Genomic DNA, 144,179 nt, shown 5'->3' on the forward strand with positions numbered 1-144,179 from the left:
CCCAATTAGTTTAATAAACATGAACAAATTTATCCTCTACATGACAAATTGCTAGTCATTAGCCCTTTCCCTGCTGCCGTCAGCCGTTGGCCGTTTCAAGCACTCCCTCCCCAGTGCTGCGCACGGCCAACATCCGACGCAGCCCCGCCCACCCTTTAGAACGCCCGCACCGCGAAGGAAAAACCGCCGAGGTTTAGGCGTTAACATAGGCACGGTATGAATGCTGGTGAATGTCCATGCATCATAGACACCGTACAACCAGGTGTTCTTTGTCTAGCTCACTCTCTGCGAAATACACACCCAAACAATTAGGATGTAATTACATCATTATGACGTTGTTTGTTAAAGAATCTCCTAATCCAGGTCCACTGTTGTTCTTGTTTGTATCTCCAACCCCCCCCCCCTTTTTTTCAGGTCTCAGATCACTGGGCCAAATTGCACCTGATTCTCCTCTGCAACGCTGGTTACCATTACTTCACACAAAACTTCGAACCAGCATTGCAGTAGTGCTAGAGTTGAAACAAAAATAATTCAAACACAGTCCTGATGAAGTGCCACCAGACCCGCTAGGGGCTACCATTGGCATGAAACATGTCGACCATATGCACCACACAGGCCCTGTATGAACATTACATCCAATCAGGGTTATTTTCTGTTAGTTAGGCTAGTGCCCCCTAGGAATAAAAGGGTTGCTCTAGACTTTTTTTTTAATTTGCTTACAAACTCACCTCATTATCCAGCCCACACCCCTGCACACACCATATGGCTTCATCAGCAAAAGATCTCTGCCAAAGAGCCCCTTCTCTGGTGCCCATCGGGCATTGCAGTGCCGGCCCAACAAGGAGCAGGCCCAATTGCAGTACAGGCCCAACAAGGAGCAGGCCCAATGATGAAGCATGACATCCTTCAGGGTGTGTGAGGGCACTTTTTAGAAAGACCTGAATTCTCTCTCACTGCATACCCCTTTTCTTACATGAGGCAAGCTAACCCTGTGGCCCTCGTGGTATGTGACGTGGGACCTGGTGATAGCCTTGTGTATGCATCAGGGGGTAGGCCCGCTCTACCTTGGACAGTTGCTCTGTTTGTGCCTCCCCATGCTTTTATGAGGATGCCACCTCCCCCCTGCCTCTTGCGCCTGGGAGCTGTTGGTTGGCCTCAATGGCTGGCCCCGCAAACGTTCTTTCCGCCAGCTGCCTGGGTCTATTAGGTGCCATGGTAGTCCTATAACCCCTCCCCCTGAAGTGGTGTGTCGGCAGCCTCCTGCCCCTGTGCCCCAGACCCTTAAAATGCAAAGGAGCCAAAGACTTCAAGCATTCTTGCACTATCACATCAATATGCTCACTGTTTGTTGTGTTGCTATCATTGCTCTGCCCTGCCATCGCCGGGATGGCTACAGGCGGCAGGTCGTCCTGTTTGGACCCTTTCTTGGCAGGAGGCTTCCTTGGTGCTTTCTCTGGAGCCTTCTGCCCCTTCCTGGTTGCAGGCCGACCCCCGGCTTTGAATGGCTTCGTACGTCCTCTCTTGTCCTTCTCCTCTATGTGTGTCTGAAGCCAGCTACTTCCATGTGCCTCCGAAGCAACACTGATCTGCAGTGACAAATCCCCCAACTCCACTGGTTGATCCGGGTCCACTCCATTGTCGTTTGCCATCCTGTGAGGTTCTTTTGTTGGAGCGTGGCGGGATGCAGCCGCCGTATTTATGCACCAACAAGTGTTCCCACACATGGAGGATTAGTGGCTTGCCAATTGTTACTGCAGGCTATTTTCTGCTTGTTTGTGTGAATATATATATATTGTGTATCTTACAGAATGCAAATGTGGCCAAAAATACATTGGCAGTACAATCTGCCCACTAAAGAAACGTATTCTGGAACACATCCGGGCGGTGAAGAATAAAGATACTGCCTATGCCACTGCCAAGCATATGATTTCATGACAAAAAAGGCGATTGGCGGGCCATGCAATATTACGGGATTGATACCATCTTACCCAAGCAACGTGGTGGCAATCGAAGAAGAGAGTTACGCCAACTGGAATCCCAATACATCATTCGATTAAAAACTAAAGTGCCGAAAGGGATGAACTTTGACAAAGAACTTGCCGTACACCTTGAATAGATAATGAATTCACCTATGTAAATGTACCCTGACCAGCTACAATGAGAACTTTCCCCTTCATAAAAATTACAATACATTTTTATCCTTCTCCTCCTCCCCTTTTTTCTCCTTCCCCTCCCTTTTCTCTTTCCCCCCTTTTTTCCCTTTTTTTCCCCCTTTTTTCTTTTGCTTTTCTTCTTTTTTGATCTTCTCTTTTGACTTTCTTTTCTCTTCTTCTTTCCAAGCTGTATGACATCAGTAGATATATCACACATCGATACCAATCAACAATGGGATAGTTCTATTATATTACATCTGGCTGTTCATATAATGCTTGGAAATATATAGTATGTAATGATGATAAATCGAAAAAGTAATGCCACCACGAAACGTGCAGGACTTTTAACATTCTATATCCAAATATAGATTAGAGTAACATTAATGCATTTATCTTTTTATAATCAAAGAATACTTTTTCTTTCACACCCCCCCTCTTTTTCTTCTACACTCTTTCTCTATACTCTTTCTTACGCTTTTTACTCATTGGCTTTTCTGACTTTCTCTCTTTCCCTTTTCTTGGGTTTCTTTTGATTTTGTTGCCCAACCGCTTTTCATCTTTTGAAACTCTTTGTTGTCTCGAAGAATGTTATAGCGAATATTAATGTGCCGCTGTGTACGGTTAAATAGTGTACTACACTATCACTTTATGACGATTTTTTTTACCATTGAATGTGATACTATATCAAAACTTTTCTTAATTTAATGTCACGTTGTGCAAAAATGTAACGTTTTTTCCTTTTTAATCACTTGATAAGAATGTCTTTTAAATTTGTGCACTACATCACCCACAATGCAATATTTAAAATCATGTGGGCGTATAAATAAGTGCAACAAAGAAGGGACTCACCTACCGTGATCAAAGCAGTGGAGGCTGAAACGCGTCGGTTGAGCTTTATCTAATAAAATCACTTGAATACTACACCTTCCCTTGAGTGCCGCGTCTTTTGGAAAAATAGTGAATGAAATACGGGTCTGGGTCCGACCCTTGCGCAGAGCACCCACTGATAGTGTGCGTCTTCAGTTTTGGACTTCTTTGTGGATTGATATATATATATATATATATTCAATGAAAAAACCATAGGTTATAGTCCATATATAGTTAGGAATTAGCATTTACAAAACCTTATTTTACTCGCATAAAACCATTGAAATTCCATATATAGTTAGATGCGCTAACTATATATCGCGCACCCGCAATCCACTGCTGATGATGTCACATATTACATCATTCATGACATGGTCAGTGACATCACTGATGACATCACTGATGACATCTCAAATGACATCACTGATGACATCTCAAATGACATCACTGATGACATCACTGATGACATCTCATTTGACATAAGTGATCACATCACTGATGATATCATTTATGTGATAATACAATGAACCTCTTCAGACTCTAATATAACCTTAGATACAATCAGTGTAAACAGACACTCACAGACTGTCACTCATCCATGGAGTTACTCACACACCTAGTCAGTCTTGCAAAGAATCAATCACACCTCCATTTCCTCAACTATACAGTTATACACACCTTACTTATTCAAACATATACTAACACATATTTACTCTCTTATACAATCCCTGATACAAGTTCACAATGATCAATACAGCCACTCACACATTCACTGGCTCTTATGCACAGTTATTTATATATGTCAACTCTCAAATGTACTGTGTTTTAAATATGTACTTACTTTGACATGTAGCACTGAGATATCCATTCACTCACCAATACACTCATGCACACAGTCAACCGCCCATACAGCTGTTTCCACATGCACTTTTGAACCCATACATCTAGTGTATCAACTGCTCACACATCTATGCACAGAGTCATACACCTCCCAGCCACCCACACACACACTCAGTCTCCCATACAAATACTTGGGCAACCAATCAATAATCCATATAGTTACTCATATAGCTACTGATCAACACATGCAGCAGTTTACAGAACAACAGACATAATGATGCACTAATTAAGACAGTTTAGTCACTAACCCGTGCACTCAGTGAGACACATTTAATCACTCACTCATACAGTCAGTCATGCACCTACTAAATCCTTCATCCAGACACTTATACATCCACTCATTCTTCAATATGTAAGACATGTTTTAACTTTACAGAAACATACAGTCACTGGATGGTGTCATCAGTGATGTCATCAGTGATGTCACTGACCATGTCATGAATGATGTAATATGTGACATCATCAGCAGTGGATTGCGGGTGCGCGATATATAGTTAGCGCATCTAACTATATATGGAATTTCAATGGTTTTATGCGAGTAAAATAAGGTTTTGTAAATGCTAATTCCTAACTATATATGGACTATAACCTATGGTTTTTTCATTGAATTTCAATGGTTTTTTGAAAGCTAATATTTCTATCTGTAAAATGTATTCTTCTTTAAATCATAAAATATATTGTACATGTTTTTTATACATTTAAAAAAAAAAAAAAAATTGTTCCGCTCCTAGTCCGCGAACTGGTCAGCTTCCCGTTAGCTGAATTCAAAGCTGCGACTTGGTGCGCGAGCCGGTAATCGTTCCTTAAGCGTAACTGTTACGTTATCATGACGTTTTGCGTTGTCACGTAATACGTTATCCGATGCGCCAAGTTAGCGGACTCGGAAGCGGATTGGATAGCGGCGCAAAGCGCGAAACGTAAAGACAGCAGGTCATGTGACTCGATAATAACACTTTTCATTAATTCATTTCACTTTTGGTTTCCTAATGATGTAATACTAGGTCATGTGATCTAAAATTAACACTTTTCATTGGTTTAGAACTTTGGCTTTTCCCAAATGATGAAAACCCCTCCTTCTTTCCTCACTCTGACTTTCATCTTGGTGAGAGAAAGACCTTTGTACAATCCAAAGAAATGGCTTCTGTTGTTGCTTCTGGTAGTGTTCCCCCACCACCACCTCCACCTCCTCATGGAAAGAAAGGACCACCAACTCAACCAATCTTTCAAGATGAGGAAGAGCAGGAAGAGGAGGAAGACCCTGAATATTTGCCTGAGGAGCCCAGGAGGTACAACAGGAAGGAAAATTTCATTTGGCAATTTTTTTAATTTCCACCAGGGCAAAAGAAAGTGAACGCCCGGTATGTCTTTTGCCGAATCTGTGATGATCGTCTTTCTAGAGGCACGGACAAAAAATATAGTTATGGGAATTTCACTATGCACAGACACATGAGCAGGTGGCACCCAAATAACTATAGTGCAGCTCAGCTTCGAGACGAACAACAGAATTCACCAGCAATAGCCAGAAGATCGATTGTGCCAGAAGTTACGGGACCTGAAGCAAGGGAGCTGATCCTAAATATTCAAATAGACATGGGGGAAGTTAAACAAGTTTGTATGAGGTGCAATCAAATATTATGCTACCGCGAAAGTAGCATAACTCTTATAATTAGAGCCATCCAAAATCATGTATGTCCAAAACGCCCCCAAAAATAAATTCTTCTTTTTTTTGTTGCTCCTGTTGAGCCCTCTTCGATGAATCATTTTTGTTTCCCCCCTCCCCCCCCCCAAAAAAAAATATACAAAATGTTCAGAAAAAAACAAAAAAATATAAAAAATGTTCAGAAAACTAATAAAAAAAATTTAAAACAACAAAAAGAAAAAAAAAGTTCTTTTCAGAACTACCTCCCCATTATTAAAAAAAATTGGTAGAATTCTTTGAACTCTGCCAAGCTCTATTTCTATTAGTTCGCTCCCAGTTCGCATTCCGGTACGCGAACTTTGAGCGCACTAAAAAAAATTTTTTTAAAAAAAGGAACAGTAAGTATAAGGAAAGAAAACAGACAGCTATGTTACAAAAAAGACAGCTATAGGGAGTAAAGAAAAGATACTGTGACCCGCAATTCACTTCTGATCATGTCATATATTACATTATTTTTGACATGGTCAGTGACATCATCAGCAGTGGATTGCGAGTAACAGTTTTTTTTTGTTTACGTCCTATAGCTGTCTTTTTTGTAACATAAGTGTCTGTTTCCTATCCTTAAACTTACTGTTCCTTTTTTTAACGAGATAACAGATATACCCACTTATTACATCATTCATAACATAGTCAGTGACATCATCAGTAGTGGAATGCAGGTTAAAAAAGTAGAAAACATTTACCTTATAATTCTTGTTAATTTTTGAAGAAAATTTTTCATACATTCAATCTGTAAAAGAGAGAACAAACATTTCCAAAAATATTAAAACGTATTTAAAAATTAGAAAAAAGAAGGGAAAATGTTCAAGAAGAAACACTTTTTAAACAACTTTGACACTTATAGAAACCTCTACTTCTCTACGACCCCTACACAATCCTAAATATATTTATTTTCAACAAACAGTATCTTCATGCTGATGAAATGAGGCCTATTTTGAAATATGATGCTTCTTTTGCATTGCTTATGTCTCACAATAGTGATGCCATAACAGCGCAAAAGAGATGTAAAACTATCATAAAATTGTGTCTAACATTTAAAATGATTGTTTTACGATGCAAATAAGATGTGTGCTTTCAAGAGCTTTCTTTGAGGTGAGGCCTCTTTTCTTTTTTTTAAAAAAAACAGTACCCAGAAGTACAGCACTGTAAGCATTAAAATTGATACTTACAGAAGACTCAGCTTACCCATATGTACCTCACATTTCTAAATGTATATCATAAGTACAAAAAGCATAACATTAATTATACATGTTAAATGGTTTATTTTTGCTGTTCTCAGAATGTATCAAATTTCACTTAAATCAGTGACTTGAAGGTATTCATCATGTAACAGCGGGGAAAAAAAAACACAATCAAAATGACTGTGTTTAAAAAACCCATACAACCTAAGAAATCTGATTTCAAAACTCCTTAAAATTAACTTACTTTCAATGACGTCGAAGGATCTCCTATAAACAGCATCCACTCTGTTGTGCTATAAATATTTTCAGCCCGCCACTTTCTGAAAGAAAACCTCCATCGATACGTAAAATATGTTACATAGAAAAAAAAACTTCTCTCATTTTATCACATGTTTCCACTAGGCCAAATCATGTTGCCGCGATTCGCAAGTCTTGTAATTCTTCCAATCAAATCCCGACATTTTCTATTTTCGCAACTTTCAAAAAGAAAACATTTGAGATTATTTTCACAATCCTGGATTACTAATATCTTACTCTTCTTTGTCACTCATGTTCTCCTTTTCCTATGACACTGATACTGCTTACTATGAAGCAGACTTACTTGCATCAGGTTTATATAGTTGGATTTTTAATCTAGACAGCATTGCAGACTTACATTCCCTCTACTTAAAATTTTGGTTTTAAAAACACCAGGTAAGAATTTTTAAGGTCAAACGGCAATTTTTTTGTGAAAGTTACAACGGAATCATTACAGAATGACCAGCCGTTTCCAGACTTTAAGTAAGCTGTATAATGTCCTGATGTTGTTGATGGACCATCGTGATAGATAATTGCTACAGTTACAAAAGTCCTCCCTGATATTGACAGCTGAGAAGCCACAAAATGTTTTATTAAAGTTGACAATTTTGATCCATCAGGCCTACATCGTTGGATCATTAAAATGACATACTGGCTATATCTACGTATAAATAATGTTGACATCATATCACATTTACATTGGCTACACTCCATGTTGTGATCCGCTGCATTTACTAGCTTATTAAAGGACACTGATTTACTGTCTGGCAAAGTTAAATATATAAATCTTTCTGAGTCTACACTAGTAGTACTTGATACCATACAGTTCTCGCAGTCATGCTGCCATTGATAAGAAAGCCCAAACAGGTGATCTACATCTACACCCTCATCTTCCAATACATCAAGCATATACATTAAAAACTCCTGACAATCTTGCTGATTATTTTCAGAGAAGTCTGTTTGACCTGAACATTCATCTAACAGATAACGAACTTCAGACACACTTTCTACTTTTGTTCGATCAGTGCTACATTTCTCTAACACAGAATTCAACAAGCAGCATAAACTTTGTTCCGAATTGAACACAATCTGTTCTTTTAAACTCTCTAGTGAAAAGAGAACATTAACCACTACATTTGCATAGCAGTTGACACCAGAACTGTTTTCAAATTGAAAACCGACAACATCTTCAACAGAATCCACTTTCTTTCTGCTAACAACTTTTGGTTCATTGACTTTTAGTCTTTTTGCAACAACCTCCCTACTATTACTGATATTTCTACGTTTCTGGCCTACCACACGTTTCTCAAACAAAGGATATTGAGGCAAATGTGGCGCATACTCTCTTCTTAACCTATTGTATTCCTTAACACAATCTAGATCCGCACAAATGTTTGTGACATCACAGTCAATCAAGTACAATCCCGATAAAGTTCTAACTCGTGACAATGCCACATATGCCATACCCTCCTTGAACACAGAACTGCCAATATTCACCAATGCACAGTCTACACTTAAACCTTGCGATTTATGGATTGTCACCGCATATGCCAAGCAAACAGGAAACTGTTTACGGCGAACATATAAGTCTTTAACAAGCAAAAACCTAGCAGAACAACGACCAATTTGCTGTACTTCCTCAATGCCATCAAATTTAATTCTTAAAAATTCTATTCCATCTCTATTTTTGTATTTCTCAAAATCAACAACATTACCCATTGATCCATTTACTAGACCTCTTTCTACATGTAAATTCCTTCTCAAAATGATTCGGCAATTTAAACACACATTCAAAGTCTTTTCAAAACCCGCTGTTTTAGATATAGTCTTCTCTAATGAATCCAATTTTGATTTCAAATTGTCTGACAAAATAATTGTTGATCCCATGTGCTCTAATTTGTCGATAGCTTCAAGTTTCACAATCTCTTGCTTTTCTAAATTCAACATTTTGTTGTTGAAGATGGCACATTCTGCAAGAGTTGGCATGAGACATATCCCGGATTTCTTTTCAGTAATTTTCTGAAAAATATTCTCAGGCACAATCTCTTGTTTGGGATATAAATTTGACAGTAATCGTGCATTTAAAGCTTCTCTCCCATGCTCGGTCAATTTTCCAATTTTAATATCTTGTAGAATCTTCTTGTAATCTTCATCCTTTGCCTGACGCATATTTTCATGCAGTTCTGCATAATTGAAGTTTAACCATATATTGACGTTGCCAATGCTCCCTAGGCACTTCCTGGTATCTTCATGTGTGAGTATTTTGAACACAGGTTGACCTTTTACCGTCATCAAATAACACATCATATTCAGTTTTAAGTACTTCTTGCATTCTCAAATGCACAAAGGCAAGCATGACATTGGAAACCATGCTTACTTCGTCAATGATAAGTAGTTTCATTTTCCACAAGACTCTTGAAACTTCACAGCAAGCATCTCCAGATAACTTGTTGTATTGTAATTTGTTGTCATGCTCCACCGGCAGCATCAGTAGACGATGCAAAGTAATACCTTTAATGTTATGTGCTGCCAGTCCAGTAGGAGCGGTGACAACACAAGACAGCGATGACTCAGTCCTTTCCTGCAAATAACAAGAAATTGCTTTAATGAGGAAACTCTTTCCAGTTCCCGCTTCTCCACTCACGTACAGTCGGACAGGCTTCAACGACGTACATGAGCACTCTTTTTTCTCATGACTTAATCCGTGCTCAATTTCCTTGGTAACTTCATCATATATTTTCCTCTGCTCAACGTTGAGTTGTTTTTCCAAGTCTTCTAAGTTAACTGAATCCTCCTGAGCATGTGCCATGGCTCTTTCCACTTCATTCATAGCAGTGGCAGCTTCATTTTCGATAATAGGTCCTCCAAGTGGATCTTGACTCAATGAAACAGAACTCTGACTGTCCTGAGAACTGTCTCTGGCAATCTCGGCAGCAATCGTTGCTTCCTGCTCAATTTCCAAAGTTAGCATTTCTTGATATTTAGGAAAAGCAGGACATTCTATGGACTCCTTGGCTGCATTAAAAGAGTCTTCGTAACAGAGGAAATCTCCAAGCAGTTCCTCTTCTGCACGCCAAGGCTTGAAAAGTTGCAAAAGTGCTAAATAGAAAAACTCCTTTTTTTCTGGAGATTCACCACTCAATTTTCGATGGTTTACTAATTGGCATTTTCTTTGCTTGACCAGGCATCCCTCACTTCCAATTACAGCATACACTCCTTTCTCAATATCTTCTTTGATGTTCCTCTTGAATATGTAATTTTGGAGAACCTCATATAGACAAACATTCTCAAGGTGACTGCTTCGATTTGGATAATATGTATCCAACATGTTGGTCTTCAAAATGTCGGTACTGTTTGGCTCCTTTTCCGCCAAATACTCAATTTCCCGGACAGGTTTTAGAACTCGATTTCGCGTTGCAGCAAGACCAAGACTCGCCCAAACGATACTCCTAGATTTGGCATAGAGACTTGCTGAAGACAATCGATCTGAACATTCGTAAGCTCCGATTTCTCGATGCGACAACATCTTCAGACTGAAACTGTACAACTTCTTGCTGAGGCTCTTTTCATGGGATATGTCCTCCCACATATCCTTCAGTTCTGTCTTTTCTTTTTTGGTGATGTAAGATGTCACATACCGAGCCACAGCCATGCAGTTGTCACCCACAAACTGTATATCCATGTTAGCATTCCACATGGACAAAATCACTGGGTTGTAGTCGTTGATGTACTTGGACTCTTCGTTCCTTTTCAAATTGTATGTATTTTTGGGTGATTTCCTCGTCACATTATGTCGTAGTGAAGACATCAAACTGTTCACTTTTCCTTTAGAAATCACCGGCCGTGGAAAGTTGAAACGACATTTGGTGTAGAACTTGTCCTTGTTTCTGAATTTACGACGACAGTACTTTCCACAACGATGGCTTTGGAAACGTAGAACTTGTTCTCTTAGGCTTTTCTTCTCCGTTGCATTTGGAACAGCACACGTAGAATACTGTTCTATGAAATTCATCACTAAGTGATCGGGATCTGTTCCAAATTTAGGTGCATCCTTGATCCACAACAACATATGTATATGAGGAGCACCTCTTGCTTGGTACTCCTTTCTCCAGAAGAAATCCAACACCTCTCCAAGAGGTGGATTCTTCTTATTTGTGATGAAAGACATCATAGCTTCAAATTTATGATTGAAGTACCTGCATACATTCACAGGATCCAAAGAACACAGTTCTCCAGGTGTCTTGAATTCAATGTTTTCAATATTTCCATTTGCTTCTCGTAGAAATTCAAGTAAGTCTTCCCAGCCATATTCGGCACAGCTCAGAGTGAGGAACCATGTCGGAGTTCCTAAGTTCCTCAGCATACATTTTAAATCACCATGACGACGATACCAGTACTCATTAGTACCACGCTGACACGCCATGAGATTAATTAAGTGAGAATCCAAAATACTATCTTGGACATTAACTTTATGCATAAAGTCTCTTGCCGAGATATTTCGCATCTGTATACCACTTTTTAAAATGTGGTTCACTGCATATGACAGTCCAGACAGATCGCTTTCAAACAGGAGATGAAACAAATAGGGAATGCATTGACGAAACCTAGGATCTTCTCCATACAATCGTAAAGTCCGGTATTCAGACGCAGGAATTTGATGAGATCGCTCATCATATCTTCCTCCTCGACCTGTGGGAAATAGCTGTGGGAAACACCGAGCTTCCAAACTTTCCTCCCAAACACTAATGGGACTCCCTTTGGCTTGTTTCATTTGAAACAACTCAATAGCATTCCCCATGACTTCCTTGGAATGCAAAGGATGAACACTATAATGTTCATATATTTCTTCACTTTTAGAGGCCTCTACTTTCTCAATTTGCCCAGCACACAAATCGTTATCCTCTTCATCACTTACTTACTCTTCTGCAACATACACATTCTTATAATACTTATTATTTTTCTTCAAATACACTGTTGCCTTTTTGACTTTCCTAACATCCACTAAATCTTGCCATATTTTCTTATTCTTTGTCGGAACCCCATTAACCAAGATAACTAGAGGTTCCTCTTCCACTTCTTCTACTCCAATTGTGTTAATGTTTTTATTCAAATCTAAAGGCAAATAAACAACTCTTCCCTTTAATCCTCTCTGTAAATCTGCTGGAGGCAACTTCCCTGTCTTTGGCTCCATTCTTACAATAGCCTGAAAGGGATGGATACTTTGAATCAAAATAGATTCATAAGTATTTAAATCCTTCAATTCAGAAGGAATCTCAACCAATTCAAGATTATTATGAACTGCCCTAGCAGGCATCTGGTTTTGGTTTAATTTATTACAACAATAAGTACACACACGTTGATCCGATCCCAAATCAAAATAATTTTCTACCATCAAGTATGTGGCAAAATCCTTCCATTCACTATTATTTTCCCTTTCACTTTTTGCATATAAATCCACTACCTTAGTCTGATTCTTATAATAAGTGCGTCGACAACAAACACAAGTGAAATTAGGCCTCTCACTTGATTTCATCTGAAACGTGGCAATTTCCTTCTGAAAATTATCTGTACTGTAAACCTGTACATTATCTTCCACATTACTCTCTACTTCAGGGTCAATTTGAACATTCTCATCTTTACTACTAAAGTAACAAAACTCAATTTCTTCACAAATATTCTTCACATCTATTTCAGAACCATGCAAAAGAGCAGCACATAATTGTTTAAGCATAATTGCTGGACTCTTTGCATAATACAACATTCTCACTAATTTTCTCACTTTATTATGATGCACTGCTAGCATCCTGAAATGATGAAATACACTCTGGCATACTCTCCTGGAAAGACAAGCCAGTGAATGACCACGCAAACCTGTTATTTGTCTCACTCTGCAAGGATCTAAATCTTGCAACAACTTCATTTTCTGCTTCAAACTTTTCTTATTAAATGTCTGTATAAAATCACAAAGCAAATTGATGGAAACCTGTCGCACACTGCAAATAGAACTACACTTCCAAATGTACACAGGAGCCTTAGGACGTCTTCCTAAAACCTCATCACTTAGCGCCTCTTCTGTCTCTGTTGTCACAAGTTTTTCTTTTTCAACTGGACAACCATCCTTCACTTCATAAGCTCGACCACTGATGTCAACTGCATGCACCAAATCATTATCCTGAAAATAACTCTCCTCATTAAAAAATGCCTCAGAACTTGAACTATGCATCCAGTCTCCGGAAAAAACTTCACAAAAGTTGCTACGATTTAATACTCTCTTCCATCTACTGTTTGTTTTAAAATCAGAAATTACCTTGCTTAGTTTCCTAATTCTATTGATTACCAAAATAAACAACTTTCGCTTAATTTCAAAAGCATGATCAATAATTTTCTCGACATTTTTCTTCTTCTTATAAAATGCCGCTTTCTGTTGGCCTTTCTTAATATTTTTTAATAAATTAACTATTATCCGATTACGGAACATTCGTTGTCGAATGTCCCTAAACTGTTCTTTCCTTCTACTATCATGCACAGAGTTATCTCTTCCTCTACCAGTAACATTTTTCATGGGTCTTTCCTTTCCATTTAAATTACTCTTCTGTTTCTGAACTGAAACATTTTGGCGAGAAATACTTTTTTTACTACAAATATTTTTTAAGAAAGACTTTGTGCTCTTACCCGGAGCTTTCTTGGTGTTTTGATAAGTATTTAGGGAAGAGGACTGCTGCAATAAAACATCACCGTGCTGTCTTTGACGTTTTCGATCCTTTCTAATTCTATTTTTGGTAGGCATTTTCCAAACTATGAAAGAATCTGCAGTTGAATCTGTTGAAAAATATAATAAAAAATGTTAATAACCACTATTACCAAACAGTAAATGAATAACAGTCATCAAAAACTTAATGCCCTTCTTATTATTTAACATAGCAAATCAAGGCATATGACTGTGTATGATGTTATTTTTCTTTTTTAAATGGAAAGCGTTCTTCATGGTGCAAGTTTCTTGTAAATACGCTCCCACCTGCGAAAAGGAACATTGCAATGCAAAGCTGCTTGGGTCCCCAGTGTCTGTCAACATTCTAAACAGTCCGGAGCGGCCGCCATCTTATCTCTCGGTAGGATCGAAAGAGAAGAAGAGGTGAAAAACGAAGGGGAAATTTAATGAAATGGGGCAAAGTATACCCCAGTTGACCCCCTAGGAATGTTGTTGGAATTTTTTAAAGGGTCCCCTGGGGAAAATAAAATAAAATATATTTTTCACGATAGAACCGCTTCCCAAACACCGAACTGGGCCGCAAACTGCACGAGAATACGCCATTTTGTGCTTCGTTTTAATTAAATTACTAGGAATAAGGAGGTGCGGGAGACGTATCCTAATCCCTTATATTTTCTGAGAGTGGCTGAGGAGTCTCATATATGTTGATACATGTGTTCCAGCGGCTGTGCGTGAGCTTTTTTTAAATTTTTGCTGCGTGACGTCTGTTAACGTTCGATTCGAAGGAAATCAGGAAGTGTTGACCACCAATTTCTCAGTGCGATAAAATATTTTGAGGCATATTATCAAGCCTGTGCGCTAAAATTATCGCCGATAAAGCGGCGACAATGGGCTTGATAATATGCTCTGTGGAATTCCAATCGAAGCCCATTTTAGATGTCTTCACATCTAGCATGTGCTTCGATTGGAAATCCATAGAGCATATTATCAAGCCCATTATCGCCGCTTTATCGGTCGTTTTCGGCCGATAAAGCGGCGATAATTGAAGCGCACAGGCTTGATAAAATACCACATTGTTAGAAATGAATCCTTATTGAGACACAATGTCTGCGCCAACTTGCCTTTTTTACAATGCCACAATTTTGTCGTGCACGGCAGCCATTTTACATGCCAGGCTGGTCTCAGCCTATCACCTAGCCCTGCGAATGTAGGGAAATATTATCAAACCTGTACACTAAAATTATCGTCGCATTATCGGCCGAAAACGGCTGATAAAGCGGCGATAATGGGCTTCATAATAGGCTCTGTGGAAATCCAATCAAAGCCCATGTTGGATAACATGGCTAAAAACTACTCAGCACCATTGTTTGGACATTATTAACTTGGCTATGTAACTCCCATAATCAAAATTTAAATTTGCCAAGCACACTTGTGTTACTGCATGCCAGAATGCTACACCGAATATGCAATTACAATTTCGCAAAGTAACAAAATCTATTTCTATATCACTACAGACAAAGCCACAGTTTAAAAACACAGCTGTCTTCATCATTTTCTCCTTAGCGATAAAAAGCGGCAGCAATGCATGAATATCACACTGAAAAGTCAGCGATATTCATGCATTATCCTGCAAATGCTCTTAGCCATGTTATCCACCTCCCATTGGATAACATGGCTAAGAACTGCTCGCAAATGCGAAAAAAAACGGCCGCAATGCATGAATTACGCTGAAAAGTCAACGATATTCATGCATTATTCAGCAAATGCTCTTAGCCATGTTATCCACCACCCATTGGATAACATGACTAAGAACTGCTCAGAGCCCCATGAGGAACGCTTTCCATTTAAAAAAGAAAAAATATCATCATAGAAAAGAATCGTTTTTAAACACAGCATATAAATCAATTGTATACCTGCATTCAAGAGGAAATGACTGAAAATGTCCTTGAGACACACGAAAGCGTTTTCTGGAATGCCCTAGCACCATTTTTCCGACATTATTAACATGGCTATGTAACTCCCATAATCAAAATCTAAATTTGCCAAGCGCAGGTGAGAGCGTATTTACAAGACACTTGCCCATGAGGAATGCTTTCCATTTAAAAATGAAAAAATAACATCAAAGACACTCAAATGCCTTATAAATATGATCCAAAACAACCTATGAAGCTCTAACAGTACATATCCAAAATTTAATTGATTTCAAAATGGTTTTTAAAAACAACATATCTGTTTCAGCTTACATAAAAGACCATGGAATGCGCTTCATATACAACAATACCTTGAGTTACTACATGCCAGAATCCTACACCGAATATGCAAATACAATTTCTCAAAGTAACAAAATCTATTTCTATATCACTATAGACAAAGCCACAGTTTTAAAACACAGCTTTCTTCATCATTTTCTCCTTAAATCATTCTATTCTATATCTAAAAAAAATAAATCTTTTCTCACCTTAGCAAATACTTTTTGGATTTTAAAAACAGTCTCAGAAATACACCAAATTGTCTTCAGCAGAAGAAAAAGGATGCACTCCAGAGGCTGCAGCTATTGAAAGCACAGAAATACAGATATTCATTTCACATATCTCTCATATTAGCCAATCATAACTCTTCCCTCACTTTTTTCAAATCAAAACCCTTCCCCCCCTCTGCCCTCTCTGCCTTTTTTCCATAGCAACGACCTCCTGGAAGACCTCTCATGTTTGCAAGTTCACACAACAATGTTTCAATTGAACTCTGAACTCTCAGTGCACCTGCGTATCCAGTGCAATCTTTCATTAAAAGTTTCTTCCTTGACCATTGAAATTACATGTTTCAAGAACACATCCATGCACCCTAACTTTCTGTTTTCAGAAATGGAAATGCGCCAATCACTGCTAATGAATCATTAGCATTGGAAATCCACAGTTTTTTTTCTTTACAAACTCCTACTGTTTCAACTGCCCTTTCATTACCACACTTCATCTGACTGCAGCACAACCTTCTCCCACCATGTTTAACGTCTGGATTGTTGGACATAGTTACATCCACTGGGCTCAAAGGTATGCTGACAACAGAAATTTACACAACCTCAATTTACAAGATGTGGAAATTAAATGGTTGGGCCAAAGAGGATTGAAATGTCACCAATTGATACCATTGGTGAAAACCTTTATGCATTTGCCAAAACCTGACCTGTTAATAGTGCATTGTGGAGGTAATGATTTGGGCACTTTAACAGGAGTAGGTCTGGAAATGCTTTTAAAGGACACCTTTGAGCAATTAATGGCACTTTTTCCTCAAACTGCCTTGGTATATTCCAATATATGCCAAAGACAGAAATGGAGGTGGTCCAACCAATTTGGTCCACAAATTGAGAAAGCGAGGAAGCATGTAAACAAATCTGTTTCAGCTTTCATGAGAGACCATGGAATGGGCTCCCTGTACAATAATAACTTGCGTTACTACATGCAAGATATCTACAGAGGAGATGGAGTTCACTTCTCAGATGAGGGCAACAGAATTTTCATTCTGAATTTAAGACTGTGCATTGGTACCTACTTATAAGTACCTAAATGGAACATAAACCCAAAAGCTCTTCTCAGAGCTACCCTTCATCTGATCACGCACAATTAATACTTTTCTCTAACTTATTTCTGTAATTTTCAACAAACTACGCTCAAAGAGCGCTACCCGGTACGCGAACTGGAAGCTAACCGCCCAAAATTATTTTAAAAATGTTTTTTCACCGCACATATGGTCCTCCTCAGCCACCCTCAGAAAACCTGGGGGGTCAAAATACTTGTACCGTGTCCCCTTCTACCCTTTCTGAACATTATTTAACCTCCATTTTATATGTTAATTCGACCGAAACACAAAATGGTGGACTCCCGTTACGCTTCTAGTTCGCGGACTAAACTGCTTCCCGGGAAGCGGCCCAAAGAAAAGGTGGGAAAGTAATTCAAAGAAAAAGGACTGGAGACACTCTCACCAAATATAGATTAACTCATACTACATAACAATCCCTTTCATTTTCACAAATTTGATTGAAATTCCATTTAGCCATTAAGCCTATAGACCTCTCTAAATACCTTGAGGTAAATTACTTCACAAAACACATCTGAAGTGTTGGAATTGACAACCAATAAAAATCTTACTTTCATTTTCTACTTTTATTACCTGATATTTGATTGGTTATATACCTGAATATATATAAAGGAAGAGAAGAAAACACAGCCATTTTGACTGCTACTTCTTGTTGTACATCACATTTCAATACTTACCTAAGACTTCAACTTGTTTCTGAAGGTAAGTTGTTATTTTTAAAAATGAAGTTTATTGTACACTATAACTTGATATGGTAGACGTTTTCTGATACATATACACTATCCCTCTGTAGTAGTTATGGATTTAGATAGACTTCTCTGTTATAGTTAGGAATGGAGTTAGGCTTCTCTTCGTTAAATTACATACACTTTTTTATAGTCATATTTCCACTCTGATACTATACACTGCCAAAAGAAAAATTCACTGATAAAAACTACCTATCTAAAATTAATCCCAACAGTGCCCAATCTCTACTAATATATATTTTTTTATTCAAAATTTCAGGCAAAATGGAAGGCGAACAACAAGGTACATTTTCAATTGAACTGAAGGAGAGCAGCCAAGACAAAATTGATGACTTTATGGATGACAGTAGAGACAACGAACTTCTACAATGTGTTGAAGCAGTGGACAACCTGCTTCAAAATGAAAAAAAATTACACCCTATAATAAATTATGACATTTCTGACAATGAAATGTTAGAAAATTTAATAAAGTATGAAACACAATCATAATAAAAAAAAATAAATAAATAAAGAAAACAAAAAAAACCCAACAAAAACAAAAAATAATTAACATACAGTATAAGAAAAAACTATCATTCTTTTATCCTTATAGTACGCTGCCCAGAGCGCTACCCGGTTCGCGTACTAGGAGCTCACCACGCATAAATAATTTTTTTTTTTTTTTTTTTGCCCTGCAGAAACCTTTTACAACCTCCACATAAAACCTAGGAGGTCAGGGAGGATCTACTATGCCCCCTTATCGAAATTTCCCCCTTTGTTTTGGCCTCCTCTTATCTCTCGATCCTACCGAGAGACAAGATGGCGGCCGCACCGGACTGTTTAGAATGTTGACAGACACCGGAGACCCAATCAGCTTCGCTTCGCATAGTTCCGATAAGCGAAAAGTACGCGAACCGGATCGCTGCCCGGAGCGCTGTTACAGATATATATCTTGATTTAAACGTTAATTTCTCAAAATCCACTGAAGCACATATATTGAGACCTAGCAAAGGCACATCGGGCTAACAGTCCCTACAATTTTGCCAAGTTTCGTGCAAATCCATTCAGCCGTTCGAGCTAAAAGTGAGTCCAACCGCCCTATGGAAAACTCAATGTTAAAAACGCGTTTTGGGACCCCCCTTTTTTCTCAGGCCCCCCTTGACGAAACCCCCCCAAATTTTTAGGGGCTGCTCAGAAACAAAATGTGCCATTTTCCTGAAAATTTCAGCCGATTCCGTCCACAAACGCCAAAGTTATTAGGCATAGAATTTTCAGAAATCCCATAGGGAAAAAATCCTAACTATATATACCTACTGGCGACCGCCAGTAGGTAATATATTATAATATATATATATATATATATATATATATATATATATATATATATATATATATATATATATATATTACCTACTGGCGGTCATAGATACATAGATTTTTTCTCTATGGGACTTTTGAAAATTCTATGTCTAATAACTTTGGCGTTTGAGGACAGAATCGGCTGAAATTTTCAGGAAAATGGCACATATCGTTTCTGAGCAGCCCCTGAAATTTTGGGGGGGTTTCATCAAGGGGGGGCCGAGAAAAAAGGGGGGTCCCAAAACGTGTTTTTCCTATTCATTTTTCCATAGGGCGTTTGGCCTCACTTTTAGCTCGAATGGCTGAATGGATTTGCACGAAACTTGGCAAAATTGTAGGGACTGTTAGCCTGATGTGCCATTGCTGGGTCTCAATATATGTGCTCCAGTGGATTTTGAGAAATTAACGTTTTAAAAAACAGATATATCTGTGGCAGCGTCCCGGGTAGCGCTCCGGTTCGCGTACTTTTCGCGTAACAGAACTTTGCGAAGCGAAGCTGATTGGCTCTCCGGTGTCTGTCAACATTCTAAACAGTCCGGAGCGGCCGCCATCTTGTCTCTCGGTAGGATCGAGAGACAAGAGGAGGCCAAAACGAAGGGGCAAATGACCATAAGGGGGCATAGTAGATACTCCCTGACCCCCTAGGTTTGATGTGGAGGCTTTAAAAGGGCCCCGCGGGGCAAAAAAAAAAAAAAAACCGTTTTTTTTGCGTGGGGTGCGCCCGGTACGCGCACCGGAAAGCAGTCCGGGAAGCGTACTATAAGGAAACAAGAATGATAGACTTTTTAAGTATTGTATGTTTATTGATTGTTCGTTTTGTTGTTTTTTTTGTTTATTTTTATTTACGTAGCAACATGTAGGTACCAATGCAGAGTCTAAAAATAAATAAACGCCGTCTCCTTTGTAGATATCTTGCAAGTTGTTTCAGAAGTTATTGTGGTATATGGAATTCATACCATAGTCTGTCTGGAAAGCCGAAACAATATGGAGGCAGGAGATGATAAAGAGATGTTAAATACACATTGGAGATAATATAGTGGAAGACAGGAAGTAACTATGAGCAAACTTACTATGTAACACAAAAAAGTTGCACAGTATATTTAAAGTCTGACTTTACATTATAATCAATTTGCTAGTAGTTTACAAAATACATATAAAAATGAATAATGTCTCAAACTATTTTTGAATTATTAAATATAAATTTATTTTTCTGATTCGTTTTCAAAATTAAAAAGAACTTCTAATAATTCATTGTCAGAATTGTTTTCATTTTCAATTAGGAAATCTACTGATTCTTCACATTGCAGAAGTTCAAAGTCCCGTGATTTATCATAGAATTCAGAGCCAATTTCTGTATCTGTGTTGCTTCCTGCAACAATTTCCAAGTTAGTTTTGTTCTCTCCTTCCATTTTTGTGCTGTAAAATGAATTTAAAAAAAATATATCAGTACAGATAGGGCACTGTTGTGTTTAAGTACAGACAGGTAGTTTTGTTTTTTAAACAGTGATTTTATCTTTGGGCAGTGTATGGTATCAGACTGGAAGTAGAAATATAAAAAAGTGTATGTGATAAAGCCTAAGTAAATTCATAATTATACAAGACAAGCCTAACTCCATCCATAACTATAACAGAGAAGTCTATCTTATTCTATAACTATTACAGAGGGATAGTATATAACTATCAGAAAATGTTTTCCTAATTAACTTAAAGTGCACAACATACTTCAGTTTTTAAAATAACATTTTACCTTTCAAAAACAAGTTTAAGTTCTCAGTTGAAATGCACTGCAGGAAGTAGTAGTCAAAATGGCTATGTTTCTCTCTCTTTCTTTATATATATTCAGGTACATAACCAATCAAATGTCATGATATAATAGTAGAAAATGAAAGTAACATTTTAATTGGTTGTCAATTCCAACACTTCATATGTGTTTTGTGAAGTAATTTACCTCAGGGAATTTAGAGAGGTCTACATGCTAAATGGCTAAATGGAATTCCAACCAAATTTGTGAAAATGGTAGGGATTGGTATGTAGTATGAGCTAATGTATAATTGGTGAAAGTGTCTCCAGTGTTTTTTCTGTAAATTACTTTCCCACCTTTTTTGAGCGAGTGCTTGTCAGTGCGTGTCCCGGTACGCGAACCTGCAGCGTTACGGGAGTCCTCCATTTTGTGTTTCGGTAGAATTGAGATACAAGATGGACGGTAAATAATGTTCAGAATGGGTAGAAGGGGGCACGGTAGACGTATCCCGACCCCCTAGGTTTTCTGAGGGTGGTTGAGGAGGCTCATATATGTCGGAAAAAAAATTGAATTTTTCGCGCGGTTAGCTGCCGGTACGCGAACCGGGTAGCGAACCGGGAAGCGAACATAAGTGAAAATTAGTGAAAAAAGGTACATTCAAAACTTTAAAAGAGTAATTAAAGTTAAGGTAGCTCTGAAAAGAGCTTTTGGGTTCTGTGTAAGGTCTAGGTACTTATAAGTAGGTACCAATACACAGTCTTACATTTTGTATGAAAACTTTGTTCCCCTCATCTGAGAAGTGCACGCCATCTCCTCTGTAGATATCTTGCATGTAGTAACGCAAGTTATTGTTGTAGATGCAGCCCATTCCATGGTCTCTCATGTAAGCAGAAACAGACTTATTTACATGCTTCCTCGATTTCTCAATTTGTGGACAAAATTGATTGGACCACCTCCATTTTTGTCTTTGGCATATATTGGAATATACCAAGGCAGTTTGAGGAAAAAGTGCCATCAATTGCTCAAAGGTGTCCTTTAAGAGCATTTCCAGACCTACCCCAGTCAAAGTGCCCAAATCATTTCCTCCACAGTGCACTATTATGAGGTCAGGTTTTGGCAAATGCAAAAAGGTTTTCACCAATGGTATCAATTGGTGACATCTCAATCCTCTTTGCCCAATCCATTTGATTTGCACATTTTGTAAATTGAGGTTGTGTAAATTTCTGTTATCGGCATACCTGTGAGCCCAGTGGATGTAGCTATGTCCTAGAATCCAGACAGAAAACATGGCGAGAGGAGGTTCTGTTGCAGCCAGATGAAGTGTGGGAATGAAATGGCAGTTGAAACAGTGGAGTTTGTAAAGAAAAAAAACTGTGGAGTTTGAGTGCTAATGATTCATTAGAAGAGATTGGTGGATTTCCATTGCTGAAAACAGAAAGTTAGGGTGCATGGATGTGTTTTTTGAAAGATGTAATTTGAATGGTTAATAAAAAATGATGTTATGAAAGATTGCAGTGGATTAGCAGGTGTACTGAGAGTTCAGAGTTCATTTGAAACATTGTTGTGTGAACTTGTAAACATGAGAGGTCTGGCAGGAGGTAGTTGCTATGGAAAAAGGGCAGAAAGGGCAGAGGGGGGAAGGGTGTTGATTTTAAAAAAGTGAGGGAAGAGTTTTGATTGGCTGACATGAGAGATATGTGTGATGAATATCAGCATTTCAGTGCCTTTGTTGGTTCCAGCCTCTGGAGTGCATACCTTTTGTTCTGCAAAACTAAAATTGGTGTGTTTCTGAGACTGTTTTGAAATTCAAAAAGCATTTGCTAAGGTGAGATATCGCTTCTTTATGTTAGATAGAGACTAGTATGCTTTTTTGCGAAAATAAGAAAGCTAGCTGTGCATTTAAAATGATGTTTTGAGTCAAGTGTTTACATTATGTTTTCAAAGAAGATTTTGCTTTTTTTTACCAATTGTAATTGCAGATAATGTAAAGTATTAGTACTGACAAGGTGTGGTTGTACATAGGAGCTGTGCTGTGTTTTCAAATTATGATCAGAAAATCGTTTTTAAGGAAAATGAATGTTTTTAAAAATTATGAGAATTTATTTACTTGCGATGTGACTCCTGCAATGCGTTGCTTTTGCGGAACAGATGCATGATGCATCTGTGTTGTTATTGCCCCATGCTGCTCTACAGTGTACATGTTAAAAGTGATGCATAAGTGGTGCAAGGGCCTTGTAAATACACCCCTATGTGTGCTTAGCCATTTCAAGTCACTTCCCCCTGGTTCAAGGGCCTTGTAAATACGTCCCCATGTGTGTTTGGTCATTTGTAGTCACTTTCCCTGTGGTGCAAGGTCCTTGTAAATACGCCCCCATGTGTGCTTGGTAAATTTTGATTTTGATTGTTTGAGTTACATAGCCATGTTAAAAGTGATTGAAAAAAAGGTGCAAGGACCTTAAAAAAACGTTTTCATGTGTATTAGGGCATTTTAAGTCAGTTCCCCATGAATGTAGGTATATAATTGTTTTACATAAAAGGTTTAAAAACGTTTTTTGAAATCAATTAGGTTTCTTGATATGTACTGCTAGTGTTTCATAGGTTGTTTGGGGCATTTTTACAAGGCCTTTGAGTCCCTTTGATGTAATTTTTCCAATTTTAATTTAAGACATTTCCCCTGGAGCAAGGTCCTTGTAGATACGCTCCCGTGTGTGCTTGGGTAATTTAAGTATTGATAGGGTGTGCTTCTACATAGGACGTAGAGTACATCTGCACAATGAGATAAGTAAGCTGAAGAAATACAGGTGATGTGATTGTTAAATGTGCAAACATATTTGCACGTTTTTCAATTATATCACTTGTGTTTCCTAACATTACGAATCAAATTGTGCAGATGAGGTTTAGGCGTGTTGAGGGAGATAGAGGAGGTCTGGCCTTTGTTCAAGAGTGCAGTGGACATGATTCACTTAATTGGTAGGCCTGTACATGTATTATCACCTCTGTACTCTTCAACAAGCCTAAATTTCATCTGCAACCCTGAGTAGGCCTCACCTCAAACAAACTTCTAGATAGTCCACACCTTATCGTCATCCTGAATCAATCATTTAAAGTGTCAGGGGCAGATTTATGATGGCTGTGCTCCTATTTTGTGCTGCTGTTGCGTCACTTTTATAATGCAGGAGAGATTTTCAAGATCCACCATGTTGCAAGATAGCAGCTGCGGGTCGTGGAGGGAGTTACGGTGGGGCAGGGAGGCGGGGAGGGGGAGGGGCAGGGTGGAGGGACCAAAACACTGGCATATGGATTATTGCAGGTAAGTACACAATTTAATGTGCGTCAAGTTTCATGTGGGCTTTTTGTTGCAGGGTGGGCAGTTATTTGCATGAAAGCCCTGTAAAACTATCACAGTAAAATTAAGAAGATTTCACTGAATCATCTTTATGGCATTGCTGAATCAAATCCTTACTGTTATTGATTTACTGTTTGGTAATAGTGGTTAATAACATTTTTTATTATATTTTACCACAGATTCAACTGCAGATTATTTAGAAATTAGACAATGCCGTCTAAGGATAGAATCCGAAAGGCTACGAAAGGTCAAAGACAGCAGATTACTAAATGCTTGCAGCAGTCCTCTATATTAAAATCACGTCAACGCACGAAGAAAGCTCCGGGTAAGAGAACAAAATCATTCCTTAGAAACATTTGTAGAAACAAAAGTATAACTACAGAACAAGTTTTAGTCCAGAAAAAGAGAGCCAATTTAAATGGAAAGGAAAGGCCCGTCAAAAAAGTTTCTGCTAGAGCAGGAGATAACTCTGTGCATGGCAGTAGAAGGGAAAATACATTCAGGGACATTCGTAGGCGAATGTTCCGCAACAGGGTCATTGTCAATTTGCTAAAACAATTTAAGAAAGGCCAACAGAAAGTGGCATTTTATAATAAAAAGAAAAATGTAGAGAAAATTATTGATCAGGCTTTCGAAATTAAGCGAAAGTTATTTATTTTGGTAATTAATAGAATTAGGAAACTAAACAAGGTAATTTATGTTTTCAAATCAAATAGTAGATGGAAGAGAGTAGTTAATCGAAGTAATTTTTGTGAAGTTTTCTCAGGAGAATGGATGCATAGTTCAAATAGTGAGGCATTTTTTAATGAGGAGAGTTATTTTCAGGACAATGATTTGGTGCATGCAGTTGACAGCAGTGGTCGAGCATATGAGGTAAAAGATGGTCGTCCGGTTGAAAAAGAAAAACTTGTGTCTGCAGATGCAGAAGAGGTGTTAAGTGATGAGGTTTTAGGGAGACGTCCTAAGGGACCAGTGTACACCTGGAAGTGTAGTTCTATTTGCAGTGTGCGACAGGATTTCATCAATTTGCTTTGTGATTTTATATGGACATTGAATAAGAAAAGTTTAAAACAAAAAATAAAGTTGTTGCAAGAATTAGATCCTTGCAGAGTGAGACAAGTGACAGGTTTGCATGGTCATTCACTGGCTTGTCTTTCCAGGAGAGTATGCCAGAGTGTTTTTCATCATTTCAGGATGCTAGCAGTGCATCATAATAAAGTGAGAAAATGTGTTAGAATGTTGTATTATGCTAAGAGTGCAGCAATTATGCTTAAACAATTAAGCAGTGCTCTTTTGCATGGTTCTGAAGTAGATGTGAAGAATATTTGTCAAGAAATTGAGTTCTGTTACTTTGCTGGTAAAGAGAACAATGTTGAAATTGACCCACTAGAAGAAGGTAATGTGGAAGAGAGTGTACAGATTTTCAGTACACATAAGTTTCACAAGGAAATTTCCACGTTTATGGTGAAATCAAGTGAGAGGCCTAATTTCGCTTGTGTGTGTTGTCGATGGACTTATTATAAGAATCAGACTAAGTTAGTGGATTTATATGCAAAAAGTGATATGGAAAACAATAGTGAATGGAAGGATTTTGCCACATACTTGATGGTAGAAAATTGTTTTGATTTGGGAGCGGACCAACGTATGTGTACTTATTGTTATAACAAATTAAACCAAAACCAGATGCCTGCTAGAGCAGTTTATAATAATCTGGAATTAGTGGACATTCCTTCTGAATTGAAGGATTTAAATACTTATGAATCTATTTTGATTCAAAGTGTCCATCCTTTCCAGGCTATTGTACGAATGGAGCCAAAGACAGGGAAATTGCCTCCATCAGATTTACAGAGAGGATTAAAGGGAAGAGTTGTTTATTTGCCTTTAGATTTGAAGAAAAACATTAATACAATTGGAGTAGAGAAAGTGGAAGAGGAACCTCTGGTTATCATAGTTAATGGTGTTCCGATAAAGAGTAAGAAAATCTGTCAAGATTTAGTGGATGTTAGGAAAGTTAAAAAGGCAACATTGTATTTGGTAAAAAGTAATGAGTACTACAAGAATGTATGTGTTGCAGAAGAGGAAGTAAGTGAAGAAGAGGACAGCGATTTGTGTGCTGGACAAATTGAGAAAGTAGAAGCCTCTAAAAATGAAGAAATATATGAACATTATAGTGTTCATCCTTTGCATTCCAAGGAAGTCATGGGGAATGCTATTGAGTTGTTTCAAATGAAACAAGCCAAAGGGAGTCCCATTAGTGTTTGGGAGGAAAGTTTGGAAGCTCGATGTTTCCCACAGTTATTTCCCACAGGTCGAGGAGGACGATATGATGAGCGACCTGTTCAAATTCCTGCTTCAGAATACCGGACTTTACAATTGTATGCAGAAGATCCTAGGTTTCGACAATGCATTCCCTATTTATTTCATCTACTGTTTGAAAGTGATCTCTCTGGATTGTCTTATGCAGTGAACCACATCTTGAAAAGTGGTGTACAACTGCGAAATATCTCGGCAAGGGACTTTATGGATAAAGTCAATGTGCAAGACAGTATTTTGGATTCTCACCTGATTAATCTCATGGCTTGTCAGCGTGGAACTAATGAGTATTGGTACCGCCGTCATGGTGACTTAAAATGTATGCTGAGGAACTTAGGAACTCCCACATGGTTCCTCACTCGCAGCTGTGCTGAGTATGGCTGGGAAGACTTACTTGAATTTCTACGAGAGGCAAATGGAAACATTGAAAATATCGAATTCAAGACACCCGGAGAACTGTGCTCTTTGGATCCCGTGAATGTATGCAGATACTTCAATCATAGATTTGAAGCTATGATGTCTTTCATCATGAACAAGAAAAATCCACCTCTTGGAGAGGTGTTGGATTTCTTCTGGAGAAAGGAGTATCAAGCAAGAGGTGCTCCTCATATACATATGCTACTATGGATCAAAGATGCACCCAAATTTGGAACAGATCCGGATGACTTAGTGATGAATTTCATAGAACAGTATGCTACATGTGCTGTTCCAAAGACAAACGAAGATTAAAGTCTAAGAGAACAAGTTTTACGGTTTCAAAGCCATCGTTGTGGAAAGTACTGTCGTCGTAAATTCAGAAACAAGGACAAGTACTACACCAAATGTCGTTTTGCATTTCCACGGTCGGTGATATCAAAAGGAAGAGTTAACAATTTGATGTCTTCGCTGCGACATAATGTGACGAGAAAATCACCCCAAAACACATACAATTTGAAAAGAAACGAAGAGTCCAAGTACATTAACGACTACAACCCAGTGATTTTGTCCATGTGGAATGCTAACATGGATATACAGTTTGTGGCTGACAACTGTATGGCTGTGGCTTGCTTTGTGACGTCTTACATCACCAAAAAAGAAAAGACAGAACTGAAGGATATGTGGGAGGATATTTCCCATGAAAAGAGCCTCAGTAAGAAGTTGTACAGTTTCAGTCTGAAGATGTTGTCGCATCGAGAAATCGGAGCTTACGAATGTTCTGACCGGTTATCTTCAGCAAGTCTCTATGCCAAATCTAGGAGTATCATTTGGGCGAGTCTTGGTCTTGCTGCAACGCGTAATCGAGTTCTGAAACCTGTACGGGAAATTGAGTATTTGGCGGAGAAGGACCCAAGCAGTACAGATATTTTGAAGACCAACATGTTGGATACATATTATCCAAATAGAAGCAGTCACCTGGAGAATGTTTGTCTGTATGATGTTCTACAAAATTACATTTTCAAGAGGAACATCAAAGAAGATATTGATAAAGGAGTGTATGCTGTAATTGGAAGTGAGGGATGTCTGGTCAAGCAAAGAAAATGTCATTTGGTAAATCATTGAAAATTGAATTGCGAATCTCCAGATAGAAAAGAGTTTTTCTATTTAGCTGTTTTGCAACTTTTCAAGCCTTGGCGTGCAGAAGAGGAACTGCTTGGAGATTTCCTCTGTTACGAAGACTCTTTTAATGCAGCCAAGGAGTCCATAGAATGTCTTGTTTTTCCAAAATATCTAGAAATGTTGAATGCAGAAATCGAGCAGGAAGCAACAATTGCAGCTGAGATTGCTAGAGACAGTTCTCAGGACAGTCAGAGTTCTGTTTCATTGAGTCAGGATCCACTAGGAGAACCAGTTATCGAAAATGAAGCTGCCACTGCTATGATTGAAGTGGAAAGAGCCATGGCACATGCTCAAAAGGATGCGGTTAACTTAGAAGATTTGTAAAGACAACTCAACGTTGAGCAGAGGAAAATATATGGCGAAGTTACCAACCAAATTGAGCATGGATTAAGTCATGATAAGAAAGAGTGCTCATGTACGTCGTTGAAGCCTGTCCGACTGTACGTGAGTGGAGAAGCGGGAACTGGGAAAAGTTTCCTTATTAAAGCAATTTCTTGTTATTTGCAGGAAAGGACTGAGTCATCGCTGTCTTGTGTTGTTACCGCTCCTACTGGACTGGCAGCACATAACATTAAAGGTATTACTTTGCATCGTCTACTGATGCTGCCAGTGGAGCATGACAACAAATTACAATACCACAAGTTATCTGGGGATGCTTGTTGTGAAGTTTCAAGAGTCTTGAGGAAAATGAAACTTCTTATCATTGACGAAGTAAGCATGGTTTCCAATGTCATGCTTGCCTTTGTGCATTTGAGATTGCAAGAAGTTCTTAAAACTGAGTATGATGTGTTATTTGGTGGCAAACACATCATTGTTTTTGGAGATCTTCTACAGCTGACACCAGTAAAAGGACAACCTGTGTTCAAAATACTCACGCATGAAGATACCAGGAAGTGCCTAGGGAGCATTGGCAACGTCAATATATGGTTAAACTTCAATTATGCTGAACTGCATGAAAATATGCGTCAGGCAAAGGATGAAGATTACAAGAATATTCTACAAGATATTAGAATTGGAAAAGTGACCGAGCATGGAAAAGAAGCTTTACATGCACGATTACTGTCAAATTTATATCCAGAACAAGACGTTTTGCCTGAGAATATTTTTCAGAAAATTACTGAGAAGAAATCCGGAATATGTTTGATGCCAACTCTTGCAGAATGTGCCATCTTCAACAACAAAATGTTGAATTTAGAAAAGCAAGAGATTGTGAAACTGGAAGCTATTGACAGAATAGAGCATATGGGATCAACAATTATTTTGTCTGAGAATTTGAAATCAAAATTGGATTCATTAGAGAAGACTATATCTAAAACAGCGGGTTTTGAAAAGACTTTGAATGTGTGTTTAAATTGCCGAATCATTTTGAGAAGGAATTTACATGTTGAAAGAGGTCTGGTAAATGGATCAATGGGTAATGTGGTTGATTTTGAGAAATACAGAAGTAGAGATGGAATTGAATTTTTAAAAATAAAATTTGATGGCATTGAGGAAGTACAGATAATTGGTCGTTGTTCTGCTAGGTTTTTGCTTGTTAAAGACTTATATGTTCGCCGTAAACAGTTTCCTGTTTGCTTGGCATATGCGGTGACAATCCATAAATCGCAAGGTTTAAGTGTAGATAGTGCATTGGTGAATATTGGAAGTTCTGTGTTCAAGGAAGGTATGGCATATGTGGCTTTGTCACGAGTTAGATCTTTATCGGGATTGTACTTGATTGACTGTGATGTCACAAACATTTGTGCAGATCTAGATTGTGTTAAGGAATACAATAGGTTAAGAAGAGAGTATGCGCCACATTTGCCTCAATATCCTTTGTTTGAGAAACGTGTGGTAGGCAAGAAACGAAGAAATATCAGTAATAGTAGGGAGGTTGTAGCAAAAAGCCCAAAAGTCGATGAACCGAAAATTGTAAGCAGAATGAAAATGGATTCTGTTGAAGATGTTGTCGGTTTTCAATTTGAAAACAGTTCGGGTGTCAACTGCTATGCTAATGCAGTTGTTAATGTTGTCTTTTCACTAGATACTTTAAAAGAACAGATTGTGATCAATTCTGAACAAAGTTTATGCTGTTTGTTGAATTCTGTGTTAGAGAAATGTAGCACTGATAGAACAAAAGTAGAAAGTGTGTCTGAAGTTCATTATCTGTTAGACGAATGTTCAGGTCAAACAGACTTCTCTGAAAATATTCAGCAGGATTGTCAGGAGTTTTTAATGTATATGCTTGATGTATTGCAAGATGAGGGTGTAGATGTAGATCACCTGTTTGGGCTTTCTTATCAATGGCAGCATGACTGCGAGAACTGTAGGGTATCAAGTACTACTAGTGTAGACTCAGAAAGATTTATATATTTAACTTTGCCAGACAGTAAATCAGTGTCCTTTAATAAGCTAGCAAAAGCAGCTGATCACAACATGGAGTGTAGCCAATGTAAATCTGAAATGATGTCAACATTATTTATACGACGATATGGCCAGTATGTCATTTTAATGATCCAGTGATGTCATTTGAGATGTCATCAGTGATGACATCAATGATGACACTGACCAGGTCATGAATGATGTAATATGTGACATGATCAGCAGTGGATTGCGGGTGCGCGATATATAGTTAGTGCAACTAACTATATATGAAATTTCAATGGTTTTGTGTGAGTAAAATAAGGTTTTGTAAATGCTAATCACTAACTATATATGGTTTATAACCTATGGTTTTTCCAGTGAATTTTCAAGGTTTTGTAAATGCTAATTCCTAACTATATATGGTCTATAACCTATGGTTTTTCAGTGAATATATATATATATATATTTTTTATAGCATTAAAATGTATCTTGGATATGCGGCTTAAAAATTCACATTGAATGGCTGGCACAGTTGATGCCGTTTCTCTGCCCCCAAGCTTAACATTTTGGTCTTGCCTCAGGGTCTCATCAGGTGATGACCAGTTGGCTTAATGCACTGTGTGTGCTTGCCAGTTAAACAGAGCTTTTCCCATTGAATCCTGACAGACTTTGAGCCAAATCTGACCCAGTGAACCAAGAATGTCAGTCACGGCACCACTGTCCCTCACTCGTATCTGTGAGCTTCCTGAAGCTCGCCTCATGTTCCCGCAGTCGGTGGGGGTGAATACCCGCCATCCACAAGCAGCTCTCTACTCGTGCTGCCCCCGCTGCCTGTGTAGTGGGGTGGAAATAATCCGCAGTCTCCCTGGCATTATGTAACCCATCTGCTTCCCTACCGGAGCGCGCAGGCAAGCCTGAGGCAATTTTTAAAGATGTCTCGGGCAGGGCAGGGTGGGGCTAACACTCAGAGTGGAGGCGTTTGCAGTGGCAGCGTTGCTTCACTTGCTGCACCAGCTCCTGCCGGAATCCGCACTGGCTCCTGCTGGGCTTCGCACTTGTTCCTTTCCACGTCAGAAGCAGGCCACTTTGTGGTGTTCTTTCCCACGTTGGAAGGTGGCCACACCAGACGCTCCCCCCAGTTTTGGCAAGATGGCTCCAGTCCTATGTTCCCTGTGAAGCCTGGGTAAACTATGCCTGCAAGAGATCCGTTGAGGTTAAGGATTCGTCCCTGATCTCGATCTCCTCCCATGACACTGCTTGCAACTCAGGGAATCTGGTAAGGCCAAGTTCAGTCCGTGATTCACAATCTTCTCCCGCAGCTCTTCTCAATCCTCTTGAAAACCTTCAGCGCCACTCCCCAGGTCCAAAATGTAATAGTGAACTGAAATGTGGGGGGGTGGTGCCGTATATCCCCCACGCTGTTCCCGCCACTACTGGGGTTATTCTCAGTGCTTTAAATGGGTAAAAATAAGTGTATGTACTCATTAAAATAGAGGTGTGATAAGTGGGTGGGGCTAGGGGCGGGGATAAGGGCAAAATATGATCATACATAATTACTTCTGTACTAGTTGCAACACATGAGAAGTGTGTTTCTGTAAAAAAAAAGATTAACTCCTTACAAAAGATAAAAGTCATGATGGCACTTTCACCCGAATGGTCGCTCGCACCTAAGTCACAGTGCAGGGTCTGTCTAGAGACCCTGTCCTGTTAACACAGTGTGACACAAGCCCCCCAAACCCCCTGCAGTGTGGCCCATTCAAATAGGAGCTGCTGTAATCTTTTCCAGTAAATCTGCAAAAGGCTGCTTCAGCCGTGTTAATTACAAGCTCCTCGGAAGTAGAGTGGCCTCTGCCCTGGAGGAGAAACCTGTCCTGAGCCTGCTGTGCTGTCGATCAGGGTACCGGTAGTCTCCCTGGCTCCAGAGAAGTGCCGGTACTGAAGGCAAAAAAATTCTGAAGTGCCGGTGCTCAGTACCGGCGAGTCCCGGCCCATTTAAAGCACTGGTTATTCCATGATTGGGGGGTTCAAATATCACCTGCCCCCTCATTGGCTAGGTGACCTGGTGCCTCTCTGGTTCACGTTTGGCTTGAAGGAAGCACTCCCTCTGTCTCGGGGCACTTCCAGATGGCTAAAACCAGCTCCTTGCCAGCCTCTGGCGTCCGTTATGGCACCAGGTTTATCGCAGGGTAAATGTGTACAAAACACTTCACATGATCACCCCACCATTTTTTTTAATGAAGTATTTTTGGGGGATTTTGCAGTATTTCAATGAGCATTTATTAACATACATTACTTCATGTATATAACTAAGTGATAGGTGGTGGTTACATCAAGGCTCAAAGGTGCAGGGCTATATCTACAATAATGGAGTCCAGACCTGGATCCAGCTGCTTCTTGTACCAAATTAATATACAGTAACATCCCTCAAATGAAGGCATCATTACATCGTCACCAACCTGTGGCAGTGACTACAGGTCCTAGTACCTGTCCCACTAACACATGAGCACAATAGCTTGACCATGGGGATGTCCATCAATGATCTAAGATACAAGCATAGCAGTTACACAAATCAAGACACTGCTTCTATTGGCTAAATAGGACAAAAATATAACAATAACATCCTTATAACGAAAGGAGTTGCCAAAATGACAGGAAAATAAAGAAGTGAATAAACCGTGTGCAGCGGGGGACTATAGATCACATCCAGTATAGTTTGTATAGTGGGGAATTGCAGCATAAGTGAAACACTCATTAAAGTGAAAGAGCATGGGGGATGAGGCTCTTAACTAATGTCAGAGCTACAATACCTGTACCGCCACTCTAATCCCAATAATTTCCCATAAGGCTACCAGTTGGGTCTGCGTTCAGGTGTATCCCGGGGTCCACTAACATCTGCCCCCTGCACACTTCTAGAGCGGGTCCCCCGGCTAGAGTCTGAGACAGTTTCCTCGGACGTAGGGTACTCAGTCACTTCCCAAACTGCCAACCCTTCCCTCCATTGACCAGCTATCGGGTGCTTCCTCAGGCCCTTAGACTCTTCCCAACAAAGCGCTCTACCATCTGCCCCAGCCCACACAATGACATCTCCGTTCCAGGCCTCATACTGCGGCCCCCTTGGAGACTTCTACTCTATCGCTATCCTACGTTTAGCCAGGCCCAGTGCAAAGTCTATTAGTCTGTTCTAAACTTTGCGATTGGGGGGTCTGGGAAAAAGACCTAGCAAGCACGTCAGTATTGTGGGAGGCAGCTCCCTACCCAGCACCTCCTTGAGCTTACCCAGCCCAGCCTCCCAGAAAGGATGCAAGCCAGGATAGTCCCAGGTTATACAGCCAAATTCCGCATCTAGGTGCACACGTGTAGGGCATGGTAGAACTTCTCCCAATACGTCACATTAAGGCAGTGTGATGTCATGTAAACCACATGGGTAAAGTTGAACGTATATATTTCAGACGTGTGTTGCTGGAAACCTTTTTAGGGCAATGCAGGACCCTACGCCACTCCGCGTCAGTAAGCTCTTTGCCCCCAAGTACATCCCACTTAGCCTGCAATCCACTTAAAGGCCCCACATATACTGATTGCAATGGAATGTAAAACAATTTAACAAGGTGTCCCGCCGTCCCCAGCGTGAACAGAGCATGTAGCACAGGGTATGCCTTCGGCTCGTCCCTCCCTTTATTCCATAACTGTGCAAATGTATGGATCTGACCGAGTGAAGACCGCAGCCCGCCACCATCTCCTCGAAAGGAAGCAGAGATTTATCCAAGAAACAGTCCCCGATGGTATCCAAGACTGCCTCAGTCCACCGGGCTAATTGTTCACTCGTGAATAAGGTTTAGGGGTTCCCACGCGGCAATACTACAAGAGTTAGTGTAGGGGTGTATTAGGCGGCACACCGCCCATTGCCCTGACACCTACTCCAGGCTTGGAAGGATGTGCACTGCAGCAGGAAGCTTTACGGGGTTGGCATTGACAGAATGAATAATTTTGCCAGCACGAGGTTGGGGCAGGACTACGGGATTGATAGACATGTGACTTCCTCGTTTACTCCCTCCACTCATTGTGCAAGCCACTGCAAATGCACAGCCAGCATATATAGCTCTAATTTCAGCACCCCCAACCCCCCTCAGACGTGGGGTGCTCTAGCATTTTGAGAGACACCATTTTCCCACACCAGATCTCACACTAAGGGGTGGAACCAACTACTGGGCATGAGGACCGGGAGGATTAAATATAATAAGCGTGGTAACATGACCATTTTTGAGAGGGAAACCCTGGCCATGATGGGCAGTTGCAGAGTCCACCAAAAGTGCACAGTGGAATGCAGTGAACGCAGAGCTCTACCTAAATTTCCTTCCTTCAGGTCCTCTAAGGAGTGAAACATGTGTATGCCCAAGTATTTGAAAGTAAGCTGGGCCCATGATATATGAGTAGTCAATGCCTCAGGCCGGTGTGTGGGGCCAGCTATAGGGAACAAGTAAGGGGCAGATTTATGTCGGACTTGCGCCATGTTTACGCCGCCGTTGCGTGACGCAACGGCGCGGAAACGTGGCACATCCCTGCGACCTATTTACAACGTGATGCATCTAGGCAGATGCGTCACGTTGTAAAGCCCTGCTCCACATGGAACCTGCATCAGGTTTCATGTGGGCGTTCTGTCGCAGGGTGGGCGTTCCCTCGTAGGAAAGCCCCGTAAAACTGACCTAGTGAAATCTACAAGATTTTACTAAGTCAGTTTTACGATGCTGCTGAGGCAAATCCTTACGCCTGCTTGAAGCAGGCATAAGGAGTGACGCACCACGTTATGTATGGGAGGCCTCTGTACAATGTAGGAGTTGCGTCGCTCTTGCGACGCTACTCCAGCAAAGGGCCGCCCGTACACCACAAGATGCGTCACGCATCTGCCCTTCTTTGCACCATGGTGCGCCGCATTCTAAATGCGGCGCATCTGTGGTGCCACAAGGAGGGAATTGCGTGACGCATCAGTTCTGGCGCATCCCTGCTGATTCGCAGAGATACGCCAGAACTCATAAATCTGCCCCTAAGTCTTTGTTTTATTGACCCGGAGATCAGAGAGGCATGCAAACTTATCTAGGATTCGTATGGCTGCTGGGGTGACCACCACTGCCCTTGACAGGCAAATCAGCAAGTCATCAGCATAAAGGGAGTTATGGTGTAACCTCCCATCAACACTCAACCCGATCCCATCCCCACCCCACCGGAAACTCTCGACCATAGGTACGATTGCAAGAGCACACAGGAGGGGCGAAAGGGGGTATACCTGTCTAGTTCCACAGGATATCCTATACTGTCTGGAGATTGTCTTACCGGTTTTAACCCTCAACGTAGGAAAGCATGCAAGAGCCACACCCACTGCACCTATTCATCTCCCAGTCCCATACACAGCATCCCCTCAAACAAATACTCCCACCTCACTGTGTTGAAGGCTGTTTCGAGATTAATGGAAAACACTGCTGCCTGGATTTTGGTTGGCCCCTCGGCATGATATAATATAGAGTAAACCTGGGAAGGTTGTATGAGGTGTTGCGGGCAGGAATAAAACCATTCTGGTCAGGGTGTATTAATGACTTCATGTTAGGGAGTAATCTCCCGGGCAGCACTTTGCTTAGAATTTTAAAGTCCATGTTGATCATGGAGAGAGGCCTATGATCCTTGACACTTGCACCAGCCTGTTTGGATTTCAGTAAAGAGATCACCAGGGCAGACTGCGTGGAGCCAGGCAACTCCCCGGACTCATTCGTAGCTGCGTACAGCCTGACCAGAGGCGGTGCTAATAAATCTGTAAAGCGTTGGTAAAATCTGTAGGGTGGCCGTCTGGCCCTGGCGTTTTGCCAGGCGCTAATGCACTAATAGCAGCTCTTACATCCTGCATGTTTATTGGTTCCCCCAGTTCTACCCGTCCCTCCTCCTTCCAGACACGAAGAGGAAGAGGCTCCAAGATCTCTCGAATGTGCAGCCAGGATGCTGGGGTTGAATACACCTGCTCGTAGTGTAGCAGGGATTTCTGCTCCTATATAAAACTGTGCATAGAGACTTAGAACCTCAGTGAATTAGGGTGTGCCAAAACTCACCTTAGTATCCAAAATCCCCTACCAGACTAGCAATAAGTGTCTCATTGGTACTTACAAAACCCCAATGATTTAGACAACCCAGAACATGGACTTAGAACACCTCAGGAAACAAAGAACAAATGAATACTCTTTCGTTATACTAACATATCAATCCAGAACGAGGAGTCAATGAGAACACATGCGAGTTTGAAATGTTTATTTCTAATGCAGTGTTCTCAAACGCAGTATCTTAGCTAATACAAGCAAACATATTATAAAGATCAAGGTTAAAAACATAGTTACTATTCCATAAAATACAAAGGGAGAAAGCATGTTAAAATGCTAAAGGAAACAGGTTTAAATAGAACCTCAGATTACCCTCCCCAGCTAGTATATTCTACTATAACTACAGAAGGTCTCTTTGGGTTTAGAAGGGCGGGCCCGTACCTTTAGGTTCAATGGAAATTGATCACATCATCTCCTACACCAACACTCTGCATGCAGATATTCATCAAGTGTGTGTATCCTGCCTTGCGCAGTGCTATATCATTCCCGCCTAAAACCAAAGTTGGTCACAGCTGCATCCATATTATGTCTACTCTGTGCGCTGATCAATCCAAACAATAAGCGCTGTGTTGAGATAACCTTGAAGGCCTCGGCACTCACTGTACAGACATAGCTTACCAAGCAAGACTGATATTATAAGCAAACATGTTATTCTTGTGTAAAGCAAAAAACTTAACTAGGCGAAAAGCATTAATAACAAAATGTGTTGTGTGCAAAGACAGCAGGAAAGGAAAAATGGTGTTTAAAACTCTAAATAACACATGCCAACTTAACACAGTGCAAAGGTGAAACCAATACACAAGACAGTGTATGTTAAAAAGGAATCGTTGATCACATCCGGGTCATACACCACTTCCCCAGTGTCTAAGCTAATTTGAGTGATTGGGGTGCCCCCCAGCTCAGGTCTGATCAGCCTTGCTAAGAGTCAGCCCACCCTCCCCTCCTCCGCCTGCACCTTATCCAAATAGGCCTTATGGTTGTAACACCGCAGCCGCCCCAAGGCATCATTATACTTTGCCCACACCCACAATAGAGTCGTCCGGGATATTTTGTTCATGCCCTGAACATTGTCTAGTCTGCAGATGCTCCCCTCTAAGTCTGTCGGAATTCCCTATGTGCTCCTGTCGCCTGTCCCATGCAATGGACGCGCACAATGGCCCTAAAAGCATCCAACTCTACTTGAGGTGAGGATGCAGTTACGATGATGGGAAAGTACGTGTCTAGCAGTGCATGTAAAGAAGCACGGAAAGGGGCATCCTCCAGCATTGCAGGATTCAGTTTCCAGGTTGGTATCGGGGGGCGGCATCCAAGGGGCCAGTGTGTCATTAGTAGGGGGCTGTGATCTGACAGTGTGCACCCCAAGTATTCAGTGTGGGTAACAGAGCTATTGAATGCAGGGGAACAGAGGAACATGATGAGTGGCGTATGCACCTTGTGGAACGGTGAATAGAAGGAGAATTCCCTATCTTGAGTGTGATGTAACCTCCAAGTATCTTCAAGGCCCCAGTGTAAGATCCAATTACGGAATCCCAGGGCTGTGCGATGTGGCTGTGACCCCAGCATAAGAGGGTGGGAGTGGTCAATAGCAACATCTGCAACACAATTAAAATCCCCCCCAAGTATCAAGCTACCGCTTAGCTTATCAGCTAGGACAGCCAAAAAAAGTCCAGAAAGCCTATCTGGTCCTGGTTGGGTGCATATATGTTGCCAAGGGTAACCTCCTGCCCCCCTAACCTCCCCGTGACCACCACGTAGCGGCCTTCTGCGTCTAACCATGAGAGCTCAAAGGCAAACGGGATCCCCGGCTTAACCCATATTAGGACCCCTCTGGCAAACGCTGAGGAAGTGGTCATGAAGACCTGGCCCGGCCATTGTTGCTTCAGTTTCCCTGCCTCCTCCCTGTTTAAGTGGGTTTCCTGAAGCAGCGCAATGTGTATGTCTCTACGCCTCCAGTAGGAATAGATATTATGGCGTTTTGCCATATACCCCATTTTCATAATGTTCCATGTAAGGATCCTTATGAGGCTATGAGTGTCTGCCATATGTAAATGTAAATGTAAATGTAAATTGATACTTGTATAGCGCACTACTCACCCGCAAGGGTCTCAAGGCGCGTGTACGAATACCGCTGTGGAACCCATCCTGGCTTTCCCTGTGAGGCGTCCACTCCTGGGCACCTCCAAGGTGGAGGCCAGGCATCCTTAGCATTGTGGGGGCCGTTGTGGAGATTAAGCAAGCTATTGCCCAGAGTTGCAGAGTGGGACTCCATGATTGGAATAGGCACCGACGCGAGAATTATCAGGTCCGTGGAATTTTGAGCGCAAGACCCGCTGAGGCGGGGAATTGAACCCTGGTCCTAGGCTAGAGCTCTGCATCAGGGTGTGCCGCTCTAACCATTGAGCCACACTTTTCCATTTGTGTTGAGTATAGGCAGGCGGCATGCCCCGAGGAGCGCATTCCCATCTCCCCCCTCAATCCTGCACCATCCCCCCTCTGCAAACTTCCAAACACAAAAAACAAACAAAAGGACCCATGTGGTGGTCAGCACCCCGACCCCAGGGCAGTCCAGCAACAGCCGGCAGCCCAAACATCATGTGAAACAGTTAGTACTAAATGAGGCCCCAACCTACTCAATGGGAGTAAGCCGCTAAAACATATACCAGGACGTTCCAAGCGGGCAGAGCGCACCAGCCCTCAAAGTGGCCAGGAAGCAGGGCAAATAGGACAGGCAACTGTATTACAGCAGTCTCCTATGTGTCACATACACCGTACCTTACCAGCTGCATCAAATAATCGCGTCCGCAGTGTTAGGGGTCACTACCGGCAGCTTAACATTATCACTCTGGGAAGTGTCAGAATCATTGTCCTCAGTCTCTCTCGAGGAGCCTGCCCCTGCTCCCGAGGTAGGACTCCAGCTCTGCATGACCTCTGTTACCGCCTGTGATGAGGAAGGTTTCTTCAAGGTCCCCCTGCGACGTTGTTGTCTCAGCCGTTTCCAAAGTTACATAACCTTTCAAGCATATAAAAAGTGGACAGGCCCTCGGGTGCCACCACAGTTCTGAGCCAGTTCTCCAAGAAAGCCACCATGTCACCGCCCTCCGACCCTTCTGGCAATCCCAGGATCCTGATGTTGTTGCTCCTATTGCACCCTTCGGCGTCCTCAGACATTCGATTCAGCAGGCACACTCCGTATGTAAGGGCCCCCATCTGGTGCACTAAAGACTTCTGAGCTAGGGCCAGTTCTGCAACATTAGACTCAGTTGCTTTAACCCTCTCAGACAACTTCTTACGTTCTATTCGCACTAGGCCAAGCCCCACCATAACCATACTATTGTCCTGGTGAAGGGTGGCCTTTGTGTCGGGTTTGACCTCTAAGATTTTACTGAGTTGCTGCTGCACCGGATCCTCAGGGGTAAGCTGCTGCTGTCCCTGGGCACTGTCCTGCAGGTCCTGAGGGGCCCCGTCTGTCAGCTCCTGCATATGCAAAATCCATTCATCAAGAATGAGTGCACTCCTTCCCTTGATAAGCAACATTGCTTAAACTTCTTTAGTGAGTGCGTGCGATAAGGAGCCGTGGATCGCCCATTACCACAGCAAATGTGAAAACATTAAGCAAAACAGAGCACGCTGCTTGTGCTCTATACTGTCGCACTGCAGAAAGTGGGAAATTTCCCCTAAGTAACCAATTTATCCAACTGCTCTTCAGTAAACAAATGACACCATATGTTAATCCAATTTATTTTGTTCAACCTTCTTCATATCATCACTACGGAGACGGTGTGGTTACACCTGCATATTTTCATTCAACTTTTAAACACCAGCTGTATGCCTGTATTTGGCTTTGTACAATGGTATGTCTTTCTCAGGTAAATCAGTTATGGTGTGAATACAATATTTGTGGACCCAATGCATTTTGAACCATTTGGGCTCTTCATCAGGGGGTTCTATAAATAAATGAAAGTGACAACTCAATTTGCATCAACATAAAAATGACAAAAAAATGAAATAAAAAGCAATATAACTCACATGATCCCAATCCACTATGCCCATCCACCTTTTCAAAAACCCTCAATGTACTCCTGTGGAAAGTTTCATGTTCAAATACTACCCCTATTCCTACACCAAAGATAACCTCTAAACCTCTAACCCCTACTGCAACTCTCGAAACCAAAATCCCCCAAACCAGGTACAGTTGAACTAATCGTGCCTTGTATAAACCTAAACTCTCCTGTTTTTATCCAGCTAATCCTGACATCACTTTCCCTTATCTTTTCTCTCCGTGTACTTGTTATCACTCCAGTGCTCTGACCGTCCACTGAATACCTTAACTCCACTCTCACCCACCTTTTCTCACTGTATCCTTCACTCATAGTTAAAACCAATTCCTTCTTCGTGTCGTCGACATCAGTTAATGCTGTTCTCCAACTTGCTTAGACTCCACCCAGGTGTCCTCCCTCCAACCTTAAATACACCTATACCCGGTGACTAATTCCTGTGCAAAGGCAAACTGTCCTCTGAAGATCCTCTGACTAAAACAAAACTTACAACTACCACAATGCACATTGCCCTCCCTGATCCATTCACCAAAAACAACTCCCCCATTTTCATGCCTATCCAAACTCGAGATAAACTATTCCCAAACTCCTATTTGTCCTAAACCAAATAAAAAAAGTGATAATTGAAAAGGTGTGTAGTATACATCAATGTGCAAAAACATATTTCACAAAATTACATATAATAACCAAATATTCAATAAAATCAAGTGTAAATAATGTGTAAATTATGAAAAAAACTCCAAACTCAGATTCCATAAATTAATTTGAATTGTTCTCAAAATGTTTGATGATGTTATTTGAACTCCCCTCCATGTATTTGTCCGTCTCAGATGTGATAATCTAATTTCATTGATGTTCAAATTGCTCAGACTTTAATCCATTTGCGGGGTGCAAACTCAGAAAGGGCGATCATATGCAAAAGCCAGACATCAAGTATGCGTGCACTCCTTCCCCTGAATATGCCTATTGTGTCATCGGCCAGCCGGGCAAATCAATGCCCACCGCAGGCGATTGTGTAAGGAGGATAATGTACTCTATAGCCTGTGTCCAGTAATGGGAAGTGATCCTCTGTCCCAGGCAGGGCCACCCCACCGCTTGCCGAGGCAGGCCCGCCTGACACTCACCTTGTTGGGCCGATAAGCTGAACTGTGTACGGCGGGCCCTGTCCACTGCTCCTGCCCAGGGCCAGATGCTCCACTCAGGTCCCACTGTATTTCCCTTTGTCTGTTGCAGTCGTGAGCCAAGGAGCCCACTAATCTACAGTCCCGGGCAGCACATCCTTCAAGCCCCCAACTAAGGCCCAGCACCTGCCTCTCTCTAGCGTTGCACCCAGTGGTGTCCCTGTTGGTACTCTGCCCCAGTCGCCTGATGAAGCCCTGGCCCCTGGCGGGGACCAGTTTGTTTCTGGCCAAAGACTAAGCACCAGATCCTGCAGGACCACTGGCAGGCACTTAGACACTGTTCAAACAGGCCGCTTCTAGCTTCCCCCCATGCCTGTCTTCCCATACTGCAGCACCCACAGTCTGGGCCAGGGGGGCCAACATGACTCCAAGGTCCACCTCCAAGCAGGACCCTAGGAACTCCGCCAGCAGGCTCACTCCTATGTTTTTATGCAGGGTCCCAGGCGCTGATGAGCAGTCTCCAGCCGGGGCCACAGGCTCTGAGGGTGCTCAGTCACAATCCAGAGTTCAGGGGGCAGTCATTGAGGGAGGGGGCACCCCAGCACCAGGGCCTAGCCAGGCAGCACACCAGCAAGCTCACTCACCAACCAGAAGACCAGCGAGCGCGGGAATCCACCTGCGATGTTCCATTGGTAGACAGTTGCGCTTCAAGGACTTAGCTGCCTCCACCCAGCAGATATAGAGCAGCACATTGGCCAGGACTGCACCCCAGGCCTCCCAGGTTAGTCCGATGCCACCCGCCTCTGCGGTCCCACCGCGGGTCACAAAGTCGCTGCTCCTGCCGGCTCAGCTCCATGCACCTGGTCTCCCTCGGCTGCGATCAGCTTTACCTGTAATCTAGGGTGGGGAGCCACTCAAGTAATGGATGCCACTGTGGGACTCGTCTCTCAGGGCCCTCCGACCAGCCCCGAGCCATTGAGCCCATGTGGAGCATCCGGGCACCCGCGAGCCGCCTCCAATGGGGGCCCTACTCTCCCGGGGTTGTGCACAAGAAGCTCCAAGGCTGCCTCTCACCTCCAGCCGGCAGGTGCTGCACCAAGTACCCGCCTATGGCACACCACTAACGTTTGGGTTTCAAACCCAGACCCCTGCGTCTGTCACGATTTCAGGGACCTCCGCAGCCGCCTCCACTGCCGTCGCCCAGCATGCTCTCCGGATCCCAGGGGTGGCGGCGATCGCCCATCCAAATCCTGGTTTCCAGTCCAAGGGATCACTCGGGCACCTCGTCGTCGTTCATGGCCGCCATTAGCCCGGCCTCCATCACAGGTCATGCGTAGCCGGACTCTTTTGCCAGATTGATGCAGTCGCCAGATCTCTGGAGTCTCCCTGGTGTACCCCACGGCACACAGGCCACTGAGGGGCTGTTGGGATCCTCACGATTGCCTCCGGCTGCCTATTACAAGATGATTGAATGTGGGCTGGCGCGGAACTCCCGGCTCACGCTTCCGCCATGATCCTTGGCTTGTCCAGCGCGACACTCCACCAGTTTAGACAAAGAAATTATCTTTATATAAAGCAAACAAGACCAAAAAGACAGAAATCTAACATACACAACTCATAATATGACTTTTTAAAAGTTTCAAGCAGTGATGTCCAGAGTAAACTATGGATGAGTGATTTTTACACAAAGTACCCCAAAGGTGGAAAACTCAACAAGGCAAAACAGCTGCAGAGGGAAGCTTTGGAAACACAGTGATGCATCAAGTCCTAGATGGTTCAGGTCTGTGAGTGCTGTGTCGGAGATGTGAGGCACACAGTTGTGATGCCTGGAAATCCGGATAAGCTGGAGGTCTATGCGGCGGCAGCAAACAGGCACCATATAAATTTCTTCAGCAGTGGTCAAACGATGCAGAACTTCTTTTAACCACATAACAGGGCCTGCGTTGGAGTCAGTGCGGTTGTCTCAGACTTCAGAGACCGGTGTGCTTAACTCGGCATGTGGTGGTCCTTCGGGTCGCTGACAGGCGCTGCGTTGGTTTCTTCGGCCGCATAGTGCTATGCGTTGGGATTTTCTCCTGCATGGTGGTGCTGGGTCAGAAAATACAGCCGCAAGAAGGGCGAAGCATCAATTTTGTAGATTTCTTCGGTTCTTTGTAGCTCTTTGCTGCAGGAATAACCTCCTAGGGCCCAGAGCTGGGGTTGGCACCACAATACAGGTCGGAACTCCCAGTAGTGGAGTTCCATGAAGCTTCAGGTGATGTCTTTGTGTCCCTGAGACTTCTTAACAGGAGGCAAGATCTACTTCAAGCCCTTGGAGAATCTTCGTTAAGCAGGATACCACAGCAAGGCAAACTTTCAGTCCTTTACACTGCTCATAGACATAAGCAGCAACTGCAGCCCAACCCAGCAAAGCAACACACCAAAAAGGGTTGCTTCTCTTGGCAGCTCCTCTTCTTGGCAGGGTCCTCTTAGTCCAGAATAAAACTACATCTCTGGGGTTTTAGTTCTGATACTTATACCCGTTTTGTCTTTTTAAGTCTTTGTAACAAAGTCTCTCTTGCTCAGTAAAACCAGTTATGTCCTCTCTGGTCCACTCACATTATGGAAGGTGAAGACAGCATTGTGAAGGGCAGCCACAGCCTATTCAGTTGTTATTGACAACTCCTTCCACCACTGTAACCCAGAAAGATGCATCAGCATATACAGGGTACACACCAGCTCTCTTTGTGTGAGTGTCTGTAGTGAATGCACAAACAAGCCTCTGTCAGTCTAAAGCAGACGTTAATTCCACTGGCAGTTGAAGACACTGGATGGTTCAACAAGAACATGCCCACTTTCCAAAAAAAGCATTTTCAAACAAAGAATTTAAAAACCACCTTTACTAAAGGATGTGTTATTAAATTCTGAGCTCAGGGAGACCAAACTCCAAATCTCTACCTGTTCCCAATTGGCAGTTACACTTGTAAAATGTAACAAGGCAGCTCCAATTATAGCTCATGGAAGAGCTAAACTTTACAATAGTGAAAAAAGAAATTGGCAATATCTCATTATCAGGACATGCAAAACACACCAATACACGTCCTACCTTTCAACTACATTGCACCCTGCCCATTGGGGTGCCTTGGGCCTACCTTAGGGGTGTCTTATATGTACTAAAAAGGAAGGTTAGGGCCTGGCAAGTGGGTGCACTTGCCAGTTCGACATGGCAGTTTCAAACCTCCATCACAGACACTGCAATGACAGGCCTGAGACAGGTTTTATAGGACAACTCATGGGTGGCACCACCAGTGCTGCAGGCCCTCTAGTAACATTTGGTTTACAGGCCCTGGGCACACATAGTGCACTTTACTAGGGACTTACCAGTAAATCAAATATGTCAATCTTGAATACCCAATCATAATCACAATTTACACATAGAGCATATGCACTTTAGCACTGATCAGCAGTAGTTGAGTGTCCAGAGTCTTGAATCCAGCAAAAGAGCTCAGACAAAATAGAAGGCAAAGGGCAAACAGTTTGGGAATAAACCTGCTAAATGAGCCAGGTCCAACAATCATTATTCCAGAAGAAAAATGTATAATTTTTTTCATTGATTAATTACTTTGGGTTGTTTGCTTTTGACTGAACTGTTATCAGAAATAAAGTCATAATGTAGCTTTCAGAAGGTAGGCAGGAACTCCTTTGATCTGTGATTCACTTTATTGTCCACAATCTAACCAGCACGTAAACATGAGTGATACAATCTAAACTTTGATAAAAAAACTTGTATACATTGATGGCTGAGCAGTATTTTGAGAAAATACATATCTTTCATTATGTGCCGGTTATTACCTTTGGAAACAAAATATTTTTGCAAGCCTTTAATGTATTAGGATGCTTCTGTAAGAAGAGCCAATGAGTCCAGAGGCTGACAAGCAAGATATCTTCCATCCAAGTAAGCCTCTGACAATCAGCTGGCCTGTAGTATTTTAGCAGGAGATTTAAAAAGTCCAGCTGAATAAGCCAACAGCATTTTCGAGCTATGAATTGAATGGATGCTTAGTGTTTACGCTGAACTTTAAAAATTTAAGATTGGAATTGAGGCAAATTAGCAAACATGTTGAAAACAATAACAATAGGTTGTCTTTTATGTAGCATTCATACTGTACTGCTGCAGCTTCCAGGCACCACAGACAGCTCTTATTACTATACTAGTGGCACTCAGTTTACTCAAATGGAAAGGACAGAAGGCAGAGATGGCTGTTCCAGATTCCTTCAGGATTGCGGTGAGGGGAACTCCATGGAATTGTGCTGAGTTTTTATGTAACTCTGCTGTATTCCGCAGAGTAAAACTCTGCGAATTCCGCCCACCCATATTACCAACCCCATTATGGATATACATTCCACAATACCTATGTGGCTGAGCGAAGGGTGCAATTCCAATATCACTAAAAGAGCTTCAGCACCCCCCCGCAGCTTTCAGGGCACGCACATATCTTTAACTGATGTGTACCGGACTGCGCTAGAGATGGAGTCTCATTGACAGCCTTTCCAAAGTATTTGAAGTGCATAAAAAACAGTTGAAACTCTGATCTTGAGTGTAATATAAGTGGGTCAGAGACTGACTAAAAATGAACGAAATATCCTGCAACTGTTTTGTTACCTATCAGCTTCAGGCAGATACATTCAAAATATGAAGCACACAGGTTAATTGAAGAATGAATGTCAAACTAATCAGTGGCAGATGCATTCTTTTAGGCTATGAAAACTAGATTGGTGAAAGGAGTCACTGCAGAACTCTGTTTTTATATTGTAATTTGCGATTACCTAAATTGTGAATGCATTTAGGGAACGCAATTTGTGATTCCCTAAATGCAATGAATGATGCGATTCCAAATTACCCTAAATTTGAACTTGATGGTAATTTGCAAAACTTTGAAAAATGAACTAAAGTGCATTTTTCAAAGTTTCATGTTACACACACACATGCCCTCAGGGCAGTATGTGCACAACATGTGGTAACGTCTGTATTTCAGGGGTGCAACAGGGTGTCCTTTTGGCATGCGCAATTTGCGGGTACCTATTTGGTATTCACGAATTGTGCATGCAATTCCCATTCATTCCAATGGGCCTCCAGGCCCATAGGAAAAAGTCGGAAGCGATTCCTTAACCCGTTGCGTGCTACTGTCGACCAACGGCTGTCGCGTGCACTACCTCCGTAGTGCTGTGCACGTCCGCTGGCCGACGTGGCTCCACCCACTTGATTAAACTGCTGCACCGTGGCGGAATTGCCGCCGTGGTTAATTGAGATTTGCAATTTGCGTGTTGCAATCAAGGAATAAGTGGGAATCACAATTTTCTTTTGCGATTCCTACATGCATAGGGATTTGCGATTCCTAAATAGCGATTTCTTAAAATTCGCTATTTAGGATTCGCAAATCCTGACTTTGATGCACGTGGCCCAATATGCTTGCATAGAAGTATATTCATGCTCCTACCTAGCGCTCCCTATCCTAGTGTGTCTAGGGTGGGTAAATCTGCCAGAATCCCTTAATGTGATCTAACTCTCCAGTTACCTAAGAGTATGTTTCATTGGGAGGTCTGTCTTAGTGTAGAGCTGAGCATCATCCTTCTCAGGAGGTAAACAAGATTCGACTGGGCTGGAATTCGGGCATGTGGTGACCTCAACAGTGTCAGTGAAATTTTCCTCTGCTTCTACTGAGGAGTGATTTTGTTTATATAATAAACTTCACCCATTTTACCATACCAAAGCCCCAGTCAGGCTGCCATTAGGGCTGTCGCTGAGCAGACAATACCAAGGAGTTTTTATTCCCTGTGTCTGTCAAGGTCACAGCGGCAGGCAACTGACGCTCCGTGGCTTGCCTCGAAGACACACTGCTTCCCACACTCCATACCTTGTGCGGAAGACACCACAGGTCGTCGGAGGATGCAGAGACAACTTTGAACCATTTGGCGGCCGTCTGGATGCGAGTGAACCATCTCTTTTTTATCAAAAGTAAGTTTGCAGCGGTTCCACTCGTATCGCGGCCGCCATTTTGTGCATTTTGCGCGAAGACACGCACTACCTCAATTATCTCGCTTCCCCGCGTCCTGATGCCGGAATGCCATCCTCTGCCTCAGCAAACTCACTTTCTTGCAAGAACTTTATCTGACAACATGATTGCGACACCACATATCCAGAATTACGTGCCAGGCTCTCTTTTTCAGCGCTAGCTCTGGGACTTCGCAGCCATTTTAGGAGCCCCACCCTTTCCTCAGAGGTTCTTTTTTTCCCCCTCTCTCTTCAACATACAGTTGCTGCATCTTCATGGATACTCTGCTTCAATGACAGGTCTGCTGTTTATTTATATCTCCACACTCTGCCAACTAAGCTTGCATTCACTGTTGCTGTGGGGAGTTGCATAACACCTGTTTTTGCTTCTCAGCCTGTATTGATACTATTTTGACGCCTTTCGCTACCTGCTGCGCTCAGCCTTTTTTTAAATGGTGTTTTGCTCTTTTTGTGGATAACCGCCTCAGGCCACTTGACTTATTTCATATCTCCCTTTGCTTCATCTATATTGCATCTCCTCTCATAAGTTTTTTCTTTCCTGCAAGATTTACATTGCGGGGTACCCTATTCCTATTGAGAAGGAGTTTGCTATTTGAAGTTTTATGGGAAGATTAAAGTCATTATCTTCTTAGGCCACTACAGTAAAGCGCATTTTTATTAAAAACTCCAAGATTTTTTCAGAGTTTTCTAGGCTTGAAGTCTCTCTCACCTCTTCTTCGCACAGTTCTGTCGCAATGATGGAATCCTCCCAGGCTACCTCCGGGAAATCCAATACTAAGCGGCTGAAAAAGGACCCACCATCCCCTCCTAAATCATCATCATTAGCCTCTATAAATTTAATAATGGAGGAGATCAGGGCCCTTCGACCCTTCATGGAAGAAACTAACGCTAAATTACAAATTTTGACAGACAATTGGTCCCAATTGGAGACACGGGTCTCCTCAGTTGAACAGAACATTACTTCCTTCAAAGAGACCTGTGCTCATGTATCCAATCTTCGTTCACAAGTTACGGTGCTTCAGCAACAGGTTGAAGATTTGGAAAATCGTAACAGACAGAATAATCTTCGCATCTACGGACTGGTAGAGGGGATTGAAGGATCTGACTCTCTTACTTTTTTCAAATCCTATATTCTAAAACTTCTTCACATGCCCGAGGGAACGCTTTTGAACATCCAGCGAGCGCAGAGGCTTGGCCATTTACCTTCTCCAGCATCAACATCACAAAGGCCTAGAGGAGTTATTCTGTATTTTCTAGAATACACAGACTTACTGAAGGTTTTGGCGGCAGTTAAGTCCTCTCCAAAGAACACTTGGTCGGGCTTGTCTCTATTTTTTGCCCAAGATTATGCTAAAGCTACTGCAGCCCACCGTAAATCTTCCTAAATATGAGAGCCGATCTTTGCCAGTTCGGTGCCAGATATGGTCTTTTTCATCCCTGTTTATTCAAGGTTACTTACAACAACAAGACAATCACATATGAAGAAACAATTTGTTTGCAGAGTTTCATTAACTCTTGTAAAGCACCTACTATGGATACTTCTGGTGCCTCATCCTTGTCCCATGGTTGAACTATGACCGCAATTTCTACTTTGATGCTGTTTGATATTTTATCTTTTTGATTCCAATTGTTCTGGCGATTAGTTTCTTCAGTTTGCCTTTTTTTGCTTTCAGTTTTGTAATTATTTGTTATATGTTATTTCTGGTTTCTGCTTGCTATGGTTGTTGTCTTTGTTTGTTTTGATTTAATGTCCTAACTTGTTCTTATCTCCTACCTCTTCACAGGTTTCTCATCCCAGTTCTCTGTCGTCTTTCTGGTTTCCGCTCAGCCAACATCGGATTTGCCGTCTGTCCTATGTGGTTCCACCCCTTCCTTCGTCTCTTCCTGCTTTCTTCCCCAGGTAGGTATGCTTTTCTATTGTATCTTCATTTTTCTTTCATCATCAATCCTTTCTTTTCTCCTTTCCCAGGTATGTTTCTTCCATACTTCCTAGGTCTCATTGTTACTCTTTTTCTTCATAATCCTTTTCATTACGAAATGTTAATCTTCCTGCTACATTACATCCTTGTTGTTGCTATTTCCCAGTTTTCATTCTTAACTTCTTCAGAAAATGTACAATCTCCTACTTCTCTTCCATTTCTGTATCATGTTTTAAGCTTTACATTCCTTACTGGTATTGTTTTTGCTTATCGAGTATTTTCTCCTATCTGCCTCCTCAAAAGGTCTTTTTCCTATTCTTCTTTTTTACTCATGGATGCTGTACATGTGCCATCCTTCATTCTTTGTACTTCCCTGAGTTGTTTGTTCCATTTGCGTTACCATTGTTCACCCTACCCTCTTCCCCTTGTTCTTCCTACCTTATTATGCCGTTAAGATTAATCTCATGGAATGTTAGAGGGCTAAACTCTCCCATCAAAAGACAGAGAGTTCTATCCCATTTAGCTAAATTGAATGCAGATATAGTTTTCCTGCAGGAAACTCATCTTACAGAGAATGAATCTTTAAAGTTACAAAAAGGTTGGGTGGGTGAAGTCTTCTATTCCAGTGGTGATGGTAAACGTAATGGAGTCATGATGCTATGCCGTAAGTCTTTACGTTATCAATTGATTTCTCAAGATTCAGATATGGAGGGACGATGGCTTAAAATTAAGCTAATGTTGAAGGATGTTCCAGTCTAATTTTTTAATGTCTATGCCCCAACTGTAGGTGACTCATCAATTTGGTCTTTACTGGCTAAGCAGATCACTCTTCACATGGAAGATAACTTCATATTAGAGGGGGATTGTAATAAGGTTTCTGATCGATTTATAGATCGTAATTCTAAAGTTACATTCATCCCGAACAAGACCCACAAATCTTTTATCCATATGATAACACAACACAAATTTCTCGATGCATGAAAGCTATGCAGCCCGACTACCAGAGAATACACCTTTTTCTCCCCAGTTCATCATTCTCAGTCGCGGCTTGATTATTTTTTCATTTCACATAGTATTTCACAATCGCTCATAACTGCTTATATAGGACCCATACTCCTATCAGATCATGCCTCTATTTCCATTGATTTATATATTCTACCCAAAACCAACGCTCCAAGAAGATGGCGCTTTAATAACTCCCTTCTAATTGATCTGGCATTCTCCAATTCCTTCAAGACTTTTTGTAACAAGTATTTCCTTATTAATAACACTGAGTCATTACCATTTTCTGTTATTTGGGGTGCGTTTAAAGATTCTGTGAGGGACTTCATTATAACAAATGTGTCAAGAAAGTGCAAGACTGCCCGTAATCGCACATATTTGCTATTTCAAGACATTAAGAGACTGGAGCATTATTTTTATACATCCAACTCAAAAGAGGTTCTTGATGCACTTATGAAAACAAAGCTGCAATTTAATAAGGAATCTACTGACAATGCTTCACTGTATCTTCTAAAATCTAGTGCATAGTTTTATGGTGGTAGAAATGGAGCAGGCAAACTTTTAGCCAACTATTTAAAAACTAAACAATAAATTAGATATTGAATCAATTCACAATGATAACTCTGTTCTAAAGTTTAAAGTTACAGAAATTTTAAATGAATTTGCTGCCTCTTATGACAAATTTTATTCATCTGAAACTAATCCCACGGAGGACACGCTTTCACACTTTTTTTTCAACCTTACATCCTCCCCAACAACTTACAGCTGAATTCTCAACCTTAGAAAACGAAGTTACGCAATCAGAACTCTTAAATGCATGACATCACCTCCACCAAAAGATGAAGCACCTGGGCCGGATGGGCTCACAGTTGAATTTTGTTCTTCACTTTTCCGATTTATTAATGCCCAAAATACACCTTCTAATCGATTCTTTCTATTCTCTAGGGAAATCTGGAGGCTCTTTTTCAGATGCTCACATTTGCCTGATTCCCAAAGAGGGAAAAGAGCATAAGTATTGCAAGAATTTTAGGCTCATATCCCTTGTTAATATAGACTATAAAATATTTTCAGAAGCATTAGCTCTCCACTTAGATCCTTACCTTTCACGAGTATTGAGCAAAGAACAATCTGGCTTTGTGAAAGGACGAGTCATACAGGACAAACTAGACTCTTCTTTGATATTCTCTCTAAAGCTCCCCACTTAAATCATTCTTTAGCGCCCATAGCACTAGATGCTGAAAAGGCATTTGATACAGTGGAATGGCGCTATTTATTTTATACTCTTAAATGGTTTTGCTTTGGTCCCAATTTTATTTCCTCAGTGTCCCTTTTATATTCTAATCCTCAGGCTGCTGTTTGTGCAAACGGTCTTATATCACCTCTTTTCGATCTTGGCAGAGGAGTACGTCAGGGTTGTCCCCTTTCCCCTTTTCTTTTTAACCTGGCCCTTGAACCTTTCCTCTCCAAAATCCGACAAAATCGAAAAATATCAGGATTTCACACCCCTGCTACTCATGTTAAACTTGCGGCGTATGCCAATGATATCTTGCTTTTTATTTCAAACCCAACTGATTCGATCTCTGCCTTCCTTGAGGAAGTCAACACTTTCTCTTTGATCTCGGGTTATAAGTTAAATAATGATAAATGCAAGATATTACCTTTAACTAAATACACCTTTAAGGATGACTTTGAGTCCACTAACTTTACCTGGAAATCTTCCTCCATTAAATATCTGGGTCTACACTTTGCACCAACAATCAAAGGGACAGTCACTTTATGTCTAAATAACTCATTCAGAAAATTTCAGATCTCACAACTAAATGGCACCCTCTATATTTGTCCTGGTGGGGTCATTTAGATACCATAAAAATCTTGCTCACGCCCATTGTCTTATACACCATATCCAATATTCCAGTTCCCATTTCCGCAAAACTTTTTAAAGCTGTTAATTCAGTTTTATCTTCCTTTTTATGGAATAAGAAGACACTACGTATATCTATCTTCAAATAAGCTCGTCCCAAAGAGGAAGGAGGGGTTAACTTTCCTCTTTTCTTGGTCTACCACAAGGTCTTTCAATTACGACAGGCTTCATATTGGTTGCTTGATTCTGTTGATGATTCTCCTTTATGGGCTTCGGTTGAACTTTCCTTTATCTCTCCTTTCTCATTTCAAGAGTATCTTTCTTTCTCTTGTAAACCCCAAGTAATCTCCACTCCACTTTTCAAGTTCGCCTCTAAACTGCTTAGCCCTCTGTACCCTTTAGTTCCTAATACTCTAGCCTCCTTTCTAACCTCCACAATATGGCATAACAAAGGTCTATTGATACAAAATAAACCCTTCTATTGGAAAACGTGGCTTGTTGTGCGTTTCCCAACTCTTTTCAAACGGAGTATTTATCTCTTTTCCTTCGCCTAGTCAGTTATACAATTTTCCCAATACATTCCTCAACAAATATACTGTTCTCCGAACTACATTTTAGACGCATATATACTCTTCTCCACTATTGCTCAACCATCCCAACCCATGCACTCATTTACCTATCTGTCCTCACTTTTATGCCTTCAACCCAAAGCATCAACTTTACATACGTTTCTCCAATCCACTCCCACACCCAGACATAAATCACAGGTTGAAGAAAGTTGGGAGAAGGATTTTGGTGTCGATTGGTCCTTACTATTATAGAAGGCCATATGGACAAAAAATCGCAAATCCTCGAGAGCAGCGAGCCTCACACAAACATTTTATATTTATAACAGACTTTTTGTATACCCACAGGCCCTACATAAAAGAGACTGCAACAGTAGGGAAAGTGTTGGATAGCGGAGTGGATAGAATTACTTTTCCAATTCCAGTGAGGGCAAAAGTAGGGAAAGTGTTGGATAGTGGAGGGTAATAATTTACTATTCCCACTCCAGGGAGTGCAACACTAGGGAAAGTGTTGGATAGCTGAGGGGAACAATTTACTATTCCCACTCCAGCAAATACAACAGCAGGGAAAGTGATGGATAGCATAGGGGAATAATTTACTAATCCCACTCTAGGGACTGCAACAGTAGGTAAAGTGTTGGATAACGGACTGGTTAACATTACTATCCCACTCCAGAGAGTGCAACAGTAGGGAAAATGTTGGATAGCGGAGGGTGAAAATTTACCATTCCCACTCCAGGCAGTGCAACAGTAGGGAAAGTGTTGGATAGCGGAGGAGGATAATTTACTATTCCCACTCCAGCAAGTACAACAGTAGGGAAAGTGTTGGATAGCGTAGGGGAATAATTTACAATTCCCAATCCAGGGACTGCAACCGTAGGGAAAGTGTTAAATAGCTGAGTGGATAAAATTACTATTCCCACTACAGCAAGTGCAACAGTACGGAAAATATTGGATAGCGGAGAGGAATAATTTACTATTCCCACTACAGCAGGTAGAACAGTAGAAAAAAAGTGTTGAATAGCGGAGTGGATACAATTACTGTTCCCACTCCAGCAAGTGCAACAGTAGGGAAAATGTTGAATAGCGAAGGGGAATAATTTACTATTCCCACTCCAGCAAGTTCAGCAGTACGGAAAGTATTGAATAGCGGAGAGGAATAATCAACTATTCCCACTACAGCAGGAAGAACAGTAGGGAAAGTGTTGAATAGCTTAGAGGAATAATTTACCATTCCCACTCCAGAGAGTGCAACAGTATCGAAAGTTTTGGATAGCAGCGGGGTAACAACTCCAGGGAGTTCGACAGTAGGGAAAGTGTTGGATAGCAGAGGGGATCAAATTTACTATTCCCACTCCAGAGAGTGCAACAGTAGGGAAAGAGTTGGATAGTGGAGAGGTAAAAAAATACTATTCCCACTCCAGAGAGTGCAACAGTAGGGGAAGTTTTGGATAGCGGAGGGGATAACATTTGTATTCCCACTCCAGCAAGTGCTACAGTAGGGAAAGTGTTGGATAGCAAAGGGGAATAATTTACTATTCCCACTCCAGCAAGTACACCAGTAGGGAAAGTGTTGGATAGTGGAGGGGAATAATTTACTATTCCCCCTCCAAGAGATAGTACAGTATGGAAAGTGTTGGATAGTGGAAGGGAATAATTTACTATTTCCACGCCAGGGAGTGCAATAGTATGGAAAGTGTTGGATAGCGGAGGGGTAACAATTACTATTCCCACCCCAGCAAGTGCAACAGTAGTGAATGTTTGGGATAGTGGAGGGGAATAATTAACTATTCCCACTCCAGCGAGTGCAAAAGTAGGGAAAGTGTTGGATAGCGGAGGGGTAAAAATTACTATTCCCACTCCAGCAAGTGCAACATTAGGTAAAGTGTTGGATACCGGAGAGGAATAATTTTCCATTCCCACTCTGGAGAGTGCAACAGTAGGGAAAGTGTTGTATTGCATTGGAAAATAATTTAATATTTCCACTCAAGGAAAATAATAAAAAATAAGTAACAAATAATTAGTTAATAAAAAAAAATACCTCCCCAATAATCCCCCATAAATGACACCACCAATGTTGTACAACATAACACAATTACTTACTAATTATTAATAAATTAATACAAATTAACAAACAATTAAAAAATAATCAATAATAAATTAATTCACACAATTAACACTATAAAACAACTTACAATAAATGTTATTATATACATATTTTAAATATATTAAAATTAAATGACTTTCCAGCCTACTGCCCTATCAACCCGACTACGCTCTTAAAAAACATGACACAAATGACATGATTAATTCATAATTAATAATAACCAATTAATAAATATTTACCAATAAATTATTTACCATAATGAACAAGATAAAAGCATAAAACGTAATTATTAAATAATTCAAAATATTAATTAATTAATTATAATTAAATTACTTCCCACCTTATTCCCCTATAAACACACAACATGCTCCTAAAAAAAACACAAGTAAGATATTTACCAAATAAGTATTGTTAATTAACAATCAATTAATAACTAATTAATAATACATTCATTACTACAATTAACAATATAAAATCATAAACACTTAATTATTAATTAATACAAAATATTAATTAATTAATTATAATTATATTAATTCCCACCCTATTCTCCTTACTATTCCCACTCAAGCAAAATAATAAAAAATAAGTAACAAATAATTAATTAAATATTAACACAATTAAGATAATTATCAATTAATTAATAATTATTAACACCTAATCAAATATTAATTAATATTAAATTAATTACCACACTTAACGATATAAAATATTAAATACATAAATATTAATTCATATTTTTTAATTAATTATTATAATTACATTATTTCAGCCTTGTTCCGCTATAAACCACTATCCCGCTATGGAACAAAAACGCAAAATATAATTGAAAAAATATAATAACTTTTAAAAATTATTATTACATTTATTACAATTAAATTACTTCCCATCCTATTCCCCTATAAACCCACAACCCCCTACGGAACTAAAACGCAAAATGTACTTTAAAAAAATTATTAACTTCTAAATATTTTACACATATATTAAAAAACAAATGCAATACTTGCACAAAAATAGAACACATACATTTAAAATACACACTAAAATACATAACACTAAATTCAAGAACAATATTTTTGCTAGCAATATTATTTACTTTGATATTTTAAAAAACAATATTACTTTCCTTCAACTCGATATTCTTCACAACAATATTCTGACAGTCAATATTTTTGTAGTCCGATATTTTGCACTTGATATAAGTGCAAGTCGATATTTCCAACTCGATATTATGTCTGTTTACCATACAAGAGGCCTATATTGTTAAAGTAAGTACATGTGACTGTAGGAATAGTTCATCTATACTTACTCATATATTGATTTTGATCATAGAGTACTGATCAATTTTGTGTAGTTCCTATTTTTGTAGGTGGGTGTTAAATCCTCAATATTAATGAGTAACACTCACTAGCCACATTCAATGCATGCAATTTTTCAAGTCTCTGCTGAAATGTTTAAATACATTTCTGAGAAGACAGAAGAAAAATAAAACATTTGTTTGGTAGGAAGCAAGTATTTGATGGGAAAATGTTTTTAATCCATCCAGATGTGGATGTAAATCACCGTTTTTGCATGCGCTGCCTACACTGGCATAAGTTAGTTGTGATGAAGTCCCAGATCACTGCACATTTTGCAGTCCAAGCCATTCAATGGCAGCTTGAAAATGGCATGTCCCTATTGCTAAAAAGAGGTGGAAAATGTATGTTGGTTCAAAAAGAGCATGCAATACTGAACTCAGTAGTTCCAGGGAGATATTCAACATTTCGATTGAGAACTCATGATGGCTGCTCACCAAATTGGTGATACATGACAACATAACAAAACAATGGGGTCTGTTCATAAACTGCATTTTATAATACGTTAACTAGTACTGCAATAGTGCTACTCATATACCACAAATACACATACTACAACATTCTATTAGTAAACATATGAGTGGAGGTCTCTGTCTCAGCCTCTTCTGTCTTTTTGTGCATTGAGATCCTCCCGAACTAAGGAAATCTTCATAAATGGAGGCCTATATTTTTTAAACTGAATATGGGAGAGGAATGGGAGAGTGGCTGTAGAATGGGATGGGGAATACTTACTGCAAAACTGGAAGGGTTAAGTGAGGAGTGAAATGGAGTTTAAGGAGTATTAACCCCTTCGCCGCGGGCTAATTCCCCTGTGGTGCTGGGGGGACACGTGCAGGGCCACAGTGCTCGTGAAGAGCTCAGCTCATCACGCTTCAAGGTGGCGCTGTGCTCATGACGAGCTCAGCTCGTCATGACCACGTCCGGTTCAATGGAATGCACAGCACAGCAGGGGAATTATCCCCGCATGGGCGTTCCGCAGAGGTCATGACGAGCTCAGCTCATCATGAACACAGTGCCACTGTGCCTCATGATGAGCTGAGCTCGTCATGAGCATGCAAGAGGTTAAGAATGGGTTTAGGGTGCAATATGCACCTACCCACAAAAGAATAAGCCTATTGCTATTCACAAACTGTACTTTCATATTTACTACAGCCAAAAGGGCCCTAAAACAGTAGTAATGTACTCAGGATCACATCTAGAATTCAGCACCATGCATGGCCAACCACTCATACTTCAAGACCTTGTATAAGAAAATAATAGAGGGAGAGATTTAAAATTGAACCCAATAGGAAATAATGCTAAAAGGAATGCATCGATTCTGACTTTTTTTTAAATATATAACATTATTGCAATGCTAACAAATAATATATCAATAGTAAATACAAATTTTGGGGGAAATATTTTGATTACCTATTTCTAGGTTCAAAATAAATGTAACTTAATTTAAACAAATATTCTTTCATTAGCTTAAAATAATTGTATACATAACTTTTGGTAGCTTTTATTTAGTTTTCTTTAGGTGCGGCATATTTTTTTATAAGTCCTTGGAAAAATAGTTGTAATGCAATTTTATATATTTACATTAATTAAAGACAGGGGCCCATTACGATGGCGTAACGATTGCCACAGCTGAGCCGGCGGTGGCGACCGTTACGCCATTGTAACGTGAAATACCCCTGTCATATTACGATGGTGGTGGGTATCGCTTTTACGCCGGTCGGCAATCGTTACGATTTTATATTGCAGCTGAAAAGGCTGGCAGCTATCAGGTTTGGGGGCCCATTGCGGGCCCAAGGGGGGTGGGAGGTGGGCGCTACCACATGTGGGGGGTACCCATGGTACCCACCTGCAGTGCCCTGCACCAAGTAGCAGGCAACGCGTGGTGCCTGCCACGTGGGGAAGTAAATTGCTGTGCATGCCTTTTTACCATTGTGGATGGTGCTGCAGCCAGCAGCACCGTCCGAAATGGTAAAAGGACAGGATGCGCCCGCCAGTATGGCGGGCACATCCTAATGGGGCCGGTGGGACCGCAGCACATCTTGTGGTTTGACCCATCACCATTACAGTGACCGGCAGGCTGATGTCCGCACGCCATCAGAACTAACCCTGGGCGTTGGACTATGATATGCTTGCGTAGCACAGTGCAAGAACGTGTAGCATAGCAGGTATTTTTTGCTTGCTTGCAGTCCTCAACGTCAAGTTGGCAACCGCAACCGAGCAAGATTAACATTCCGGCAAGATTTTTTCCTCGTTCGCGATCAACAACATTAAGTTGCCGATCGCGAGAGTGGAAAATAAACCTCCAGGCGACAATCTCAACGCGGGGAGGTCAAGTTTCTCACTGCGAGTGGTCACGTATGCTCGCGACCGCTCGCAATGAGTAACTACCAGTCTGCGTTGAGAAACCTGCAGCTCGAGTACAAATCTACTCGAGCGGCAGAAAACGACCACTTGCACTGTGCAAGATGCCATTTGCAATTATTGCACAGTGCGGACAAGCATCCGACACTGTGCAATCAGTGCGAACAGCATTTTCCCTACCGCATCACGCAGTTTGCGTAGCTTGCGCAGTGCGAAGTGCACTTTGCGTAGCTACACGTAGCACTACTACGCAAACTACGCCCAGGGTTATGAGCCCCTTAATACAAAACTGATAGTGCTGTAACATTTTCTATTTTGTTCTATATTTAAAATAAATAAAAATAAATAAATTACTTTAAGATTCATCATGAAACTATTTTACTTTTTTATAAGTATAATAAACATTTTTACATTACCACGTATTGTACCTTAGGGATTTCTGAAAAATTACTAGTAGCAGTTTTGCACTCATAAATTAAGCTTCAAACCCTGATTTCAGGGGGTGGAGACATATAATTCTACAATTTGTAATAAATGTACACTCTAAAAAGGTATATAACTGAATGTAAGAAGACAGCTACATGTGTGGAATTACTTATTTGTAAGTTTACCTATGCAAATATTCCCCTATAACTTCAGGTCTGGTATGTCCTCCTGTATTTGCTAGTCATCTTGCAATTGGGACATGAAGCGAGATGGGAAGTAAGTTATTGTGCTCATCGTCCCTTCAGGCCCAGCATTATAAGACTCTGTACCACTTGTATTATACGCCATGGAAAATTGCTCAGTGGGGGGGTTTATCCGGAACTACTTGTTTTAGGTGCGGCAGTATGGAGGCTAATTTGATACATATTTTTTCGACCTGTCCACACCTAGATAAGTTAAAACATGATATTGGGAATTTTTTCCGAAGTGCTCTAGAAACAACAATAGAGCTAACCCCAGTAACCATCTTGCTGGGGGTATACCCCATTGGGCAAATAAATTGTAAATACTTTATGTTCGTAGCAATGGCGATTTTTAGACTACTAGTGGCTTCAGCTTGGCTTGATCCAAATCCTCCAACTTATCATCAATGGCTAGGTAAAATACTATCAATAAAAAAATTGGAAACAGCTATTTATGCCAGGAAGGGTAGAAAGGGTAAAAAACTGGGCATGCAAATTTGGGGTCCTTTGATTCGATGGAAGTTTGGAACCGAATAATGTAATGTGAAGAATCTGTACTATTGAATGTTGATATTTACGAATCTGTATGTATATGCCCAGATTGAATCCGTATGTATTAAGTATATTGTAATATTTCTTTGGTTTTCTGATATTTGTGTTTATCGATCTGTGTTCTATGACTTCTTTATCTATCTCATTATGCCCTGTCCATGTAATCAAGGGGGGGGGGGAATGAGGGGAATTTTTTTTCTCAATAAAAATACTTAAAAAAAAAAAAATGGGACATGAAGCGATCATGACTGATGTTAGTTCCATGGAGACAAGGATAGTGACAGTGACCAGCAGTACTCTTTATGTATAAATATGCCAAAGACCACAGAGCGGGTGTTCTACTACACTGTCAAGTTTCAAGTATTGTCCTACAAGGATATTCAATATCACTACATTGTGAAGGTAGGTATACGTGGGTAAGAATAGGTTTATGATGGCTAACTCCACATCTATGCATCTTGACAAATATCTTCAAAGTACGTAGCTGTGGACTTATGAATCGAAAATCTATACTTCTCTGTCTATTCTAACCTTCACGTTATAGTGACAGTTGATATTCTGGATGCAAACTTCTTGCAGGATTAAATTACTAACCTCAATATTATGGGATACAACCCAAGGCTGGGATGGGCATCCAGAGTGCACTTTTTTTTAGTCAGGTGATAATTCTAGGGAAGGAAATGATCTTGGCCAAGCTGAGCATGGGCACAGGTGCATAACACCTGGGCTGTGCGGCCTGAAGCCCTAAATAGTCATGCAATACTGAAAAAACGCTGCTGAAAGTATTAGAATCACTGGACAGACTCAGCAATGCTGACTAAGAGGAGCCAGTAGATAGAAAGTGTCACAAGCACTGTGGATTACGCCAGAATGTCCACCGGGCAAACTCATCCATGCACATACAAGATGCTGATGATATGAGCAGGACAACAGTGGGAAGAACATTTAAATAAGGCAAAATACTCTAGTTAGGTGCCTAAAAATGAGACTGAGGATTTGTGGTATTTAGTTGTGTTCTCATGCTGAGGCGATTAGAAATACGCCCAGTGAGTGAAAGTGAAATGCATGCAAAATCCAATAAGCACAGATACTAAGGGGCAGATGTATCAAGATTCCATTTTGCGATTTCTAAATAGCTATTTTTAAGGAATCGCTGTTCAGAAATCGCAAAATGGGATGTATGTAAAAAATCGATATTTTTTTAGTGATTTCTTAATCTTCCTTATTTGCAAATTCGCAATTTGCGAATTCGCAATTAAGGAATAATTTCCAGGAGGGCCATAGGAATGATTGTGAAATTAATCTCAATTTGCGATTCGCAATTTACTAATCGCAATTTGAGAATAATTTCAAGGGTGCAGGGGTGTCTCAAGGACACCCTGCTGTACCCCTGAAATGTACATGTGTGTGCATATGGCGCACATACATGCCACTTTCAAAAATGTCAAATTGTGCATTTTTAAAAGAATTCGCAAATGAACATCAACTACAAGTCGGTGTTAATTTGCGATTTCTTAACCAAAGTTCGCAATTGAAAAATGCTACATACATAGCATTTAAGGAATCGCAAAATTGCAATTCCTTAAATGCTAAGGCAAAATAAGGAATCGCAAATTTTTGCGATTCCTTAATTTGCAATTTTTTGATACATGCCTAAACATGCAAATATACCGTTTGCGATTCGCAAACGGCTTGATACATCTAGGCCTAAGCTCTCTAGCTAGAAGTGACTACTGATTGAAGTGTCCCACACCTAGGTCTTTACGGTATGGTGCCTGTGAGGCAGGACAGGCAGGGCAGAACAGCAGAGGCGCTGCACTGCAGAGTCCATTTTCAAACGCCCTGGGTTGCCATTAATTGTGACATTAGAACCTGTGCCCCCAGCTATTAGAGCTGAGAAATGTTCTCGTTGAAAACAGATTACTAACTTTTCTAACGAGCACTCCAAGGTCATAGGCGAGCTTGCTCACTTGGGGATTGTGAGGCAGTAAACCCATAAAAGAATAGCAGAAACACATGGTCACCACAGAAAATAGCCAGACAGAACCAATGCACTGATTTCATTAGTCACGAAAATGAGGAGTAAAAGAAATTCAAGAGACAATGCCGAGACTAAGCACCCAGTGTGCAGAGATTGCAAAGAAGTGGTAACTAAACATAGAATACTGATAGAAATGCTCACTTCCATACAGAAGGATATACAGCGAGACAAAATTGCCATAATCCTTAAGGCCATACCGACATCTAGAGAGTAATAAGAGCTAAAAAAAAGATTTGGGGATCATAGACATAGAAGGGCTGTTGCATAATGACCACCTAAAACTAGAAAAAAGAGACAAATAGAAACAGTGTTGTTGTAACATACAGCTATGGGGCTGAAACTTGCAGTTCCCAACCTGACAGACTGAGTGTGACTCCGGGAAGGTACGGCAGATGAAAGTAAACTGAGGGACACTTGCGGAACAAATGATAGGAATGGTGGGATTACCACGAGGAGTAGAAGGAAGCAGCATGATGAACTTTGTGGAGCATTGCCTTGAGGAAAAGGTGACACCCAATAGTTTACCGGATTCTACACACTGGAACATATACCAGAGTACCAGCTAAAAGACCTCCACCCCAATTGGCGCCCAGATCAATAATTGGCTACCTGTTACTTTTTAGGGACAGAGATATAACTCTCCAAAAAGCTGTCTAGGTCTCTTTACTAGAAGTGGATAACAGAATATAGCGCAAATACTTCCGGGCTGTATAGCAGCAGTACAGTAACAGCAGGGCTCCTTGGCATGCTCCTCCTTACACTAAGATTGAACATATTGGCAAAAGACAAAGCACTGTTCTTCATTAGCCCAGATGAAATATGGCGATGGATTGATCTATATGATGCTGGATAGGATAGGAAACCAGACCGTAGCCGATGCGTCAAGAGTACACAATGACACGAGGCACACCAAGGAATAGAGAAATACCTCGTCTTCTAAGGAATCAAGCAGAGATAGAAAGAGAAGCAGTGATAACAGCATCAAAAACATGTTCACTGGAAATCCTGCAGCACAGCACCAGAGTGTCTAGATCACGCCCACCCGAAGATAAGGAAAGAACCAATCAGTGTGTAAATCATGCCAATCATAACACCTAGAAAATGCAGAATTCTTTTGAGGACTTTCAGTGGTGATGAAAATATAAAGGGGAAATGGGTTCTGGTTGCACAGTATACATTAATGGAACAAAACATGTTTTCCCTGTAGTATAAGTGGCAGCAGACATCACTGAGAGGGGGTGAACAGAGGTAATGCACCAAACCTCACTCTCTTAGATGGGAAAGATTTTTAGTAAACAACAGTTTGGTTGCTGGGTGGAATGATGTTTCACTGTTGCATTGGGAATGGTAGTTCGAACCAAGCCTTTACAAAGCAATAGGTTTCACATTTGCAAGAGTTTAAGCTATTGGCATTGTAAATGACAGTGCCTTTTATTTATAAGTTTTGATAAATAACGCATAAACAAAAGGCATTGTCATTTACAGTGCTAATAGCTCAAAGTCTTGTGATTGCGAGACTTATTCCATTTCAAAGAAGCGGCCGCCATTGTACCGTGCCGCTTTGAAAAGGATAGCACGCTTGGCACGCTGAATGCTGCAGGAAAGCATGTTGTGCCGGCAGTAGGAGAAGCTCAATAAAGAAAATAGTGCCCACAGCTAAATAAGATAAATAGTGTAATAACAGAAGTAAAAGGGCCAGTCCTCATGAGAGGTTACAAATGAAGACAAGGCAGTACTAAGGAGGAACTAAAAAGCCTATTAACGAATCAGAAGCCAGCATTTACAAAGGACAATAACACAAGCAAATGAAAAATAAGGGTGTAGAGTGGGCAGCGCTTCAAGTCCATACTCCAATACAGCATGCCTCGCAGACCAGTGCATGCGCTGCCCAGGCTTGACCTAAAAAGTTATTTTGGACTATGAGATTAATGGAGAAGTTGTGTAGTGTGACAAATGCTATTAATTATTTGAACGAGAAGACAGAGGGAGATGTGGGTCAGCTGAATCAGTTAAATTGGTGGCATTTTATTAAGCAGTGTTCATTTTGGGTGGGGGCTTTAACATTGTTTAGAACATAAAAGGAGGGTGGTACTCACTCCTTCGAGCATACCTTGTATGGGCCTCAAAATTATTTGGTGATTTGGGGCCATATGTATCAAGGAAACAATTTGCGATTCTGTAATAGCGATTTTTAAGAAATTGCTATTTCAGAATCGCAAAATGGTATGTATCAAGAAAAATGCATTTTTTAGCGATTTCTTGATATTCTTTAATTGCGAATTTGCAAATTGAGAATTTGCAATTAAGGAATACTTTCCCATTCATTTCTATGGGCCAGGAGGCCCACAGGAAGGAATGGGAATTTTTTCTCAATTTGCGAATTCGCAATTTGCTAATCCCAAATTGAGAATAATTTCAAGGGTGCAGGGGTATCCAAAGGACACCCTGTTGCACCCCTGAAATAAGCATAGGTGCACATGTGGTGCACATACATGCCCTAAGGGCATGTATGTGCGTCACATGGCACTTTGAAAAATGCAAAAATTTGCATTTTTGAAGGAATTCGCAACTTACCACCAACTAGAAATTGGTGGTAATTTGCGATTCCTTAAGGCCATTTAGCAAATGTTTTTGCCTTCTTACATTGCATTTAAGGAATCGCAAAATGTGTTATTCCTTAAATGCAACCGCAAAATAAGAAATCGCAAATTTTGCGATTCCTTATTTTGCATTGGATTTTCCTTCATACATATCATTTTGCGAATTCCCATTCGCAAAGGCTGAAATTCTGCGAATTTCGGCCTTTGCGAATGCGAATTTCCAAGATACATATGGCCCTTGATCATGCAGTGGGGTCTGAGGGGTTTGTGGAGGCAGACATGTCTATAAGCTAAATAATATCATTCTCTTCCCCAGTGGATAACCTACAGGTGAGACTAGAAAGCATATTATGTTAAAGGGGTACATAGCATCTACTCACTTAATCAGGATACCTAGATAAGACTGCATGTGATCATAACCCCTGGCACATAGTGTTACTATGGGGGAAATACACTACAGTCCTTTTATGGGTGATGCAGAGCCAAATGCTCGAAGACTGTATTCTTGTTAGTCACTTAGGGAACACATACAAAATTATTTCCATAAGCAGGGCTTTAAGTGGGATGAAAAAATTGGGTGGGTCTCTCAAAGGGGCCTGGTCGGTGTAATCAAGGGCTTGGCTTAAAAACACATAAGCTAAAAATCTGTGATTATCCGTGTGCCTCCTGACTGTTATGTTGCTGCTTTTGTCATTGCAGGCAAATATTAACAAGTAACATTGAAATTCTCATTCTCTAAAGTGGCCATTGGATAACAAGCTCTATATCTTTTAAATCCCCAAAATAAAAGCTCTGTGTTTTTTAAATGTTCAAAATAAATGAAGACCATGCCATAGTCCTTCAGGAGATTGTACCCGAAATACCACTTGGAGATTCACCATGAAAAGTTGCCCTGAGGTGTAATATTATTTACCAAATGCTTCTTTTTTAAAATATCATGAACAGGATGTTAAATGAACATTATCATTTTCATGCATGGGGCCCGTCTCAGCACCTGCGTTTTAGAACTGCTGGTGTTGAGCACTGGCAGGACACTGCCCATTTAAAGGCAATTTCATGCGAATGACGTACATATGGCTGTTATAGGTTGTTCATTTTCTTTTCTTTGGTTTTGACAGATATTCTAATGGTTCCATTTTCTATGTAGGGTCTTATTTTAACCAAAATATCTTCTAATAAATTCCAACCTCCCCTTAACTTCTTTTTTTTGTACGTGTATCTATTTCTATTCATACATCTAATTTATAGCTATTTATATTTATTTATTTATTTATTCACATAGAAATGTATACACATTTATTCCAATATTTTCTTTTATATGTGTTATGTGTGTCTTACCCTTGTGGGGAAGTATAACCCATGCTGTGAGGGCCTGATTGATTCGCATAGGGTGGGTAAACCCTGACAGAACCAGACAAACTCTATCATTGTTAGCAACGGTGCGTTAGGAGTTCTGGGCCACGTAGTGGGATTAGTTACTTTTGAGCAAGTTTATAAAAAAATGAAAAGTGCCTTTACATTTGCCTCAGTCCGCTTTAAAATCTACCCTACTACTATCAAAGTGTGCGACAAGTTAGAATAGTAAATACATACTTAATTACTATCAATTACCGTATTCATAATAATAGGAATGTTATGTTGTGTGTGTATGTGCTTGTGTGTGGGCATGTATAACCCACACTGTGAGCACTGGGTCAATATATATAAAATACATGGAAGGCTGAAATCCCTATATAAAAACCTACTTCTATTTTCTTTATTACAGATGAATTGCAACATCTCTAGTCACCTATAATAAAGAAATGTTTAAGCCTCTCCACTGTAATAACTTATTACAGTTGTGTTCTGACATCCCAATGCCTGCTGAGATAACCAGCAGTCAAGATAAAAGGCAGGACACAGCGCAGATTTAAAGCAGCAGTTAAAAACAAAAATGAAACCCGTTTTTTTTTTCTACTCTGTTTTTTAGATGAACAGTGATAATCATAAAAGAAATATTTATGGCAACATGTTTATTATTGCATGTTCTCAGAAATTATAAGAAAGTTAGAATATCTGCAAGTTTCTAGACATCAAGAGCTGCAGTTTAAAAAACAAATCTACTTTATTTTATACGTATTCCAATATATTGTTTAACAACTATCCACTTGCTTTTCAGTTTGCTTAGTTGTCAGAGTTCCACAACCTTATAAATGGGCTGGCATTTGATCTCGATCCTCTATATACTCATGATACTTGTGGTGACTTAAATATCGTTATATGCCTCAAACCCTCAAGTACCATTTGTTATATGTTTTATTTGCGCCTTCCCTTGTATTTCTCTTCATAGATCAATGTTTTCTATCTGTCTGTCTATCTGTCTATCTATCTATCTATCTATCTATCTATCTATCTATCTATCTATCTATCTATCTATCTATCTATCTATCTATCTATCTATCTATCTATCTATCTATCTATCTATCTATCTATCTATCTATCTATCTATCTATCTATCTTTCTATCTTTCTATCTAATCTACTTACTCCCTTATTAAAAAGTATGCTAACACCTTTTTATTTTATCTATCATTACATTTCTATTTGCAATTCCAGAAATTGACATAATATATTTTAAATTAGGTGCAAAATGTTCTTACATGAAAGATAATAACGTTTACGTTTTTTGAAAGTGTTGACAAAATTACAAAAACATATTTTTATGCTAATATTTTTATTTCCTATATAATGCAATGGTTAATAAGGTCTAAGATGCAATGGGGAAACAGGGGGGCATATTATCAAGGGGGTTTATCTCTGCTTTTTTGGCTTTAAAAGCCAAGAAAGCGGAGATAAAATTATCTCCCTATTACCTAGCTGTCGCTAACACCAGTTAGCGACAGCTAGTAGGAGATAGCTACCATCTTGGGCCCCACTTTGCATGTCAGTGATATTTATCACTAATGACATGCAAAGTGGGCGTGCCAAGATGTTAGCGACTGAAAACAGTCGCTAACATCGCTATCTCCTATTACCAACTTTTGGAGATATTCGCGCTAAGCGCGAATATCTCCAAAAGCTAACACCTGCCCTGAGCAGTTCTTAGCCATGTTATCCAATGGGAGGTGGATAACATGGCTAAGAGCATTAGCTCGGTAATGCATGAATATCGCTGACTTTTCAGCGATATTCATGCATTGCGGCAATTTTTATTGCATTTGTGATAAACCTTGGTAATACCAAGGTTTATTTGCGGTAAAAATCGCCGCTGCTCATCGGTACATTTTTGTCTCTAACCAAGCAATAGCGATAATTATCGCTAATGTTATTAAAAAATGTTTTTAAAATCATTTTTTGTCAAATGTGTCTTGGAAAAATAATGGTATTGCATGCATCACATGCTACCCTTCGAGTACCTCACCTTATTCAAATGCATACTAAGTCACTAGAGAATGGGAGCCTCCCTCTGAATACCATTGAAAACAATGGGGTAGACCCAAGAGATCAATAGGACCTGGGTAACTGTATATATATTAAAAAAAGTGGTCCTAGATACAATTTTTAAACACAACTAATGATGTGAATATTGTTTCTTCACAGTCAAAAACAAAGTCAGACTAAATCTGAACATACAGACACAAGGAGATGTATAGTTAGCTTAATTCAGCTCAAAAATACAGGAGACCCAACACAACAATGTATGCAACAATTTCTACTGCAGTTTATTTACAAATTCATAAAATTTCAGCAAAGGGAAAAAGGAAAGGAAAAAGAGTTGGTGCTCAAGTGAAGGAAGGTGTAAGTATAGATTTCAAAGTAATTTAGTGCAACAGAGAAATTATTTGTACATTGCACATGTAAAGCCTACCCATTTACAGTCTATATACAATATTATACAAGGGGACAGGAAGGGGCAGGTGTAGGCTTTAAGGAAGTAACGGGGGGATTGTCGACGTTTCGACCCTGGCGCAATAAGGGAAAGTCACGACCTCTGCTGCGGGTCTTCTTCAGGACGGTTGTAGGGAAGGGGACGGGGAAGCACCAATTAAAATTGGAAGGTGTCGCAATTCCAGATCAGTTGGGCGATGCACCTCGAGATGAGAAATTTCTGCTCAGAGTAGGGATTCAATCCAAAACTAGTTGGTACACAATGGGCAGTTGTAATCAATCGTGCCTAGTCCAGTAACACGATGAACATGGTACCGATGGTCAAGGGCAAGAATGGAACTAATTTAAGTTCAAGTGAATCTTTAGTTTACAGCGTTATCCCCTAACGTGCAGGGACGGGGGGCGGCCAGACCGCAGTTCGCCAGGTAGTGCAAAGTGTATTCAGGCAGCTTCCGCGACCGACTGGAACCACTTTTTTTTTAATATATATCCCTCTGAATACCAGCACAGCATTGATGGTATGGCTTATCTAACACAGATGTGACCAAATGGACAACATTTTATAGGCTGCTGTCTTTGTCACAAATTATAAAATCCTCAGTAAAAGGCTCTCCAAAAGACTGGTGCACATAGACCAAAATGGGTTGACATCAGGCAGGAAAATATAATTAATATATTAGGCAATTGATAAGAATAATAGGCTAACCTTGCTCCCATAGCTAAAACACTCAGTACTTTTTGTAGATATAGAGAAAACCTCTGACACCTTGGAGTGGCCGTTTTTGCGGTGACATTACATCATCTGGAGATTATAGACTGAATAGATCAATGAATTAAATTACTCTACTCTAACCCAGAAGGAAGAGTGAGAAGCGGGAGACATGTATGACGTCCTTGAAGATATAGAGAGGACAGCATCAGGAGTGCCCCCGTCAGCAATGCTGTTTGCATTGGTAATGGAGGGGCTGGCTGCAACACTGAGACAGCTAGATCTCACAGGGGGATTTAACCTGTGGGGTACGACTCACACCATACCAATGTACACAGAGGACCTGCCACGGTTCCTTAGAGATAAATGTTCAGGAGCAGCAGTAACCACACAGGCATTAACCAGATTTGGAATTATGTCCAGGCTGCACATGAATTAGAGTAAGGCCTTCACACTCCTATTGTAACTGGGCGGATCAGAAGTGGCTAACAAGCTGGATGAGAAGAAAATACAATTGGAACCTCACCAAATTTGAGATCTGGGTGTGCAGATGTTTCATGCGGATGGGAACATGAGCCATAATCCTAGGGGAGATATTACCAGGTCTGAAGCAATGCATTTGATTCTGAAAAAATATTGTTATCAGTAATGGGTGATATTTTAAAAGTTAGAAATGCTTTATTGAATGAATTTGTAAAACAATACATAGCAAAATGAGATACATCAACTCAAGCATTATTGAAGCATAACATATAAAACAATGAAATATTATGTCTACATAATATATTCTGGATTGTGAGTCATGTGCAAGAGAAAAATACATAAATTACATACAGGTCAGGGTGAACAGTTCACTAGGCATCATTTTTGACCCTTCAGACGCATTTTAGCATTTTATTGGGGAGACATCTAACTTGAGAATGCCGATCTATAATGGGATCCATTAATTGGTTGCAATCTCCCCCTACTATAAAATTGTCTGAATAATATTGGGATAGAATAGAAGGAAATCGCTTTCAAAAATGTAAATCTATACATTTAGGGCCATTAATTTTAAAAAGCAAGAAAAAAGTGCCATTAATCTTGACAGTCAGCAATAACCACCTCCCAGCATCATCTATGGTTTCCTTAATTACTTGGACATGCGGAGATTTATGAAATAGAACTAAAACACCAGTCTTATTATTAACAGCAGAACTGAAAACAGAACCTACCCATTGCCTGCGCATACAGTCAATGACAATATCTTTAAGATGTGATTCCTGTAAAGAAGTGATCTGGAAAATCAACTTGGAAAGGTGGGTTAACATCCTTTGTTTTTAACAGGATTACAAAGTACTTTTACATTCCAGGAAATAATAAGCAACTGAGCTATGAATAACATATACAGTTATAGTTAGCTAAATAAGCTATGAGTATTGCAAGGTAAAACTGACACCAAATGAGTGGAAAGAATAGTAGATTGATAGAATAAGCAGAAATATAGAGGGATGAGTAAAAGCTAATGGAGAGCCTCAATTAGTAGGTGTGAGGAAAGATGAGAAAATGAGATAGAAATGGAAAGGAAACTTAGAACAGTGGGGAGTGAGGAAAATAACTCCCCTGAGTATAGAAAAGTGAAAAGATGACAAAAAGCCGAAGGACTTCAGTCATATCATCCACAAGAACGTGAAACAAAAGGATACTAGTTGGGAGCAAGGGGTCAAGACAAGAAGTCCAACTCTAAAGGGAGGCCCAAGGGAATTAAGAAACAATATATATGAAGTCAGTAATGGAGACTTAATGCAGGACTGACGAAGGATATAATATAACAAAAAAATAGACAGAGAAACACCGGACAAACCTGCCATGTGATTAGAAGCTTGATATAGTATACACGAAAACATGGAGACTGAAAGGAGGATGACGACAACAACCATCACAGCATGGTCCATCAGACCAGAGCAAAGTAGAACCTGTACAAAAGAGCAAAAAGAGACAATAAAAAGAACTGGAAAAGAAGGTTCACAAATCAAGTTTTACTCAGTTCCATTTCTTCTCCTTTGTGCTCATGGATGAATTGTTTGAGATCCTTAGGGTCTTCAAAGGTGATTATCCTGCCCTTATGTAGGTGACATTGAAAAAACATGGGAGAAGAGGCCCATACCAAAAACTTCTTTCTCCTTGCTGCTATAACCATGGCTACATTCTGACTGAAGAATACTTGGTGCTCTGAACAGAGCATCTGCTTACGTTGTTTGGCCATCATGAGTACTTCTGTAAGATCAGAGTATTGTAAAAAAAGAAGAGCAATAATCCCTCCAGGCCTATTAGAGGATGCAGAAGGAGAAGGACCAATACTGTGAACTCTTTGAATGTTCAATTCCGTAGAAGACTTTAGCCCCACAGTTTTGGGGATATGCAACTTGAGAAATGTTATCATATCCGGACCTTCTGATCCCTCCGAGATACCATAAATTCGTAGGTTATTGCAATGGGTACAATTCTCCGAATCCTCAGCCAGTCTTTTAAGCTGTGTAACCTCCTTGGTTAAATATTAGGCTTGGCTGTGACAGCCTGAGCTTCACTAACCCATTGTTCCACCTCAGTGAGTCTTGAATTAAGAATGGACCACTTATCTTCAAACCGTTGTAAAGTGGCACTTGTATCCCCATGAAAGATTTCATACTTTTTAAATCAGCCATAATATCCTTCACAGTAAATTGTAATGGAGATGTCATAGGTGAAGAGGCATGCTTCTTTACTCCTTTATTTGCACAACCTCCAGACTCCTTGGGAGCGCCGGAAACAGAAGAAGCCACAGATTTAGAAGATTGTGCAGTATCCATAATGAAGTTTGTGGTGTAGATTCATCCAGCGAGGATTGGTGGGTCGAGTAACGATAAGTAACCAGCACTGGAGGTGACCAAAAATAATGGCAGGCAGTCAAAGGTTCACAGAGAATAGGAGGTTGGGATATCTCTCACGGAAAAACAGAGAAAAACAAGGGTGAAAAAGGGGAACAAAATATGGTAACAGTGGCCGTGTATGCCATTTAGCAAAGAGAAAAGGGAGTCTCTATAGGCAAAAACATGCCAATATGAATAATACGGCAGGCTGAAGGACCTTCAAAAGCAAAATGGCGGAAAAAGTCCTGACGGGACAGGAACGGCAGGCAAAGTGAAAGGAAGACGACAAAGCTTCTGGAAATAGATAATTTATAAGCCTAGAAGCTTACCATACTGCTCCCTGCCATTTCCGGCAGCTATTTTTGCCACTGGCATGTTAATTGATGGTAGAAACCGCCCAACAATGCAGATTCCTTGGCTCCTGCAGAGGAAAGTCCGTGGGTGTCCATCTTGAATGCTGCAGGTGCACGTTCCAGTAATGGGTGATTTTTGATAGCAAAACATTACTGTATTTCCTCACCTGCTATAAAAATTTAGAGCTCTCCCAATATGGATTCCTAAATTCTTTTTAAAAAACCTTGTTAAAATGCTAGCAGACTTAATCCGCTGCAACATAAGACACTGCTTACCATTGATCAAATTAAACTCAACAAAGGTGGCTTTGGGGAACGCTATTTTGAGGCATACTATTTGACAGCAAAGCTGGAGTAAATAGGGAAATGGACAGAAGACATAAAGCTATCTGAAACTGGACTACCAACAGCAGGATTAAATGCAGATTATATACTCATAGGTAAACGCTCCATAAATAAGCAGCAAATCAAACTGTTAGAGATGGTGGTGAGATGCTGGAGATGAGCGCTGACTAAATTGAGGACAGTACCAAGATATGCAAAGCTCGCCCATCAGTCAGACTCCTCAAACATCAAGGGTACATCACAGGCAGGCAAAAAGGAGCTTGGTTAAGACCAGGCTGGGTTGTAGCTGGGGACTATTATGAAAATGGCAAACTTAAGACATTGAACGAGTTGACTGACAATGACAGATGCCACATGGACAATTCCTACAATATAACACATTAAAAGGCACTTTCAAGAAAGTACAGGAGTCACTAAAATGAAACCAAAAACCCCTTAAGTTTCCTCTGTTAATATACCCGCTGGGATGTGGCAGGCATCTTATAACATGGTTCTACCGAGCAACCAGAACTATGACAAAAACAACATTGAGTAACCTGAAGCTCTCATAGGAGACAGGAATAGATATAAAATGCTGATTTTGATATGGAGAAGAACTGAGCCCTGGGGAACACAGGCAAGGTTATATGTAATGCATGCATCAAACACACACAATTCATTTACATGCAATAAACATATATTACTCCCAGACGGCTTAATCTAATCTCAAATCCCATGTCCTTGAAATGTTCCAGATGCTCTCAGAGAGATGCAGCAGTTTATTATATGTTCTAGAAATGCATGGCCCTAAGGATGTACTGGGAGGAGGTTACAGAGCACACAGGGAATCATTTGGGAGAGAAGAGCTGTGCATACCAGAAGCATTCCATATATGTCAATTTACACAGTTCAAAATGAAAAAGTTGAGAATTAAATGCATAAACCTGGAAGAAGCAATGGCAAGAAGAGCAACTACAGTGAGTTGAAAGGCTGCTTCAGCACCTAGTCGAAAAGTAGGGTCAGAAAATGGACAGAACAAGATAGCATAGTATTATGCAGTGAGGAAGCAAGACCCAACGATAGAGCACATTAGCCACATAGTGTAAAAAGAGGCTAATTTTCTTCACAATTTAGGAAGACATAGCGTTTCTAGAATGTCACTGATTTAACTATATGTACATTAGAAGTTCAAGTTAGAACCAGTTTTGACTACAGTTGAAAATAATAAGATACAAAATAATACTCATGGTCAAACTAAAATTAATACTACACCACACTTGGCACAGATATGATGGCAATATAGTATGGTGCACCGCAGCAATATCAGACATAAGTGGGACTTTCTGCGGATGTGGCCATTCGCTGTTACAACGTGACTGCATTTACATATTAATGCAATAGAGAAGTATTGTTGTGTGGTCCTGAAGAAGGTGGTTGGTCCACACCTAAACGTCTGTTGACCGTGCTGTTTGTTTAGTGTATGTTTAGAATGCTGGGTCACAGTGTGAATGTAATGTATGATAGGGAGTGACCTTGGGATGAGTGCATGAATGAGTGGAGCAAGACATGGGGGCTATTTTTACTTTTTGTAAAATGTAACTGTTACTTTTTCATTCTAAAAAATAGGATCTTGTCACAGTACGTGGAATGAAATGTTGAAATGTACATGTAGACTTGTGTAGTAGTTGTGTAAAAAAATAGGAGAAATTAATAAATACTATTAGTAAAAATAATCTGAATGTGTGGCACAGATTTATTTGGGGAAGAGAACCAACAGCATTTGTGAGATATATTAAAAGAAACACAGGTCAAGTGGGAATATTCTATTATTTGGCAAGCCAATGAATGCCTACACAGACTGCTGCTTGACAAGCCTAGGGATAACAATGCATTTGCAATATGTAGAAGGGAATATAAGTGGGCAATGAATATATGACATTACAATGCAAACAATTACAACGCATGCCTTCACAAAGCAGGTTTTACATCGCAGCTACCGCTACAATGCATGATTTTACTGCTCTTGCCATTACAACACATTTTTTGAAACTACCTTTACAACACATTCCATTACAAGGCATACCATTACAACGCACACAATTACAATACATAACACTTTTAGGGTAACAGTGGGGTAAGTGTTGAATAGTGTAGGGGTAAAAATTACTATTCCCACTCCAGTGAGTGCAACATTAGGGCTAGTGTTGGATAGTGTAGGGGTAAAAATTACTATTCCCACTCCAGTGAGTGCAACAGTAGGGTAAGTGTTGGATAGTGTAGAGTTAAATATATTACTATTCCCATTTACCCCCAAACCCACATCCACTCTAAACCAAAAAAAAACTCAATTACTTAGCTAATAATGTGCTGTAATGGCATGCATTGTAATAATATGCGTTGTAATGGCATGCATTGTAGGGACATGCGTTGTAATGTCTATGTTGTAATGGCATGCGATGTAAATGCAGTCATGTTGTAACAGCCGTGTTGTAAAGGTAGTGCATTGTAATGACTGCGGTGTAATGGTTGTTTCCCGTGGGCACTATGTAAAAGTAAAACTGGATTCGAGGAATGTGACCTGGAATAAATTGGGCATTTCCTGCAAAATCACTTGGTGGCCCATTTTAATGAATGTATTGCTTGCGCCCTACAGACAATGATGCTATATAGTTGTCGGTGCCAACATTCCCCCTCAATATTGAATGTTCTTTGGAAGAGGTAACTTAAGCTATTTGTGCCGGCCCTGCGCGTAAATCCCCAGATCAGGTTGGGGTGCCCATGAACCTCTATAACCTCGAGGAGGATATATGAGCTCTGCTAATTAAAACTATGCCAAATTAGCTTTCAAAACTGACCTTCCAGTGTCTTGGCATTCAGTCATTATAGTCCCTGTCTTTAAAAAAAGGCAATTGTATGGTTCCCAATTGTTACAGGCCTACCTTCCTGTAGACTTCACTGCAAAAGTCATAGTTATCCTTAACAGAATATTATCTTGGGTGACTGACAAGCTATTGTATGTTATGAGCGTCTGACAGGGCTGAGTCCTATAACACATTTAATTTTTATTATATATAAATGGTCTCTTAGACTCTGCCATAGTTAGCAAAGGCAGGGGCATGCTAACTGTGAAGGGCTGTGCCTTACCTGTCCTATTATATGTGGGCAATTCCATTTTATTTGTAAAACATCCAATGGGCTCAAAATCCTCTTAGTCTGCTTTATGGATGATCTGGGCCTGGCCACCAAATTAAGCAAAACCTTTTCAATGCTGTGGCCCTAAGAATCTTAGTTCATGTTGTATTGCAAAACATGGCACCCCAATTGCAAGTATACACAGATTTCCCTTCTTGGGATTTACGTCTGATTTTAAGGCTTCCTGGGTGCCTAATCTGGTCCAGAGACGGCTGAACTATTGTAACTCAGTTGTTTTTTCTTTATTTATTTAACCCCACCTGGTCTCAAAAATTGCTAAAAAGACCTTACTGAAATGTATCAAAGAAAATGCTTACCTATTCTAACTTAAGGTTCTGGTGTATGGGACTTTAAGGCTATTAAATTCTTACAGGGTGAGGAGAAAAGAATATTCAGGTGTATCCTTGGTCACCCAGTTAGGTCACCAATCATGCAGTGCATGAGGAACTTAAGTGTTGCTATGTTGAGGACCATATTAACTTGGCTACTTTAATGTTGTGTAGCTCCATTTGGAGCAATCCTGTGGTTACCTTTAACTTGGAGATCAAAATAGACTGATTATCCTGTGATAGGGGTCTTCGTGACCCATTGTTATGCTATATAAAGGATGCTTGTAACAAGTTAGGTAGACCCCAGTTATTCTTGAATCCGGATAACTTATCATCAATGGACAAACTCTGGGTTAAAATACATTTTATGGATGCCAGTAAATTGGAAAGAAAGGTGATTGAGCATTGGGAACTCACTAATAAAGACTATATATTGTTCCAAACAGTGAAACAGTGGGATCCGCACCTTGACATGGTGACTAAAACATGGGATACGATGCTCCCTACTAGATTTAGGTTTGGAACCATTTGAAGCCAGCTCTGCTTTCCCCTGGGCTACTTTAATCCATCAGATATTCTTATTTGTCATTGTCATGAGCTCTCTTTGCAAATTCAAGAGCACTTTGTATTTTTTTTTGTAAATTGTTTGTATTTTTTATTCAAAGCTTTTTAACCCTGTTACTTATGACTGCCTTGTTGACCAGATGTATCCCTGCGTTATTATATTCACAGATGCTTTGCCCCCGATGTTTGTGTATGTTTTAACATGTCTTAAATTTTGGCATTTTAAACCATCGGTTGCATTCTTTTATATGTTTCAGTTCAATCTGTTTATGCTATTTATGGATTTTTAAAAAATCGCTGATATTACTCATGTGCTTTTACGATTATTCCAATTAATGGTCGAAAAAGCTTATTCATGATTGATTGAAGTATAGGTGATCCTTACTTAAACTACCCATATATATACCTTGACAATATCCACATCTTCAAGGCACGTAGATGCGGAGTTACGCATGGAAAATCTGTACTTGGCAATATGAACTTACCTTATCACTGTTTTGATTTTGATATTTTGGCCAGAATATTTTGTTAATAGGATAGTTCACATTTTGAAATACAACTGGACGGGAGGTATGACCATAGAGAGGGAGCCCTGTTTTTTTGAGGAATGGCAGTGTCTGGGCCACCTATGGAGGCCTCCAATTCCCTGTGTAGGGTCACAAGACAAAATGCAGTATAAAAGCACAAATTCTTTACAAACAAGGTAGAAACCAAGGGGGATATTCTCAAGGACTGGCCATACTTACCTCAAATGCCAGTTAACAGCAGTTTTTTTATCACTGCCTAACCCTGAAAACTATTGCATGTTAGTGATGTATTACCAAGCCGTCGCTACATGGCGATAGTATCAGTGAAGGGCGGTGAACAATGCTGCTAACATCAGCGCGAAGGCGATAGGAAATCCGGCGTTAGCGGGAGAAAACTACTGATAGGCCTATTAGCAGCAAAAAAACTCACGTTAGTCAGCCTAATGTGAGTTTTTTTTGTCTCTAATGCTAAAATAGCCTATCAGTCAACCTCCAGTGTGAAATATGCATACAATCCAATAAACTGCAGAATGGAGCAGCCAGGGCCAAGTGCAGCATACATCAACACTCCCCTCAAGCCACCCAACATCCAGGTTGCCCAGGATGAGAGCCAGGATGCCTCTCTAGAGCAGCGACTGGAGCCTGGATGCCTCGCTGGACCTGCGCCTGGAGCATGGATGCCTCGCTGGACCTGAGTCTGGAGCCTGGATGTCTTGCTGAACCTGTGTCTGGAGCCTGGAGTGGGATGTGGAGAAGCTGTGGAATCGATGAGCTGTGGCGGTAGATATTGATGTGTGATGATCGCCCGTACTTGGTGGTGAAGTCGGGCAGGTCGCATGGAGACACGTTGCTGACTTCAGTGAGAAGACAGCCTTGCGCACCTTGGAGCTGTCAATAGTAGAGGCGCACCTGCGCCCCAATGTAGGGAGGTCTGCATCGCATACTACGATCCTTCACTACACTGGGGTGCACGGACGGGATTACCAACAGTGGGTGCCGCTTCTCTGCATCACAGGCCGAATGATGTTGGGCTGGCAGGACAATGTGGAAGGTGTGGCCCCTGAGCTGCGCCAAACTTGTGTGGTGTGAGCACTGCAATTTCACGTCTAAGGGAAGCCTTGCTGAATCAACTGCATAGGGAGGTTCACCAGCGGACTAGGTGAACATAGGCTTGTGAAATCCTCCTGGCTTAGGCTCCTGCTGGCTGAGTCACAGATTCGGAGAGAGTGCAGCGGATTGTGCCACAGTGTCTACGTCCAGGTAAGGAGGAGGTGGGATGAGTAGCACAGGACGCCTGGGGATGAGTCCCCGAGGCCTAGCACACGTAGATGATGCACCCCCAGTGTCAGCTCATCCCCTATGGCGGAAGAGCATAGCCCCACTGCTTTCAAGCAGTGCAGAGGAGGAACAATCATCACATGATGATAACTTACTGATGTAACGGTGCTATGTTTCCCTTGCTGGTGGTGAAGGTGGGTAGGACTGCTCCAAGCACAGGGCAAGGCATGGGCGGATTGGCCTGCCCACTGAAGTGTGCAATGACTGTTTGGTCCGCCCACTCAGGCCGCCCAAAGCAGTCATGCACACTTTCCTGTTTGTAATGCAGGCTGCATTACAGCCTGCATGGAAAACATGCCCACCCCTCCAGCACTTGGCTGCATGCCTTGTCCTGTTGCCAAATACCAATACCACTGACGCATCACGGCGTTGTGATTGGCTCAGGGGAGGGAACCTGGCTTCCTACTTACTGTTCCTGGAAGCAGACACAGGAGAGCAGGAGCAACGAAGACACGGGACCCGAGTTTGAGGTAAGACTTCCCTTTTTCAAATTTTTACAACACTCGCTCACACACACATCCCCACGCCCACGCCTCATCCAGTGTTCTTTCCAGCATTTACCACCTCACAGATGTCCAGCCCCCGCCAGCACTTCTCAATGACGGCCGCTGTGCCAAAGGCACATACGTGGTTGTGATGCATTCAAAGATCGCATTCCATTCCCATGCATACTAAAACTAGGCACATTGCAACAGTAGAGTAGGTGTTGCATAGCGGAGACATCAATATCACTATTCCCACATCAGTGAGTGCAACCCAAAACTAACCTTTGCACCCCAAACCCAACCGTGAACCCTGGAATTGCTTTTTAAGCCCCCATAACACACCTAAAAATCTAATTTGACCCACATGCACACCCCAAATTCCATATTTTACTCCAAAACAACCCCAAATTTCACATTTTACCCCAACACACACCCCAATTTTCATATTTTACATCTGAAACCCATACCCACCCAAAAAACTTTAAATTACCCCATTACTGACCTCACAATGCGTTGTAATCAAATGCGATGTAAAGACGCCTGCGTTGTCAGAGTTGCATTTTTTATGATGTACTGTCTGCATTGTAATGGGTATCTCCCATGCCAAAGGCAACTCATAGGCTACGCCGTTTGCATCCATCTGCCCCTGGACTGCGCTCTGACCCAAGGAACCTTCCTCTTGGACACTCCACGGCTACGACCCCAGCACCCACCTTGCCATCAACCCTGGACGACACCTGGCCTGCCAGGGCCAATCTCGGCTCCGGACCGGACATCGCCTTTGCCATCTCTGACGGCTGCAGCATCGCCCGCAAGGAGCAACCCAACCATCAAGGAGGAGGCATTGCCATCACCTACAGCAACACACTCCAACTGACCACACACTCTAATGACCCAAGGGTGACCATGGACCACCTCAAATCCCAGATCCGGACCAAGCCCAAGCACATCCACTGAAGCACCCTCATGTGCAGGCCCACCGGACCTTGGACACCCATTCTCAAATACCACTGTTGACCTCATTGCAGCCCAGGGTCTTCCATCCACCGAGGACATCCTACTAGGTGATCTCAAGTTCCACCTGGACACCACCGCTTCTGGTGAAGGTCCCCAACATCAGAAGCAAGCAGCAACTCACCTCAACAGGCCACATAGCAGGGCACACGGTCGAGCACGTCACCGTCACCAGCGGGAGCTTCAACTTCAGCCACAACACCTGACTCTCCTGGACCGACCATCATTGGATACATCACGTCTTCACCTTGCACACCGGATGCCAACTCCATCATCGCAACCCCTCGCTGCTGGATCAAGGCCATTGTAGGATGCCTTGTCAACTCTCTCTGCACCAACACTCTGCCACTGCTTCCAAACGATGTCACCGCCGCGCCCAACCGTCACTGATGGATCTCCAACAGCACAGACATTCGGGCACCCCTAATAAACAGCTCTGCGTTAGTACCTTCTGCCTGCCTGATGGCAGATGTGAGGGTGATGCAGTGCCACACGGATGTGCAGGCCCCATGCATCGATGGAGTTGCGTCATGGTTGTGACACGACTGTAGCAATGCGTGAGTTTTGTACAGACAGATACGTCAGGATTCCTGACGTATCTGTCAATATTTGCATAATGGAGCACTTTCCAGTGAATACAGCGCATCCATGCTGTTGCAAGAAGGGCATAGTGAGAAGCTTTGCAACGCTGTCTTGTCGCAGTGCTGCAACACTTTTCATTACTGGGGCCCAGTATTGCGCACTATCTCATTGAAGGTACGCATTCCTGCACTGTAGTTTTGTTGCAGGGCAGCGCTGCAACATTGCTTGCAGCGCTGTCCAGCACTAAAACAACCTGCAGTGATGTGAGCCTAGGTGTTATACCCATTTCTAAGACCATCTTTTTTCTGGTCTTAATAACTAGCTCTAACTGCAGTTACAGTCAGTTTTTTGGGTGTTCAGAAGTCCAACGATCACCTTGTGAATATGGAGTAGTGGTGTTTGCGGCCGGTTTTGCATGGGAACGCCTCTCTTGCATATAATTATTGCTAACAGAAGTGATATTCATTTAAACTGACATTTTCGCCTGAAAACTGTCACTAACATCTGTTAGCAACAGCTTGGGAATACGGCGATAAAATCATCGCCGCTTTAGCAGCAAAAAAGTGCTGCTAACGCGGCGATAACGCCTTAAGAATATGCCCCTAAATTCTATGTAAGGGTTTGCAGCGAATAGTATAGTTCACCATGTAAATTTGTGTCTTCACTGGGCTGACACGTGAAGAGTGCGGAAACCCTAGCGCAATATAATGAAGTAGTCCAGACCATACAAAGTCAAACTTATCTGCTAAGTAATGCTTGTTTAGTTCAGTCACTGCTTTTTTTGTCCATCAGTTTTGACGATTACCTAATTGGCGAAAATATCATGCATACATTTGACCCTCCAGAACCAGTCGTATATCGTGACCTGCTCTTCTAAAAGAGGAATTAGAGAAACAGGGGAGTCTATGACCTGGTCTCTGCTAGAGCAACAGCAGAGGCACATGTGACTCAACAAGTCCCAGGACTTTGGTTGGAAAATTTTGAAATTATGTTCCAATCTGAGGCTTAATCAACGAACAACGACCTGGAGGGAGTTCCTTGGCTCGAGTCGCCTACGTCACCGTTTTCCTTGTAATTGACTCGGCCACGATTGACTTGTTTTGAATCTGATTTGCAGTATTAGTAATTTACTTGAGGCTCCGGTTAACACTACTCGAGGGTCTGGGGCAAAATGCGCAAAGACACAATAGGAAAGACCCTTAAGGGAAATGAAAGGGCTCATTAGGTTTCATACTTGATGAGGTGGATTGCAGGCAGACCGTCAGAGCGAGAAAGGATTCTGACAACTGCCCTTCAAAGGCCCACCATTAACTATTTCTCCTAATGGCAGGCAATCGATCTTCGATGACGACCACATTAACTCGTTCCTAACGTCTTCTGAAGGGAAAGTGTGAGGGACAAATTGTTAATGGAATTTGACTGCACCTTCGTTTCTGACAATATGTGAAATATGGCTCAAGGAAAAATTATCTATAGAAAAAATGCATTTCCTCGTACGTGTTTTTTTAACTAACAATGTTGATTTTGAGAACTAACTTCTATAATCATTCGTCTTTGCTTGCCGCGCACCAACATTCTCTTACAGGGAAAGTTCCATTTATCACATTTTTGTATATTCAAATATCTCGCCATACAAAATCTCATAAACATTTTTTCCAACTATAACAACGGAAAATTAACACTTTTCAGCAACGATCTTTTCCTAACTTGCTGTTCTCGGACATAGTTCAAGTGACTGAACGGGGCATGTTCTTTAATTATGCCCTGCACCCCAGCTCCCTGATCTCAGAACTAGCTGAGCAGGTGTGGGGATGCCCACAAGAGTTGGGTGTCAGGCAATCTCTCACACTGCATAAAGGTGACTTGAACAACCATTGACTGATGGAGAAATCACCTATCTCAATTAGATTTGTTTTGAAATTTAACATAGGATCTCATATCAAACGGTTCTTGAATCTTCCTCTTCCCAATCTTACAATCAAAAAATAAAAAATATTAACCTTCAAAACCCATCTAAGCTCCTATTGTAACACAAATATCTCAAACAGTCTATAAAGGGCCTGTTCTCAGTAAAGTTGTAAATGTATCCCAAGTTTCTTCCAATTCCATTCAGCACATTTTGCTATAGGAAAGGTTCATATGCCATTTAAAATGGGAAATGCCACATTTGGACCACTCCACATAACGTTGTTCCCTCTTGACATATCAACATGAAATATGTAATTAAAGATTTAAATATGTGTTCCCTGAAAAAAATCTGAGAATGATAGTGGAGATTGATGAACACGTTAAGCTTGACTTCAGATTAAAACCTAAAAAGACGTAAAGGTCACACGCTAAGGTACTACTACTACCTAAATCTGCAGCAATTGACAAAGCTAAAAAATACAGAGCAATCTCTAATTTATTTAGGGGATACTTTTTATAGTGCCACATGCATCCGAATGTGCTTCACAGTTAAAGAGGAGGTAGGCATCTTCAGCATACTTATGAAAGCTTATTTAAAATTTGCTTGAGAGTTCATTTCAATTCAATTCAATAATAGCTTTATTCGATTTTTACAAAGGAAAATCATAAAAGCACATTTAATACAGCATAATAAAATGAGTTCAGAACTCAAGCATAAAACATAGAATTGAGGAATAAAAGAGTCTTTGAGGTTATACAAATTATGGCTGTCAGAAATCAGAAGACAGTCAATTCATAGTCGCTCTACACCTTACTGCAAATTTCAAAAAGCTAGAAGCTGCAGTAATTGTAAGTTCATCTTCAAGCATGTATAGCTTGAGTAAGGCTGACCTACACTGTCTTAAGCCCCACAACTTCAGGAGTGGGAGTAGATGTTTCTTTCTTCCCGAGTCATAAAATTTACAGAATAAAAGAACGTGGATGTTGGATTGCTTGGAAGCATTGTCACAAGGACAGACCACCAGATTAGTAGACCAGTCATTTGTGGTGGGAAATGTTAGTAGACGGTAAAAACAATCAGTCCTCATCCTTGTTAGCAGCATTCTCGTATAGGTTGAGAGAGTCGGGGAAAGATAAGAGGGAATGCCTGCATCATGAAGTAAGAGGTTGTGGTGAGCAATCGATGATTTATTGCCTTCAAAATAGGAGCGCCTGTCTTCAAGTAGGCCTAAACAGCGAGCCTTGAGGTCCTTTTTAGAAATGGTTAGGCACAGAGTCGGGTTGACATATAAATCAGCTAAATCCAGTGATGTTAAAAATTTCTGTACATAGGCAAGCCAAGGTATTTTTCTTGAATCAGTTAAGGCCATACAGTCCTTAATCACATCTTGATTCAGCACTGTTTTCTCCGAGGACCATATTTTGTGCCATAACAGAATTGGTGCGGCTTTGATTATGTCCGAGATATGTACCCGGGCGAGCTCATTGTGACAGACTGTGGTAGAAATAGATCGAGGGACAGCCAGCAGGTATCTCAAGAAAGCGTTCTCACTGGTTTGTATCTCTCCACGCTTGAAAGTTCATATTACTGACTCTATAGACTTTTGTTTTATAAAAGCATGTGTTAGATAGGCAGCAAAACATTATTGATCCTGTTTTGTCAGATACACACGAGGCATACTAATGAGAGTGGTCTGTTGTTGTGTCGTCGGGGCAGTGACAGCTAGGGGCCAATTCTAGGGGGCTTACACTCAGGGGGCACCTAGGTTTGTAGCTAAGGCCTTCACCGGGCCAGACACTTAATAATGCACGGACACTCTGGATGGTCTTAATGGCTCTTCTCGCCGTCGCCAAGTGCCGACATGCATGCGGGGCCCTTCTTTATTAGAATTGGTCACGTGTGACTCACGCTGCACGCCTTTTACGTCACAGGCGTGCAAAGGCTGGAACACAACATTCCTCCTAAAATATAAAACAAACAAACAAACATGTATTGAAAACCATCCGTGTAGTCTCGGAGCAAACTGCATTGTTCTGTGAGGTAGTGCGGCATTGTTCAGGTTCATGATCGGCACATAAGACAAGTCAATCTCAGCACATATTTAAACACACTGGAACAGTCTTACATGATGTAGTCTCGAAGGCGGCAGGATGGTGCTGGATTGCTCCTCAGCTTGTAGGTGGAAGGCCCACGGGTTTTGGAACATCACCCGGCCGGGGAAGCTGGGCTGTGGCTGACAGAATCACCTTCCAGACCCTCTGGTGCCACACTGGAGTTCTCCGCATCATCTGAGCTTCCGCTTGTCTCGGCGGAAGGAGTGTTTTTCAGAGAGTCATTGCAAGGCTCCGGGATATTCTCAGCCACTGGACTCGCAGTCACTCGGGGCGCCGGACGCTCGGAGCTTGTGACCGTCTCCGCTTCCGGATGAAATGGCTTGAAATGGGACACATTCCGGGTCACAATTTCGCGACCTCTGGTGGCGATGATGCGAGTGCCCTTTACGCTGATGACCTTCCACGGTCTCTTTTCATATGTCAGTCTAAATTTCCCACTTGTTACTCTGTTCTTCAACAGTACCAGGTCACCTTTTTCAATTCGAGCGGGGATGGCTCTCCTCCTCCGGCTAGCCTGGGCATATAATTTTTGTCGCTTCGCTTCAATGCTGCTCTCATTGGCCCTGGCAGGTGTCCACTGGGGATGATGGGTAATGGAGTCCGCCACTACCCGTCCCATTAGGACATGTGCTGGAGCTACCCCCGTGGTGGTGTGGGGCGTTTGTCGGTAGCTTCTCAGGAACGTGAATATCACCGTCTCCAGCGATTGGCCCTTGTCATGTGCTATTCGGATAACCTTGTTGAGGGTCCTCATGAAGCGCTCGACTTCGCCATTTGCTTGTGGCCAGCGAGGGGTGATGCGGCGGTGCCGGGTTCCTAGGGCGTGCAGGTAGCTGGCTAGTTCCTGACCCTGAAAGGGAGGGCCATTGTCCGTTCTGAGCTCTCGCATTACACCATGAGCCGCTATGATCTTCTCCAGTTGGGGTATTACTTCGGTGGCACTGGTGGTGGTTATTATTTCTACCTCGGGATATTTGTAATGATCATCTATTACAACTATGGTGTGTCGTCCATCGGGAAGACTTCCGAAGTCCATGCTGACACATTCCCAAGGTTGTTGAGGGCGAGGCTCGACTATGACTGGTGCGTCCCGCGGGGCGTCTCCCGCGACTTGGCAGGCCGCACAAGATCTTACAGTAGCTTCCACTAGGTCACCCATGAGCGTAAACCATACTTTGGTTCGCAGCCGTGCTTTAGTTGTCACCATTCCTTGGTGACCGACATGGGCCAGTTGCACCACTTGATCAGTCAGGGCAGAGGTATCACCAGCCGGTGACCCCTTAGCAGGCATCCTGAGTTGTCTTCGTTCAGTTCTCCTCTCACATGGTATTGGCTTTCCATGATGCGTTGGGCGTTTGGTGTCAGTATTTTCCATTCCTCTTTGGCCCGACGCCAGTTCCCACTTTGAAGGGCTCTCCTCGCTCGCTGCAGGCAGTCATCCTTCAGAGTAGCCTCTGCAATGTTGCTGACAGACAGGGGACCCGGGCATGACCGCGCAATGACACACCTGACGTAGGCTTCCGTATCCTCGGCCTCCTCCATTTCCGCCGGGGTGGCTGCTCTCGGGTGCCGTGAGAGGTAATCCGCCGGATTTCGTGACCCTGGTTGGTATTCTATCTGACAGTTGTAGTCTTGAAGCTGTAGCATTCACTTCTCTATGTGAGGTGGAGGTTTTGTTGATGTTCCTGAGAAGAGTGCGACCAGTGGTTTGTGATCTGTGACTACTGTGAATGGTTTCCCGTACCGGTATAGATGGAAGTGCCTGCACCCCCAGTGTAAAGCTATGGCTTCCTTTTCAATCTGGGAGTACCGTTGTTCCGTGTCCGTGAGTGACCGGCTAGCAAATGCAACAGGAGTCCAGTCCATCTCATCTCGCTGTTTTTGCATGAGTACCGCTCCTAATCCTGCGGGACCAGCGTCCACCGCCACCAGGGTTTGCTTCCGGGGGTCAAAGAATGCTAGAGTGGTGTTGTCTGAGAGAGCTGCTTTAATGTCCTTGAAAGACTTTTCTTGCTCCGGTCCCCATGTCCAGGGCATGGACTCTTTCGTGAGTTCTCTCAGTGGGAGTGTTAGATTAGCAAGATCCCGGATGAATCGCCCACAGTAATTGACCATTCCGAGGAAACTGCGGACTTCGGTGACTGAGGTGGGAGGAGCAGCTTCTTTGACGTCCTTCACCTTCTCTGGGTCAGGGTTGACTCCGTCAGCTGAGAACGTGTATCCAAAAAATCCTAGTTTCTGCCTCAGGAATTCGCATTTTTCCCTGTGTAAGGTGAGGCCAGCTTCCCTCAACTTTCGGAACACCTGTGCCAGTCGCTGTTTGTGTTCAGGAATAGTACGGGCATGTACCATGATGTCATCACTGACGTTGATCACACCTGGTATGTTGGCAATTAGTTCTTGGATCACAGTTTGGAATACTTCCGCTGCGCTGGACACGCCAAAGCTGAGTCGGGTGTACCTCCGGAGTCCCACATGCGTCGAGAATGTTGTTATATTCCGTGACTCTTCATCAAGTACCAATTGGTGGTATCTGGATCGGAGGTCCAACTTCGAGAACCAGCACGCCCCCGCCATTTCTCCTATGAGGTCATCGATGGTGGGCGTGATGTGGCGCTCTCTCTTGATGGCAACATTGGGAAGACGCATGTCTACACAAATCCGGACAGCTCCCGGTTGTTTCGGCTTTCGGGTGACCACAATGGGCGATACCCATGGGGTGGGCCCGTCACTTTTTCTATGATGCCCGCTGCTTCTAACTTCTTGAGTTCTTCTTCTACCAGAGGTGGGAGGTGGAACGCGATGCGGCGATGCCTCAGTGCCACTGGTTGGACAGTCGGATCAATGTGTAGGTGTATTTGGCGACCCGTGAATTTTCCGATTCCCTTGAATATATCCGAGAATTCGGCTATGAGCTGTTGTACCGATTCTTGGTGAACTCCGAATGCAAACGTGACTACTCCAAGATCTTCTGCAGCTCGGCATCCGAGTAGCATACCTTGTCCGTCCTCCGACACAAATATGTTAGTGGTGACGGTCTTGTCACCATGATTGATCGCCGTTCTGAATTTCCCTCTGATTCTTAGCGGAGTGTCCTGACCATATGCGAATACGGTGATGGGGGATGAACTCAGTGTTGGGGGACAAGTCATTGTCCGGTATAAGGCTGCACTCATGAGGTTGATGGTCGCTCCTGTGTCGACCACCGCCATGACCTCTTGGTCTGCTACTCTGATGCAGCCCTGGGGAAGCTTCCTGGCTCGTCGAGTGGCCGTGCCGATCATGTGCACTTTGTGCACCGTCCTTCCCTCCTCCTCATCATCATCCATGTCGCTCTGACTGGGGTCCCCTTCTGGTATGGCGTTCACCACTTTCCGTGGCTTGCGGAATTTCTTTGACCGACATACTTTTTCAAAGTGATTGAATCGACCACATCCTGAACACCTCTTCCCTCGAGCCGGGCACTCCGATGCCTGGTGTGGTGGGCCTCCGCAGTATCCACACGACTTCCCAGCTGCGCCTGCCGCATTTCCAGGGGGTTTCTTGTTCCATTTTGTTGGTGATTTTGCCTGGATCTTGTTGACCGGCTCAGCTTTCACCGGCGCTTGGAGGGCCGCCTCCATGTGAGCGGCCCGGGCTTTGGACAGTTCTTTTGTGCGGCCCAAGGTCAGGATGTCGGCTAAGGGTTTCCCAGATTCCTCCAGGATTTGTTCCCTGAGCTTGACCGAGGCACAGCCCTGAATTATTTGACCCCGTATTTCTTCAGTGGTGTCCACGAACCCACATGACATTGCCAATCGCTTCAACCTAGCGTGATATGTGTCTAGTGACTCCTCCGGCAGTTGTCTGGCTTGCCTAAAAATAAACCTCTCATAGTCCTGATTGGCCATTGGTTCAAAGTATGCGTTCAAGGCATTGATAAGTGAACTATGAGTCTTTGGCGTGGCTTCAACCAAAGTTTTGGCGATGTTGTGGACATCCTTGCCTCCTAGGTGGAGTACCATGGCCCTCTTCTGCTCTTTGTGAACCTTAGTGGCCTCGAAGAATATGAGTAGGCGGTCCACCCAGTCTTTTCATTTGGGGGCTAGCGAGGATGGCGAGCCTTCCACCACAAATGGCTCGATGGGGGGTATTGTGGCCATGATTCTTGTGTGGTATCACTGTGTCCGGGATGCCACTTAATGAGTCATATACTGTGTAGGGTGTGGCCTTTGACGAGGTGATAAAGGGCGCGGCAACTAGCGCTTGTCAGGCGCTGGTGACTAAGTGCACCAGGTGTGTGTGCTTGTTCTGGGGCCAGCCTGTACTGTGCCTTCTCAAACAGCGCCCGTAGGCCTGCGTGTTTCTCTTCTTGTCTCCCTCAGAGACGCGACAGACCCACTGTGCCTCAGGGTGCAGTCGGCCGGGTTATCCCTCAAGTGCAGGCACGCCCGCGAGATGCGGGAGGAATTGCAGGCCGTGCCCGGCCCGCGCGGAAGCAAGGGGTGTGGCTAGGCCCGTGTGCACCGCGGCACTGCTTCACCCGGGCAGCGCAATTCGTGCACCCGCGATCTGCTCGGGTGCGGCGCTGCACGGGACTTAGGAGTGGGCGCAAGGACTGCGTGGCACCCAGCAGACGATGCGACACCCGCTGCCAGCGGGGTCTGGTGGGCGGTGCTGTGCGCGGGAGCGGGGCGCAATGTCGGGCAGGGGCTCACCTGTGGCCCGGGCGGGAGTCGATGACTTCACTCCTCCCCACACAGCATGTGCGGGGATCGGGGCACGAGCACTGCAAACGGGGTTTGGTAACTTGCAGCCGCCCCAGACCAGAATGCCCACGAGGCGCGCACAGCGAGGGCACGACCACCCTCGTCGCCAGTTGTTGTGTCGTCGGGGCAGTGACAGCTAGGGGTCAATGCTAGGGGGCCTACACGCAGGGGGCACCTAGGTTTGTAGCTAAGGCCTTCACCTGGCCAGACACTTAATAATGCACGGACACTCTGGATGGTCTTAATGGCTCTGCGTGCCGTCGCCAAGTGCCGACGTGCGTGCAGGGCCCTTATTTATTAGAATTGGTCACGTGTGACTCACGCTGCACGCCTGTTACGTCACAGGCGTGCAAAGGCTGGAACACAACAGTCTGTCACGGAGAAGCACTTTAAATGTAAATTCCCATTATTCATGAAAAGGAGATAACTTCGGTTATGGTTAAGTGATGGGGATAGTTGGTGTTTGAATCATGAGACTCATCCACACGCTCTTAAAGGTAAAGAAAGTCAGAACTGTTTCTAACACGTATCTGGTCACCTTATCTAGTTCTCAGCTAAAAGTGAACATTGATGAAGCAGGCGTGGATAACCATGTGTTAAGGATGTGCAATAGATTCATTTTTCGCCAGGAAGGTAGAAAAGAGGTGTGTTGTGGAAAAATATCTTGGGAGCTCAGAGAAACATGTTTACTTTTTACAAGGGAGAGGTGTGGCGCTGTGGCCTGACTGACGCTGGAATCTGGTGATCACGGTTCGATCCCCAGGCTCAGGCGGCAGGTTAGCTCAGCACCTTGTGACCCTGGGCAATAGCTTGCTTAATCTTCCCGACGGCCCCCAGCGCCTAGAGACCCTTACGGGTGATTGTTCGCGCTTTACAAATGTGGATTATTATTATTATTACTTGTTTTCAAAGTTATGTCTGCAATTTAGGCCAATGGCATAGATTACACACGGCATCATTTGTATGAGTTTTCATCCATGGTAAGTGCCCACAGTGTGAATGAACACTGTCTACCCACCCTGCATACATGAGTAATTCTTAAGATACTTCTCATTGTTTTGCCTTGATTTATGATTTGCAGGGTAAGCCTTCACAGTTCTATAGAATACCAAAAATACATCGTAATTAATTTTTTTCTCTTCATGCTTTCATTGTTTTTACTGTTTATAAATTACTGTACATCACATTTAAATTCCTATAAACAGCCAAAAATTGTTGTTTCTTATGCTTCCCCATGTCGCATCAGTATTATATGTAAACACACTCATAAGCTCTCAATGGACATCATCATCTGATGTTCCTTTCCAAAATGAAAGTTCAAAGTTCAGTCACCTCTGCGAGCCATGCTGACGCATTACTATGCAGTGCACACGTTCCGTGTAAATCTAGCGTTGCACAAAAGACGTTTTTGATGATTACATTGTCTTATCCTCATTACCACCTGTGTTGTTTTAACAGAGAACGCCCACTTCGATTAAACTGATATATTTCTTCAATGTCCGGCAATTTTTTAAAATTCATTGCAAGATAGATACTACGGGGCCGATTTACAAGCACCATGCGCCCCTTTTACGCCGCTGTTGTGTCACTTTTGTAATGCAGTGGCGGCACAAAAGAAGCTCCATGGTGCGGGGTACTTACAACGTGACGCATCTGGGAGATGAGTCACGTTGTAAAGCCCTGCGCCAGAAGGAGGCGTTCCTGCGCTGGGGGGTTCCGGCGCTGAAACGCCTCCTAAATGTGGCTGAGTGAAATCTACAAGATTTCACTCAGTCACTTTGGGGCCCATGCTGCGTCAAAACCCTGCGCCTGCTTGAAGCAGGCGTAAGGATTGATGCAGCATTAACAAGCTAGGGCCCCCCAGAGCCTTGCTGGAGCTGCGTCACGCTTGCGGCTCAACTCCAGCAATGCGCCGCTTTTACTGCACAGATGTGTCACGCTTCTGTGCCGTTTTTGCCCATTGGTGTGCAACATTGTAAATACGGCGCATCAATGGCGGCGGAGGCATGTCGCAAAATAAGTGGCGCATCCCTGCTGATATGCAGGAATGCGCCACTTATTGTAAATCTGCCCCTACATGTGGCACTTTGGGTTTGCAGATATATTTTACATTATTAGTTCACATTGAATTGTAAATATCAAATTATTGATATTTTGAAGCATTTCCTAAAACGCAATTGCAATACTGTACAAAGGATGCTAAAAACAATGTACAAAGATGATGCAATGGAACATATGTAGTGGTGCAATACAGTGTATGAATGGATATGCAATGTACTGTAGCGCAGAAGATGGCCTTGTGTTAAAATGTAATTGGAGGTGATAGCGACCCTCACACAGACTTGTGGTATCAGGAAGGAAATGATGCACAACACAACAAGCAAAATGCAATCTTTAAAGAGTGTGTTTTCACTAGTATTCATCCCTCCAATATTGCTGTGTCTGGGCTCAGGAATGCCTATCCACATTTAGCCAATATGTGGTAACGAGGTCCATAGTAACTTCCCTCCAGATCCCCATTGATGTACCTTTCCAGAATGCATTATTATGAATGTGAGCTTCGGGACATTTCCCAGGAACTACAATTTCCTTCCTCGATGTTCCATTTCGCCATTAGGAAAATGTGAAGTTACTTTTTTTGATAAATACATTTTATTATGTTTTGATTGAAAAAGAACGAATAAAGTAAAGCAACAAAAACAGTAATAAAGCTATATTACGTGCCAGTCTCTCCTCTACTCCTTCCCATCACCCATCATAAATCAAACCACTTAATTTGGCAAGGAATCTAATGTTGAAGACAAACCATGCTACTCCCACGATTTATCCCAAATTTTGGAAAATTTAGCAGGACATCCCTGAGCAATATAGCTCGGCCCCTCCCATTTTGCGCACCAGTCCGAACCAGCACACCATTGCTTCGATTTTGGCAAAGAAGGCTGTTTCCAAGATTGGGCTATGCCTCTCTTGGCCAACAGGGTCGCCAGTCCAATTATGGCTCTATCTCCTCTCGATCCCCCCAACTTTTCCATTATACTCAGTAGTGTCACCTTTGGAGTCAGTTGTACAGAAGTTTACATGACAGCCTAGAGTGTAGCTCCAACCTGGGGCCAATAGGGGGCAATTGGTAGGCATTACCATACCATGTGAAAGAAATCAGTCAACGGGGACTGGCAGCGGACACATATGGGGTCAGTAAGGATTTTCGCATAGCCATATCTATGAGGAGTCATATAGGCTTGGTGAAGGTAATGCAGTTGGATCAACTACAGCCGGGCTGAGGTTGCTAACTCTCTGACAGCCTTATTCATGAAGGCTAAATCGGCTCGCAAAGGGCCGGATTCTGAGAATCCGGCCCTTTGCGAGTGCGATTTTTGCATTTGGGATTCAGCATCCCAAATGCAAAAATCGGTAATTGCTAAATCGCTAAATTGCGAGGAATTACATTTAAGGAATCTCTATTTGAGATTCCTTAAATGCAATTCATGAAGCATTTGAAAATTGCGAAAATGCAATTTTGGGCCGCTATTTACCGAGAGGTCAGACCTCTCGGTAAATAGCAAAAACTTAGAAAAATGCTTTTAAAAGCATTTTTCTAAGTTGCATGTTGCACACACACATGTCCTTTGGACATGTGTGTGCGCAACACCTGTTTCAATTTGCATTTAAGGGGTGCTACAGGGTGTCCTTTGGACACCCCTGGCACCCTTTAAATCGCTATCTTATTTGCGAGTAGCAAATTGCTAATCGCAAATAAGGAATACTCCCCATGCATTCCTATGGGCCTTTTGGCCCATAGGAATGCATGGGGAGTTATTCCTTATTTGCGATTAGCAATTAGCTAATCGCAAATAAAGAATCAGTGGGAATCGCAATTAATATTGCGATTCCTACATGATTACCGTTTTGCGAGTCTCAAATAGCGATTCCTTATGATTCGCTATTTGAGCCTCGCAAAACGGCCCGATCATGAATCAGGCTGTAGAAGCCTTACAAGCCTCCCGCCACTCAACCTCCTCCAGATCCTCAATCCATATCTCCCACTTCTGCTGAAGTGACTCCAGTGTCACTGGTGCGTTACCCACAAGAGCCCAATATAGTTGGGAGATACTACCTTTAGCCAGCTTCGCCGTCATTAATCAGTCCTACTGGGGTTAAGGTTTTGGAGTTCACTTAGACTATCACTGAAGGGCCTAAGTGCATGGCGCACTAATATATATTAATGAAATTGAGTATGAGAGAGAGAGAACTTTTGAAGATCAGCAAAAGAATACATGGTGGATCCGTGCCAAGCATCAGCCAACGTAGTGATTCCGATTAAATACCAACAATTCAACCCCTTAGGATGCGTCAGATGCTCTAACGAGTGACCACTCCACAGGGGGTCTTTCTAGTAAGGCGACTATTCCAGCCCATAAAGTAGAGAGCCCCCTCCATATCAAAAAGACTAATCCGGTGATTTACAGAATAGAAAGGGGAGTGGAATACAAATAGTGCATCACTCCATCAAGACCAATGCCGCTTGGTTCCAGCTGGTACGCTGGATCCTCCCAACCACCTGTCAACCAATCATTTATAATCAAAAGATGGAATACCAAACAATACAGGCAACTGTCAACTGCCCCAAAACCCTCTCTTAAACCGAACGGCGGCATTTGTCTTGGGTAATATGGGGGAGATGACCATGTCAGAGGAAGGAGCAAAATAGTGCAGCCACTTCTGGAAACCAGGTGTTTGGAATGTGGAGTGGGAAGTTCTAGAGTATTTATAAGAAGCGGGGTAACATCATCATATTTATCTAATCACTCGATGCGCTGTCTTCCTTCAGAGAAATGAGGAGTGGTTTCTCTTTGCTGAGGTGCAGGCCTGAGGCCTACTTAAAGAGATGAAGATGCTCGATGTTGTGTGGGTACGAGGCCGCTGGGTCGACAAGATATAGGAGGGCATCTTCTGCGTACAGCATGATTCTGTCTTCAGAGGCCCCTGCCCACCACCAACCCCTGAGCTGAGCATCACACTGAATCAAATTTGCCAAGGGTTCAATGGCCAGAGCAAAGTGTAACAGGGATAGAGGGACAGCCCTTCCAGGTACCCCGCTCTTTTATAAATTGGCGGGACAGCACGCCGTTAGTCCTGACCTGAGCCATCGGATGAGAGTAGAGAAGAGAGTTATAGCAAGGAAGCAGGCCTGGAAGTCCATCTGGTGTAACACTACTGTAAGATAGTCCCAGTTAACCATTTTGAAAGCTTTTTCAAAATCGACAAGCAACAAGGCTGCGTCCCCCTAGTGATCCCCAACATGAGCAAGAGTGACTTGCAAGGGCCTTATGAAGTGGTTGGTACTGCAGTTTGGCATAAAGTAACATTAGGGAGGGGAGGGGCAGATTATAGCTTAGTGGCTAGGATGTTGGCATATATTTTAATTCTGCGTTTATCAAGGAAATGGGGTGGTAGGACCCACGGTCTAAAAATAGTCGCTAGGTCCAGCTCCTGGGGCATTACCTCATTTCGATAGCTTCCATATAGAGCTGGAACATACGGGGGCAAGAACATTGTGAAATGTGGATGCTTTTTATTCAAGGGGGACAGCCGCGGTCGGTAGTGGGAGTACCTGCTGGGGGGTGACGTGGGGAGGATGGTAGTAATCTATGGGTTACGGACCTTTACAGGTAAGTAAACATATAAATAAATAAAAAGAATTTTGTTGTCCGCACTGCATCGCATTTATAAATATTTATTGTAATAACTTATAAATTGTTAAAAAAACATTTTATAAATTATAAATACATAAATACACATACAACAATAATATAAATACAAATATAAAAAATATATATAACAAATAAAAAAATGTTTTATAAAATAAATTTTACAGTACATTAACTAAAACAGTAAATATTGGATAGCGAAGGGGTAAAAATTACTATTCCCACTCCAGAGAGTGCAAAAGTAGGGAAAGTGTTAAATAACGTATGGGTAAAAATTACTATTTCCACTCCAGAGAGTTCAAAAGTAGGGAAAGTGTTGGATAGCGTAGGGGTAAAAATTACTATTCCCACTCCAGAGAGTGCAACAGTAGGGATAGTGTTGGATAGCGTAGGGGTAAAAATTACTATTCTAACTCCAGAGAGTGCAACAGTAGGGAAAGTGTTGGATATTGTAGGTGTAAACATTCTTATTCCCACTCCAGTGACTGCTACAGTAGGGAAAGTGTTGGATAGCGTAGGGGTAAAAATAACATACAAATTATTAAAATAGTTTTTTTAAATAAATAATGATTTAATTATTAAATACCGATAAATTAATTAGCAAAACCAATAAATAATTATTCAAAATAATTACCAATTATTAATTAATTAACAATTAAATTACTTATAAATACCAATAAATAATCATTATTAAAAAGTAATTACAGAATAAAAAAAATTAATTAACAATAAATTAATTTTCAATACCCAAAAACAATAATCATTAAAAAGTATGTACCAATTATTAATTCATTAACAATAAAGTATTACTACATACCAATAAATAATAATTAATACAAATTAATTACCAATTATTAATGAACAATGAATTAATTTTCAAAACCAAAATATATACATTAATAAACATGTATTACCAATTAATATTTAATTAGCAATAAATTATTTATCAATACCCCAAAAAAATATAATAACTACTTAAGTAGAAATACATTACTTCCTACCCTATTCCCCTATAAACTCACAACACACTCCAGTAATACATTAATACACTTAACATAATTACCAATAATCAATTAATAACAATTAATTAACAATTAATAAAAATTAATTAACAATTAATAAATATTTACCAATAAATTAATTATCAATACCAATAAATAAATTACTTAATTACAATTAAATTACTTCCCACCCTATTCCCCTATAAACCCACAACCCGCTACAGAACTAAAACGCAAAATTTACTTAAAAATAATGACTAATTCCTGAAATGTTTTCATTAATTTACTATAATTAAGTTACTTCCGACCCTATTCCCCTATAAACTGACAACCAGCTAGGGTACTAAAAAGCATTATTTACTTAAAAAAATATTAGTAACTTCTAAAAATGTTATACATATATTCAAAATCCAGTACAATACTTAAACACAAACATATAAAATACATAATAAAATGCATAACACTAATATAAATATCGACATTAGTAAAACCGATATTTTTGCTATCGATATTACTAACTTTGATATTAACAAAAACAATATTTATTACCTTCAGGTCGATATTCTGTTCATCAATATTCTTGATTTCGATATTCTGTCCCAACGATATTTACAACTCGATATTACTGTAGGTCGATATTTAAACTCAATATTTAGACTGCGCACCTCATGAACCACATGTGCATAGATGTAAAACAAGGGGAATATCATTGAACATCTGAATCCTTCAGACATTGTGGAATGCATTTTATTTCAGGTTCCATTTTGTGACACTCAATAGGGGCAAGCAAGCAGAAGGTGCACAGGCCGTTGGTCTTTGAGTGAACTTGAACTGTCTGTGCTTTTGCTCCAACCGCAAGGCCTTGAGAAATGACCAAGTAACAAGTGTATGTGACCAGGGCCCGACTGGGAACCAAAACTGGCCCTGGCAAACTGCTTGTCCAGCACCCCGGTGGGGTGGTATGTGCGGCCGAGCTGTTTGCTAGGCCAGGTTTCAGCCGATTTTGTTACAGTGGGATGATACTGCCAGCCCAGGTAATTAACAGGGCCCCCCAGGGGCCCAAAACCGGCCCTCACCATGGCGGCCCACCGAATAAAAGCCCGGTGCCCGCTACGGAGAGTCCGGCCCTGTATGTGACAAGCTGTTGCTGAATTCATAAATGAATGCCCATATATTACTAAGGAGCTTATTCTGATTAATGATTGGATAAATGGTTAGAAACTCCTACTGTTTCACCGAGCAACTGGCTCTCATTGGCTATGTTTCATTTGTGCAATATATATTGTAATCTATAAAAAAACAATATTAATTTCTGTATTTTGAGCGGGACCACATGGCACCTGGCTCCTCAGCAGCTGTTGAATATTAAGATAAAGTAGGAATCTCACTGCCTCATGTCTTTTACATTATTTTAGTGTGATATGATAACACTGTCCTACTGAAATTCAATTTGCAACACCAACTCTCCACACTGAGCTTATTACACTTAATCACAAATATATTCCCTCACTAAGCAAGTTCAAGGAAGTTTGCCGAGTAATTCATTATACCCAGAAATTCGAAAGTCATTGAGGAGTTTTACATGTGTGCCTGTGCCTATTTCTGCAATGCAAGTTCTATAATTTACACATAACGAGTTTCAGACCATTTCCATGGACAAATCACTGTACTTTATTTCACTTTAGATTAGAACTTTAGATTGCTCATTGGAGTATTTGAGCTTGCAGTGCTATTTTCAAAGAGACTATGAACATCATAAATGGTTCAATACTGCTCCCTACTGCTGATTACAAAGAAATACATTTCCATTCACTTTCTTTTAGGTCATGAAGCACAGAAAAGATAGCACATTTATTTATGTTGAACATCGTTTTGCATCAGAAGACAAGAGACACACGTGCTAATATTGCATTAATTACTTCTGTATAAAAATTAATAACAGGAATGTTGAATCTTGAGATGTCTGTAATGAAACTTAGAATCCAGATGTGGTAATCATCCTAGTGATTCACTTTTTGCGATCTAAAATGTAACTTTATGTATCCCCCACCCCAAATCGTCTGTCCCGAAGTTCAGCTACGACACAGGGAAGAGGAGTAATGGGGGGACGAAAACATAAAATGGCCTCTCGTCCTGTTTCAAATGTAAAAGAAAATGTCTACTATTGTCCAGGTACAACTTAAGGGGCAGATTTACAAGAAAGTACTACAGCACGGCACTGCAAGCCCTTTGGCTGCACCACGCTGCGGCACTTTCAAAGCACATATTTACAATAATATGGCGCATTCCTGTGCTATCCCCTGTGCTGGCGCACAAACAGCTGCCATGCGCCGGTGCAGGCACCTTGCACCATGGTGCAAGGATGCCTGCGTCATGGGGAGATTGTTTTTGTGCAGGAAGGAACACCTTCCTACTCAAAAACAGTTACTACAGGCATTTTTCTCTTTCAACGCATGCTGTAGAATGCAGCAAGCATTGAAAGAGGAAAAACGAGGAGAAATGAAAACATTTCTCCTTCTTGCGCCTTGCAATGCATTCTGACGCATTTCCAGGTTTACTATTCCTTGTAAATCTGGAAATATGTCAGGTTCCATGGGTGATGCATGGGAACACCCACAGCAACACCCATGGAACTCCCCATTCACGCAAAGTGTTGCATGTAAAGGAGCTGTATTTACAAGGACAGGAAAAGTCACCCAGGGTGGCTTTTCCTGTCCTTGTAAATATGGGGCAGTGAAATGCGCTGCCGGTGCGTCACGTATAGTGATGCACTGGTGGCACAAGGGGCTTGTAAATCTTCCCCATCGTATTTGGCGGCCCTGGGCCAATTGTGTTTTGTGGCACCTGTATTGTACAGCTTTGAATTTATTATTCAATTTCCGCTTTTTCATGCCCTCTTTAGCCAGGGCACTCACAGTGCATAGGACACTGGTGACTTGTGTTTTCAATATTGTAACACAGCAGCAGCTCACTAACATTATTGCAAATATTCTCTGTGACACCCCCCCATTTCTCATGGGTGATGTTCTGTTTTGATCTCTAAAAAAAACTTTTTTTATGGATTTTGCCTAAAACATAAACACGTTTCTCTGCAAAATGTCTGTAATAGACTCTCAAACATGACCCACATTAAAAAACATAAAGGAAAATGGCATTTAAAAAATCTTGTTTAAGAATTTTTAAGGTTATCAGGGCAAGACTCTCTTCAGATCAGAGCTGGCTCTTTCAGAGGTCCCCTGAAAGGCTGGGGACCGGGACCAGGGCCTGAGCCCACGTTGCCACTGCCTTAAAACGTCTCTGCTAATTCCCACCTCCACCACGCTCTATGCTTTTCCTTTGGCTCCCTTGTCCAAGCTATGCCTTCTCCTCTTCATCAGAGTAGAGAATAGCCTTAGAGTGGTAGGCTCGAAGAGAGTCTCATCAGAGTAGCCTCCAAATTATTTGTGATGTAGCAACAGTAGGGAACAACTTTTGTTTACCACTGTTGCCATGTCATACCAGAGGATATCCAGATGTAGAATCTGATATTCACACTAGTGGCCCTTGGTGAGAAACGTACATTATGAATTCTTTCAATCTTTTCCAAGCTATTGAAACATTTTCTCAACCTAAAATCGAAAGATTTGTTTTAGGTTTTCCTTCAACCTGTGTTGCTATGAACACACTGTTTGACAAGGTTGAGGTTACAGCTGCTTCTTGTTTAGGTGTTTTCTAATATTTTACAATTATCACACTCCTTTTAAACATTTTCACTTCGCCGGGAGCCAGTTTTTTTATCATGTACACATTCTAATTTCAATCATTGTAATAAGAACCATTAAAATCTGTTAAAATATATATTTTTGAATTATTGTGGAGGAAAGGCAAACTGCTTGCCCTTGGGAAAAGAATGCAGTTCATATAGTTTTGGAACTTTTTCCATAAATAGGTCCTCCAATGTGTGATGGATCTCAATAGAATGAGTGTATGTCGTCGCCAGTCCTCAAAACAAGAGTAGGAGCATGCTATTGAAAGACCAACTCTCTTTCAAAAGAAATTGCTTTGTAATAAGAAAGTGACCTTTGAAATAAAGAAGTGACATTGTGTCCATAGCACTTTACTTAGTACAATTGCCATTGTTGATATTGCAACATATTAGTAATGCACCAAACTGCATTTTTTCTATTAACTGACTAACTGTACAATGTTATACAAAATGGTTGCTGCACAATCTGGGATCTATTCACCAAAGCATTTTTTCAGACATAAATTAGTACAACGATAGTATACTTTCTGTAGTCACAAATGCTATTCAGAAACGTCCAGCAGATATCTCCACTCATATCTCTCCTATATGTTATGTGTGAGTTTATCACCACCACTGGAGAGAACTCCACATCCAGAGATCCATAATTTAGTGTAAATGTGGGAGGGACAAGCAGAAGGGCCTTGAAAATTGTAAATAACTAAAACAAAATAGAAAGAGTACAGAAAAAAATAACCCGTGGCAAATGGAGATACAAAGGCACACCTACAAAAGAGTAAGCCACTTATTTTTTTAAGTTCAAGAACATTTTATTTGATATCAAAAACAGAAAGGCAAGGTGTCAATACAAAGTAAAGTGGAAATATAAAACATGGTGAGTTATAGGAAATAAAACAAGCATAAAATTGTAAAAAATATCATGGTGAAAATCCGAGCATTGGAATATAAAAGGAAGAGGCATATAAACATTGAACATAAAAGTAAGAGAACACCTGAAAGAAATATAAAAATAATACAATAAGAAAAAGAGAGATGGAATGTAATGAGCGCTCAAGGAGGTTTAAGGACCTCTTGTTGCGAGGGCAGTAGATGAAACGAACGGTTAGCACATGTATCTAAGTAAAGCGTGATAGGGAGCCATAAGTCTAAGCGTTTTGCAGCCATGTGAGCTGGAAAAACAAAAGCAGTATCTAGTCTATGGTTATGGCAAACATTAAACCACCACGCCTTGAAGGAGACATTGGTAAAGTCTTTCCAGTTTACCGTTATCTGCTGGAATGCAGCGGCCAGTAACAAGTCAATAATCTGAGGCTTTAAATCAACATTGTCCCAGCAGGGGGAGAGGCTACCTAAGAAAATGTTAATGTAAGAGAAAGGGATATTTGTGTGAAAAATCAAGTTGATCTGAGTCCAAACCTGTAACCAAAAAGCATGAACAGATGTACATAAGAACAACATATGAAACAAAGTTGCTTGTGGGGAAGAACAAGACCAGCATGTGAGAGAAGTGTTGGGGAAGCGCTTGTGAAGGTCAAAAGGTGTAAAGAGAAGTCTGTTATAAATAAAAAACAGGGACTGTGTCAAGGTTGCCGCTCTTGAAGATTTACGTATTTTGGTCCAAATTTTGTCCCATAATGAAACTGGCCAGGAGGTGGAGAGATCAAGTTCCCAACATTCCTCTACTTTGGATTTGGGCCTAGGAGAATCAGTAGTATGAAGATACTTATAAATGGAGGAGGCCTTTGGGGTCTTGCGCAAATATGAGTGAAGTGAGGAGGTGGGAGTGGGAGAGGCAGGGGGCGGATGTATCTGAGAGAGTTGATTGTAAGTCGCTAGTGCAGCCTCCTTAAGTAAATGATAATTGCGAGTGAAGGACGCAGGTAAGTCATAGAGGGAGCGGAGAGTGGTGAAAGGCAGAAAAGAAGATGCAGAAAAGAGTTGAGAGACCCACATCAGTCCTTTTTGATGCCATGCCTTCCAAAAGAAGGGTTTGTTACGAATGAGTAGGGCGGTGTTATGCCAAAGGGTGGAGGAAAGGAAATCAGCAATAGTCGTGGGAGGTGAAAGGGAGGAAGATAGGAGCAATTTAGTAGTAAATTTGTGAATGGGGGTAGAAATGGAAGGGGGTTTATGAGAAAAAGAAAGATATTCAGCGAAGGAGAAAGGAGAGAGAAGAAGGCTTTCAAATTTAGCCCATAAAGGACAAGGGACACTGGGATCCGCAATAAGAATGCCTTATGGTAAGCAGGGAAGTTTGGAAAGTTAACTCCACCCTCCGTCTTAGGACGAGTAATTCGGACAAGAGACATTCTGGGCTTCTTCTTACTCCAAAGGAAGGACATCAGAATAGAGTTGATTTTTTTGAAAAATTTAGAAGGAATAGATACAGGAATATTGGAAATAGTATAGAGGACTATGGGAGACAACATCATTTTAATAGTGTCAAGTCGTCCCCACCAGGACAGGTAAAGAGGGTGCCATTTGGTCGTCAAGTCCACTAATTTTTGGGTGTATTTGGATAGGCATAGGGAGACAGTATCTGAGATGGTAGGAGTGATGTGCAAGCCAAGGTATTTAATATGGGAAGGTTTCCATGTGAAGTTGGAGGCAATAAAATCAGGTTTGAATGTGAACTTCATTAAAGGGAGGATCTCACATTTATCATTATTGAGTTTGTAGCCAGATATTTGGGAATATTCATGCACTTCAGCAAGGAAGGCAGGAATCGAATCAGTGGGGTTAGAAATAAAAAGAAGGATATCATCCGCATACGCGGCTAACTTAATTTGAGAGTCAGAGATTTGAAAGCGCTGGATGTTAGGGTTTTGGCGAAGCCTGGACAGAAAGGGATCTAAGGCCAAATTAAAAAGAAAAGGAGATAAAGGACGCCCTTGACGGACACCTCTACCCAAATCAAAAAAAGGGGATATTTGACCATTGGCACAAACAGCTGCACGTGGATTGGAGTAGAGTAAGGAGATCAGAGAAATAAATTTGGGACCAAAACTAAACCAATGAAGGGTGTGAAAAAGATAGGTCCATTCAACTCTATTGAATGCCTTCTCAGCATCAAGGGCAATGGCCACAAGGGAATGGGGCAAATGACGGGACTTAGACAAAACATTGAAAAGCAATCTGGTATTGTCGGTAATAAAACGACCCTTGACAAAACCTGATTGTTCTTCACCCAGAAGATCCGGGAGAAGAAGATCAAGACGTGCTGCAAGAGATTTTGCAAATATCTTATAATCAATGTTAACCAAGGAGATTGGTCTATAATTTTTACAATACTGAGCATCTTTTCCTTCCTTGGGTATGAGGCAAATATGTGCATCAGAAAAAGAGCCCGAAGAAGAGCCCAGGGTGAGGAATGCATCAATGAGGGAATGGAGTTTAGGGATGAGAAGTTTGGAGAAGTGGAGAAAAAATTCGACAGTAAAGCCGTCTGGCCCAGGAGCTTTATCTTTCCGAAGATTCTGGAGTGCTGTGAGTAACTCTTGTTGAGAGATATTGAACTCAAGGTGAGAAAGGTCAAGCGGGAAGTGAGCTGGTTTTTGGATCCTGGAAAAAAAGCGATCTAATGATTGAGAGGAAGGTTGAGTTTCGGAAGAATATAAGGTATTGTAAAAGGCAGAAAATTCAGCAATAATATCTGAATCCTTGTGTTTGAGAACACAGTGTGTGTCATAAATTGATTCAATATTTAACTTATTATGCTTTACTTTCAAATAATTAGCAAGAATCTTCCCAGCCTTATTTTTTCCCCCATAAAATTTTGCGCTTGACTTTAATAGGTATAAAGATGCATTATCCGTGGAGTTCTTGTTAAATTTCATTTTGGCATTAATCAAAGCTGTCAAACTGTCCTGCGAACGAGAGGTAAAATAAGAATGCTCCAATTTCTTAATGTCGAGAAGAAGAGTAGCTGTGAAATTGCGGGCAGCCTTCCGCTTTCTTGCTACAAAACCAATTATAAAATCTCTTGCTGCAGCTTTAAAGGCATCCCAAATGGTGTGTTTGGGGATGGAGGGAGTGTCATTAATTGAAAAAAATTCCTCAGAAAATTCAGTAAAAGATGCAGTAAACTTGGGGTCCAGGAGAAGGGAATTATTAAAACGCCATCGCCTGGGACCAACTGACCTTGGGAGAATATCAAGTTGAACTAAAGTGAGGGCATGATCTGAGAGTAATATCGGACCGATTTCTGCATGAGTGAGGGTTTGGGCAATGTCATGAGTAACAAAAATGTAATCAATTCGGGACTGAGAATGATGGCAGGGAGAATAAAAAGTGAATTCCCGCAAGTCAGGGTTACATAATCGCCAGGCATCAGTGAGCTTATGCTGAGAAATAGCTTGAGAAAAAAGTTTGTGCGATTTATTGGGAACGAAATGGACTTTGGAATGCCTGTCTAAGAAGGGGCCAAGAGGCTGGTTGCAGTCTCCCGCTAAAATAATGTTATTATCAATAAATCTGGTAATATGGTGTGAGAAGGCATACCAAAAAGTGGGATCACCAGTAGTAGGAGCATAGACATTCAGAAGGGAAATTGGAACATTCTTAATTGAGAGTTTAACAAAAGTCCAGCGACCATCATCATCCGACTCTTGGTTAGGCAAAGAGTGAGAAAGATGTTTGTGGCATAGAATGGCTACTCCATTACGCCTACCATCCCCTGGAGAGTAATATACGTCACCCACCCAACTTCTCTTTAACTTAACAGATTCTTCATCAGATAAGTGGGTTTCTTGCAAAAAAGCAATATCAACATTTAAGCGTGCAAGGTGTGCCAAAATTCTCTGTCGCTTAATAGGAGAATTAATGCCCTTAACATTCCATGTAACTATTTTGAGTGACATATCAAATAAGTAAAATATAAATCAGCAATAAACAGAGAAGAATAATAAATGCCCAGAATAACAAAGTGGATAGACAGAATAAGAAAGCCAAAAAGGGATAAGATAGGTTTAAGTTGAAAAATAGTAAAGAGGAGATACAGGAGAATAGGCATAATAAACAAGATGCTGGAAGAGCGAAAGAAAACAGGAGAGAGAGTGCAGAGAGAGGAGAAAAAGAGAAAAGTGATAATAGGTAGAGACACAAAAGTGGAGGAGAGAGAGAAAAAGAAGACACCTTAGAATAGAAAATAACTAGAGATAACAAGTTCAGTGACAAAAAGGGAATATCCAAGAACAAGGGAAGGAAGGGAGACATACTTACGAGGGGCGAAACTGAGGAAGGGCGATCACGGGGAAGGGAAGACGAGAAGAGAAGACTGAACTGAGGGGGGAGCGCCCACTGGGGGAGGCAGCACAACCAATGTGAACGAACCGTCAGACCAAGGGAGGTACATACTGTAAACTGTAAAACCTGTGGAAGGAAAAAGAAAACAGAAGAGTTGAGGAGAAGAAGACATCATGGGAGTTAGCAATAGAAACAGAATGACAGAGTAAGTGGAAAAGAGATGAGCATAGCGTGGAAGTAGAAGGGAACATACATAAAGGGAAAGAATTCAGAAAGGAGAGAAGTATCAACAATATAATAGAAACAAACATATATAAGAACAACAGAAACTATGTGAACTAGTGAATAAACCATAATAGTAGGTTATGAAAGTCATGGAGGAAAAGCTGACGATGAGTTGGAGAGGTCCATTTCCGATGTGTGGCAGGAATTGAGGAAGCTCCGAAGGCGAACAGGATCCTCGTAGTTCGATGTTTTGTTGTTGTGAGTGACTCTAAAAATGCAGGGGTGGAAAAGGCCATATCTGGCACCAATGGATCGGAGCTCCGGTCGCATATCCAGGAAAGCTTTACGGCGGTTGGCTGTGGCTTTGGTGTAATCCTGCGCGAAGAAGAGGATAGAACCAGACCAAGTGAGACGAGGGGAGGCGCGGGCCGCCGATAGAACCTTGAGAAGATCAGTATATTCCAGAAAGTACATGATGACGCCTCGTGGTCTGGGAGAGGCAGAAGAAGATGAAGAAATGCGGCCAAGCCTGTGTGCTCGCTGGATGTTAAGCATTGTTCCCTCAGGTAGGTGGAGGAGCTTAGGCAGGAAAGATTTGAAAAAAGCAACGGGGTCAGTCTCCTCACAATTTTCTGCCAGGCCATAAATACGTAGGTTGTTACGCCTGTTTCGATTTTCAAGTTCCTCGACCTGCTTCTGAAGAGAAGAAATCTGCAACTGCATGTGCGACACCTTGGAGGATGATTCTTGCAGCGTAGATATGGAGTGTTCCACAGTCGTCACTCTGGCATCCATCTGTGACCAATTATCGGTTAGGACCTGCAACTTAGAGTTGGTTTCCTCCATAAAAGGTCTAAGAGCACATATCTCCTCTAACAGAAGTTCCATGAATACAGCTGAAGTAGAGCCGGATGGCGATGGAGGATCTTTTTTGAGGCGTTTTGTCGTAGCTTTCCCTGAGGGTGGAACAGGACGTTCTGTATTGGACTGCGACATTTGGATGGCAAGTGCTTGAGATGCCTCCAGGTGCGCCAATGCAGAAAAGACTTTGGAATTCTTGATGAAAACACGTCGTGGGGTTTTGGAAACACGACCAATAGTGCCTTTCTCCATATAATGAAAGCCGCCAGCAAAAGGAAAGGAACAAAGGAACTGGAACCTGGAAAAAGTTGTATATGCAAGAGTCAGTAGAGAAATGGAGGAGGATCGGTGGGCAAATGCGTTCAAAAATTAGTAGGTCCGAAGGAGACTTCTTCACAACTGCTCAGGAGCTATAGAGGTTCACACAAGGACAATTAGCTGTGCCCATATGCGTTAATTTAGAATCCTCCACGCAGGAGAAAAGAACACAGAGTGCCCACAATATAAGAGCCAAAATGCCAGCATTTATAAAAAAAAAAGAAGAATCCTCAAGAAAAACTGCAGCTGTGTGGTAAATGAAGGCAGTTCATGAGATACATGCAGTCATAGGCAAACGTTGGTGGCATAAAGAAGTGGGAGCAGCAGATGGAAAATAGCCAAAAGAGACAAAATGGCCGCTGAAATTTCAATGTTCATAAACATTGCCTTTACAAGATAGGCAAGCAGGATGGAGATACTGGCACGTTAGTAGGTGAAAAAATGAGCTCACCGTGGAAGCTTGTGGAGGTCTGGGACATCAGCTGCAGGTGGCATTGTCCAGGATAAAGAGCGCGATACACGCGCAAGAGAGAAACAAAATGGCGGTCGCGGCTGACAGGGAGCCGCGGCCGCTCGTAAATGTAAAGAAAGAAGCACACGGAAGGTGAAAAAGCGCCGCCGTTGCAATCACGTCGGTGCTCTCATGTTCCGACGCAAGATGCCTTCTTCAATGGGCGTCCGCCACAGGAGGGAGAGTGGAAATCCCTCGGAAGGTCCGGAGCGCTCACACAGGAGCCGCCATCCGCCTCGGGCGCTAAGCCACGCCCCTGAGTAAGTCACTTATAATTTCCAAAAGTAAGTACTATAGACCAGACAGGCTCAAATCATAAGTATCACCACTATTAGACTTGGCAGCTTTAGGGTGGTCTTCCCCGAACTATTTGCCTACCACCTCCACCTTTTGTGACCTTGTTGTTGCTGGCTTTAGGACTCTGTGCACTTTACCACTGCTAACAAGTGCTAATGTGCTTGTGCTCTCTCCCCTAAGCATGGTAATGTTGGCTCATCCCCAAATGGCATATTTAATTTATTTATAAGTCGCTAGTAAATTGTACTACCTGTGCCCAGGGGGCTGTAAATTAAATGCTACTAGAAGGACTTGAGCACCCATTGTGCCATCCTTTTAAGTAGCCCTCTAACTGTGGTTCAGACTTGCCATTGCAGAGCCTGTATGTTCAGTTTACACTCCCATTGCGACCTGGCCAGAAAATCCTCTTGCCTGGGATAAACCTTCCCTTTTTATACATATAAGTCACCCCTAAGGTAGGCCCTGGACAACCTAGAAGGCAGGGTTCAATATATTTAAAAGATAGGACATGCATTTGTAAGTTTTGCATATCCTGGTAGTGGAAACTCTCAAATGTGTTTTTCACTACTGCAAGGCATATCCCTCACATAGGATAACATCGGGATTCCCTTATTACATTTCAAAGTTCAATCCTATTTGTGAAAAGATAGACTCTTCTAGTTTCATGTCTCTGGAATCTCAATTTAAAATCACGCCTTATGGTGTAGTCAGATTTTAAATAGCAATTCTGAAAATGACACTTTTAGAAAGTTTGCATTTTCTAACTTTAGAAATTTGGTGCCTGCTACCTTCCTCTAAATCACGTTTGGTGAGGGAGAGAGCGGGGCTTTGTGTATTCTCCTTAGACAGCCACACACAATTAGAGCTTAGGTGTTACTTGATAGGTCCAACTGGGAGGATGGGAGGGAAGAGATGGACTCAGTCTCAATTAAACATGTATGGCTAAGTGTTGTCCCCACACAAAGGGCTGCATGCCCCCATGTAGTGAGTCTGCTGCCAAGGCAGGAAGGGAGGATCATTAGTGCACTTCAAAGACCTGTCTTTGAAGTCTCCCTCACTTCAAATGCTAAACTGGGTATAAGTACAGGACCTCTGACACCACTACTTAAGTACACTTCTGGACCTGTGAAGATTCCTCCAGGAAGATGGACTCCTGTGCTGCTGAAGGACTCCCACTCTGCTGGACCTCTGCTTAGCTGGGTTCCTGGCTTCTTGTGCTGCCCTGCTGCTCCCCTGCCTGGGAGAGAAGTACCATATGTGCATAACTTGAACCACAAGTGTTTCCAAGGGCTTTCTGGCATGCCTCCTGATCTGAATTCTCAGAGGCATAAAAGACTTTCCACTCTTCTGCTGCTGCACCTGGACTCTGATATCAATGAGTATGCCTTGACAAGTGATGCCACCCTAGGCCTAGACCCTTGGAAGTGAAGCCTACGGTGCTTGTTCCAGTGAAACCCAAGGACCTGCTCTCAAACAGGAGCATTGGCACCGTTGAATGGATTTAAACTGGCTCATCACCCCTGATTGCATGGCCAGAACCAGCGCATCAACCTCTGCTGCAAGGACAAAAACTGATGCATAGCTGCCTTTACGCAGCTAAGAGACCCGACTCCGACTTCAGAACAGCACTGCGCAATACTCTTGTCTTTGCATCTCTGTCAATGGCGTTTTTGACGAAGACAAGAACACCGCTTTGCAGGGTCTGCACCTATCAGATATGACGCATCGTCACTGTTGTGCGGATCAGGAAACTAAAGCATCACTTCAGCTCCACCCTGATCCTCTTCGATGTTGATGCAGCCAGGGCTAAGATACTTTTCTTCAGTGGGTCTAACTGCGTCCCTGCATCCCACCCACTCTCCGTCAGCCTAAAGTTTTGACTGTGACCCAGTCCGGCGCAATCAGATATCCCAAATAATTGCTTCTAAGCACTATTTAAATATTCTTTAAAAATTAATATCTCAAGTTTAATTTATTGGATTTTTGTCATTTTGGTCTTGTTTTATTTATTAAATTAAGTTATAGTTTTCTAACCTAGTGAGAACGTTTTTTCATAGGTTTCTTGGGGAGCACTGAGGGGATGGTTTTACTCTAGTAAGGCAATTAAAGGCTGGGTATTGGGCAGCAAGGTTCGTGTTTTTATTGGGTTGGACTATTTAATCATGAGAAAGCACATGCTCAGTTTTTAGTTTCCTAAGTTGTGCCAGCACCTAGTTGACAGTAAGCTGACTACCCCAAGGAAGATTGCTGAGGAATCAGACCTTTGGACTAGCATCAGTGTCCAAAAATGTATATGGGGCGAATCCCACAAAGGTGGTCAGGGTTTCCAAAAGATGAAAGAGAGGGTAGAAAAACTTAAAGAGTTCTCAAAAGGCCTGCAAAATAATCTCAAGGGAGTAGTGGTAACCAGTCCCAGGCTAATCCTAAGCAGAAGGGGTTCTATGATCAAAAAGAGAGGGAGTTTTGTACTCTAATGTACTGAGTGCTACAAATAGGGCACTCCAAGGGCAACTCCAAATGGGGAAATATCGTTTACAACACGTGCCATTACAACAATTTTTTTTACAGCGTGAAATCCATTACACCGCATGCATTTACAATGCATAAACCATTACAAGAATTTCCCCAAAGTAACGCGCCAGGAGAGTTAGAATAGTAATTGAATTGAAATGGATTATGCGTTGTAATGGCATGCATTTTAATGTATTTTGCGTTGTAAACAATTTGTTGTAATGACATGCATTGTAATGAGTGTATTGAAATGTGTCCTATTCCTCCAAATGTCACTAGGGTTGGCAATTGTAGCACTCAGGGAAGAGGTAGTCCCAGTTAGCTTTAAGAAAAGACAGAGGTGACCCTAGTTTCCATGAAGATAAAGAGATTGTGCCTAATGCCCACATGTCTTTAAATCCTTCAAAGTATCGGCACTGGGTCACTTTTTAATGAGCAATGATTGGAGGCTCTGTGAGACACAGCAGACAGCATGACTATTGTCAAGTGTCAGCTGGTGTCGGCAGAGCAAGTCCTACCATATACATTCTACCAAGTTGCAGTCACCGTGAATCAAGAGAGCAATCTACCTATGGCTCTGGTCCCTTTTAAATGGGGGGTCTCAGGATCTCTGAATGAAAGTTGCTGTGAGCTCTGCCATGCCTGTTGATTGCCTGAAGCACACTAACTGGAGGAAGAAAGAGCTCAGTTCTCACTTGGAGAAGAAGGGATTGCTTGAGTAGGTCTCAATGACCACACAGTCCATGGCTGAGAGGAAGGGAGTAAAGGGCACCTGGAGCCTGGAACAATGGTTCAAGAAACTTCCAAGGAGAGGGGCAGGAGGTATGGGAAACCGGCCACTAAAATTCCCATGGTGGAGGTTGATGGGGTCCATGAGGAGGAAGCCCCAGAGCCAACCGGGGAAGAAATTGCCACCCTAGGTGACCTACCTGAACTTGCTAAATGGCAAGGGGAGGGTGGGCCCACCAGGGAATAATTCTGCAAAGTGCAGAGAGAGTGTCACCTGATCTACTGGGAGAATGATCTCGCCTTATAGTTATGTTATGTTATGTTAAAGTGCATTTTTATAGCGCTGGGCTACTCTAAAAGAGTGTCCCGGCGCTTTCCACAGGCAACTTACAGTGTATAATCAACATAACAAGTAAAACAGAGCCCAAAAGGGAAGGTGAAAGAAACCCACCTAAACAGAGTGATTAAAAAGCCAAGTCTTCAAATTCTTCCTGAATTGAAGCAGGTTGGGAGTGCTACGGAGTGCCAATGGGAGCGAGTTCCACAGCTGGGAGGCCTAAGACTGAAAAATAGTGAACCTAAGACTCCTGGATCTGAGGCAGCCTGTGTGCTGGCGGTCCCCCAGTATTATAAAAATGTCCTACTGGGTTTGGATCACGACATACCCCTGGCAGGAAATTTAGGGCAAGACAAGAATACCTTTGCCAGGCTTGTCTCCCACTTCTATTGGCCCAGATTGAAGACAGCCTAAGATCCATTCTGCAGGGCCTGTCCCACCTGCCAGGCCAGTGGGAAAAAGATCCCCTGATGCCATTACCATTCATTGGCACCCCTTTTAAAAAGGTGGGCACTGACATCATTGGACCCTTGTACCCCAATGCAGCCTCATGCAAGAGGTTAGTCCTGGCCTTGGTGGACCACGCCACCCGCTACCCAGAGGCCATACCTCTGAGGTCATTGACTGCACCCATGGTGGCCAGTGCTCTGAAGGCGATCTTTACCCGTGTTGGTTTCCTCAAGGTGGTAGTGTCTGACTCAGGCACTAATGTCATGTCTATGTACATGAAGTCCATGTGGGATAAGTGTGGTGTAATTTACCACTTCACCGCACTCTATTGCCCTTAAACCAATGGTATTGTAGAAAGATTCAACAAGACCTTGAAGGGCATGATTATGGGCCTGCCTGAGCCCATTAGGCATAAGTGGGACGTCCTCTTGCCGTGCTTTCTCTTCACCTACTGGGATGTGCCCCAGAAAGGAATAGAGTTCAGTCCATTTGAACTACTCTATGGGTACCCTGCTAGAAGACCTCACTGTCTTGGAAAAGAGAGGTGGGATTAAGCTCCCAGGAAACCACCCCAGCATGTAGACAGCTACATGCTGACCCACTGCAACCAGATGCACCACTTCTGCAGGAAAGTGAAAAGTAATCTAAAGGCCAGCCAAGAAGTCATGAGGTTTTGGTATTTTCAGAAGCCTCTCTGATGGAGTTTCAGCCTGGCAATAAAGTTTGGGTCATGGAACCAGTAAAGCCCATGGCTCCCCAGGACCGCAGGACCGGCCCATACAAAATCAAGGAGAGTAAGGGGGAGACCACCTACTTGGTGGCTTTCCCGACCCCTTGAAATCCCCTCAAGGTGCTCCATGTACACATACTTAAGCCTCACTTTGAGAGATAAGAAGTAACCATGCTTCTCATGATAGATGAAAGAGTGGAAGAGGAGAGCAAACCACTCCCTGACCTCCTCTCTGAACAGGAACCTGATGGGTCAGTGGAGAGAGGCAACCTCTCTTTTGTCCTGACCCAGAACAGCAGAGTGACTGTTACCAGTTACTGGGACAGTTTGCCTCCCTGTTCTCACTCACCCCTGGACACAAACATCTGTGCATCCATGATGTTGACACTGGAGACAGTCCACTTGTGAAGAACAAAATGTACAGGTTGTCAGACAGGGTGAGAGCCAGCATCAAGGAGGAAGTCTTCAAGATGCTGGCATTAGGAGCTATTAGTCCCTGTTCTGGGCAAGTCCAGAGGTGTGGCGCAGCAGCCAGAGTGGCTGACTCCAGAGCATGGGGCTCACAGTTGGACTCCCAGTGCCAGCAGCAGCTCAGCTCAGCAGCATGTGACCATGGGCAACAACTCACTTAATCTCCCTGCCGGCCCCCAGCGCCTTGAAACCTTAAGAGGTCATATGTTCAAGCTTTACAAATATGGATGATTAAATATGGATTACGTGGTGCTGGTATCAAAAGCTGCCCGACTGGGCACTACACCAGAACTCCGTTTCTGCGTGGACTACCAAGGACTCAAATCAGTCATCAGGAATGACATATACTCCATCCCCAGAACTGATGAGATCACAGGGTGGGTGCTGCCAAATTCCTCATACCTTTTATTTGACATCATGGCACTGGCAGATTTGTGTGAATGAGGGGGTCAAGGAGACGTTAGAATATTCAAACCCAGAGGTCCATTTCCAGATTCGGGTGGTGCCTTTTGGTTTGAAAAATGCCCCTGCCATCTTCCAAAGATTGAGTAACAAGGTCCTAGCTGGAAGGGAGGCCTTTTACTGATGCCTACTTAGATGGCATTGATGTCTACAGTTGGAAGGAACTTGGAGCACCTGCATCACCTCCACAAGTTGCTTCAGGCCCTGCATCAGGGAGGCCTGAATTTCAAGGCCAGTTAACGAAAGAATGGGCAGAGTTCCATGGTGTAACTGGGAAACCTAGAAAGAGGGGGCAAGATGTCACCCCTCCAGGCCAAGATTGAGACTTTCAAGGCCAGGCAGCCCTCTAAAACCCAAACTGAATGTGTGAGCATTCCTAGTCTGATTTGCTAAGGATTATGGCACCATTGTTGCCCCTTTAACCAAGCTGACTTCGAAAAAGCAGCCCAGATGAATGATGTGGACAGAGGCTTATCAGAAAGCCTTTGATTCCCTCAAAGAAGTCCTGTGTACAGCACCTGTACTAAAGGCACCTGATTTCTCCAAGCAATTCTTCATGCAGAGGGATGCTTCAGAGCATGGCATAATGTTTAAAAGAACAATTAATGGACAGAGTGTTGAACAATATCAAATATTCCCCCAAGTACAGATATCGGGGCCAAAATTCATTGTTTTTTGCTCCCTATGGCATTTCAGCTTAAACCCAGCAGTATGCAAATCAGCCTTGACCCTGCTTCCCATGGGAACAGTCTAGCCCGAACTGCCAGGCCAGGTACTCCCTGGACTGGAAACAAGCATCCTGGGGTTTCACTCCACATTAGCCAGGCTAGCTTGACTCCAGTGGCATGGAGAGCACAGGGGCCACGTCCATTGCAGAGTGCGGCATTAAGCCAAGGATGCCAACGCCATTCTCTGCCACTTTGTAGTAAATATGCCTCCGGGTTCAAGTCTCCGCAGGGACGGCCACATCCTGTTATTCTGGACAAATCACCTAATCTCCCCGTGCCTAATAAAAATGAATGGGTCCATCTGTAACATAACTGGTGCTCATGTTAAGCACTCTGATACCTTCGGGACTAGTTCACTCTATATTAAACTCTCTCAAAAAAAGCCACTTTTAGAAAGTTGCCATTTTCTTACTTTAGCCCTTTGGTGTCTGCCTCTGGAACATATCTGGAGAGGGTGACAGCTGGGTTTTGTGCATTCCCCATAGGCAGTCACACACAATGAGAGTTTAGTTGTGACTTGATGGGCCATCCTAGGAGGATGGGAAAGAAGAGCTGGACCCAGCCTCACTTACACCTGAATTTGCTTTGTCCTGTCCCCACACAAAGAACTGTATACCCTGCTATAGGGAGTCTTGGGCAAGGGTAGGAAGGGAGCCCATCGATGCACTTCAAAGACCAGTCTTTGAAGTCTCCTCCACTTCAAAGGCCCAACTTGGCTGAAGACTGGACCTCTGACATCACCACTTCAGTATACTTTTGGAATATTCTGCCAGGAAGAAGGACTATTGTGCTGCTGATGGACTGCCACTCTGCTGGACTGCTGCTTTGCTGGACTCATAACTTGCAGGGCTGCCCATCATCTTTGAGAAGGACTGAACCTGCATCACTTAAACCACGAGAGACTCCAAGGGCTTGCTGGCTTGCCTTCTGATCTGAAGTCTCTGGGATATAAAATACTTCTAACTCTTCTGCTGCTGCATCTGGAATCGACCATCTGTGAGTCTGCTCTAACAAGTGGTCCCACCTCAGTCCTGGACCCTTGAAAGTGAGGCCTAAAGCGCTTGCTCCAGTGAAACCCATGCATCTGCTCTCAAACCGGTGCATTGGTGCCATTGAGTGGATTGGAACTGGCACATCACTGCCTTCAGAACCAGCACTACACAATTCTCTTATCTTCATATCTCAGTGTAGGGCGACCTCGACTACGATGTTGCGAACTCTGCATGACAGCCCCTGCACCCGTCACAGCTGATGCATCATTGCTGTTGCGTGGATTGGACAGCACATGGCTGCCACTGCGAGGATGGAGACATCGATTTGGATGTACCCCTCATCTTCGTTGATGCAGCCAGGATCAAGGTACTTTTGATCAATGGGACTAACTGTGTCCCTGTATCTGGCCCATGCTCTATCGTGATCAGCCTGAATTTTTGACTGGAGCGATCAGATATCCCAAGACAGCACTTATTGATTCTAAGTTCTATTTAATAGTTTCTTTTTTAAAAATTCATATCTCAAGTTCTACTTATTAGATTTTTTGTCACTTTGGTCTGATTTCATGTAATATATTAAGATATATTTTTTTAACCTGTTGTGGAATCTTTTTGTGTGGTGTTTTTACTGTTTTTAATGTTTGAAGTGTTGCACAAATACTTAACATGTTGCTTCTAAGTTAAGCCTGACAATTATGTGCCAATTTTCTAGAGGATGAGCACATGATAATCTAGGGTTGCCTAATCCTTACTCTGATTAAAATGTTGGTTGCTCTTTGATTAGGGCTCAACCTACAGCCCAATTTCTAATAACCACACACAGCCATTAACTGGTACTGCCAGAGAATCTCATAGAAATAAAAACAGCCTGGAAAATCACTATAAGAGTACTAAGGTAAAATAGTGAAAAAAGAATGATTACTTATTAGAATAAGTAAAATTAAATTTAAAAACACAAGTATTATATAATGTAAAATAAAGATTTATAACTGAAACAATTTCAAAATATGTTGTTGGAATTAAGGAAAACTGAGGCACACAAGAGTAAATGGATACAAAATTAGAAAACAAAACATGTAAGAAGAAAGCTTTATTAACATTCAGTTGTTATACACAAGAATACCATCACAAAAATATTGTGGGAGCAAAATATCAGTGTCAAAACTTTGGTATCAAATATATCGACTTCATTCCTACAATGTAAACTGCAAAAATACCAAATATAAAGAATAAAACATATAGTATGTATAAAATGATCTATCACGGAAACATCTAATACAACAAAAATTATATATTTTTTAAAAGAAGCTTTAACTTACCCAACATATCATCTAAAAAAATATTATTTTAAAAATGGATAAACAAGTTTCAAAAGAATACACTCGAGAAGCTAGAAAAGGCTTTTATTTGCTGATCGGCATATTTAAACCATTTTAATTCCATACTGGTACCTTTTTCACAATGCTGATTATTTTGTTCTGTCTCAATTTTTAGTGATTCTTTGTGCACAAACACAATCTAGTGCTTCAAACATGGAAATATTAGTTTCTCTTGGCAATAGTACAGATCCATCGTCATACCATAGTATTAGTCAGTCGAAAATTAATTTATCCTACAACTGATTTCCATATTTATGTTAGATAGATAAATATAGCCAAAATTAGTAAATCATGCTAGTCAATAATAACATCCTAATATTATTCAAAATCATTATTAGTTTATATCAAATTGTGGATTTTTATTAATATTAACAAGTGAAATAGCAGCTATTTTGTCCACAGAAAGTAAAAAAGCGAATGTACACAAAGTGAAAAGTGTGTGCGTTGCTGTGGCACATTTCAATGAGAGAGACCTCATAGCACACGGGGTACTGAATTATGCCAAATCCTATAACCATGTGTATTATTTAAAACCTCTCGTTCGAGAGGACACAAATTATCTCGTTCTCCAGAACAATGATCGTCTTGGAACATGGGAGTCATATTATAGAGAGTTACCTCAGACTATTTAGAACTTTAAATATAACCCTTGTGGATAGACGTTCCCTGCCTATATTAACCATCTCGAGGAGAATCTTTGGTCAACTTGCAATATTCCTGGTGTCCTCCATTTCTAAAGGACAAATCCTTATAAGGTAAAAGACAATAGAAACCATAAAACCCGCAGATCAACTGTCCAAAATGTAGAAAAAGTAGCAATGACATGGAAAGTAAAATAAAAAATAAAAAATACATGAAGCAGTAAAGTTTCCAAACAAATGTAAAAGGGCATAAATGCACTAATAGGCCCTTATTTGAATTTGGACCTTTTTGAGAATTGATTAATAATTCAATAATATACTTTAATTATAATCTCCTCAAATGTAAGGTTCCCTCAACACCTTTAGGGTGTCTTAGTATTTGATAAATGCCAAGGAACGGGGCCAAATCACGGTTGATATCATTGCATTCAGCAAAATGTCTGAGTATCTGATAATTTGATAATTTGAATCCTACTTTTAAATCATTCATAATTGTTCCTCAGTTCGCTCCGTGCTGGAAAAGATGCACTCCATATCTATCATTTAAAGCAATAGAATAGAATAACACGCGTAGTGTAATTAGAGAAGCAGGGAATACATTGGTTAATGTTCCTCTTCCTTCTATCATTTGGAAGAAATATTCTTTCTTATACTTAGCGGGGCAGATTTACAAGGTCTGGCACATCCGTTCATGTCAGCAGGAATGCTGATACCCTTCAAGCAGGTGCAGTGTTTTGACGCAGAATGGACGTAGAAGTGACTTAGTGACATTTTTTAGATGTGACTGTGTCACTTTTACTAGGCTTCCTAGGAACATCCACCCTGCATACATTAAACTTGACACAGGTTTGATGTGGCGCAGGGATTTACAATGTGCGCATCTCCCTAGATGTCACAACAAACCTACCTCACAAAGAGGAAAGCACAGTGCTACCTCATATAGAGACTACCCTTCGAAAAACTCTACAACAAATCTACCTCAGAGATACCCACTGTTCTACGGAACAATATATCCTTTATATGCTAGTTTCAGGAAGAAGATGTGTTCCTTTATCCCGGGGTCAAGACGGGGCGGGAGGGATCTTGCTGTTGCACGCCCACAGTACGAAGCAGCAGTGAGAGGGGGGGAGGGAGGGAGAGGGAGGGATGGGAGGTGGGAAAAAAGTAGAGGGGTGGGGGGTCGTTTGTCCTGTCAAATACGTCTGTCTTGTCCGTCATGAATGCTTTGTCCGCGCCTTTGTCGTAGCCAACACAAACACACTAGATAGATTGTCCATAAAGTTGAAAGCACCAAATCCTAAGGATATAGCTAGCTCACAGCACAGCAGTGCCAGAGAAAGGGTACCCATGGCCAAACCAGGCTTAGACTACTGCAGCACTAAAAATGACACAGTCTAATAACAAGACACTGTCAACAGACCTTAAGATCATCTCCCTCAACGTTAAAGGTCTCAATCAGCCTATCAAGAGGAAAAAGACACTAGACTACTTAGCCAAGGCCAAAAGGGACATTATCTTGCTGCAAGAAACCAAACTGTCCGCAGAGGAAGCAGACAAACTCAGAGCTAGGTGGATAGGTCATGTTGCCTGCTCACCAGCAGTGGGCAAAAAGAGAGGGGTCATTACTCTGAACATAACCATCGACAATGTGCAGCAGGACAACGATGGCAGATTATTGATCACACATATGAAAAGAGGAGACGAGACAATACTCGAGACAAACATCTATGCACCCAACACCAACGACACCCCATTCTGGGAGGAAGTAACTAAAGAATTAGTATCCAGCAGTTCACACAACATGACGGTTGAGGCGGGCGACTTCAATATGGTGCTAGACCAAACCCTAGACAGACAATCAAAAACCAGAGCACGTACCTCGACGTCACACAAGACGCTAACAAACCTATGCAACAGATTCAACCTAGTAGACCCGTGGCGTCTTCAGCACCCCGACACCAGAGACTACACCTTCTACTTGTACCCACACAACTCATACAGCAGAATAGACTACATTCTAATCTCAGGAACCCACACACACCTAATTGACCTCACAGACATCAATGCCGGAACAATATCGGACCACGCCTGCATCAGCCTACACCTCATAGGGAGACACAATGAACACATAACCTGTAGATGGAGACTCAACTTCACAACCATAGCAAAAAAAGAAGACAAGGATAAATTCCAAGAAGCCATTGCTAACTACATCAAAGACAACAACACACCGGACATAGACCCCAAAACCCTGTGGGAGGCCCTCAATGCAACTATCAGAGGCGTACTAATAGAAATGAAAGCCAGAAGGGACAGGGAGGTGAAAGCTCAGCTATCACAGCTGGGAAAAGATATCAAAAGGCTAGAAACACCACACATCGAAGACACAACAAACCAACATATACTGACAGAACTCACAAAGAGAAAATATGAATTCAACAGAATCCTTAGCAAACGTGCAGGGTTATGGATAAAAAAAGTACAAAGAAATCAATCTATGCGAAGCAAACATGGCAGGGAAGACCCTAGCGTCACACCTTAAGCATAAGCAAAGGCGACACTACATCACATCAATCACAGACACTAATAGCAAAACAAACACCCGTCACAAGGACATAGTGCACACCTTCAGGGAATTCTACAAGGAGCTCTACAACAAAGATGATGACCTTGACACAGAGGGAATGAAAACCTACCTTGAAAACCTAAACTTACCGTATATTTCGACAGAATATGCACTGGCACTAGGCCAAGACATCAAAACTCTCGAAGTCAGGACAGCCATTAAGGCTCTAATAGACAACAAGGCCCCAGGACCAAATGGTTACACATTACCATTCTACAAATCCTTCCTAGACCAACTAGCACCAATCCTAATAAAAGTTTTCAATCACTGCGGAGGGGAAGGGGAAGTAACAGAAACAATGTCACAGGCCGACATTATAGTCATGCCAAAGGATGGCAAAGACCCACAATGGCCAAAAAACTACCAGCCAATATCACTCATAAACCTTGACTGCAAATTATTCACTAAAATACTAGCAAAAAGACTCAACAGGTTGCTCCCACAACTAATAGGGAACACACAGGTATGGTACATGAAAAACCCGAATGTCAAGCGACAACACAAGACTCCTCTGTCAAGTCATCGAACCCTGCTCGAACTCATACAACCAGGCAGTCAAATCACGCTGGATGCAGAAAAGGCCTTCAACAGAGTATCCTGACCCTTCCTAGAGAAATGCATGCAGGCCTACAACCTGGGAGAGAATTTCACAAGGATGGTCATGGCCCTTTACAAAAATCCCAAAGCACAAATCGCGAATAACAGAACGACCTCAGCCCCTTTTAACCTCCGAAGAGGGACCAGACAAGGCTGCCCACTATCCCCACTGTTGTTCCTATTAGCACTAGAACCACTGATCAGGGACATTCTAGCAAATAAAAACATAGTAGGTATAACCATCAACAACACTACAGCTAAGTAAGCTGCCTAAGCAGATGACCTGCTAATCACTACAGAAGATCCGGCCAAGTCCATACAAGCTCTCATGCGCACCATTGACACCTACGCATCTCACTCCGGGTACAAACGAAACAGAGGGAAGTCAGAGTGTATGCCACTGAATGTACACACAACTAAAGAAGTACTAGGAGACTCAGGACTAGCCTGACAGACAAGATCTATCAAATACCTAGGGATCAAGTTCGGGAGAAACCTAAGAATCACCCTCGAACAAAATGAGAAAAATACCATAAATAATATAAAAGGCCTGCTGGAGAACTGGTTGCCCAAATTCATCACCTGGTGGGGAAGAATAGAAACAGTCAAAATGATGGTCACCCCAATAGTTAACTATCTCTTCAGCATGCTTCCCCTAGCACTAACGACTTCCACAAGAAAATGGACCAAACACTTAACAAATTCATCTGGAAAGACAAAAAGCCTACAATAGCTCTCCCAAAGTTAAGATTGAGAAAAGAACAAGGAGGCCTCAGTGTGGCAGACCTGAGAACATTCCAGACAGCCTTTGTCGCCAGGCAGGGATGCACTGGGTACTCCAAATTCAGAAATACACTCCTACTTGGCTATCACTAGAGAGACTATAACACACACTACTTAGAAGAGGGTCCAAGGGCTAGTTTAACGACTCCACACTGGATATATGCCCCACACAATAACCTAATTCATGCAAAAATATCCAGGAGTCAGAAATACGCTCTAATCACAGACAACCGTTGGCATGACAAAGAGAGTGATTGTGGACTAAATTAAACTAGGCAACACATGATACCATATAAACAAATGCACGTGTGACACATACCCAAGTTGAGAATTTTCCCATCAGTTGTCGATCTGTTCCACCACTTTTACATCATTTGGGTTCTCCTTACCCAGGAGTTAGTGTGCACACAGTCACACAAGTTGGAAAAAAGGACTGTGAGAGTAAGGAGACTCTATGTTTGGTCTAGTGAGTGGTGCCAGTATGGTGTTGCAACTGAAAAAAGCAGTGCAAGTGAACTAATTAGTGAGGTGAATAAAATTAGGTGAGACTGAGTAGAAGTGAAGGCTTTAAGATTTTCTCCCAGCTCCCTACGCGTAAAAACATTAGCGTAAAAACAATAGTGAGGTAGCAGATTTAACAGAATATCCGCTCAGCGAGTGGTCAACATGTTTCTGCATATGAGGAAAAAGTACCTCTGCATTCTTCAGGACCTAGATGTTGCTACTGCTGTTCAATGTAGTGAGAAATAAGAATAAAAAGGAATCATATCACCTGTTCGTCAGGTACAGATCCTCCGCCACAATCTAAAAAAAGTCATGTCAACGAGAAAAGAAAGTAAGACGAAACAAAACATTTTTTGAAAAAATACACTCATCAGTAGTGTTATTTCTGTGATCATGGCATTGCATTTAGTTAGCATGATATCACTCACCCAGTTTCTGTGGGGATAGCGCCTCACCTCACCTGGCTGCAGCTCAGGTAATTGAGGAGCACCGCTCTGTTATGAAAAGATACACAATTGTTAAAACAATCCACCCTTTGTCCCATAGGGAAGTAAAATCCACAGTAATGACCAATATACTGAGACACCTGGAGTGGTATATATTGTCAAAGAACACGTCTGTTTAGCCTCAGTATGCATAAGCTCCCTGTGTATTTGCCCAGGAAAAGACTCTGATGGTCACAATATGTTATGTTGCCTGTGCTCAAAAGTGAATCAATTATTCCCACAACGAGGAGGGGCCGCAACTATAGCACGCACGTGAGCAAATATCAACTTGTATTGCGATGTTTTGTTTAGACCTTAATATCAGACACGAGGCGTCTGAAAAGCTATGTCGGCATCAATCGAAAACATAGGATCAAGTTATATGCTACTTTTCTATAGAAAAGCTATGACGACATCAGTCGCACGCATAGGACCAAGTTTTATGCTACTTTTCGGCAGTTAGTGACTCATACGATATCAAGCAAAATGCGTATGAAACGGCAAACCCAGTTTAAAGGAACGGAACCATTTAGGTTACCGCAATCGATATACTGCAACTTCCCGCTGGGGAGGAGCACATTCTAGCCGTGTTCACATCGCATATCTAACAAACACACACACGTGGTGGAGCAGACTGCTACCGCGCCTACCTATCCGTCAGTGTCTCCGGGCGTTCCTCTGCACTAGACTGGGGAGGCACCGAGCGGGTAGGGCGCGGTCCATTTGAACACTTGTCTCCTGTTTGCGTGTGCGTCATTGTACACGGAATTCTGGGTCTTGTAGTATAGATGTTAAAAGAAATATAGGAATTGCCATTTAAACATAATTTCAATTCGTGCGAGGTGTTGGTGCACAAAACAGGTTACAAAGTGTTGTAAATTATGTAATATCGATAAAAATAAAAAGCACTTCGAAGTGCAGATATATTCTTTTTCAGTATGGACAAAAGAATCCAAACCTACCAGGTCTGATGATCCAGATATATGGAAAAGTTTTGAATGGAAACGTTTCTGTAAGAACAATCTCTTGCGGGTTTATCAGCGCTACCAGATTAGTAACAAATTACAGTGAACCGAGTCGATGTAGCTCATCTCTACACGCTAGCGAATTCACTGGAGTCCAAAAAAGAACTCTACTAAAATAAATTATAGTGAACCCACCCCTTGCAGCTGACACAAAGTGGAGCAACTGTTAATGTTATTATGCAATCGTGGATGAAGTATGCATTATCGTCAGAGACCCTATACTTGGACTTTAGTTAATATTAAACAGTAGGTCCAATGGTAAAGTGTTTTATTTAATCGCCATTCAAGTTGATTAATGAATGGTGATTTCAACTCTCCTAGAAAGGTATTACAGATTGAAAGGATTAACTTTAGTGACACCAGAGTTTATAGCGACATCCAGGGTATTGGTTTATTTAGGCCCTCCTTGTCGCTATTCAACTTATAGACCCATTTTTGTTCAATTTTAAACAGAAATTTACTTATATCTGGGCAATGGTCTGGGATGGTTGGCTGTTCTAACACAGTCCATGTAAAATCATTTGGGCCATGTCCTACTTCCAAAAAGTGGGCTGTTAGATGCGTCGCCTGTTTGCGACATCGGACTGTGCTTTTCTGTTCACATATGCGAGTTCTTATTTTCCTTGTCGTCATGCCCACATATCTTTTTGGGCATGGACAAGTAATGAGATAGATGGTATTCTAACTACTGCAATTTGTGAATTTTCGTTGTTGCCATGGGCGAGCTGTCCCTATATCAACCACGGTGGACTTGGTTGTTTGTGGACACACAGAGCAATTTTCACATGGGTGGTGTCCTTGTACAGGTGGGAGATCCCATAAAGTCCCAACTTGTCTGTTCGGTCTATTTTTAGGTCTAGTGTGTACTACCGGATCTTTTATGTTTTTTCCTCTCTTAAAGGCAAAGAGTGGTAAGGGTAATGTATCCCCGCTGGTATTTAGAATAGACCAATGTTTTTTTATGATCTTCTGGACCTGATTAGATTTTGTGTGGAAAGTGTTCACGAAAGTCATCCTGTCTAATTTTCCTTTGGGGACAGTTATTTCTAACGGCATCACGGTTATTATTAGACGCCCTTTTCTTTGATTGGCGTATGATTTTGTTCGGATAGTTCTTCTCCCGCAGATGTTCTGATAGTTTTGCCGAATGGATCTCAAACGCCTCTTTAATGGAGCAGTTCCTTTTAAGCCTAAGGAACTGGCCAAAGGGTAAGTTGTTCCTGAGCGCTCTTGGGTGACAGCTCTCATAATTGAGGAGCGCATTCCTTGCCATGGGCTTTCTATACAGCTCTGTTGTGAGGCTTCTGTTGTAGCTGATATCATTAGATCTAAGAATGGTAACTTGGTCTTACTGTATTCAACCATAAATTTTAAATAGGTGTTGCACAAATTCAACCATCTGTGAAAATCCATAAGATCCATCTCTGAGCCTTTCCAGATCACAAAAATATAATCTATGTATCGCTTCCAAACTCGAAGCGATACATAGTGAGGATTGTCGTGGTTGAGCACCTTGGTCTGTTCGAATACATGAACATAAAGGTTAGCTAAACTAGGAGCAAAGACACTACCCATGCTTGTGCCAGAAGTTTGGAGGTAGGTAGTGTCTTTGAATTTAAAATAGTTCTCCTTCATTGCTAGTTCAGCTAAGTTCATGATGAAAGGGACTGGGGTTGTAGATTGGAGATCCCTCTCTTGTAATATGGTGCCAATCACCTCCAAAGTCTCTGTCTGGGGAATTGATGTATACAGAGATTCTACATCGAAAGAGACGAGTAGATCAGTTTCAATGTCAAATTCTATATCTGGAAGGAGCCGCAACATGTCTTTTGTATCCTTCAGATACGTAGGCATTTCTTTTACTATTGGGTTCAGGAAGTGATCACCAAATGTGGATAAAGGTTCTAAAACTGACCCAATTCCAGAAATTATGGGTCTCCCAGGGGGTGGTCTCTGTTCTTTATGGACCTTTGGGAGGCAGAAAAAGTAAGGAATAGATGGATTGGAGGTGCACAGATATTGGCCTTCCTGTGGAGTGATCCATCTCTCCGATGTGGCCTCTTCTACCAGTTGACAGATTTTGGTCTTCAATTTCTCTGTAGGGTCTTCTTTTAGTGGAAGATTGATTTTCGATCCTGGAGTTGCCTTAAGCATTCTGTTCTGTAAGTCTCTGTGTCAAGAATGACAATTGCACCGGCTTTGTCAGCAGGCTTTATTGTAATTGCTTCATTAGATGTCAAAGAGCGTAAAGCTAATTTCTCTCTGTTGGGTAGGTTCACATATGGACTGGGTGACTTAGTCTTGAAGAGTGTAGTAATATCATTCTCAACTGCCTCTTCAAAAGTCTGGACTCGTGCAGGTAGTCCAATGGTTGTCGGATTAAAAGTCGATGTTTTTTTTAAACCAGTGGTTTAAAAAAAACATCAACTTTTAATCCGACAACCATTGGACTACCTGCACGAGTCCAGACTTTTGAAGAGGCAGTTGATGGGGCCATCCATGCCGTTACCTTGGTACTGACGAAGCAAACTTTTTGAGGTTCACAACTTTAGAACCAACATTGTATGTGAGAGAAGGTACTGATACGGCTTCCTTCACCAGAATCTACGGTGCCGGAGCGTGATACTCGCAACTAAGGGATCCTACCAAACTATACAGAGAGAAATCCTTTCAAGCCTATATATATCTTCTTAACGACTTTGGAGGATCCACGTATGCGTTACCAGTTTAACTTTCATCTCGCCCTGACTTAACTCCCTGGTAGGGAGTGAAACGCGTTGGCTGACTTTGTTCCTAATGGCACAGTGACTGCTTTTTAAAGAATGAACAATAGTAAATAAAGAAAACTTTTTCGTACACTTAAATCAACAGTTTTCTTGGACTTCTTTTTTGTGTGCCCCCACACAAGTTAAGCAAATTACCTGGGATCTGGAAAGTACAGCGACGCCAATTAGCAGCTGACGTCGAGGGTGGCTGCACAAACACTTACAAAAAAATTTTGGAACTGGGTTTAAGGTGCGGCATCGTAAGGTCCGCTGCTACATTTCTTTGTGCATAATATGAAATATTTGTCTTTGTCGTATGTCTCCTCAGTATTACAGTTCCACCGAGCCCACAAGAGTTCACCTAACAGAATGCTCTGTTTCAAAGTTATACTTTCAAAGATATCATTACCAGAGCAAATTCTTACCTAGAACCCATTCGTGGTCCAAATGTAGTTTACCCTCTACATAGTTTTTGGTTCAAACCAGCAACCTTTATGTGCTCTATTTGTCAATTCGGTTTAAATTTAAAACCACATTTCATGTGATTTTGAAAATGGGACAATGCCGGTGATTTTCTTTCTTGATACAGCTTGATCCATGCAGCCTGTAAATGTGAGCTGTGCAGAAGAGTCTGTAAGAAGTCTGCATTTTCCTATGACCTGACGATGAGGGAGGGGCTGCAATACTGAAGGAAGCCTTCAAAACTCATCTTTAGACAAACATTTTTACCTTTTGGGATGCTAATAAGGGGACTTTAATTGAAGCTGCAAAGGGGATGTAATCCCATGGACACCACCTGTCTCACTTAATGGGGACTCCAGACACCACAACACCCAGCGCTCCGGAGACGCAGCATTACCATGAGGAGGGGGCGTGGCTGCCCTGGTTGATGGGTTAAAAGCACCATTCCCGGGCAAAGCCTAGTCAAGGGCGTGGCCATCTGTGCTGTCTGCTACCGGGCAAGGCTAGGTTGCGCCACCCCCCTTTCACATGGATTCTGGATAAATAAGTGTTTCTGCTTATTAATATTTGGCCATCTAAAAACATGGGAAAGAGGAAACGGATAACAAAAGCAGGCCCGAAGGCTGGGAGTTCCACTATTAAGGGCTCCATAGCAAGGTACCTGATGAGGGCCAGGTCAAAGACAAATAAGGAGATCACTGGAGCAGAAGAAATGATGGGGCTAACACAATGGGCGAATCTACTAATGCTTGCAACAATAGAAGCACCCAAGATAGACAGGCTGGAAACAGAGAATACTGTAGTAAAGTATACAAAATATCCGAATCCCTGAATGTCAGGCTCTCGTCGCCCCCCATTGGTAGCTCTTCACAATTAACAGCCCTCCCAACTCCAGCAAAAAAGGAAAGGTGGGCGAACAAATTATCTAGGCCACATGCGGTGGTCCAACTGGTTACTATCACCAGTATCCAAGTCCTGAGCGACAATATTAAAGGCGTGGAAGCAATGGTGTAGTAAACTTTAGCAGGGGTGACTAGTAAACCGAACCGTCTGAAAAACAGTTTGGGTAAGTTACTGAAGACACTTGAAAATCCATCAGGATTCTCGGGTTTTGCAATTTGGACAGAAAAAAAACTGCTAAGGATAACGTCATGCCAAAGGTAAATCAATAAAAGAGTACAAAAAAGAATCCACATTTTTAAGAAATAGAGAACTTAGGGGCATAGTACCAACAACTAGCGATAATTATCGCTATGTTGGTTTAGCGGCAATATTTTTATCGCCGAGCTGCGGCGATTTTTATCGCTTAGGAACCTTGCTATTATCAAGGTTTATCTCCTAAGCGATAAAAATCGACCGAAATGCATGAATATCGTTGAAAAGTCAGCGATATTCATGCATTACCGAGCTAATGCTCTTAGCCATGTTATCCACCTGCCATTGGATAACATGGCTAAGAACTGCTAAGGGCAGCTGTTAGCTTTTGGAGATATTTGCACCTAGCACGAATGTCTCCAAAAGTTGGTAATAGGAGATAGCGATGTTAGCTACTGTTTCCAGTCGCTAACATCTTCACACACCCACTTTGCATGTCATTAGTGATAAATATCACTGACATGCAAAGCGGGGCCCAGGATGGTCGCTATCTCCTACTAGCTGTCGCTAACTGTTAGCGACAGCTAGGTAATAGGGAGATAATTTTATCTCCGCTTTCTTGGCTTTTAAAGCCAAAAACAGCGGAGATAAACCCCCTTGATAATATGCCCCTTAAATCTCAATTATTTTGCTACTAAAGATGGAAGATCCCATGGGTATTAGGGAAAGGCCTAGAAGTTATGAACCAACCTGGAGGAAAGATCCGGAGATCCAGTTCTCCAAGGATGTCTTACACCTCCTGCCGAAGCCCACTCCCTATGCTCTGCTTATACTAGGGGTCCCTGGCTTGAAACAAAGGGCTAAAGAATCTTAGGATGATTTAAAAAATAAGGCAATGTATTGAATAGCACAACGAATACCAGAGGCTAATGCCCTTGTCAAGAAAATACTGATGACAAGAAGCTGGATTGGAAAATCACAAAACTATGAAGGGAGTCTGTATGGTACACAATTTCAGAAAATCAGATTGGAGGGAATCATACTCCATTCTCTCCAGAATCCGAAACCCTCGAATGGTTGCCCCAGAAGCAATATAAGAGCAGTTCCACTGGGATTCTTTTATAGACCTGAACCCTGGGTAACAAGACAAAGGTTTCCCATAGAAACACTGAAAACTACAATTCAAAGAATCTCTGTCACTACTAACAATCGTTGTGCTCCCCTAGGTGGATTAAATGATTCGGATTGATTTACAGATTTCGCGATCTCTAACCCTGGAGAGAAAGAAGAGGCAGTTATTTCATCAATACCATTGGCATATAGCCTTTCAACCACAATTGATGGCCATAATATACAAGGGGATGAGATTTCCTTGCCTAACAAACTTGGCCAATCTGAACTCACCATTATTTCATGGAACATTGCTGGTTTGGCCGACACACCTAGAAGAGTGGCCAAATAATGTTTAAAAAAGTCAATATTGTTTACATTCAAGAAACTTGTTTACAAATCCAATTTATTGTAATGGTTTTGCCTAATATTGTACAGCAGCTACATGTTCGACTATGGGTGGAGAAAGGGGGGGGAGGCTTCTTGCTCTAGCAACTTCTAGCCTTGCAATTAAAGTTAAAATAACCGTGTTAACATCTCCCTATTACCAGTCCATGCTGCTAACATCAGGATGTAATCTGGACATTTTAATAATACTTTATTATAAATTTGTTTTTGATTCTACAAGAGCTAATGTGGTTGACACCCTTGAAATAGATTTGGACCACTTTATTGAACAGTTTAGTAAGGATTACTATATAGTTTGGGCTGGGGATTTTATTATTACAGTTTGCCCTACTCCGTCTAAAAAGGTGTGTGGTTTATGGACATTAAGGGAAATGACATGGGTCATTTCAAACAGTGTGAATATGGCACAGCATTAAACTATATTTTCCTGAAACATAATATGTACCCCAAACCGCCCCCTTCAGCCCTCGACCTTCATAGGGCTAGGTTATAACAGTAACATCAACTATTTCCTCCTTTCAGACAGTGGAGGAATTACAGATGGGAATAAAGTACTTCAGTGATTATAATCTGGGCACGCTAAAATGTACGATTATTTTATATTCAGTACCTGATGCAGGTACAATTAATAACATAACTCCTGTTGGCTTGAATGGCATAAACATTAAATGGACTGGTGTTGATCCATCTAGTTTTTTAAATGACCTGGTAGCCAGTAATGTTGAGTCCTTTATGACAGGTTTCGCTTTAGAAGGAATCACGAGGAGACATTGGAAGCCCATATTTCCATATCTAATTTAATAAGCCAAATGCAGACTGTGAGGTCTAAGGGAAGGGAAAACAAAGGTTGATTTAACCACCCGTGCCCCTAGGGGCAAAACGATCTTATAAAACCTTTACATGTGACACCTAGGGACACTATGGCTGTTCTGGAAGCTATATTTAGCTATAAGAAGGGAATAAGTAACAGAAAGAAAGAATTGCAAGTGGAACACAGGGAGAATTAAGTACAAGCTGCAGAAATTAAAGATAGTACAATATTCTGTTGAATCATTAACATGGCTCTGTTACCCAAGGGGTGAGGTCCTGACACAGAATCCTTTATTACCACTGCACAGTGGGTGGACTACTTTGGTACAGCTGTCTCTTACATTAGAGAAGGTGAATAAGTGACTAGGACTCCTGGGGTAATTCAGTAAACCACTGTGATTTTTACCCTGAAGGAGGTTTAAAATCAATAAATAAAAGTCCAAAGGGGAAGGCCTCTGGTCCCGACAGGGTCCCAATGGACACTTACAACTCGTAACCTGATCTATAGGCCTCTTTAATGACCAAGGTATTAAATCTGGCAGGGTCAGGACATATACCTCCATCCTGGTCCAATTCACTAATTATTGCAATCTACAAGAAGGGATCAAGGAACGACCCAAAATGTTACCTACCCAACTCTCTGCTTGACTCTCCAGCTAAATTATTGGGGAGGGTCCTGCTAGCGAGATTAGATGTTTGGGCTAAAGATAGGAGAGACTGAAGGGGAGCGGATGTGGCGTAACAGCTAGAGCAGTTGACCTCGAAGCTGGGAAACCAGGTTTGAGTCTCAGCAGGGACACTCAACATCATATGATTCTGGGAAAATCACTCAATCTCCCCATGCCTAGCAAAAAAAATTAATATGTCCATCTGTAACGCAACTGGTGCTCATGTAAAGCGCTCCTATACCTTCGGGTCTAGTTTGTGCTACATAAAACAACAAAAAACAATGACGTTTTAATAAAGTGGCCAATACAGGTTTGGGAAAGGCTTGGGGATGGTTGAGCAGCCACTTAAATTGTACCTCCTGAGAGGGATATACACCATGGCTACAGAGGGCTCCGTGCACATGTGTTTCATAGATGTAACTTGCCTTTTGACTTTGTTAATCACAAAAAACTATGAGAATGTATGGAACTACAGCATGGGACTCCTAAATAATTGATTTCACTCCTAGCTTACCTGTACAGTAATTTAACTGCCAAAGTTTGCTTTGAGACAAACATAGAATCAACATCATCTTTTAACATGGGGAGAGGGGTCAAGCAGGGGTGTTTGTTCTTCATCTTGTCCTTTTTTATAAATGGAGTAGATGACAAAATCCTGTCGATAGGTGCAGACACTCCTAGAGTTGGCAAGTGACAAATACCCGTAGTCCTATATGCCGACAACGGGGCATTTTGGTGTTAACCCCAAAAGCCTTCAAAACTTGAGCAAATCCTTTACTGATTTAATAAATGGGAAAGATTTAAAAATCAATTCAGGGAAACCCTTTACAATAGGCTGTGGCCAAACAAGGGGAAGAACCAACACTTTTCATAACAAGGAAAATAAAATGCAAAGCACAAAAACTTTTAGCTATTTAGGAATAAAGTTCTCTTCAAATGAGGCTGGAAGCATCATAGGGATATATGGACTTCTAACATGTCCAGAAATACGGAAGGCAAATTTAGGTTTACCTCCAACCTAGGATTCTAACTGATTAGGGGGTTTGCTAACCATATATAATGCTAAATTGGTTTACTCAACAATCTATGGAGTTGACTTTTGGGGTGCAGGTGATAATGGAACACTTCACATCCAAGAGAATAATTACATAGAAGACTACTAGCAGGTCCCCAATCAACACTGCTTGCCATTAATCACAGTGAGTTGTTGTTGAAAGATGGGCTTCTTTGCAGATGCCCCCCTTACATTTTGGCTAGATGCTGGATTTTCACTCTTTGACTCTGATAGTGCACTGGGACTTGCTAACCAGGCCCCAGTGTCAGTGTTCTTTCTCTCAAAAGTAATGTGCACCCAAATGGCAAGGTACTTTTCTCCCTTATAAGTCTCTAGGATTTGGTAACAGTGGTACACAGGGCAAGGGAGGTATAGGGCTCACCAGGAATGCAGCACTGTATTGTGCCACTCTGTGTGACCCAAGTAAATGTATGTTTGTAGGTCTGCTATTGCAGCCCTGCACAAGCAGCCTGTCTGCTCGAAAGTGACTTTGCACACACCATGGGGTACAGAGCCACGCCACTATCTTAATGTAATGAGTCACTCTTAAGGTTGTCTTCCTAAGCCCAGGAGGTAGAGAACATTATATTAAAGTTGTGGATGCATGTGTTTATAAATATTTATCCCTACAGTAACCCTGTAAAGCAAGGTTTTACTGTAAGTGACCGGCAGTCCATAGAGTAACATGGGCTGGCTACAGAGAACACTCAAGACAACCAGCTCCATTATGGAACAACCAAATTGTGTCATGTTTGGTGTCAAACACTGTGCTTTCTTACCCCACCACAATTCTCATGTTGAAGGGGAGCTGGCATGCACCTAGGTGCCACCCTCATTGAGTGCCCACCTATGGTTCCAAACTCCAGTGCCTTGGCAGGCTTACCCACGACATTAACTGCCAAGACAAGAGTCTGCCCTCCTGGTGGGATGTGCTAGCACTTCCTCATGATATAAACAAAGGCCTGGCAGGAAGGAGGTCACACTTCCTTCCTGCCTCCCAGGATGGCTAGTATTTACAGTCATCAAGGCGGTAAGATGCAAGCTTTCACAGCCCTTGATGTGTAATTATTTGTCCCCACTCCAGCACCAACCCTTTCCCATCCTGTCCAGCCCGACAGGTGGGAAAATTGGTTATTCAGGAACAGTACACCTCAAAAAGGCTAACCACACCTTGAGGGTAGGCTAGGCAGTTTGTACTGCTAAGGAAGGGTTCTGCCATGTTGGACGACCCTAAATTAGAGAATTCTGGTTAGAAAGAGACAGACACCCACAGGATGTGAGCTGCAGGGATCAGTAGCCCATTGGCCACTGTCCCTCGTGCCCTTACTGCCCTTTAAACTAGGATTTAAGGGGCTCCCCTGGCACCAGAACCCCACTTCTGACTTTGAATCCAAAAAGAGACACAAAGAAGACTCTGTCACTGACAACAGGACTTTGGACTCTGCCACAGTGCGAAGATAGGACACTTAAGTTCCCTGAAGAGACCATATTCCGGAACCTAGTTTTTGATGTGTGTGTGGCAAACGTTCATTGCTCCAAGCAAAAGGGACTCCAGTGGATGCCAGACAGGCTCAAAGCATAAGTATCACCACTATTAGACTTGACAGCTTTAGGGTGGTCTTTCCCCCAACTATTTGCCTACCTCCTCCACCTTTTGTGACCTTGTTGTTGCTGGCTTTAGGACTCTGTGAACTTTACCACTGCTAACAAGTGCTAATGTGCTTGTGCTCTCTCCCCTCATCTCCAAATGGCATATTTAATTTACTTATATGTCGCTAGTAAATTGTACTACCTGTGCCCAGGGGCTGTAAATTAAATGCTACTAGAAGGTCTGCAGCACCCATTGTGCCACCCACTTAAGTAGCCCTCTAACCATGGTTCAGACCAGCCATTTCAGAGCCTGTATGTTCAGTTTACACTCCGTTGCGACCTGGCCAGAAAATCCTCTTGCCTGGGCTAAACCTTCCCTTTTTATACATATAAGTCACCCCTAAGGTAGGTCCTGGACAACCTAGAAGGCAGGGTTCAATATATTTAAAAGATAGAACAGGCATTTGTAAGTTTTGCATATCCTGGTAGTGGAAACTCTCAAATGTGTTTTTCACTACTGCAAGGCATATCCCTCACATAGGATAACATCGGGATTCCCTTATTACATTTCAAAGTTCAATCCTATTTGTGAAAAGAGAGACTACTTTCATGTCTCTGGAATCTCAATTTAAAATCACGCCTTATGGTGTAGTCAGATTTTAAATAGCAATTCTGAAAATGACACTTTTAGAAAGTTTGCATTTTCTAACTTTAGAAATTTGGTGCCTGCTACCTTCCTCTAAATCACATTTGGTGAGGGAGAGAGCGGGGCTTTGTGTATTCTCCTTAGACAGCCACACACAATTAGAGCTTAGGTGTTACTTGATGGGTCAAACTGGGAGGATGGGAGGGAAGAGATGGACTCAGTCTCAATTAAACATGTATGGCTAAGTGTTGTCCCCACACAAAGGGCTGCATGCCCCCATGTAGTGAGTCTGCTGCCAAGGCAGGAAGGGAGGATCATTAGTGCACTTCAAAGACCTGTCTTTGAAGTCTCCCTCACTTCAAATGCTAAACTGGGTATAAGTACAGGACCTCTGACACCACTACTTAAGTACACTTCTGGACCTGTGAAGATTCCTCCAGGAAGATGGACTCCTGTGCTGCTGAAGGACTCCCACTCTGCTGGACCTCTGCTTAGCTGGGTTCCTGGCTTCTTGTGCTGCCCTGCTGCTCCCCTGCCTGGGAGAGAAGTACCATATGTGCATAACTTGAACCACAAGTGTTTCCAAGGGCTTTCTGGCATGCCTCCTGATCTGAATTCTCAGAGGCATAAAAGACTTTCCACTCTTCTGCTGCTGCACCTGGACTCTGATATCAATGAGTATGCCTTGACAAGTGATGCCACCCTAGGCCTAGACCCTTGGAAGTGAAGCCTAAGGTGCTTGTTCCAGTGAAACCCAAGGACCTGCTCTCAAACAGGAGCATTGGCACCGTTGAATGGATTTAAACTGGCTCATCACCCCTGATTGCATGGCCAGAACCAGCGCATCAACCTCTGCTGCAAGGACAAAAACTGATGCATAGCTGCCTTTACGCAGCTAAGAGACCCGACTCCGACTTCAGAACAGCACTGCGCAATACTCTTGTCTTTGCATCTCTGTCAATGGCGTTTTTGACGAAGACAAGAACACCGCTTTGCAGGGTCTGCACCTATCAGATATGACGCATCGTCACTGTTGTGCGGATCAGGAAACTAAAGCATCACTTCAGCTCCACCCTGATCCTCTTCGATGTTGACGCAGCCAGGGCTAAGATACTTTTCTTCAGTGGGTCTAACTGCGTCCCTGCATCCCACCCACTCTCCGTCAGCCTAAAGTTTTGACTGTGACCCAGTCCGGCGCAATCAGATATCCCAAATAATTGCTTCTAAGCACTATTTAAACATTCTTTAAAAATTAATATCTCAAGTTTAATTTATTGGATTTTTTTCATTTTGGTCTTGTTTTATTTATTAAATTAAGTTATAGTTTTCTAACCTAGTGAGAACGTTTTTTCATAGGTTTCTTGGGGAGCACTGAGGGGATGATTTTACTCTAGTAAGGCAATTAAAGGCTGGGTATTGGGCAGCAAGGTTCGTGTTTTTATTGGGTTGGACTACTTAATCATGAGAAAGCACATGCTCAGTTTTTAGTTTCCTAAGTTGTGCCAGCACCTAGTTGACAGTAAGCTGACTACCCCAAGGAAGATTGCTGAGGAATCAGACCTTTGGACTAGCATCAGTGTCCAAAAATGTATATGGGGCGAATCCCACAAAGGTGGTCAGGGTTTCCAAAAGATGAAAGAGAGGGTAGAAAAACTTAAAGAGTTCTCAAAAGGCCTGCAAAATAATCTCAAGGGAGTAGTGGTAACCAGTCCCAGGCTAATCCTAAGCAGAAGGGGTTCTATGATCAAAAAGAGAGGGAGTTTTGTACTCTAATGTACTGAGTGCTACAAATAGGGCACTCCAAGGGCAACTCCAAATGGGGAAATATCGTTTACAACACGTGCCATTACAACAATTTTTTTTACAGCGTGAAATCCATTACACCGCATGCATTTACAATGCATAAACCATTACAACTGATTTCCCCAAAGTAACGCGCCAGGAGAGTTAGAATAGTAATTGAATTGAAATGGATTATGCGTTGTAATGGCATGCATTTTAATGTATTTTGCGTTGTAAACAATTTGTTGTAATGACATGCATTGTAATGAGTGTATTGAAATGTGTCCTATTCCTCCAAATGTCACTAGGGTTGGCAATTGTAGCACTCAGGGAAGAGGTAGTCCCAGTTAGCTTTAAGAAAAGACAGAGGTGACCCTAGTTTCCATGAAGATAAAGAGATTGTGCCTAATGCCCACATGTCTTTAAATCCTTCAAAGTATCGGCACTGGGTCACTTTTTAATGAGCAATGATTGGAGGCTCTGTGAGACACAGCAGACTGCATGACTATTGTCAAGTGTCAGCTGGTGTCGGCAGAGCAAGTCCTACCATATACATTCTACCAAGTTGCAGTCACCGTGAATCAAGAGAGCAATCTACCTATGGCTCTGGTCCCTTTTAAATGGGGGGTCTCAGGATCTCTGAATGAAAGTTGCTGTGAGCTCTGCCATGCCTGTTGATTGCCTGAAGCACACTAACTGGAGGAAGAAAGAGCTCAGTTCTCACTTGGAGAAGAAGGGATTGCTTGAGTAGGTCTCAATGACCACACAGTCCATGGCTGCAGAGGAAGGGAGTAAAGGGCACCTGGAGCCTGGAACAATGGCCCAGGAAACTTCCAAGGAGAGGGGCAGGAGGTATGGGAAACCGGCCACTAAAATTCCCATGGTGGAGGTTGATGGGGTCCATGAGGAGGAAGCCCCAGAGCCAACCGGGGCAAAATTGCCACCCTAGGTGACCTACCTGAACTTGCTAAATGGCAAGGGGAGGGTGGGCCCACCAGGGAATAATTCTGCAAAGTGCAGAGAGAGTTTCCCACTCTTTAGGTCTTGAGGTGACAGACCTCTGCCCATGCAGCAGGTGAATGCTCCGGGATCACCTGATCTACTGGGAGAAAGATCTCCCTTATAGTTATGTTATGTTATGTTAAAGTGCATTTTTATAGCGCTCGGCTACTCTAAAAGAGTGTCCCGGCGCTTTCCACAGGCAACTTACAGTGTATAATCAACATAACAAGTAAAACAGAGCCCAAAAGAGAAGGTGAAAGAAACCCACCTAAACAGAGTGATTAAAAAGCCAAGTCTTCAAATTCTTCCTGAATTGAAGCAGGTTGGGAGTGCTACGGAGTGCCAATGGGAGCGAGTTCCACAGCTGGGAGGCCTAAGACTGAAAAATAGTGAACCTAAGACTCCTGGATCTGAGGCAGCCTGTGTGCTGACGGTCCCCCAGTATTATAAAAATTTCCTACTGGGTTTGGATCACGACATACCCCTGGCAGGAAATTTAGGGCAAGACAAGAATACCTTTGCCAGGCTTGTCTCCCACTTCTATTGGCCCAGATTGAAGACAGCCTAAGATCCATTCTGCAGGGCCTGTCCCACCTGCCAGGCCAGTGGGAAAAAGATCCCCTGATGCCATTACCATTCATTGGCACCCCTTTTAAAAAGGTGGGCACTGACATCATTGGACCCTTGTACCCCAATGCAGCCTCATGCAAGAGGTTGGCCCTGGCCTTGGTGGACCACGCCACCCGCTACCCAGAGGCCATACCTCTGAGGTCATTGACTGCACCCATGGTGGCCAGTGCTCTGAAGGCGATCTTTACCCGTGTTGGTTTCCTCAAGGTGGTAGTGTCTGACTCAGGCACTAATGTCATGTCTATGTACATGAAGTCCATGTGGGATAAGTGTGGTGTAATTTACCACTTCACCGCACTCTATTGCCCTTAAACCAATGGTATTGTAGAAAGATTCAACAAGACCTTGAAGGGCATGATTATGGGCCTGCCTGAGCCCATTAGGCATAAGTGGGACGTCCTCTTGCCGTGCTTTCTCTTCACCTTCTGGGATGTGCCCCAGAAAGGAATAGAGTTCAGTCCATTTGAACTACTCTATGGGTACCCTGCTAGAAGACCTCACTGTCTTGGAAAGGAGAGGTGGGATTAAGCTCCCAGGAAACCACCCCAGCATGTAGACAGCTACATGCTGACCCACTGCAACCAGATGCACCACTTCTGCAGGAAAGTGAAAAGTAATCTAAAGGCCAGCCAAGAAGTCATGAGGTTTTGGTATTTTCAGAAGCCTCTCTGATGGAGTTTCAGCCTGGCAATAAAGTTTGGGTCATGGAACCAGTAAAGCCCATGGCTCCCCAGGACCGCAGGACCGGCCCATACAAAATCAAGGAGAGTAAGGGGGAGACCACCTACTTGGTGGCTTTCCCGACCCCTTGAAATCCCCTCAAGGTGCTCCATGTACACATACTTAAGCCTCACTTTGAGAGATAAGAAGTAACCATGCTTCTCATGATAGATGAAAGAGTGGAAGAGGAGAGCAAACCACTCCCTGACCTCCTCTCTGAACAGGAACCTGATGGGTCAGTGGAGAGAGGCAACCTCTCTTTTGTCCTGACCCAGAACAGCAGAGTGACTGTTACCAGTTACTGGGACAGTTTGCCTCACTGTTCTCACTCACCCCTGGACACAAACATCTGTGCATCCATGATGTTGACACTGGAGACAGTCCACTTGTGAAGAACAAAATGTACAGGTTGTCAGACAGGGTAAGAGCCAGCATCAAGGAGGAAGTCTTCAAGATGCTGGCATTAGGAGCTATTAGTCCCTGTTCTGGGCAAGTCCAGAGGTGTGGCGCAGCAGCCAGAGTGGCTGACTCCAGAGCATGGGGCTCGCAGTTGGACTCCCAGTGCCAGCAGCAGCTCAGCTCAGCAGCATGTGACCATGGGCAACAACTCACTTAATCTCCCTGCCGGCCCCCAGCGCCTTGAAACCTTAAGAGGTCATATGTTCAAGCTTTACAAATATGGATGATTAAATATGGATTACGTGGTGCTGGTATCAAAAGCTGCCCGACTGGGCACTACACCAGAACTCCGTTTCTGCGTGGACTACCAAGGACTCAAATCAGTCATCAGGAATGACATATACTCCATCCCCAGAACTGATGAGATCACAGGGTGGGTGCTGCCAAATTCCTCATACCTTTTATTTGACATCATGGCACTGGCAGATTTGTGTGAATGAGGGGGTCAAGGAGACGTTAGAATATTCAAACCCAGAGGTCCATTTCCAGATTCGGGTGGTGCCTTTTGGTTTGAAAAATGCCCCTGCCATCTTCCAAAGATTGAGTAACAAGGTCCTAGCTGGAAGGGAGGCCTTTTACTGATGCCTACTTAGATGGCATTGATGTCTACAGTTGGAAGGAACTTGGAGCACCTGCATCACCTCCACAAGTTGCTTCAGGCCCTGCATCAGGGAGGCCTGAATATCAAGGCCAGTTAACGAAAGAATGGGCAGAGTTCCATGGTGTAACTGGGAAACCTAGAAAGAGGGGGCAAGATGTCACCCCTCCAGGCCAAGATTGAGACTTTCAAGGCCAGGCAGCCCTCTAAAACCCAAACTGAATGTGTGAGCATTCCTAGTCTGATTTGCTAAGGATTATGGCACCATTGTTGCCCCTTTAACCAAGCTGACTTCGAAAAAGCAGCCCAGATGAATGATGTGGACAGAGGCTTATCAGAAAGCCTTTGATTCCCTCAAAGAAGTCCTGTGTACAGCACCTGTACTCAAGGCACCTGATTTCTCCAAGCAATTCTTCATGCAGAGGGATGCTTCAGAGCATGGCATAATGTTTAAAAGAACAATTAATGGACAGAGTGTTGAACAATGTCAAATATTCCCCCAAGTACAGATATCGGGGCCAAAATTCATTGTTTTTTTGCGCCCTATGGCATTTCAGCTTAAACCCAGCAGTATGCAAATCAGCCTTGACCCTGCTTCCCATGGGAACAGTCTAGCCCGAACTGCCAGGCCAGGTACTCCCTGGACTGGAAACAAGCATCCTGGGGTTTCACTCCACATTAGCCAGGCTAGCTTGACTCCAGTGGCATGGAGAGCACAGGGGCCACGTCCATTGCAGAGTGCGGCATTAAGCCAAGGATGCCAACGCCATTCTCTGCCACTTTGTAGTAAATATGCCTCCGGGTTCAAGTCGCCGCAGGGACGGCCACATCCTGTTATTCTGGACAAATCACCTAATCTCCCCGTGCCTAATAAAAATGAATGTGTCCATCTGTAACATAACTGGTGCTCATGTTAAGCACTCTGATACCTTCGGGACTAGTTCACTCTATATAAAACTCTCTCAAAAAAAGCCACTTTTAGAAAGTTGCCATTTTCTTACTTAAGCCCTTTGGTGTCTGCCTCTGGAACATATCTGGAGAGGGTGACAGCTGGGTTTTGTGCATTCCCCATAGGCAGTCACACACAATGAGAGTTTAGTTGTGACTTGATGGGCCATCCTAGGAGGATGGGAAAGAAGAGCTGGACCCAGCCTCACTTACACCTGAATTTGCTTTGTCCTGTCCCCACACAAAGAACTGTATACCCTGCTATAGGGAGTCTTGGGCAAGGGTAGGAAGGGAGCACATCGATGCACTTCAAAGACCAGTCTTTGAAGTCTCCTCCACTTCAAAGGCCCAACTTGGCTGAAGACTGGACCTCTGACATCACCACTTCAGTATACTTTTGGAATATTCTGCCAGGAAGAAGGACTATTGTGCTGCTGATGGACTGCCACTCTGCTGGACTGCTGCTTTGCTGGACTCATAACTTGCAGGGCTGCCAATCATCTTTGAGAAGGACTCAACCTGCATCACTTAACCCACGAGAGACTCCAAGGGCTTGCTGGCTTGCCTTCTGATCTGAAGTCTCTGGGATATAAAATACTTCTAACTCTTCTGCTGCTGCATCTGGAATCGACCATCTGTGAGTCTGCTCTAACAAGTGGTCCCACCTCAGTCCTGGACCCTTGAAAGTGAGGCCTAAAGCGCTTGCTCCAGTGAAACCCATGCATCTGCTCTCAAACCGGTGCATTGGTGCCATTGAGTGGATTGGAACTGGCACATCACTGCCTTCAGAACCAGCACTACACAATTCTCTTATCTTCATATCTCAGTGTAGGGCGACCTCGACTACGATGTTGCGAACTCTGCATGACAGCCCCTGCACCCGTCACAGCTGATGCATCATTGCTGTTGCGTGGATTGGACAGCACATGGCTGCCACTGCGAGGATGGAGACATCGATTTGGATGTACCCCTCATCTTCGTTGATGCAGCCAGGATCAAGGTACTTTTGATCAATGGGACTAACTGTGTCCCTGTATCTGGCCCATGCTCTATCGTGATCAGCCTGAATTTTTGACTGGAGCGATCAGATATCCCAAGACAGCACTTATTGATTCTAAGTTCTATTTAATAGTTTCTTTTTTAAAAATTCATATCTCAAGTTCTACTTATTAGATTTTTTGTCACTTTGGTCTGATTTCATGTAATATATTAAGATATATTTTTTTAACCTGTTGTGGAATCTTTTTGTGTGGTGTTTTTACTGTTTTTAATGTTTGAAGTGTTGCACAAATACTTAACATGTTGCTTCTAAGTTAAGCCTGACAATTATGTGCCAATTTTCTAGAGGATGAGCACATGATAATCTAGGGTTGCCTAATCCTTACTCTGATTAAAATGTTGGTTGCTCTTTGATTAGGGCTCAACCTACAGCCCAATTTCTAATAACCACACACAGCCATTTACTGGTACTGCCAGAGAATCTCATAGAAATAAAAACAGCCTGGAAAATCACTATAAGAGTACTAAGGTAAAATAGTGAAAAAAGAATGATTACTTATTAGAATAAGTAAAATTAAATTTAAAAACACAAGTATTATATAATGTAAAATAAAGATTTATAACTGAAACAATTTCAAAATATGTTGTTGGAATTAAGGAAAACTGAGGCACACAAGAGTAAATGGATACAAAATTAGAAAACAAAACATGTAAGAAGAAAGCTTTAATAACATTCAGTTGTTATACACAAGAATACCATCACAAAAATATTGTGGGAGCAAAATATCAGTGTCAAAACTTTGGTATCAAATATATCGACTTCATTCCTACAATGTAAACTGCAAAAATACCAAATATAAAGAATAAAACATATAGTATGTATAAAATGATCTATCACGGAAACATCTAATACAACAAAAATTATATATTTTTTAAAAGAAGCTTTAACTTACCCAACATATCATCTAAAAAAATATTATTTTAAAAATGGATAAACAAGTTTCAAAAGAATACACTCGAGAAGCTAGAAAAGGCTTTTATTTGCTGATCGGCATATTTAAACCATTTTAATTCCATACTGGTACCTTTTTCACAATGCTGATTATTTTGTTCTGTCTCAATTTTTAGTGATTCTTTGTGCACAAACACAATCTAGTGCTTCAAACATGGAAATATTAGTTTCTCTTGGCAATAGTACAAATCCATCGTCATACCATAGTATTAGTCAGTCGAAAATTAATTTATCCTACAACTGATTTCCATATTTATGTTAGATAGATAAATATAGCCAAAATTAGTAAATCATGCTAGTCAATAATAACATCCTAATATTAATCAAAATCATTACTAGTTTATATCAAATTGTGGATTTTTATTAATATTAACAACTGAAATAGCAGCTATTTTGTCCACAGAAAGTAAAAAAGCGAATGTACACAAAGTGAAAAGTGTGTGCGTTGCTGTGGCACATTTCAATGAGAGAGACCTCATAGCACACGGGGTACTGAATTATGCCAAATACTATAACCATGTGTATTATTTAAAACCTCTCGTTCGAGAGGACACAAATTATCTCGTTCTCCAGAACAATGATCGTCTTGGAACATGGGAGTCATATTATAGAGAGTTACCTCAGACTATTTAGAACTTTAAATATAACCCTTGTGGATAGACGTTCCCTGCCTATATTAACCATTTCAAGGAGAATCTTTGGTCAACTTGCAATATTCCTGGTGTCCTCCATTTCTAAAGGACAAATCCTTATAAGGTAAAAGACAATAGAAACCATAAAACCCGCAGATCAACTGTCCAAAATGTAGAAAAAGTAGCAATGACATGGAAAGTAAAATAAAAAATAAAAAATACATGAAGCAGTAAAGTTTCCAAACAAATGTAAAAGGGCATAAATGCACTAATAGGCCCTTATTTGAATTTGGACCTTTTTGAGAATTGATTAATAATTCAATAATATACTTTAATTATAATCTCCTCAAATGTAAGGTTCCCTCAACACCTTTAGGGTGTCTTAGTATTTGATAAATGCCAAGGAACGGGGCCAAATCACGGTTAATATCATTGCATTCAGCAAAATGTCTGAGTATCTGATAATTTGATAATTTGAATCCTACTTTTAAATCATTCATAATTGTTCCTCAGTTCGCTCCGTGCTGGAAAAGATGCACTCCATATCTATCATTTAAAGCAATAGAATAGAATAACACGCGTAGTGTAATTAGAGAAGCAGGGAATACATTGGTTAATGTTCCTCTTCCTTCTATCATTTGGAAGAAATATTCTTTCTTATACTTAGCGGGGCAGATTTACAAGGTCTGGCACATCCGTTCATGTCAGCAGGAATGCTGATACCCTTCAAGCAGGTGCAGTGTTTTGACGCAGAATGGACGTAGAAGTGACTTAGTGACATTTTTTAGATGTGACTGTGTCACTTTTACTAGGCTTCCTAGGAACATCCACCCTGCATACATTAAACTTGACACAGGTTTGATGTGGCGCAGGGATTTACAATGTGCGCATCTCCCTAGATGTCACAACAAACCTACCTCACAAAGAGGAAAGCACAGTGCTACCTCATATAGAGACTACCCTTCGAAAAACTCTACAACAAATCTACCTCAGAGATACCCACTGTTCTACGGAACAATATATCCTTTATATGCTAGTTCCAGGAAGAAGATGTGTTCCTTTATCCCGGGGTCAAGACGGGGCGGGAGGGATCTTGCTGTTGCACGCCCACAGTACGAAGCAGCAGTGAGAGGGGGGGAGGGAGGGAGAGGGAGGGATGGGAGGTGGGAAAAAAGTAGAGGGGTGGGGGGTCGTTTGTCCTGTCAAATACGTCTGTCTTGTCCGTCATGAATGCTTTGTCCGCGCCTTTGTCGTAGCCAACACAAACACACTA

The sequence above is a fragment of the Lissotriton vulgaris genome, chromosome 10 (assembly GCF_964263255.1).
Source record: "Lissotriton vulgaris chromosome 10, aLisVul1.2, whole genome shotgun sequence".
In the NCBI taxonomy this organism is placed as follows: Eukaryota; Metazoa; Chordata; class Amphibia; order Caudata; family Salamandridae; genus Lissotriton; species Lissotriton vulgaris.